This window comes from Oryctolagus cuniculus, chromosome 16 (genome assembly GCF_051225735.1).
Source record: "Oryctolagus cuniculus isolate XC-2025 breed Fujian yellow rabbit chromosome 16, ASM5122573v1, whole genome shotgun sequence".
Taxonomy (NCBI): domain Eukaryota; kingdom Metazoa; phylum Chordata; class Mammalia; order Lagomorpha; family Leporidae; genus Oryctolagus; species Oryctolagus cuniculus.
Window position 1 is genome coordinate 6,220,988 of NC_142882.1, and position 134,227 is coordinate 6,355,214.

The 134,227-nt window shown below is 40.0% G+C and overlaps 1 protein-coding gene and 2 pseudogenes across 1 annotated transcript; 2 read left to right on the forward strand and 1 right to left on the reverse strand.

Moving 5' to 3' along the window:
• Window positions 1–19,224: 19,224 nt before the first annotated feature.
• On the reverse strand, window positions 19,225–37,008 carry LOC127486325 (mRNA export factor pseudogene; annotated as a pseudogene).
• Window positions 37,009–37,369: 361 nt separating this feature from the next.
• On the forward strand, window positions 37,370–83,785 carry LOC103344978 (vomeronasal type-2 receptor 116-like; annotated as a pseudogene).
• A 10,096-nt stretch (window positions 83,786–93,881) lies between these two features.
• LOC149121431 (vomeronasal type-2 receptor 116-like) lies at window positions 93,882–102,974 on the forward strand. Its single transcript, XM_089316327.1, has 5 exons — window positions 93,882–94,160; window positions 94,528–95,334; window positions 96,029–96,256; window positions 96,605–96,728; window positions 102,040–102,974. The coding sequence occupies exons 1-5, from the start codon at window positions 93,960–93,962 to the stop codon at window positions 102,972–102,974; spliced, it is 2,295 nt and encodes a 764-aa protein (XP_089172453.1). The 5' UTR covers window positions 93,882–93,959.
• The last annotated feature ends 31,253 nt before the right edge of the window (window positions 102,975–134,227 follow it).

A 134,227-nucleotide genomic window follows, 5' to 3' on the forward strand; every position in this document is an offset into this window, starting at 1 on the left:
ACAACAAACTTTAAGAAATGAAAAAAAATACCCAAGACATTCTTCTCAGATCTGGAAAAAAATGATGCTGAAATTCATATGGGGCACAGGAGACCTCGAATAGCTAAAGCAATCTTGTACAACAAAAACAAAGCCGGAGGCATCACAATAGCAGATTTCAGGATACACTACAGGGCAGTTGTTATCAAAAAGTCATGGTACTGGTACAGAAACAGATGGATAGACCAATGGAACAGAAGAGAAACACCAGAAATCAACCCAAACATCTACAGCCAACTTATATTTGATCAAAGATCCAAAACCAATCCCTGGAGTAAGGAGAGTCTATTCAATAAATGGTGCTGGGAAAATTGGATTTCCATGTGCAGAAGCATGAAGCAAGACCCCTACCTTTCACCTTACACAAAAATCCACTCAGCATGGATCAAAGAGTTAAGTCTATGAACCAACACCATCAAATTATTAGAGAACATTTGAGAAACCCTGCACGATATAGGTACTGACAAAGTCTTCTTGGAAAATACCCGGGAGGCACAGGGAGTCAAAGCCAAAATTAACATTTGGAACTGCATCAAATTGAGAAGTTTCTGTACTGCAAAAGAAATAGTCAGGAAAGTGAAGGAGCAACGGACAGAATGGGAAACATATTTGTAAACTATGCCACAGATAAAGGGTTAATAACCAGAATCTACAAAAGAGATTAAAAAACTCCATAACATCAAAACAAACAACCCACTTAAGAGATGGGCTAAGGACCTCAATAGACTTTTTTCAAAAGAGGAAATCCAAATGGCCAACAGACACATGAAAAAAATGTTCAGGATCACTATCAATCAGGGAAATGCAAATCAAAACCACAATGAGATTTCACCTCACCCCAGTTAGAATGGCTCACATACAGAAATCTACCAACAACAGATGCTGGTAGGGATGTGGGGAAAGAGGGGACACTAACCTACTGTTGGTGGGAATGCAAACTGGTAAAGCCACTATGGAAATCAGTCTGGAGATTCCTCAGAAACGTGAATATAACCCTACCATACAACCCAGCCATCCCACTCCTTGGAATTTACCCAAAGGAAATTAAATGGCAAACAAACAAGCTGTCTGCACCTTAATGTTTATTGCAGCTCAATTCTCAATAGCTAAGACCTGGATTCAAACTAGTTGCCCATCAACAGTAGATTCGATAAAGAAATTATGGGACATATACTCTATAGAATGCTATATAGCAGTAAAAAACAAAGGAACAATGCAAGTCCTTCATTTGCAACAAAATGAAGGAATCTGGAAAACATCATGCTGAATGAAATAAGCCAGTCCCAAAGGAACAAATATCATATTTTCTCCCTGAAAAGTGATAACAAACCCAGCACCAAAAAGGAAACCTGTTGAAGTAAAATGGACACTATGAGAAACAGCGGCTTGATCAGCACTTGTCTTGACTGTTGATGCAAATGTAATACTTTATCCCTTTTAGTATATTTTTTGTCCTAGTACTATTGGTTGAACTCTGTAATTAACACACAGTTATTCTTAGGTGTTTAAATTTTTACTGAAAAGTGACCCCTGTTAAATATAAGAGTGGGAATAAAAGAGGGAAGAGATGTACAATCTGGGACATGCTCAATTGGACTTGCCTCAAAAGGTGGAGTTAGAAATGTGCCAGGGGATTCCAATACAATCCCATCAAGGTGGCATGTACCAATGCCATTACCCTAGTCCACCTGATCAATTTCAGTTCACAATTGATCACACTGATAGGTTTAAGAGTCAAAGGGATCACACAAACAAGACTAGTGTCCGCTATGGCTAACTGATAGAATCAAAAAGGGAGAGAACGATCCAACATGGGAAGCAGGATACACAGCAGACTCATAGAATGGCAGATGTCCTAAACAGCACTCTGGCCTCAGAACCAGCCCTTAAGGCATTCAGATATGGCTGAAGAGCCCATGAGAGTATTTTAGGCATGGAAAGCCAAGACACTCTGGGAAGAAAAAGAAGATGACCTAAATAAAAGATCTCTGCAAGTGAGATCCCAGTGGAAGAATGGGGCCATCAAAGGAGGAGGTACCTTTCTCTGAAGGGAGGAGAGAACTTCCACTTTGACTATGACCCTGTTGGAATAAGATTGAAGTCAGTGAATTCAGAAGGCTTCCATAGCCTTGGCAACTTATGACTAGAGCCTAGGGAGATTACTGACGCCATAAACAAGAGTGTCAAATTGTTAGGTCAACAACAGGTGTCACTATGTACTTACTTCTCATGTGGGATCTGCCCTTAATGTGTTGTCCAATGTGAAATAATGCTATAACTAGTACTGAAACAGTATTTTACACTTTGTGTTTCTGTGTGGGTGAAAAGTGATGAAATCTTTACTTAATATATACTAAATCGATCTTCTGTATATAAAGATAATTGAAAATGAATCTTGATGTGAATGCAAGGGGAGAGGGAGTGGGAAAGGGGAGGCTGGCAGGTGGGAGGGACGTTATGGGGGGAAGCCATTGTAATCCATAAGCTGTACTTTGGAAATTTATATTCATTAAATAAAAGTTAAAAAAAAGAAAAATTGGAGATTTTCTTAGTCTAAAAGTATAATCTAAAGAGGAAGTACTCAGAGATTTTAGTGGCCATATTTTCATTGTTCTAAGTAGAGAGGAGGAAATGCAAAAGGAAAAAGGGAGCTTCCTGGACATTTGTGTCAGAAGAATTATGATCTACAATCTCTCAAACTGTGGGAGATTATTAGGAAAATGGAATATTCTAGTCTTCCACCACTTTCAAGCCTGGTTAATAACTTTCAAGGTTGAGATTATACATTATGGCTGTTGTCCTATGCTACATGCCATTTTCTCTCCCCTTGTAGCTGACCTTTGGACATTTTGAGTCTGTCCTCTGTGACCATTCAGTTTTCATTCTCTCATTCAGATGACATTGAAGAACACACCTCTGACACTTGCATGGTCTCCTAGATGCTTCATTTCAGCCCAGTTGATCACCTGAGAGGTATTCAATTTATTTCAGATTTCAAAGTTAGAGATATACAAGAATGGCATCTGTGTAGCCTTTGTGGGATAGATCCCAGTGACCAAGAAGACAAATTATGCAACAGCCTGGACATGTCCTATACTGATCAGGACATCATCATCAAATGTGGTTAATCTTTGCTTTGAAAGCAAATGTCTGATAGTCGTGAGCTTTCAAACATGAGAACATTTAATGGCATGGAAAATCTGGGTCCCCATCTCCCAGTGGGATTTTGCCAACAGTGAAACACATTTCCTGCTCCACTCATTCCATTTCCTGCCCATGCCATTCCATTTTCTGTTCCACTCATTTGCTGATTTTGAAACTTTATAGAAAGCTAACCCCTCCACATATCCAGAATACATTTACTTCACTAGATTCTGGTTGATGTTTCTCATTGCTCAGTTTCTGGGGGTATCCTGCAACACCTTAATTTTTTTTTTACTTTTTTCACTTTCTGTTATTTATCTTTTTGCTTAAGGTATACAGACTTCATGTAAAAACTATTATTGGGCTGGTGTTGTGGCTTAACAAGTAAAGCCTCTGCCTCTAGTGCCAGCCTCCCATATGGACACTGGTTCCAGTTCTGGCTGTTCCATTTCCAATCCAGGTCTGCTATTGTCTTGGTAAGCAGAAAAAATGGCCCAAAAACTTGGGATCCTGCACCTCATTGGAGACCTGGAAGAAGCTCCTGGATCCTGCATTTGATTGGCTCAACTCTGGCCATTGTGGCCATTTGGAGAGTGATCCAGGGGATGGAAGACACTTTCTCTCTCTCTCTCTCTCTCTCTCTCTCTCTCTCTCTCTCTCTCTCTTTCTGTTACTATGCCTTTCAAATGTGATCTTTAAAAACAAAAACTATTGTAGCCAATGAAGCAGATTGAGGTGCTATCTCTGTGTGGCTTTGAATACTATTCCAAGTTCATTGATGATTAGCATCCTTGGTAAGGTCTTTTCATCATCTATTTGTATAGGAATGTCTGTTTAATTCCTCAACCCATTCTTGGTGATATTTTTATTGTTCCTTCTGCTTTTTAAAATGTAAGTTGTAAAATGTTTCTGGAAGGATATGTAGCCATATTTTCCCAGTTTTATCAGGTGTTCAATTCTTGAGAGCTCTCCTTCCAGTTATGCATGCAGTAGCTCAGGGCACTGTAGTCTAATCTCCCCTCCCTTCCTAAGCTGATGCTTTCTCCGGCTCTTGGCTGCTGGGATTGTGTGTTGTGTCCTCGATCATAATGCACATCTGCACCTTCCACACTGATTCACAGCATTCTTCTTCCTTCCATAGAATTTCCACTGCAATTTTCACTCTAACTCTCCCCTGAGAATGTATTCCTTCCACTTTTGCTTTTACTGTTTACACCTAGCCTAGAAGAGTAAGCCCTTCTGTATTCAACCATCTTGGACTCTTCCCAGTAATCAGCAATATTAGTCCTAGGTTAGATGGATAATGGTAGAAACAGATTCTTGGTAGATTTCCATATGTGGCAAAACTAGCAAAGTTCATGTTCTGTTATATTCAGACAAGCTACATAAGATTCTGTATGGCTGGATGATGGATGATGTGGAGCTTCTTGTTTGGGACAAAATACAGAAAGGATAACAAAAATGCACTATTGTAGGCTTTACATACCAGCGTATTTAATTTGGAGCTACTGAGAATTTATATGGTCAGTGCTGACATGCTAGATCACCTCTGTGCTGTGGATTCCCTTAACTTTTTTCTGCTTGCTATGATATTAATCCTACAACATGCTTGTATTTATTTCTACATTTGATTTGAAGTGTGTTGACCCTGAGAAGACAGTCTAGGACAGAGTCCATTGGGGGCAATGTTCATGATGCAGACTGAGTGTAAGCTTTGTGTGTGTTCCCTGTACACACAGAGAACTCTGTACCTACCAACTCAAATATCCACATTTTTATTTTTCAAAATTGCTTTACAGTAAGCTAGATGTTATTGGACTTTAATAGCAATTATAAAAAGTCTCAAATAGAAAAATATCCACTTCTAAGGGTGTGTTGGTAAAATTCAATTAAGACAGAAATGCATAATCTCAGATTCTATATACTTTTTTGCAAATATAATATATACTTTCCTATAAAAAAAACTGAAGTTCTACATTTAGAGAATTCACAACAAACTATAAAAAACCCATCAAATTGAGCACTAAGAATGTAGAAGATAAAAGTGGTAAATATGAGAGAAACACTTAAGCAAAAAAATGATGAATCTGTGTGGGTGCTATTTTTTTAACTTTTATTTAACAAATATAAATTTCCAAAATACAACTTTGGATTATATTGCCCCCCCCCATAACCAGCCTCCAACACACAACCATCCCATCTTCCACTCCCTCTCCCATCAAATTCACATCCAGATTCATTTTCAATTATCTTTATATACAGAAGATCAATTTAGTATATACTAAGTAAAGATTTGAACACTTTGCACCCACACAGAAACACAAAGTATAAAGTACTGTTTGAGTACTAGTTATACCGTGAATTCACATAGTACAACATATTAAGGACAGAGATCCTACTTGGGGAGTAAGTGCACAGTGACTCCTGTTGTTGATTTAATAATTGACACTCTTAATTATGATGTCAGTAATCACCCAAGGCTCTTATCATGAGCTGCCAAGGCTTAAGAATCCTCATGAGTTCACGAACTCCTATCTTATTTATACAAAGCCATAGTAAAAGTGGAAGTTCTCTCCTTCCTTCAGAGAAAGGTACCTCCTTCTTTGATGGCCCATTCTTTCCACTGGGATCTCACTCGCAGAGATCTTTCATTTAGGTCATTTTTTTTTTTTTTTGCCAAAGTGTCTTGGCTTTCCATGCCTGAAATACTCTCATGGGACTTTTAGCCAGATCTGAATGCCTTAAGGCTGATTCTCAGGCCAGAGTGTTGTTTAGGAAACTGCCATTCTATGAGTCTTCTGTGTATCCCACTTCCCATGTTGGGTCGTTCTCTCCTTTTTAGTTCTATCAGTTAATATTAGCAGACACTAGTATTGTTTATGTGATCCCTTTGACTCTTAGTCCTATCATTATGATAAATTATGAACTGAAAATGATCACTTGGACTAGTGAGATGGCATTGTTAAATGCCACCTTGATGGGACTGAATTGGAATCTCCTGGAACGTTTTGAACTCTACCATTATGGGTAAGTCTTAGTGAGTATGTGCCAAACTGTATATCTCCTCCTTCTCGTATTATCATTCTTATTCCCTCTTTTCAGTTAAATTTAAACATCTAAAAATAATTGTGTGTTAATTAAGGAGTTCATACAATGGTATTAAGTAGAACAAAAATACTACAAGGAATAAAGTAATAAGTTGTTCCTTGATAATCAGGACAAGGGCTGATAACGCCACTGTTTCTCATAGTATCCATTTCACTCCAAAAGTTTTCCTTTCAGTTACAGAGCTAGTTTTCACCAATCAGGGAGAATATATGATATTTGTCCTTTGGGACTGGCTTATTTCACTCAGCATGATGTTTTCCAGATTCCTTTCCATTTTGTTGCAAATGACTGGATTTCATTGTTTTTATACTGCTGTATAGTATTCTATAGAGTACATGTCCCATAATTTCTTTATCCAATCTACTGTTGATGGGCAATTATTTTGATTCCAGGTCTTAGCTATTGTGAATTGAGCTGCAATAAACATTGAGGTGCAGACAGCTCTTTTATTTGCCAATTTAATTTCTTTGGGTAAATTCCAAGGAGTGGGATGGCTGGGTTGTATGGTAGGGTTATATTCAGGTTTGTGAGGAATCTCCAGACTGACTTCCATAGTGGCTTGACCAGTTTGCATTCCCACCAACAGTGGGTGAGTGTCCCTTTTTCCCCACATCGTCGCCAGCATTTGTTGTTGGTAGATTTCTGAATGTGAGCCATTTTACCTGGGGTGAGGTGAAACCTCATTGTGGTTTTGATTTGCAATTCCCTGATGGCTAATGATCCTGAACATTTTTTTCATGTGTCTGATGGCCATTTGGATTTCCTCTTTTGAAAATGTCTATTGAGGTCCTTGGCCCATCTGGCAGGGTTTCTCCAATGTTCTCTAATAATTTGATGGTGTTGGTTCATAGACTTAAGTCTTTGATCCATGTTGAGTGCATTTTTGTGTAAGGTGAAAGGTAGGGGTCTTGCTTCATGCTTCTGCACATGGAAATCCAATTTTCCCAGCACCATTTATTGAATAGACTCTCCTTACTCCAGGGATTGGTTTTGGATCTTTGATCAAATATAAGTTGGCTGTAGATGTTTGGGTTGATTTCTGGTGTTTCTCTTCTGTTCCATTGGTCTATCCATCTGTTTCTGTACCAGTACCATGCCTTTTTGATAACAACTGCCCTGTAGTATATCCTGAAATCTGCTATTGTGATGCCTCCGACTTTGTTTTTGTTGTACAAGATTGCTTTAGCTATTCGAGGTCTCCTGTGCCCCATATGAATTTCAGCATCATTTTTTCCAGATCTGAGAAGAATGTCTTTGGTATTTTGATTGGTATCACATTGAATCTATAAATTGCTTTTGGGAGAATGGAGATTTTGATGATATTGATTCTTCCAATCCATGAGCATGGAAGGTTTTTCCATTTTTGGTATCTTCTTCTATTTCTTTCATTAAAATCTTGTAATTTTCATCACAGAGGTCTTTGACATTCTTGGTTAAGTTTATTCCAAGGTATTTAGTTGTTTTGTAGCTATTGTGAATGGGATTGATGTTAGAAGTTCTTTCTCAGCCAGGGCATTGCCTGTATATACAAAGGCTGTTGATTTTTCTGCATTGATTTTATATCCTGCTACTTTGCCAAACTCTTCTGTGAGTTCCAATAGTCTCTCAGTAGAGTTCTTTGGATCCCCTAAATAAAGAATCATATCATCTGCAAAGAGGGATAGTTTGAGTTCTTCCTTCCCTATTTGTATCCCTTTAATTACTTTTTCTTGCCTACTTCCTCTGGATTAATATTCCATAACTATATTGAATAGCAGTGGTGGGAGTGGACATCCCTGTCTGCTACCAGATCTCAGTGGAAATGCTTTCAACTTTTCTCCATTCAATAGGATGCTGGTCATGGGTTTTTCATAAATTGGTTTGACTGTATTGAGGAATGTTTCTTCCATACCCAGTTTGCTTAGAGTTTGCTTCATGAAAGGGTGTTGTATTTTATCAAATGCTTTCTCTGCATCTATTGAGATAATCATATGGTTTTTCTTCTGCAGTCTGTTAATGTGGTGTATCACATTGATTGTTTTGCGCACATTGAACCACCCCTGCATACCAGGGATAAATCCCACTTGGTCTGGGTGGATGATCTTTCTGATCTCTTGTTGCATTCTATTGGCCAGAATTTTATTGAGGTCTTTTGTGTCTATGTTCGTCAAGGAAATTGGTCTGTATTTCTCTTTCTCTGCTGCATAGTTTTCAGGTTTAGACATTTAGCTGATGCTGGATTCATAGATATATTTAGGAGGATTCCTCCCTTTATTGTTTTGAATAGTTTGGGAAGATTTGGAGTTAGTTCTTTAAATGTCTGGTAGAATTCAATAGTGAATGCATCTGTTCCTAGGCTTTTCCTTATTGGGAGGGACTTTACTATTAATTCAATTTCTGACTTGGTTGTGGGTCTTTTTAGGTTTTCTGTGACTTGATGGTTCAATTTAGGTAGGTTGGATGTGTCCAGAAAGCTATCCATTTTTTTATAGATTCCCCAGTGTGCTGGCATACAACTCTTTGTGGATTTTCTGATGACTCTTTTTATTTCTGTGGAGTCTGTTGTCATATTCCCTTTTTCATCTCTGATTGTATTGATTTGGCTCTTCTCTCTCCTTTTTTTGCTTAGTTCAGCCAATGGTGTGTCAATTTTGTTTATTTTTTTCAAAAAACCAGCTCTTCATTTAGCTAATCTTTTGTAATTTTTTATTCAATTCTGTTGATTTCTCTATACTTTCAATTATTTCTGTTTTCCTACTAGTTTTGGGTTTGGTTTGCTGTAGTTTTTATAGTCCTTGATTTGCATTGATAGCTCTTTTATTGGGTGCCTTTCCAATTTCTTCATGTAGGCAACTATTGCTATAAACTTTCCTCTTGAAACTGCTTTAGCTGTATCCCATAAGTTCTGAAATGTTGTGTTTGCTTTCAGAAAGATTTTTATTTCTCTTTTGATTCTTCTATGACCCACTGTTCATTCTTGAGCATTTTGTTTAGTCTCCATGTGTTTGCATATACTCTAGTAATTCCTGAGTTGCTAATTTCCAGCTTAAATCCATTGTGCTCTGATAAGGTGCGTGGTATGATTTCGATTCTTTTGAATTTGCTGAGACTTGCTTTATGGCCTAGTATGTGGTCAATCCTAGAAAAAGTTCCATGCATTGCCGAAGAATGTGTATTCTTCAAGTGTAGGATGACAAGTTATGTAGATATCTATTGGATCCATTTGGTGTAAAGTGTCGATTAAATCTGCTGTCTTCTTGTTGATTTTCTGTCTGGTTGATCTGTCAGTTGCTGAAAGTGGAGTATTGAAGTCTGCCAATACTATTGTATTGGAGTCTAAGTCTCTCTTTAAGTCCCTTAATATATCTTTGAAATAGCCCAGTTCCCTGTAATTAGGTGCATATACATTTATAATAGTTACATCTTCTTGTTGCATTGATCCCCTAATCATTATATATAATTATATAGTGCCCCTCTTTGTCTGCTGTAAAAGTTTTTCTGTTAAGGTCTATTTTGTCTGATATTAAGATGGCTACATGAGCTATTTTTGGTTTCTGTTGGAATGGAATATCTTTTTCCGACCTTTCACTTACAGTCTGCATGCTCCTTTGTTGGAAAGATGTGTTTCTTCTAAGCAGCAAATAGATAGTTTTTGTTTTTTTAATTCATTCAGCTAGTCTGTGTCATTTAACTGGAGAGTTGAGGCCATTTTCATTCAGTGTGCTTATTGATAAAAAGTGACTTTGCCTTGCCATTTTACAAAGATACTTCTAATATATACTTTGAACTTCCTGTGATATTTTATTAGAGTTTTTCTTCCTTTTTCTTCTTTCATACTGATGACCGTGTTTCTGTGTGTAACATATCTGTAATCATCTTTTGCAGGCTGAATGACTGGTGAGAAATTCTTTCAATTTCTGTTTGCTATGGAAGGTCTGTATTTCAAATTCATTCACAAATGAGAGCTTGGCAAGATATAATATTCTGGGATGGCAGGTTTTTTCTCTTAGTACTTGGACTATATCTCACCATTCCCTCCTAGCCTGTAGGGTTTCTGATTAGAAGTCTGCTGTGAGTCTAATTGGAGATCCTCTGACAGTAATCCGGTGTTTCTTTCATGCATGTTTTAGATTCTTTTCTCTATGTTTCACTGTGGTGAGTTTGATTGCAATGTGTTGTGGTGGGGATCTCTTTCGGTCATGTTTATTGGGGGTTTTATGAGCTTCCTGTGTTTGGATGTCTCTGTCCTTCTCCAAATATGGGAGATTTTCTGCTAGTATCTCACTAAAAAGGCCTTCTAATTCTTTATCTCCATGCCTTCAGGAACTCCAAGAACTCGAATGTTGGTTTTTTTTTAATAGTATCCTGTATATTCCTAACAATATTTTTTTTATATTTCTAATTTCCTCATCTTGGTTTGACTGTATACTTTCCTGTGCTCTGTATTCTAAGTCCAATATTCTCTTTTCCACCTTACTTATTCCATTTTTAAGGCTCTCAACTGTGTTTTTTATTTGTCCTATTGAACTCATTATTTCATTTTGATTTCTCTTCATTTTCTCAATTTCATGTTCTGTTGAATTCTTCATTTCTTTTTATTTATTCCTTAACATTTTGTTTTAATGAGAGAGATTTTCTTTCATGTCCTACATGGATTTCAGTATATCGTGTGTTTGCATTTGATTACTTCTAAGTATTCTTATCATAAATTTTTTTGAAATCCATATCTTGTATTTCTTCTCTCTCATCATCTTCATAATCTTGTTCTTAAGTGTCATGTTCTTTTGGGAGAATCATGTTGTCTTCTTTTTTTCTTTTTTTTTTTTTTGGATCATTGCTTTTGTTCAGCATTTGTGGAGCTATTCATTGGTTTCTTCTTCTTTTGTGATTTTCACTGTGGTGGCTTTTCTCATTGTACTATGACTCTGGAGAGAAATGGACTATCTGCTTTCAATGAATCTCTAGAGGCTTGTGGTGAGTGTTGCCAGAGAGCTTTGTTCAGTTCTTCATGGTTATGGTGTGCCTAAGATGACACACTCCGATGTGGCATGGTTAATCTTTTTTTTTTAATCAGAAGAAAAGTAATTCTCCTCAGCTGAATTGTTATCCTTGATGGCGATCAGTGCCTGAGCACTATCCCCAGTTGGTATAATATTTTTCTGCTCTGTCCTAAGGACCATACAAATGATCTGTTCAGTCCTCAGTGTAAGTTCAGATTCCTCTGCAATGTCTCTCACCAGGTAGCCAGGGCCACCCAAGCTTGTGGTGCCTCCCACTGAGACTGCTCCAAGTCTCATCCACAGCATGAGTTCTCCCACATAATCACAGTTTTTTGTTTGTTTGTTTATTTTTCGCAGTCTCTGTTCAGAAGCTCCACACATTCAGTAGGTCTTAGTCTCCTGTTATTACTCCCCATATTTCTGCTCAGCTGATTTCTGGGTGCAGATACGAGCTGATGCAGCTGTTATGTATGTCCAAAATGGTTCCCATTCTATTGGCTCATACACCTTATGTGATTGGAGAGAGAAACATGTCTGTGCCCTTTTATTTTTTCTCTCCTCTAGTAAGGCTGGTGTTCTTTTTCTCAGAGGGCTTCAAGCATCATTCCCTCTAGTCTCTTCCTACCACATTTCTGCCAGTGTCTCAGCTACTGTGGACTCATCTCACCTCACTTTGCAGTGCTAGTGTGGAGGCTCTCGGCTGCTGGTGTCCTGAGCTGTGGACACACATGCCCTCCACATAGGTCTACCATGTCTCTCTAATTTCAGAAGAGCTTCCTCTGCTGTTTTCCCCCTAATTCTTCCCTGAGACTACATTATCTCCACTTTTATTAAACTATCTTCTCCTGGACTAGATCCGTAAGCTCTCTCCCTATTCTGCCAGCTTGGAACTGCCGATGGTCGAAATTACTCAGTTTTCTCCTCTGACGGATTTTGTGTTTGAACTATGCATCTGTGTTTTAGTTGAATGTCTGTTCCTTCAGTCAATACCTACTGGCATATATTGGGTGGTGTCACAGAGCTCTGTCAGTGCACAAAGTGTGGCAAGAGCTCAGTGGAGTGCAGTAGATCTCCTCTTTTAAGCAGGAAGGAGGGTTTGATCACCCCTGTTGGCATAATCAAAACCTCACTTCCTCTCTTCCAAGGTGGAAAATGCCCTGGGTTAGCCCACAGTGGGTGCAGCACTCACCTGCACTGCCACAAGAACTGCATAAAGGATCTGTGCAGTCCTCATGTGAACATGATCCCCACTATCATGACCCACCCCAGCAGTCATGGAGTTCTGAGCCTTTGGCACCACACTCAGTGATTGCTTAGATATCCAGTTACAGTCTGTGCCCTAACATGTAGTCACAGGGTTCCTACAGTCTCTGCACACAAGGCTCCCATGGTCATGGGTGCAAAGGATCTGCTGCACGCTTTTAGCCTGTCCCATCCAAGGAGTGGAAGAGATGTTCCCAGAGCCAGCTGCCTGTGGGTGCTGCACCTTGGCACTTTGAGCCCTGAGCCTCTGGTAGGTAGAGAGTCTGGGAACACCTCACAGTCCCACCTGAGTACCCAACCCCTCTCAGTCCTCCTAGCTAGACTGAAAATCAATGGGAAATGTGGAGTTTTCCCTCTAGTAAAATCCCTGGATCACATGTATGCACAAGAGACAATACAGCCATTACTCATTTGAAAATGGCAACTTTCCCTGCGTGTTGCTTAGCACACACAAGAGCCACCATAGCTGCTACTGATTTCAGAATAGTGGCTTTTCCCCATCCATTGCCACATGAGTGTACCCAAGGTTAAACAGCCACTACTTCTGTCAATATGGTGCCCTCTCCCAGCTGGTTGCCAGGTGCCATTGTTGGGGGAATGGGGAGAGATAAATGTGCCCATTTTTGCTTTGTTAAGGGGGGGTACACTGTCCTTGTTTTAACTCCAAGCCACATTCACACCAAGCTGTCACTCCAGCTGTATCACCTATGGCATGGGTACCCACAGTGTGTTCTCACCTTGCTCTCTAAATCTATTGCTTCCTCCAGCTTTTATCTGCAGGGGTCATGTCCTTGATGCATCTGCACCTTCTATGTGGATCCATGGCATCTTTCTTCCTGCTGTAGAATTTCCCCTGCAGGTTTCTCTCCAACTCTTCATGTGTGAATGCCCTTCCTCCACTTTTTTGCTACTGTTTCTTCCTAGCACAAAGCGGTATGTCCTTTCCCTATTCCACCATCATAAGAATCTCAAATATTTAAATACTTTTTTAGAAAACCACAGTGGGAGATCATGCTGTTCCACTTGGAATGATTATAACAAAAACACAATAAGATGGGAATAGCAGAGGTTGGAGGAAGAAGGGTGAGAGTACAGTGGGGAAGAATCACTATGTTTCTAAATTTGTAAAAATGAATCTAGCATGTGATGGGAGAGGGAGTGGAGGTGCAATGGGTTTGGAGGTGGGAATTTATATTTATATGAAATGCATGAAGTGTGTATACCTGTGTATACCTTTGTCTTCCTGGCCACCAAAGCTGCCTGGCTCATCTTGGATAGGGGATGTCTCCTTGTTGGCACCTGACAGCTTGGCTTTGGTGGCCAGGAGGACAAGGGTGATCCAGCCCCTGAGGTGAGGTCCTCCTTCATACCACAAACCTTGTCCCTGAGGAACTCCATCAGCAAGATCATGTTGGAAACAGGCAGCAAGACCATAGGGGATGAGTGTAAGTGTGTCTCACAAGATCACCTCTACTTGCTATTCCATTGTGGACTCACTGTCTCAGAGGGACAGTCCATCCCAGAGAGCAGAGGCCTTGAGGGAACCTTGCTGAGCAAGAGCCTGAGAGGCTGTCAGAGAAGATGTTGCACCTAGAGACAATGCTCAGGAAGCTACAGGAGAACTTACAGAAGAAACTGACAGGGCTGCCCTGGAGGAGAAGGTGCAGAGACAGAGGCACAACCATCAGAGGCTGCAGGCTTAATCAGAGAGCGCAGACATCCTCCTGCTCCTGGACACCAAGCAGCCATGGACCTGCCTAGGCCCCACCAGCCTGGGCCTTCCCCAGGAACCCCTCCCTGTGCTGATCTGCATCTAAGCAGCATTGCACTCCCTGGCCTCTAGTTTAGTGGCAAAGTTGCTGCACCCATCCTAGTTTGTAAATATTCTGCATGGAAGAGGGGACTTCAGGGAGTCAAGAAGCCACTGCCAAAAAAAAAAAAGGTCAACCAACATGGGGTTACCCATCTCAGGTAGTGGACTCAATAGTGCACACACTCAGATGTGTGTACCTACTATGCATAGTAAGTAATGTGTGCCTTCCTACCAGTTATGGCCCTAGGTTTCTGGGCCCCAGGAAGAGGAAATACAGAGTCACAAGGGCTGAAAACTACACTGCAGAAAAGTTGTGCTCTGAGCATTTCAGGCATGGAAAGCCAAGACACTGTGGCAAAAAATGAGCTACATGAAAGATCTCTGTGAGGGAGATCCCAATGGAAAGAAGGGGCCATCAAAGAAGGAGGTACCTTTCCCTGAAGGGAGGAGAGAACTTCCACTTTGATTATGGCCTGGTCTAAATGAAGTCTTCATTTGTGGACTCAAGAGGCTTCCATAGCCTTGGCAGTTCATACCAAGAGCCTCAGGTGATCACTGACCTCATAAATAAGAGTGTCAATTGTTAAATCAGCAACAGGATTCACTGTGCACTTGCTCCCCATGAAGGACCTCTGTCCTTAATGAGTTGTACTATGAGAATTAACTGTAGAACTAGTCTTCAAATGATACTTTATACTTTGTGTGTCTGTGTGGGTGCAAACTGTTGAAATCTTTACTTAGTATGTACTAAGTTGATCTTCTGTGTGTAACAATAATTAAAAATGAATCTAGCATGTGATGGGAGAGGGAGTGTGGGTGCAATGGTTTTGGAGGTGGGAGTGTGGGTATGTGGGGAAGAACCATTTGCTACAATCCAAAGTTGTACTTATGAAATTTATATTTATTAAGTTGTGCTCTGAAGCAGAATGTGTTAGATGCTAGTCATTCTGTCCACATTGAGCAAGATGGAAGTGTGAGGGAACCCCTCCATTCTTCTATCATCCCCATCTTTCTCTTATTTCCTAACCTTGTCCTCCTGATTTTGATAAGGAGTTAAGGATTGGATTGGATTTTTGGGAGCAATGATAAGGATTGGATTTTTGGGAGCACTCCTATACATCTCCTTATTTGGCCCAAATTCTCATCCCACTGCTTATCACCAATAATCAGCCCAGGAGAATTCCCTCTCTGGCGTCTCCCTCTCTCCACACTAATGAAAGGGGCAGAACAACTTTGGTTCCCTCATATTTATGCAGAGATATAAGTGATGTGAAAGGGCTTTAGAAAATGAGTTAGCTTGGAGCCAGCACCATGGTGCAGTAGGTTAATCATCTGCCTGAGCTGACGGCATCCCATATGGGTGCCAGTTATAGTCCTGGCTGCTCCTCTTCCAATCAAGCTCTCTACTATGGCCTGGGAAAGCAGTGGAAGATGGCCCAAGTACTTGGGCCCCTGTACCCAGTGGGAGACCTGGAAGAAGGCCTGGCTCCTTGCTCCTGGCTTCAGAATGGCATAGCTCTGGCCATTGTGGCAATTTGGGGAGTGAACCAATGAAGGAAGACCTTTCTCTCTGTCTCTCCCTCTCACTGTCTGTAACACTACCTATCAAATAAAGAAATAAAATCTTTTAAAAAAATAAAAGAGAATGAGTTAGCTGAACTGGGGAACTGATGTCTTCTCACATCTCCCGATTTCTACATCACACCTCAGTTCTAGGTGCCAACATTCTAATGGTATCCATGGACTTTCATCACTCTGCCTATGATAAGCCAAGGTACATGTTACCCCAAGAAAAACGACTATATCATATAGAGCCATTTCTTCTCTGTCCTATTTCCCTTGATTACTCTTGAACCTATACCATGGAACCATTTCCCTGATGGGTGGGGCTACTCACTGCCCAGGTGGGTGGGGCATGTATATGTCATAAGGGACACTGTGACACAGGCTGGCCTATAAAAGCAGCTGTAGTCCTGGACCCTTACCAGTCACTGGTTCTGATTGCTAGGAGCCTCTCCTAAAAACATGTCAGGTAAGCTTCAAATAATTCTTGCCTCCAAATGCCATCTTCCCCTTTATTCCTTATCTTCCCTCCAGCCTGACCCTCCTGATCCTGTAGCCCGGCCCATGTGTCTGGTCCTCCACCCCAGCCTGACCCTACTAGCTCTGTGTTTGAGCCTTACCATCCTGCTTTTCCATACTGGCCTCATCCTCCTCCGGGCCCTCCACTCCAGCCCAACTATCCAAGTCAGCCATACCATTGTTACTTTCCTTCTGTCCCTTCACACCAGGCAAAAACCCCAGATCCTGCATCTTGGACTCACCCTCCTCCTAGAGCCCCCCCCATATCTGACTTTCCTTTTCTCCCCCTGGACCCTCCTCTGGGTTCAGTATTTGAGCCTTTTCCTCCTCCTGCTCCTCCATACTGGCCCTACTCTCCCTCTGATCATCCTGCACCCCAGCCAGGTCCTGCTCCTATTCCTGCACCTCCTGCTCACACTCCTGGGCTTCCACAAAAGGCTCATCCTACTACTAATTCCTCACTCAAACCTCATCCCCCTTCTCATCCTAAACACCAACCTTGCCCTTCTTCTGTCTCTGAACAGAAGCCCCACCCACCCCCTGCTCCCAAGTGCAAGCCTCACCCTCCTGCATCTAAACACAAGTCCCAGCCTCCTCCAGATGTTCCTCTCAGCCTTCCTTTTCCTTGTGGCCATGATCTCCAGAAATGCTTTCTAACACTTCTTATACAAAAGCCTCACCTGTCTCCTAGCCTTTTATGAAGACACCACCTTCCTGTCACTGCTTTCCACAAGCCTGGCCTTTCCTCCATTCTTTCTTCACAGTGCAAGCATCCTTCTGTCCAGTCAACATGGTGCCAGCTGTTCATTGCACCTGTACACCAACCTTGCCCTCCACCTGGTCACCCACACTGCTCTCAGTGTCCTCCTGCTTCTCTGTGCCACCCTCGCCTGTCTTCTCATCCTGCCCCCAAGGCTCGCCCTCCTCCTGATCCTCTCTCCCAGACTCAGCACCACCCTCCTTCTGACCCTCCTCTTCACCCTCCTTTTCCTTCTCTCTGCCATCCTGTCCACTGTCCTTTTCCTCTACACCAGCTTCACCCTCGTTCTGGTCTTCCCTCTCCACTGCAGCCTCTTTCTGATCCTCTGCTCCAGCCTCACCCTCCTCCTGGTCCTCCTTCCAAGCATCACCCTCCTTTTCTTTCTCTTTATCAGCCATCTCCTCTTTCTGTTCAACTCCAGCCTCAAGTTCCTTCTGTCCCTGCACCCTAGCCTGTCCTTCCTTCTGGTATGTCATTCCAGCCTCACCCTCCTCCTTATCCTCCATCTCAGCCTCATGCTGCTCCTGCTTCTCACCCTCCTGGCCATCCTCGCCTTTGCTCTGTACCTCGATGCTTGCCTCACCTGTCTTCTGCTTGCCCATCCCAGCCTGACCTTGCTTCTAGTCCTTTCTTCCCTCCTCACTGTTCTTCTCGCCCTTCTCCCTAGCCTCACCCTCCTCTTCCTCTACCTCCCTCTTCCCCCACCTCCTTCCTCATTTCTACATAGCAATTTCAACCTCCTGTGACTACATCCTGTCTGCCCACTTGCTTCCCACACCAGCCTGGTCTTTCACACTGTCCTTACCTTCATATGATCTCTCACCTCAGTCTTGCCATGCCTCAGGCCCATCAAATTATAATCCTCTAATCTACCCTCCTCCCAGTTCTCCTTACTTTGTCACCCTTTTCCTTCCCTGACAAATGACACTCCTTCCCAGTACCTGACCTCATTTACTCCATGCCCAGCTCTTCAAGACTCTGTTCCTATAATACCTAACCTGCTAATTGCCCTGTGTTATCCTACCTGTTAGGCCTCTATGTTATCCCCAACTCCTCCTAACAAATCTACTTACTAGTCTTCTCTACCCCAACAGACCCCCACCCACTTGTGATCCAGTCACCCTCTCCATACCTACTGGTTCACAATTATAATCCTGGAAGGAAGTTTGCTTCCCACTGCAATGGTTTTGGTGAAGCTCACAGTTGTGAAGACTGGACTCCCAGAAACTGGATGGTGGGTGTAGGGTGTGGCACAATGGCACATCATCCCTCAGCCTGAAATACTATTTGGTTCATTATAGGCCCCTTTTCCATGATCAAATCCTCGTTATGTGACTAAAATACTTTGCCTTCACCCCACTTGGTTCCTCTTAATAGAGTAGAGTACCTTTAACTATTTCCTATTCCCTGAACAGGCAGTTAGATCCTCTACCACCTGATCAATGTGCTTCCATTAGCCTTTACCTTACAACATGGCTAGAGCAGATCAAATTGCAGGAGCACAATGGAGAGAAGACTGAGGGAGATTCATCCCCTCTGTTCCCCAGGAGGGTAAGTTTTGTTGAGTTACACTGGGTTAAAGTCAGTGAAAGAAATGGGGACCCTGAGAACTCACCTACAGGGCATGAAGATTCCACTGTAGGTAGATGGGGACCAGTGTGGTTTTTGTTTGTTGTTGGTTTGGTGGGGGTGTTGGAGTTGGAGGGTGGTAGTAGTTGTAGTTGACTTGATCTGGTTGTGCTCAAACTTTGTTGTTTCTTTTAATTCCCAAATGTTTTATAACAAAGTACAGGGTCCATAGGCGGTTTTCCAATAATCTTGAATATACATGTTGTTGAATAAGCATGATGCAGTCTCTGGCATTGCCCACAGAAATATAACTTTTATAGTAATTTCCATCTCCTTGGAACTTCAGAAAATCCCTGTAGCAAGCCTGCAATGGAGAGAAGGAGTCACTGATTGGCTGGTGAACAATGACATCATTATCTCCCAGGATAAACTCCATTTCCATCCATTACGCTGTCCAATCATGGTACTCAAATGTGTGCAGAGAGGTGTGAAAAATTCTGGACAATTCTGATGCCTCTGACCTCTAGGCTATACTCTTCTGCTCCCTTATGCAGGAAAATGTAGTCTTTCTTTGAGGGATTAAAAACCGCATGTCCCTTGGACAAGTCATAGCTGCAAGGATAGGCAATCTGTTTCCATTGTTATTGAGTCAGCAAGTTGTCCTGTGATTGAGCTGTCCTGAAGCTTTTAGTTTTCTTCTGGCATCTTTGTCCCAGATCTGACAAAACAGGCCCCACAGTTGAAAGGGTGCCAAAACTAAGATGGATTGAAATTCCATTTACTCCATAGAGAACCTGAGGCACTGAAGTGCTGATTCCATTGGATAGATGACATTTAGATATGCAGTTATCTTTGGCTGGATTTACAATATTGATATAATGATTAGCAACTCTCCATGCAATAGTTCCCAGGGCAAAACCAGTTGGCTTGTTCTGTTTGTTTATAAAAGTAGCCACATGTCAAGGCTGATGTTTCAGTGGAGTTTTCAAGTCCCCTGAATTCAGAAGGTTGATTCTCTTACTGATAGTCAGCCTGTCTCCACAGTTGCTACCATGGTCATACTGTATCAAATCTGTACAGGAAAACTCTTCAGAGTGTTGCAACATCATCATAGGATTTGATAAACAGGCATCCCAAAACTTGTGTCTCATCCAAGCTGTTGGTCATCACACATCACACAACTGTAGACTGGGGCTTTGATGAAATGTTTGCTTCCAACAGGAGTATCATGCTGTGCAATCTGTAGCACTTGGTTGCTATTGAGGTCCTAAATTTTGACACTGCTATATCAAAATGCAACACACTGATGTGTGTGTGTGTGTGTGCACGTGTGTGTGTATACACCTCCAAAATCTTTTTCAGCAGATTGGCCTACATGAGGTCTTGTCAGCAGGTAACTACTTCCTGCTTCTGCCACACAACCCAAGCCCTGTTCTGGTGGTATCCGGAAGTGGCCCAGTGGCAGAGTCAAATCTGAGGTGCTGGGTCAGGTGAGTTCAGAGCTGTAATGGGACAGAGAATGGAATGGGACACTCATTCACAAAGTAAGGTCATGACAGGAGGTATTTTCAGTAAAACAGTGCACAAAATATGTGCCACTAGGGACTACAGAAGACAGAATGTTTTTTTAATGCCTAATTAAATTAAATTAAATGCCTAATTTTTAATGCCAAATTCTATAGTAAGGTCAGCTAAATAAGCTATCAGGCCCACACACCGAAAATGTTGGTTTATATCCTTCCCATACTAATTAACCCCCTAGTCCTAACTATTATTCTAGTCACCCTGTTCCTAGGCACAATAATTACAGTATTTAGCTCCCCCTGATTAACCATATGAATTGGCCTAGAAATAAATACATTAGCCATTATTCCAATTTTAATTAACAAAGCCACACCATAATCAACAGAAGGTGCAACTAAGTATATCTTAACACAAGCCACAGCATCAATAATCTTAATAATAGAAATTACGCTTAACATTCTTGACTCTTGCCAATGAACAATAATCCACAAAATCACTTTACCCCATCTTAATTATATTAGCATTAATCATTAAATTAGGAATAGCTCCCATTCACTTCTGAGTCCCAGAAGTAACCCAAGGGGTCCCCCTAAAATCAGGACTCATTCTTCTTACATGACAAAAACTAGCACCCCTATCTATCCTTTACCAAATCTCACCATCAATTGACTCAACTTTAACAATGTTAGTAGCCATCCTATCAATTATAGTCAGTGGCTGAGGAGGGCTTAACCAAACCCAACTCCACAAAATCTTAGTGTACTCCTCAATTGCCCACATGGGATGAATGGTAGCCATTATTATATTTAATCCAGATACTATAATTCTCAATCAATTTATATTCTATTAAAACTTTGCATGTTCATAATATTTATACCTCACACAAGCACAACTACCCTTTCACTATCACAAATATGAAATAAAACCCCACTAATAGTTTCAGCCATCCTAATTACCTTAATATCACTAGGAGGCCTACCCCCACTAACAGGCTTTATCCCTAAGTGAATAGAGCTAACAAAAAATGGCAATATCATCATACCCACCACAATGGCTATATAAGCACTTCTAAATTTATACTTCTATTTACGCCTCATCTACCTCACTGACAATATTCCCAACAACCAACAACTTAAAAATAAAATGACAATTCGAATCAATGAAACACATACTATTTATAGCCCCACTAATCATTTTATCAACAATATTTCTTCCTCTCACAACAATATTTTCAGTACTAAGCTAACATTAGAAGTGTATGTTACACAGACCCAGAGCCTTCAAAGCTCTAAGCAAGTAAATTATACTTAACTCCTGCTTAAGGACTGCAAATTAACTTCACATCTTCTGAATGCAAATCAGGTGCCTTAATTAAGCTAAGTCCCCCTAGATTGGTGGGATCCAACCCCACGAAATTTTAGTTAACAGCTAAATACCCTAATCAACTGGCTTCAATCTCCTTTTCCTCCGGAAGAAAAAAAAAAAAAAAGGCGGGAGAAGCCCTGGCAGAATTGAAGCTGCTTCTTTGAATTTGCAATTCAACATGAAAATTTCACCTCAGGGCTTGGTAAAGAGGGCTCAACCTCTGTCTTTAGATTTACAGTCTAGTGCTTACTCAGCCATTTTACCAATGCTTCTGTTTATTAACCGATGATTATTCTCTACCAACCATAAAGACATCAGAACTCTCTATCTCCTATTTGGAGCCTGAGCTGGAATGGTAAGAACAGCCTTTAATCTGTTAATTCGAGCAGAATTAGGCCAACCAGGAACTTTACTTAGAGACGACCAAATTTATCATGTAATCATCACTGCACATGCCTTTGTAATAATTTTCATCATAGTGATACCTATTTCGGAAACAGGTTAGTCCCACTAATAACTGGGGCCCTCGATATAGCTTTCCCCCGTATAAACAATAAAAGCTTTTGACTCCTCCCACCATCCTTTCTTCTGTTAGCTTCATCAATAGTAGAAGCCGGTGCAGGTACAGGATGAACTGTTTACCCACCACTAGTGGGTAACTAAGCCCGTGCAGGAGCCTTGGTTGATCTAACTATTTTCTCTCTTCACTTGGCTGGGGTGTCCTCTATTCTAGGGGCCATTAATTCTATTACAACTATCATCAATATAAAACCCCCTGCTATATCTCAGTATCAAACCCCCTTATTCATATGATCTGTTCTCATAAGAGCCGTTCTTCTTTCCCTGCCAGTTTTAGCCGCTGGCCTTACAATACTCTTAATGGACCAAAATCTAAACACAACGTTTTTTGACCCTGCAGGAGGAGGAGACCCTATCCTCTATCAACACTTATTTTGATTCTTCAGACACCCTGAAGTATATATTCTTATCCTTCCAGGATTTGGAATAATTTCTCATATTGTAACATATTATTCTGGCAAAAAAGAACCATTTGTCTACCTGGGAATAGTGTGGGCTGTGATATCAATTGGTTTCCTTGGGTTTATTGTCTGAGCTCACCACATATTCACAGTAGGAATGGACGTGGATACACAAGCCTATTTCACATCAGCTACTATAATTATTGCCATTCCTACGGGAGTAAAGGTATTTATTTGATTAGCAACCCTACATGGTGGAAATATTAAGTGATCCCCAGCCATATTTTGAGCTCTGGGGTTTATTTTCTTATTTACAGTAGGTGGTCTTACAGGAATTGTACTAGCCAACTCTTCCCTAGATATTGTTCTCCAAGACACGTACTACGTGGTAGCCCACTTCCACCATGTCTTATCCACGGGAGCTGTATTTGCCATTATAGGGGGGGTTCACTCATTGATTCCCTCTGTTCTCAGGCTACACTCTGGACCCTGCTTGGGCCAAAATCCACCTCACTGTAATATTTGTAGAAGTGAACTTAACTTTCTTCCCTCAACACTTCCTTGGACTCTCTGGCATGCCCTGATGATATTCATATTACCCAGATACCTATACAATGTGAAACACTGTTTCATCAATGGGCTCCTTCATCTCCCTCACTGCTATAATAGTAATAATTTTCATAATCTGGGATGCCTTTGCCTCAAAGCAAGAGGTAGAAACTATTGAGTTAACCACTACAAATCTAGAGTGACTTCACGGATGTCCACCCCCATATCATACATTTGAAGAGCCTGCTTACGTAAAAGCCTAGGCCAAGAAAGGAAGGAATCGAACCCCCTAAGACTGGTTTCAAGCCAGCTGCATAACCATTCTGACTTTCTCAATAAGATATTAGTAAAACTATTACATAACATTGTTGAAGTTAATTTATAGGTTCAACCCCTATATATCTTTATGGCATATTCATTTCAACTAGGCTTCCAAGATGCCTCATCTCCTATTATAGAAGAATTACTCCACTTCCATGACCACAGGCTTATGATCATTTTTCTAATTAACTCATTGGCCCTCTATATTATTTCACTAATACTGACTACAAAACTTACCCACACAAGCACAATAGATGCCCAAGAGGTAGAAACCATCTGAATTATTCTCTCAGCTATTATTCTAATTTTAATTGCATTTCCCTCCCTACAAATCTTGTATATAATAGGTGAAATCAATAACCCCTCCCTGACAGTAAAAAACATAGGCCACCAGTGATATTGAAGTTATGAGTACACAGACTATGAAGACCTGAACTTCGACTCATATATAATCCCAACATCCAATTTAAACCCAGGTGACTTATGACTACTGGAAGTTGACAACCGAGTTGTTCTTCCAATGGAATTACCAATCCATATATTAATCTCATCAGAAGATGTGCTTCATTCATGAGCCATCCCCTCACTAGGACTAAAAACAGATGCTATCCCTGGATGCCTTAACCAAGCCACCCTTATCTCAACTCGTCCAGGACTTTTCTATGGCCAATGCTCAGAGATCTGTGGCTCAAATCACAGCTTCATGCCTATTGTTCTTGAAATAGTTCCACTAAAACACTTTGAAAATTGATCACTATCTATGATTTAAACTCATTATGAAGCTAAATTAGCACTAGCTTTTTAAGCTAGAGAATGATATATAATGAAATGCCACAACTTGATACATCCACATGACTAATCACTACTATTGCTATAATTCTCTCACTATTTGCCCTAATCCAACTTAAGTTTCATAAGTACACCTACCCTATGAACCCTGTGCTAAAGGCATTTTAGTCCACTTCTTTCCCCTCCCCATGAGAAACAAAATGAATGAAAATTTATTCTCCTCTCCCATTACCCCTACAATAATAGGAGTTCCAATCGTAGTGCTAATTATTATATTTCCAACCCTATTATTTCCTGCCCCTACTCACCTAATCAATAATTGGTTAGTTTCAGTTCAACAGTGATTAGCCCAACTAATTCTCAAGCAAATAATAACAATTCATTCCCCTAAAGGACAGACTTGGTCCCTAATATTAATTTCTCTAATTATATTTATTGGCTCAACCAATCTCCTAGACCTACTACCCCACTCATTTACACCAACGACCTAGCTGTCAATAAACTTAGGGATGGCTATCCCACTATGAGCAGGGGCTGTAATCACAGGATTCCACTACAAGACCAAAGCATCACTAGCTCATTTCCTCCCACAGCGTACCCCTACCCCCTTATCCCCATACTAGTAATTATTGAAACAATTAGTCTCTTTATTCAACCAATAGTTCTAGCCATACGACTTACAGCTAACATCGCAGCAGGTCACCTACTTATACATCTCATTGGAGGCACAGCGCTTGCCCTAACTCAATTAGTCCTACAGCAGCTGAAATCACCATTATTATTCTTATCCTCCTCACAATCCTAGAATCTGCTGTAGCCTTGATCCAAGCCTACGTCTTCACACTTCTTGTAAGCCTATATCTACATGATAAAACCTAATGACACACCAAATTCATGCTTATCATATAGTTAAACCAAGCTTATGACCACTTACCGGAGCCCTATCCATCCTTCTCAACATCAGGCTTAACCATATGGTTTCACTCTAATTCCCCTACACTTCTCCTGATTGCTCTATTAACAAATACACTCACTATATATCAATGATGATGAGACATCTCATGAGAAGGCACATTCCAAGGCCATAATACTCCCATTGTACAAAAAGGCCTACAATATGGAATGATCCTATTCATTGTCTCAGAAGTCTTTTTCTTTGCAGGCTTCTTCTGAGCCTTCTACCACTCGAGCTTAGCCCCTACCCCAGAACTAGGAGGCTGCTGACCTCCAACAGGCATTAACCACCTGAACCCCTTTGAAGTACCCCTACTTAACACCTCAGTCCTCCTGGCCTCAGGAATTTCAATTACTTGGGCTTGCCACAGCTTAATACAAGGAAATTGTGAAAACATGCAACACGCCTTGGCTATCACTATCCTTCTAGGCATTTATTTTACCCTCCTCCAAGCATCCAAATACTATGAAGCATCATTTACTATTTCAGATGGAGTATATGGCTCAACATTTTTAGAGCCACAGGATTTCACGGCCTTCATGTGATTACTGGGTCCACTTTCCTTATGGTTTGCCTCCTATGACAATTTAATTTCCACTTCACATCAAATCATCACTTTGGCTTTGTAGCAGTGGCATGATACATTTTGTTGATGTAGTCTGACTATTCCTATATGTATCAATTTATTGATGAGGGTCTTACTCTTTTAGTATTAATTAGTACATCTGACTTCCAATCAGTTAGTTTTGGTATAACCCAAAAAAGAGTAATTAACCTAATTCTAGCTTTATTAATTAATGTAAACATTTCATTAATTCTAGTGACCATTGCATTTGACTGCCACAACTAAATATTTACTTAGAAAAATCAAGCCCCTATAAATGTGGGTTCAACCCCATAGGATCAGCACACCTCCCCTTCTCAATAAAATTTTTCCTAGTAGCCATTACGTTCTTGCTATTTGATCTATAGTGTGTATATATATATATATATATATATACTTGTATTTTGCACAAAACAGAAACCTTAGACCCAAGGATTATCATCAGTCCTGACATGGCTGCATGAAATCCCCAAATTCCTTGAAATGTTATTGTTTTCCTACTTTGACATTTTAATGATTATCCAAATGTGTTAATTTTAATAAACTAAAAGTATGTGCTATTTAGGAACTTCATATCCTACCATTATTCTGTTGGTACATAAATGTTGCTGGTGGTGATGGCCTCAGCTGCTGTGGTGTAGGCTGTGGGACTTAAGGTGGGGGAAATTCTCCTTGATTTGAGGAATGCATCAGTCAGGGTCTGTGGATACATAGGAGAGAATGATAGTATGAACTGTGGTACTTGCATCAAAGTGGTATGGACACATGACATTGTCTGCAGCACAATGTGAATTTTATGAATCCCATTGTCTTTCACCACCTGAGACATATAACCAGAAGGAAGGTATATAGGTGGCAGAGTACCACTTGGTGACATCAGAGGTACATAGGCAGCCTGTTAAATATTCTGAATGTTCCCATCTTTAGGGTTGATAGCAAGAGTCTCCCCAGGAATAACTTGTACCAATATAATATGTTGTATCCAGTATTGAGGAAAGGAAGTACATCTGGCATCTTTCTTGGGATGTCATCGTTTGTGAATAATTAGTAGTATGCTGGGTTGCAATGGTGGTGTTCACATGATAGCTCTCCATGTCCTCAAATGAGCCCCAGCAGCCTTATAACCTCCATTCACTTGTTCATAAAATGATTCTCCACATGACAGAGCTGAACAGCAACCAATGGCCAAGCCCTGCAGGAATATAAACAAATAACATGTAGTCATATGTATTTTGTGTGTGAGATAAGCAGAGGGTTTATCTTCTGGGCATCTGTTTCAAAGATGACTTCCTCCAAAATCTTTTTCAGCAGACTGGCTTACATGAGGCCCAGTCAGCAGGTGACTGCTTCCTGCTTCTGCCACACAACCCAAGCCCTGTTCTGGTGGTATCCTGAAGTGGCCCAATGGCAGAGTCAAATCTGAGGCACTGGGCCAGGTAAGTTCAGAGCTGGAATGGGGCAGGGGATGGAACAGGACACTCAGTCACAAAGTAAGGTCATGACAGGAGGTATTTTCAGTAAAACAGTGCACAAAATACATGCCACTAGGGACAACAGAGGACAGAGTGGGTATTTTAAATGCCTATTTGTTTACATTTCCTTGAAACACCAACTGACAGTGAGGTAGAGAAAGAGACAGAGAGAGAGTTCCAGATGCCAATTTTCTCCCCCAAAGGACAACTAGGACTGAGCCAGGCTGAAGCCAGAAGCCTGGAACTCCATGTGAGTATTTAAGGTATGTTACAGGGGTCAGGGGTCTGCATCAGAAGAAGATAAGCCAGATGTGAACCTGGCCCTCTGAAAACTCCACATGAGCATAAAAACATTGCATAGGTGTTCTTGGGAAGAAAGGCAGAAAGAATGTCACACCACAGGGCTGGACACAAAGAAAGGAATTCTGAAATAGTTGTTCCAGACAAATAATGTGTTCATCAGTGCTCCTCCCAAATGGAAAGGCACATGGAATCAAACATGCCCACTGCAACCGAGTGAGGAAAAGCATTACCAAGTACATAATGAGGAAGAAGCACAGGCTTAGGGTCAGTGTTTGAGGGCTTTTAAGCTAGTTTTGTTCCTTGCTACCTAGCAGTCCTAGTGCTGTTTCCTTTAAAATGCCCTGTTTTAAATACAGTATGTGGATCCACTAAGGTCACCAAAATATAAAAAAAAAAAAAATTCATGTCCCAGAAACACACAAAAAAAGAAAATAGAGTCATTGAATATTGAATGGTTGTGAAAATCACACTGAGTGATGGAGAGCCAAAGGACTGTTCTATGTGGATTGTTCCAAAATCATATTGGAAAAATAATTTGGAATGTTTGCACAGATGAAATATATCAATACTGAAATATATCAATGGCATTTTTTGAGTGTGGAACATTGAAATACCACTAATTAATGGTATTTTATGACAGATGAAGAGGGATCCACTACACAGAAACAGAAAGGAAATTGAAGATTTCAGGGGGTAATGCAGAGTAGATGAATGGGTGTGAAAAACTCCAAGTTACTGAGAATATGAACAGGAAAAGATCATGCTCTCTATATTGCTGCATAATAAGATCAGTATAAAATGGATATCAATGTTTTGACAGAAGAGAAACAATCTAGATTTGTGTGTGTTTGGATATGTGTGTGTGTGTGTGTACATGTGTGCATGCATGCATGTATGTGCACTCATGCTGACAGTAGGCAGAGGGGTTTTGGGATATGGGTACCTAACTTGAAGATAAGGTAACTTCTGCAAATCATTTATAGCCCATTATTGATGCATGTGAGTATCAGCAATAAAGCAAGTCCCACCTGTGTGGCATGAGGGAAAGGTATTCTGTGGTGGGATCCAAGGTGGGCAACTCTACAACACAGAGGCTAACATGACACCAGGCTTATGTCACAAAGAAGGCTACATTATAGTCCCCAAAGACAAGACTGATAGGTGAGATATCAGGGTAGAAGGTTAATAAAGAGAAGTATGTGGGTGCAGTAGAGTGTAGAATATGTTTCGAAAGATTTCATGTGAGCTCATGTAAGCAAATATTGGGAAGCTGTCCTCAAATCAGGTTTAAAGGAGGCATCCCGTGGAGCTGTACTCAATGCATAGAATCAGAGTTGTTCCATACAATGCATGTTTCAAATGCATCCCTCCCTGATATAAGTACGTCCTGAACTATACTTGTTCTTCACAATTGTGTGAGGAAAGAAACAAGTGGAGTATATAGTGAGAAAGGACACACATGAGTTGATGTTTAGGGGTTTATTAAACCAGAGCTGGCCCACCCCTTCATAGAAGTTGTACTGGTACTAGCATTAAAATAACCTCTTTTTAAACATATTTATTTCAGAAAGAGAACACATTTCATGTAGTTCATATATACAATTTTAAACCTGCAATGATTCTTCCCACTTTCACTGCCTCCTGCTTTCCCTCCCTCCTTCCTCCTGCCTTTTTCCTTTCAATATTATTTATTTTTTGAAAGCAAGAGATAGGAAGAGAGAGAGAAAGAGAGATCTGCCATCTAATGGATCACTTCCCCAATGGCCACGATGGCCAGGCTGGGCCATGCCAAATGCAGGAGCCAGGAGTTTCATCCAGGTCCCCCACATGGGCTATCACAGTCCAAACACTTGAGCTAATCTCTGCTGGTTTTCCCAGGCCTTTAGCAGTTGTTTTGCACAGGACATAAACCAGCACCCATATGTGATGCTGGTGGCCACACAACACTGAACCCCATACATTCAATTCACTTCATGCTCATCAGTTTAATTCTGCACTAATTAAGAATTCAACAAGAAAAATACAAAGACCACTGTTGTACAAAAGTAGATAAGGATTATTAAAAAAATATCAAATATAAAGTTGTCAGTTTCACTCATATACATTAAAATGGGGGGTAGAGATGACCCTTTCATATGCTGATTTCATTTCCTTTGGATAAATTCCCAAGGGTGCAATGACTGGGTCAAATGGTAGATTTATTTTCAGATTTTTGAAGAATCCCCATACTGTCTTCCACAATGGCTGTACTAGTATACATTCCCACCAAGACTGGACTAGGTACCTTTTCTCCTGCATATTCACAAACACTTCTCTTTCTTTTTCTTTTTAAGTTTTGGTTGATAGCCATTATAACTTAGGTCATATGAGATTGCTTGTTTCATTGAGTACAGATTCATGGGATGCCTCCTTTAAACCTGATTTGAGGAGAGCTTCCCAATATTTGCCTACATGAGCTCACATGAAATTTTATTTGCATTTACATGATGGTTAGGGACCCTGAGCATTTGTCCATGTGTCTGTTGTATTTCATCCTTTGAAAAATGCCTTTTCATTTCCTTTGCCCATTTATTCAGTGGGTTATTTGTTTTGTTGTGGTTCAGTTTCTTGAGCTCCTTATATATTTTTAGTTTGCAAATATTTTCTACCATTCAGCCTGATTCCTTTTCTCTTTGTTGAGTGTTTTCTTTGCTGCTTCTGGGTCTCACACATGGGTGCAGGGGACCAAGGGCTTGGGTGATCTTCTATTGCTTTCCCAGGCACATTAGCAGGGAACTGGATCAGAAATGAAGCAGCTCGGTCTCCAACCTGTGTGCATATGGGATGCTAGCATCACAGGCAGAGGTTTAACCTGCTACACTACAATGCTGATGTCATCTATTTGCCTTTTGTAATTCATCCTTTGAAAAATGCCTATTTATGTCCTTTACCCATTTCTTCACTGGATCACTTGTTTTGTGTATACTGAGTTTCATGGGGTCCTTATTACTCCTATGTACTAATCCTTTATCAGCTGACTAGTTTGCAGATATTTTCTCCCCTTCTATCAGTTATTTCTTCATGTTGCTGTTTCCTTTGCTGTTCAAAAGCTCCTTAGTTTGATGTAATCCCATTTTCTTATTTTCCTTTTATTACCTGTGTGTCTGGCTTCATAATGGCATAGAACATGGCTTTTAATGTGACAGATTGAAAACAAATCTACATTGTACATGTGTGTGTGCGTGTGTATTTCATGCATGCATGTTGACAATAGACAAATAGGTTTTGGATTGTTTTCTTCATGGAGAAATTTCTGACTCTTTCTCAAATCTTTTATAGGAAATGAATGATGAAGGTGAATGCTACCAATGAAGCACCTATCAACCTGTATGGTATGAAAGAAAAGAATTCTGAGGTGATAGAAAGGTGTTGCATTGTGTGACACAGAGATTGGAAAGCTGCAGTACAAACATAAGATGAAGCATTCAAACAGAACTGAGAAGTAAGATATTGGTGGTCAAGATTATATAAAGGAAAGTGTGAGTGGTGGCGTAGGGTTCCAAAGAATTTTGGAAATTTCATGTGAGCTCATGTAAGCAGACACTGGGAAGACATTCTCTGAAGCAGGTAAGATCCAGGCCATGGCTCCAGGACACAAATTAGGAGGTTGTTCCATACAGTGAATGTGTTCAACAGTATTCCTCCTGATATAAGGGCATCCTGAAATATGCTTGTACTGTACAGGTGAGTGAGTGAGAGGATGAAACATTTGAAAGCTGGGGCCAGTTGCTTCCTTTGAGGCAGTTGTACAAGTGCTTGTGTTAAAATGAGAGGGTATGGCTGATGCTGCGGCTCACTAGGCTAATCCTTTGACTTGCGGCACCACGAAACACCAGGTTCTAGTCCCAGTCGGGGTGCCGGTTCTCTCCGGGTTGCCCCTCTTCCAGGTCAGCTTTCTGCTGTGGCCAGGGAGTGCAGTGGAGGATGGCCCAAGTACTTGGGCCCTGCACCCCATGGGAGACCAGGATAAGTACCTGGCTCCTGCCATCGGATCAGCACAGTGCGCCGGCTGCAGCGCGCCCATGGTGGCCATTGGAGGGTGAACCAATGGCAAAAGGAAGACCTTTCTCTCTGTCTCTCTCTCTCACTGTCCACTCTGCCTGTCAAAATAAATAAATAAATAATAAAGAAGAGAGACTAAATGACTGAATTAAGTTCACAAATAGATAAACAGGAAAATGGAGAGTTTTATCTACTTATTTATTGATAGGATTGTTTATTTGATTAGCTATAAACACATTGGCATTGAATTTTATCTCTGCAGGGCCATCTTGTGCTCCCATGGAGATCCCTTCCATTATTCTTGAATGTTTCAGTTCACCCACTCTTGACTTGGAGCTGTCTACTGCTCTTAAGCCCAGGTCTTTCTTCCTTTCAGTCATGGTCAATACTGCCCTCAGGCATTAGAGGGTGCCTGAGGCAAAGGGTGGATTTGCACATGCCTTCAAGACTGCAGTGAATGCACCTAAGGGGGTTAAGGAAGGGTCCAAGGGCTCCTTATTGTGGAACCTCTCAGCTCAGCTCCTCCATAATGACATCTGAGGTTCACAGAGACCTACACATCAGCCATAATGAGTACCCACACATTGATCTTCATGCAAAGTCAGGAGCCTCAGCACTGTGAGCACAGGCTTCTCATGAGTGAACAGAGGCAGGAACCATGTCCTGTACAGGAATATAGGTCATGTGCATGAGGAGTGAGAAGAAGCCCCAACCTGCCTTGCTTCTTTGGTGCAGAATATGAGGCTATGGGGCGTTATGTGTGCTGCTCCCAAGGGCTGAACTGCAGAGGAGCAAAGTGTGTTCATGCCACACATGAACTCCTCACTGCTCTGCAGCTCAACAGGCCCTACCAGGTTCTATCCCAAGTTGTGAGACCTGGAGAAGAGTGGGGATGGGTGAGTGGAATGTTCCCCTGGGGAATCGTGAGCAGGGAGAATCCTTCTAGCTACTTCCCCACCATTTTGGTGAAACCTAGTAATCCTGCAGTGTAAAATAAATCTAATGTACCTTGTCTCCCTTGGGCTGGAAATTTACATCCTAACTTGCACAGTATATTGTGGAATATTTTTATTCTGGAATAGGAAGTCTTTCTTCACTGAGACTCCAGCATTTGAAGAGGGAGTTAATTTGTTTGTTTTCCTTGTTCTTCAACCCTCAGAATCACGTTGATATCTTACAGATACAGGAAGACTGTTGGGATGCACTCTGGAATGTCTTATCTAGTAGACCTGGGGGTGGTCATGGCATTCAGCTCCACATGTATTGAGTAGGAGCCTCTGCCCAATTCTGCTTCCTTGTGTTTTTGGATTTCCATTCTTAATTTACTAAAAATTCAAGTTCTTTGATTTGAAGTACCTTTTTCAGTCTTAAAAAAAAAAAAAAACACATAAGAGTTTCTACCACAAAACATCAATGTCTTTTTAAAAAGTATCATTTGGATTACTTTGCAAAATGTGTTTGAGCAGAAAACCCTAGAATTTTTGCCTGAAGCAACAGCAGTCATAGCCCAAGAGCCATTGTAATAGGAGAGATTTGTGTGTAGGTCACCATCAAACTAGGGCAATTTAATGTTGGAATCCCAGATAAATGCTGAGTCATGGAGAAGAAAATGAAAACCTCAAATGAGATCATCCCATGACCATGAGAAATCAACACAGTTCTTAAGTGGAGGAAAAGACTGTGATAAGAACACAGGTACTTCACAAGTGAAAAAAATCATGCAAGGAGAATTTTCAACTTATCTCACACAGAAAGCAACATAGATAATAAAAAGATACTTGAAAAGCCAGTTTATAATTTGATATGTTGGAAACACATAAAATCCTGTGCCCCAGGATTCAAAGATGCCTCTTCCTGTCAGGCACAAATCGAGTGTGAACAAGCCATCAACATGTAATAGACAGTTCAGCATGACCAAATATGCAGGACACTTGAAATACAAGGGGTACCTGTAGTCTAACCTTGAGGAAGTTCTGTGTCAGTGCCTGTAGAAATGCATGATATTTTTCCTTGGCCTGCAAGACTAGTTGCATGCAGGTCTGGAGAAAATATTCAGAGAATATGACCTATTTGGAGTTAGAACTGCTACCAATAGTAGTTATTTATTTGAAAATACTTTTCAGATTTCCATATAAAATAGATGGCACCCATTCAACTTCACTAGGTGCAGTGCCTTTTGATCTACAGTGCTTTGAGGCTCCCCAGTGAGTGATTATGACATCCAAATGTTCTGCATTTTCATGATTCTCCTTCTTTCAGACTCTGAATTTGAGGACATCAGCTGGAGCGCCTCTCTTTTGCCCAGTGTGGCTCTGGGATTTGACCTCTGTTGTGTCGTGCACAGTGATACAAGGACAGGAAGAGTCCCCTCATCTGGCTTTCAGGACTGGACAAAGACATCCCACATTACAGCTGAAGGAGAGTGATACCTCTACTGTAGGAGTACTCTCAAGAACAAGAATTTCTGCTCATATTGGGACACTCCTGTATTCTAAAAATTACCACAGATTAAATTAGGTAAGAAGGGGAGAGAGAAAACCCACATTCATTCAGGTGATCTTCTCAGGTACACAAGAAGGTGGTACACAAAGTGTCAGTTTTGTCCCTATAGATTACATTTTAGGTATTCAACTAATTACCACAACTCAGAAACCATATGATATTTATATTTTTGTGACTGGATAATTTCACTAAACATAATGATTTCCAGTTCCATGGTATTTTGATTGGTTTGCATGGAATCTATAAATTGCGTTCAGTAGTATGGATATATTGATGATATTGAATCTTCCAATCTATTAACATGAAATCTGTTTCCAATTTTTATGCATTTTTCTATTTCTTTCTTTAATGTTTTGTAATTTTCATCATCGACATCTTTAATGTCCTTTTTTTATTCCAAGGTATTTAAATTTTTGTAGTTACTGTGAATGGAATTGATCTTAGAAGTTCTTTCTCAGCCGTGGGGCTGTTTGTGTATACAAAGGGTACTGATTTTGTGTGTTGATTGTATATTCTGCAATTTTACCAAACTCTTTTTTGAACTCCAGTCATCTCTTTGTGGAGTGTTTTGGGTTCCTTATAGGGATAGTTTGGATTCTTCCTTCCCTATTTCTATTTGATTTCTTTTTCTTGCCTGATGGCTCTGGCTAAAACTTTTAGGACTGTATGAAATAGCAAGGGTGCAAGTGGGCATCCTTGTCTGGTTACAGTTCTTAATAGGTATGCATGCAATTTTTCCCCATTCAGTAGGTTATTGGAAGTGGGTTTGTTATAAATTGCTTTGATTATGTTGAGTGTCCCTTCTATATCCAGTTGCTTAAGGTTTTCATCATAAAGGGGTGCTGAGTTTTGTCAAAGGCTTTCTCTGCCATCATTATCTCTATGAAGATAATGATGTGGTTTTGGATTTCACATTGTTAATTTGGCATATCACATTTATTGATTTTTGGATGTGGAACCATCCCTACATACGAGAAATAAATCCCCTTTGGTCTAGGAGAATAATCTTTCTGATGTGTTGTTGGATTTGGGTGGCTAGTATTTTGCCTACGTTTATTGTGTCTATGTACATCAGGGATATTGATCTACAGTTATTTTTCAAATTGGTGCACAAAATCTAATTCAGATTATTAGCCCATGAATTACTAGTGATAGTAATTAGCATAACTGCAGAAAAATATTTAATAAAATGAACAGAGATCTGTGATTTGTAAACAAAGAACTAAAACAACCCATTAAATGCAAAAAAGAATGCTTTTGTGCCCTAAAGGGTATATTAAGATTGCTTAAGAAATGTGGAAATTGTGAGAAGGTTGGAAACAAAGTTGAAGCAAGAATGCTGTACACTACAACTTGTACTAGAGGCCCTCAGGGGGCTCTGCTCTGTGCATATTATTTTTTTAAAATTATTCTTTAATTCATTTGAAAAACAGAGTTACAGGGAGGCAGAGAAACAGAGAAAGGAGTCTCCATATGCTGGTTTATTCAACAGATGGCTGCAATGGCTGGAACTCTGCAAATTTGAAGCCAGGAGCATCTTCTGGGTCTCTCAGGCAGATGCAAGGACCTAAGTGCTTGGGCCATCTTTCGCTGCTTCCCAGACCATAGCAGAGAGCTGAAATGGAAGCAGAACAGCTAATACTGGAACCAGCACCTATATTTGATACCAATGCCATAGAGAGTGAGTTAATCTACTATGCCACTGCTCTGGCCCCTGATCCTCTTCTGTTCCACCTCTCTGCTGATGGCCTGGAAAACCAGTGGAGGACAGGCCAAGAGCTTGAGCCCCTTTACCCACTTGGGAGATTGGGAAGAAACCCCTGACTCCTGGCTATAGATTGGCTCATCTCTGGCTGTTGTGGCCATGTAAGGTGTGAACCAGCAGATGGAAGAGTTCCCACTGTCTTCATGTCATTCTTCCTCTATCTGTAACATGGTGATTCAAACAAATTAAATCAATCTCTCAATCAATAATCTTTCATTACAAATAGTGTGAGCCTTGGGAAGTTTTGAGGCCATGAGAGTAGGGAGCGAATCACACCATTAAAGTAACGGTTGAGGAATGCTGCTATCTAGTGTTGAAAGAGAAGATGCAGCAAGAATCTGCCATGTACAAAGGCAGAGTAGCCTTCACAATGCATGGAATCCTCTATATCATCACTTCCTGAACTCAAGAAACCATGGACAGTGAAGTTATGGTGTTACAAATGACACAGACTAAAGTATTGTTTGAAGCATCATGAATAGGTTCAAAGAATTGGTCTTAGGGCTTCGTTAGGAGAAAAATACAATATATACAACAGTATGTAATATAAAATAGGGGGATGAAGTAATAGAAGCCTGTCTCACATGAGGAAGATGGGCAAAATTAATTGCAAGTAATTTCTGTATCATCTCTTCAAAAAGAGAAAAGGATAAGTTGCCTAATCAACTCTGTCAGTTATTCTAGAAGGTCCTTGTGAATCAGAAATAACTGAACATGGGATGATGTTACTGTAGGTCTTTCACCCGATATGGACAAGTTAGTGAAGTGTCCAAATCACCAGTATGCCAACGCAGAGTGAGACCAGTGCTTCCACAAAAAAAGTGACCTTTCTGTTGTTTGAAGATCCCCTGGGGATGACCCTGGTCTGCACAGCTCTGTGCTTCTCTGTCCTCACCGCTGCGGTTCTTGGGGTCTTTGTGAAGCACCGGGACACTCCCATAGTCAAGGCCAACAATCGTTGTCTCACCTACATCCTGCTCATGGCTCTCATCTTCTGCTTACTCTGTTTGCTGTTCACTGGTTGTCCCAACACAACCACCAGTGTCCTCCAGCAGACCACGTTAGGATTGGTGTTCACCATGGCTGTTTCCACTGTCCTGGCCAAAATTATCACTGTGCTTCTGGCCTTCAAGGTCACTGCCCCAGGGAGAAGGATGAGACACTGGCTGATATCAGGGGTACCTAACTCCATTATTCCCATCTGCTTCCTGATCCAACTGGCTCTCTGTGCCATCTGGCTTGTGACTTCTCCTCCCTTTATCAACACAGATGCTCACTCTGAGCATGGCCACATCATCCTGGTGTGCAAGAAGGGCTCAATCACTGCCTTCTATTGTGTCCTGGTTTTCCTGTTCTCCTTAGCCCTGGCCAGGTTCACTGTGGCTTTCCTAGACAGGAATCTACCTGACCAGTTCAATGAAGCCAAATTACTGACATTCAGCATGCTGGTGTTCTGCAGTGTCTTGGTGACCTTCCTGCCTTTCTACCAGAGCACCAAGGGGAAGGTAATGGTGGCTGTGTAGGTCTTCTCCATCTTGTGCTCCAGTGCAGGGCTCCTGGGCTGCATCTTTGTCCCCAAGTGCTACATTATTCTCTTTAGACCTGAGAAGAAAGCTTTGAAAGTATTAAGAGATAGAATAGTGTCCAAGGAAACATATTTTCTCAGGAGTAGCTCTTAAGACTCTCTCAGTTTTCAATGGTTAGAAACTAAAATTTATAAAAACGATTTTGCATTCTGATGTTAGAAGATAACTTGCAGAATGTAGCCTCCTTATAAACAATTTATACTTCACTTAATGCATTTTTGTTCTGAAGCACTGATTCACAGAATCAGTGTTAGAGTGGGGGAAACTTTCTATCTGGTGATAGACTCTGATGATATCTGCAGTGGCCCAGTGCTGGTTCATACCAAAGCAAAGAGATTAATTCAGCTGTCGATGTGAGACTCAGGGACTTAGGCCATCTTCCACTGCATTTTCTGGATCATTAACCATGAACTGGATTGTAAGTGGAAGAACAAGGATATGAACTGGCACCCACATGGGATGGTAGGGTTACAGGTGGTGATTATATCTACTACACCCCCACACTGGCCCCAATCCTCCTCTCTTCTTAAAAATAATACTGTGTAAAAATCTTAGTCTGGGTTTTATGTTCACACACAAAAACCCATCTCAGATAGAGGCCCTCCTTTAAAGTTTCATTTATGTATTTTCAATTTTAACTGGTCAACATTGTAATATTCATATTTGAATAAAATAAGTTTATTCCAAGGTATTTGATTATTTTTGTGGCTATTGTGAATGGGATTGATCTTAGCAGTTATTTCTCAGCTGTGGCATTGCCTCTGTATACAAAGGCTGTTGGTTTTTGTGCACTGATTTATATCCTGCTACTTTGCCAAACTCTTCAATGAGTTCCAATTCTCTTAGTAGAGTTCTTCTCAAGTTTTTTCCCTTTAATTTCTTTGTCTTGCCTAATGGCTCTGGCTAAAACTTCCAGTAGTATGTTGAATAGCATTGGTGAGAGTGGATATCTCTGTCTGGTACCAGATCTCAGTGGAAATGCTTCTAACATTTCCCTATTCAATAGGATGCTGGCCGTGGGTTTTTCATAAATTGCTTTGAGTATATTGAGGAATGTTCCTTCTATACCCAGTTTACTTAGAGTTCTCATCATGAAAGGGTATTGTATTTTATTGAATGATTTCTCTGCATCTATTGAGATAATCATATGGTTTTTCTTCTGCAGTCTGTTAATGTGGTGAATCACATTGATTGATTTGTGAACCCTGAACCATCCCTGCCTACCAGGGTTAAATTCCACTTGGTCTGGGCAGATGATTTTTCTGATATTTTGTTGTATTCTATTGGCCATAATTTTATTGAGGATTTTTGCATCTATGTTCATCAGAGATATTGGTCTGTAATTTTCTTTCAATGCTGCATCTTTTTTCTGAGTTAGGGATTAAGGTGATGCTGGCTTCATAGAAAGAATTTTGGAGCATTCCCTCTTTTTAGATTGTTCTGAATAGTTTGAGAAGAATTGGAGGTAGTTCTTCTTTAAATGTTTGGTAAAAAAATAAGTTATACATCCATTTGCTGTTTTTATTCATTCATTAGAGTCTAAATTCAGCTTTATAACATATTTTCAGTGCAACCATTAGACATGTTACATCATTTTAGTGTGTATAATGCATTGTCCAGAACCTGATTAACTGTGTATCATTTCACATAGTTTTGAATTGATGTAATAATTACACACCAAGTTTTCACTATATGTAGGTAGAAGGATTCTGCAAACTTCTTTTCCATCTTTTCATTTCTGTTTTTTTATTGACTTTGGCTTTAGATTTGCCTTCACCAATATCAGGTAAAAAAAAGTAATTTTTACATCTTGACCTGAAAATAATTCAGCAGAAAGTGACAATTTTAAAGTGAACTAATGACATTTAGACCATTCACACTCTTTTGCAACCATCATCTATGTCATATTTTAAAGTATTTTCATCACTACAAATCAAGCTCCTTATCCATTAATGGTCACTCTCCATTCCTTCTCTTGCCAGTCTCACAACCACCAATCTGTTTCTGTTTGCATGGATTAAATGGTCCTAAGTGTTTTGTATAATTTAAATATTGGACTCTGTGGATTTAGATGACCTTTACTTTTACATGATGTTTTCAAGGAGCATCCACATTATGCAGGAATCTACATTTTTCATGACAAACTGATAATTCATTGTATTAATCCCATTAGTTTTGTGTCTCTAGTTAACCATTTACTGACTTGTGCGTTGTTTTCAACTTTGGTTATTTGCAGAAAAACACTGATGTACAAGAGATGTTTGCATATTTTCTAATTTTTAGTGTACCCTAGATGTGGAATGTTTTGTTCCTAGAGGAATTTTATGTTCAATTTGCTAAGGAGGTGACATACCATTGGTGTTGTAACTTTCTCACTATCATGATTTTGAAGGCTCCAAATTCCCCATGGCATCTCCATCATATGAACAATTTTGAAATTTATTGTAGCCCTGGAGTGGATGTGATGTGGAGTCTCCTTCTGGTGTGGAATGGTTTCTCCATATTTATTGCTGGTTAGTATCCTTTGTAATGCCCTCTGGTCATATATTTATCTGTGCAGAAATGTCCATCATATCCTATTCCCATTGTTCATGGATTACTTATATTTTGTTGTTACTTCTGCTTTTTTAAAAATATATTTTGTTGTGTGTAAGTTACTCAATGTGTTTATATTTCAAATTTTAGTTGAGGTATACAAGTCTCATGAACTTCATATATATATGAACTTCGTATATATCTCTTTGAGGAACACAGAGATACTTCTCACCTAACCCTCCCTCCTGTCCAGAATCTCATGGTTTTCTTTTTCTCTCTCTTATTCCTACTCTGATTTTTTGCAAAGAACTATTTTCTAGTTTACTTTATTCTCATGAGATTTACCCTACTGTGTGTGGAGTGTTCTACAAATTGTATGAAGAAAACAAAACTATTTCTCCAAAAAATAGACAAAGACTATAAACAAACATGGAATCTCAAATTGTCAATTTCACTCAAATGCATTACATTTTAAGTACTTGTTATAGCAGAGAAGAGAACACATATAGTACATGTCTTTTTTGATACTGGCTTATTTCTCTTAGTATCATGATTTCCAGTTGCATCAATGCTGCAAAATCAAGATTTATTTGCTGCTGATTAATATTCCTGGAGTATATATATATCATAGTTTATTTATCAGTCATCAGTTGATGGATATCTGGGCTGATTCTATATCTTAGCTATTTTAAGTCAAGTTGCAATGAACATGGGAGTACAGATGACCATTTTGCATGATGATTTCATTTTATTTGGGTAAATTCCTAAGAGTCAGTTGGCTGGGTCATGTATCAGATCTGTTTTCAGTCTTGGAGATTTCCTTTCTGTCTTCCACAAAGACTGCAACAGTTCATATTCCCACCAACTGTGGATTAGTGTAGTTTTTCCCCAAATCCTCTCCCACATAGGTTGGTTGTTGATTTCTCTATGAGAGCCATTCTGATGGGAGAGGTGAAACATGACTGTGGTTTTGATTTCATTTCCCTGATGGCTAGTGGTCCTGAGCATGTTTTCAAGTACCTTTCACCATTTCAGTTTCTTTCTTTTTTTTTTTAAATATGCATCGAAGCCATTTCCAATTACTTACTATATGTTTAGTTTGTTTCTTTTGAGTTCCTTTGAGTCTTACAGGGAACTGGATCAGATGTGGAGCAACCAAGACTCGAGCTGTTAATATAAGGGATGCCAGTACTGCAGGTGGAAACTTAACATACTACACCACAGCTCAGCTCCAGTTTTCATTATTCTTAAAGAGAAATGAAGAAGCACCAGATTCTCCACTGATTTGTATCACATTTTGAAAGCCTTTTCCCCAATTGAGGCATTGTAAATTGCCAATGTCCCCTGCTTGAGTCTAGCTCCAGCAAGTCCAAGGGTTCCTGAAGGGGTGGGAGATGTCAGTGTAGGAATAAATGAGAGACACACTCACAGCAAGGCTGATGGCATGGCCCTGGCTCTCGAGCACTAGACTGTATTTTTATATCATAAGTCACATAGTGATTATTTCTTCTTACAATAACAAGTCTGTTTTCCACATTCTTAGAACCATTGACCTTGTATTTTATGTTGCCTCTAGATTCTTTGTCTACTTCTAGTTACAATTTTTAAATATATACCCTCTTTTGCAGTTCTTACTGTAGCTATTCAATTTCTTTATTGTACCTATCTAAAGTTTCACTTAGGTCTATTCCACAGTTTTGGCATCCTAACCATTATTGTATTTGTAGCACATATTGAATTAAAACTTTAATAACATTTATCTTTATTCAGAGGGATGTGTATAGCTGGGAGCCTGTAGCATTTTAATTCTTTTCCACAAACAGCTCAACTTTGCGTAAAGCATTAACACCTTACCCTACACTAACATTCTGCTTGATGAAAATTCTGCAAAGTAAAGTCACTTTGGGGATTATGAGTCTAAGCATTCTTCTCTAAAAATAGGAATATAGCAATGATTAGTGGTACCACTAGGAAGCTCCAGCTCTCTTATGCAGAGTGTAGTTCTCAACAAACCTAAAACCACCAAGAGGACCACAGCTGTCATTCCCAGCCTTGCTGACATAGTACTTCTGCTGTGACCTTGTCAGCCAGCTGAAGTTGCTGTGGCTTCACCAGTCCCCATCGACTCCAACACAGTAGTCAGTTCCTCATAGAATTACTTCTTTCTCCCCAAAACCTCCAAAAGTGTCTTCAGCTCCTATAGCCTGAGAAGCACTTGGGTGGGAAATGTCATAGCTTTATGGGGTTGTCTCCGAACATAGGAACACTTGCTGAGTCACACTCATTTGTGTATGAGTAGCCATTAGCAGGTGCATCTTCTAATATCAGATCGGTTGATATCTAAAAGTGCTTGCATTTTAAAACTGTGTGCATATGTGTGTGTATGTTTATATTGTTATTTTGATTATGTTTAGGAAATACAGAAGATCATTTCCTCCATGTGTTCAGTAGATGATGATCAAATCACATGTGTCTATGTTCTTAAGTTATTTTACAGTTTTGATTAACACTTAATAGTATTGTGATATTTTAGTCTATGTATGTAACATGTTAGAGTACCTCAAAAAATTTCACGGAAAATGGAAGGATCTTACACAATTGAACTGTATTAATTCAGGTGCTTAATAAAGGCAAGGCACTGGGGGTGCCTGGATGAAAAATCTGTTTATCATAACATTATTAGGCTTTCTGTTTTACCACAGTTGGAATTTATAAAATATCTGCGCAGAACACTAGAATTGGCTTATATGTTTCCAACCCCTTTAGCGGCTATCCTCCATGTACAACATCTTTTGAAAGTCGATAGTAGTGTATATATGACAATTGCTGAGCCACTGTTGATGCATCCCTTTGCCTAAAGTTTGCAGTTTACCTTGGGTTTGCTTTTTTGTTGCACAATGCACAGGTTTTGAAGTGGAATAATGATATGTATTCTCCATGACTGTATCCTACAGAGTATTGCTGGAACCACTTGCAATCCAGAGATGTAGATATTTGTAGGGTGTGAACCTGCCCTTAGTGATTGTAGGTGTGGGAATAGAGATAATTTCCAGCTTATTTCTCTGCTTTAGGGTGAAAAAAAGAGACTTTCTCACTTAAGTCCCATGTTTTCATAAGGACATAAATGAGAAATACCTATGGCTGTATGTGTAAATCTTTGTGGAATTAGTGTGGATGTTAGAACATTGGGGAAAGGTGTCACACATGGATATATGGCCGCCAAGATACATTGAAGTTGATGTACTGTTTACGAGTGTCTGATTTGAGAGTGATGAGTGGTGCCACAGTACTTGGGCAAACCTGTACTTGTGGGTGTCTGTGTGCACAGGATTACTATGAAATCTGTGCGAAACAAGGAGATGTTCTGTGGCTGCCCTGTATGCAAGATGTCTGTCTGACACTACCCCTTCTTCTTTTGTCTTTCGGGGAGTCTGATGCTGGAATGCTCCTGGCTACCTCCTGACTGAGACTGGCCCTTCTAGATTCTCACCTGACAAGTCCCATTGCACCCTGTGATGCTATCTATTTCCATTATCCAAAGGCTCATGATCTGTGTATCAAATCTAACAGCAATACCTCTCTGAGAGCTTGCTAACCATAGAATTTTATGACTTCAAAGCACCTGGGGGTGTAAAGGATCAGCCAAAAATATGCTTTCTATCTTTTATTTTTCACATGTATATGAGGCTTCAGCTGCTGAGCCCCATGGAATAAAAGGTTCCCGACTATAGGGAAGGGGAGGAGGCTTGGCAGAGAGGTGTCAGATGGAAGAGCATGAGAATGTTTTTTCCATTCTAGTAGAAACACACAAAGATGTGCACACACACACACACACACAGAAACTCAATATGTGTGTGGACTCTTTAGGAGCACACAGACAAAAAACACAGAGAGAGTTTTGAAGTCAAATTAGGAGTCTTTATTAGCCAGCTAGTGACTGCCCTTTCACAGAGTAATTCTGGAGAAGAATGCCCTGAGTTGCAGCAGTTGGGGGGGCGCGGTATAAGACAGAAACTACATTTATTGGCCTTGACCACTATCAAGCAGGCAAGCAAGTAGAAATGCAGAAGCAAGAAATGTGCTAGTTACAGCCAGGAACAGACTGATATCTATAACTTGTTTCTCGCAAAGGAATAGTCCCTGCCCTGAAGCAACAAAGGAAGATAATGTAGAACCCCTCAGGCAGGCTATATCCTGTGGGAAAAGCTTAAACTTAAAACCAGCCTGTCACAAGGACCTGCCTGACTCTGAAGGTTCCACCACAATTGAGTTATAAGGTTTTGTACAGATTTCTAAAATGCTTCCTTTGATTTTTCACATTCCCCTGCTGTAGGTTCCCTTCCTTGTGTGTTGGCTGGACAATAGTTTGTGCTTTTTTGACATGCAAAACAGTCTTCATAAGGATGGAGAAATGGATGTTGCTGCTTCTCCCCCATTTACAGATACACCACTACAGAAGTGTCAATAATCACATATTCATATACCAAGGGTAATGGCCTTTGCTTTATTCATATTTCCTTAGTTGCCCTGTTAGTTACTTCCTGATGATTCTGCAAATGTTTAGATAAATGACGCCTGTGTCCCTGGACTGTCCATGACTTACCCCTCATAGTAATTGATGATAAATTATTTGTGGCTCATGATGACATTTGTTTTTGGCCTATCTCTGAATTGTGGGATGAGAGACTGTGTCTCCTCGTAGAAGAAAATAGAAGGTATTTGCTCCTCCTCTTGTCCTCCATTCTCCAGTTTATCAGGTCAAAAATCCATCATGGCTCAGCAAAACTGTCTCCCAACCCATGCCCTGAAATGCACACCCTTATGATTACTTGAGCTCTTCTACTTGTGCTGATCAACTTTTCTGCTAGGCACTATATTTGGGGTCCATAAGAATGTAGTTTTTTAAAAATCCCTATGGAAATTAAAATATAGGCCATGAAAGAAAATGTTTCACTCCATAAGATTAACATTTTTGTGTTTAGTCAGCTAACTAAATATGACGGTATTTCAAAAATAAGGCTATTCTGCCTCTTCATCTCTTGTATTTTCCTTCCATAGTAAAATATGATAAATATCTTTCTTTCATGTAACTACCTTTATGATTAGTTCAGGCCTAAAGATCTCTTTTTGGTCTAGCATAATTTTATTCTCAAACCAATTTTTGAAAGTCCCTGACTTTCTAACTGGATTCTCTTTAATAATCTAGTTAGTAGGAATACAGTACATAGATCTTTGATAGAAGATAGATATTAGGGCATCAATCTTCACATTATGATTAAAGCCAATGGATTTTGAGAATCCATTATCATGGACCATATAATTGGTGCAACCAAGCAATACATGTGATACAGTATTTTAGGAATATGTCCACAGAACCCTCCAGAACTATGATGATGGATACCAGCCAGTTATAACAATATTATTCCCTTCACATTGATGATCTTAGTGGGTGGCCTGAGTTGGTACATGCAAATAGTGTCTCTTGATATTTTGATTTATTAGTAATTATTGAGTTGCACACATGTGTATTCATTATGTGAAGAATCTATTCTGTTCTGACTTGGCATGTTTGTTTCCTTTTTCTGTTTTAAATTAGGACTGTTTATATTTTAAGTAGATACACATAGGCATTTATTTTCCATGTGGAAGCATCATTTACCCCATTATTATTCAAGATTTAGACATGGGAAATTAAATCCAAAATTAGATATAAAGAAAAATAGATAAACCTTGCACAATCATATTCCTCAGAGGTAATAATTATAAAATGTGATTTCAGAGTATGCTGTACACAAATATGCTTTTCTTGGGTCTTCTGGGGTCCGATGGAATCCCTTACATTTAAACCAGAAAAATATTGGTGCTGCAGAACCACACTCACGTTGTCTTTGCAGTGTAACAATGGTGGGTGTTAGGGAGTCTTTTCTTGCTCTTCTGCACAAGTCTTGGTTCATTCAAGGGATCAGGGCTACCCTCCAACACAAAAAGTGTGTCCATAGCTGATAATGGCCTGAAATTTTTTATAAATATTTATGTATTTATTTGAAAATCAGAGTTATGCAGAGAGAGGAGAAACAGAGACACAGAGAGAGGTCTTCCATCCATTGGTTCACTCCCAAATTTGCCGCAATGGCTGGAGCTGCACCAATGCAAAGCCAGGAACTTCTTCTGGGTATCCCAAATGGGTGTGGGGGTTAAAGGACTTGGGCCATCTTTCTCATCTTTCGCTGCTTCACAGGCCATAGCAGAGAGCTGGATAGGAAGTGGAGCAGACAGGCCTTGAACAGGTGCCCTTATAGAATGCCAACGCTTCAGGCCAGGGCGTTAACCTGCTGTGCCACAGTGCTGGCCCTAATGCATTTAAATTTTTCCATAGAACTTTGCTAAATACCACTAAGGGAGAACCTTGGGGCTCTTCATTAATGTTTTATTAGATTATATTTATTTATATATTTGAGAGGCAAAGAGAGACAGAGAGAGAGAGAATTTTGCATCCATTGATTCACTTCATAAATGGCCAATAAGACTAGAGCTGGGCTGATCCAAAGCCAGGAGCCAGGAGCCAGGAGCTTCTTTTGTGTCTCCCACTTGAGTATAGGGACCCAAGCACATGGCCACGCTGCACTGCTTTCCCTGGTTATATAGCAGGGAGCTATATAAGAAAAGGATCAGCTGCACATGAATTGGCCCTCACATAGGATGCTGGCACCTCAGGTACAGGCTTATACTAGTGCATCCCTGATGAATACTCATCAGAATTCTATGGGCCAGTGATAGTGTGACTTCATGGTTTGGTCAGATCCAATTTCCTTATAAAGTAAATTCATATTTCTTAACTTTTCACCACTAAGTTGAGAAAGTTCCACTTATGTGTACTTGATGTTAGAGAATTTGTAATTGTACAAATACCCTAAATTCAGCATAGCAAGTCCTGTTCATTTACTTCCCAATGTTAGATGAGAAACTTAACTCACTTTTCCCTCTGTCTTTATTCTGCCTGTCCAGTTTATATGAATGCAATTTGAACATTTTAATCTTGCTAGCACTAAATTTTCATTTGCAGCCTATGGTGGTTTGTATTTTGCATTTTGTGAGTGGCACATAAACAAAATATTTACACAATGACTGTACACTGTTTTTACACTGATAGTCTTAATTTACTCTTTCATAATAAAGTCTTTCATAATCTCATATTTTGTTACACAGTGCTTTCAGATCTTACCTGGCATCAGAATTAGCCAGGTGGGTGTATTGAAATAGTAGGAGTGCTTGTTGATAGATGCTCTGCCTTCACCTTCAGTAGTGTTTGTGGAGGTCAGAGGATGAGCACCAGCACATGGCAGTGATATGATATGGCAGTGGTAGGGGTGGATTCCCTGGTTAATCGTGAGGAGGGAGAGTCCTCCTGGTTTCTTCCCCACCATTTTGGTGAAACCTAGTAATCATGAAGTGTAAAATAATTCTAATGTACATTGTCTCTCTTGGGCTGGAAATTTACATCTTACTTGAACAGTATATTGTAGATTTTTTTTTAATTTTGGAATAGAAATATGACCTCACTGAGTCTCCAGCATTTGATGAGGAAGTTAATGTGTTTGCACTCCTTGTTCTGACAATCCAGTTGGTCTAATATGATGTGATCTTCCTAATCCCAATAATTTGAGACTTTGAGTTTCCCTTTTAGGTAGTTTGTATGTTATACTTTTTGAAGGACTCATGAAGAGAAATTATTTAGACAATGCCTGAAGTCTTTGCGTATGTTAATATCCTGGGTTTTTCCTAAATTTGAATGTCTTCAAATAAATCTTGCCTCAGAATCATGTTGAGAACTTACTGTAACAGGGAGATTATTGGGATGTACTCTGATGTCTTACCTGGTAGATCTGGGGATGGCCAGTGGTGTTCAGCTCAACACAGGGTAAATAGGAGCTTCTGCCTAATTCTGCTTCCCTGTGTTTTTGGATTTCCCTTCTTCATCTAATACAAATGCAAGTTCATTGATTTGAAATTCCCTTCTGTTCTCAAAGAAAGCATGAGAATTACTGCCAGAAAACACCAAGGACTTTCAAATAGTATAATTTAGATTACTTTGCAGAATTAGCTTGAGGAGAAAATCCCAGGAACAAAGGAAGTGGATTGAAAACAGTTGAATATTTTTGCATGTCCCCATCAAACTGGAGCAAATTAATGTAGGAATCCCAGATAAACTAGGAGTCAAGGATAAGAACATGAAATCACTCAACATGAGATCATCCCATGACCAGGAGAAATTGACATATATAATCTATCTGGGTGTTAAATTTCTTGAAATTTTTGCATAATTGTTTCATTACACACATTTCCCATGAACTTTCTGAAGATGTCTCATTGTGTGATGTTCATCCTCTCCATTCCCAACCTTTGTTCAGTGAACTGTGTGCATTCATATTGACACTTCTTTTAGTTTCCACACATTAGAGAGAATAGAAGATACTTGCTCTCTGACTTAGATTTACTTTTCTTGTGTAACTGAATATACAACAAGTTTCTTCATTGTATTTGTAATGAATCTAGCTCATCAAGGCATTCTATTTTCATTGTACGCAAGTTACTGAACTTTGATTGTATTTTGTGCCTATTCTGCATCTCACTTTGCATGTGCCACTATTCAAAATCTCCCTAATGGCATCAGAGCAGTGGCTAGGCAATGGAAAATTTGTTTTGCTTAAAATATTAGGCACCGCATTTAAAGCAATTTGAGTTTAGGAAACTTTAGAATGAGTTCTCTTAATTGCCCTCTTGTCTCCCTCTTTATTAGATTTACTCCATTAGCAATATCTCACACTGATATGCAAACACAAATGATTAGTCAGTGTTGCTCATCATCATTCCCTACATGACATGGTATTCATTGTGTTTAGTTTCATGTTGTTCATTCTGTGGGTTTGGCAAAGGTTTAACAGTACATAGCTTCCCTGATGGTGTCCTACATAATAGTCCTGAAAGTCACTTGAATTCAAGAAGTACAGGTGTCTGCAGTCATCATCCTGTCCTTAGTGTTTGTGGAGGTGAGAATAAATACATAACTTCTGGCTGGTATTGTTTGCTTTTTAGTAAAAAGTGAGACGTACTCAAATATTCCCTAGTTCTCATGAGAGCATTGACTAGGGGTGTAGGTGCCTAAACAGTCATCATAGGATTATCATGGTTGACAGCAATGTGGAAAGCTTTCCTGTTTTACAACTGAATATGTGGTGATCTGACATACAGAATGGGAACTTCCAAATTCAGGGTGATTACTGGTTCCACAGTGATTGAAAACCACATGTCCTAGTGGGTATCTCTGTAAACAGGATTAGTTTGGGGTCTCTGTGGCATCAAGGCAATGTGTGCTACCCAGGACACTGTTTGTGGGAAGCTGCCCCTTTGCTCTCTGGGTCTTTGGAATGTGTGATCCTAGAGTGTTCTTGTTTGAAACCTGAATGAGTTGGGCCATCTCAGAAACTTGCCTAATGCCTCCCTTTGAGGCCCCTGATGCAATCTAAGTATATAATTGCAAAAAGTTCTTGGAGAGGTTTTTTTTGACAAAGCCCTTGCAAGAAATTTTACTAACAGGAGTTTCTCCCTTGATTCTTTGTATCCATGGACAAGGAGAAAATCCTGGCACCTGGGGTGGAGAAGATCATCCACAAACATGTTTTTCTTTTTGTGTTATTCATCAGAACAGAAAACCTCAGCTGCAGAGCCTCAGGGCAGATAACTTTCAGGTTCCCCCATGGATTGCTGGACAGCTGGTGGAAAGAAGTCAAATGGAGCAGTAATAAAATGGCTTGATTCAGGCAAATATATAATAATAATTATATTTTAATAGTGAATTACACTTATGAACTTTAATTCTTCTAATCTTCAAAATGTAGGATGTGTCCTGGATTCTATCTTTTTCTGAACAAAAGTACAGACATCCCAGAAGGGGGATCATTCTGCTTCTGCCCCTCTTTAGTATATTTTCTTTTAGAGATAAGTGTAAATGTTACACATATAAATGTATAATAATTTCATGCTACAGAATATTGTAACTTGTAGGACAGAATAATTGTTTCCTTCACACCTGTTTATGAAGGTGCTAACTTTCTGGTTTCTACTGTAATGCTACAAGAAGTAGGATTCCATTGCATAGATCTTCAATAGAAGTAGATATTAGGTCATAGATCATTGCATTATCATTAAAGCCAAATGATTTGAAAAGTATAGTTTGTGCCACCAAGGTGATGCTACTGATTATGTATTTTAGGCATTTGTCCAAAGATCTCTCCAAGAAATAATCTAATGGATACTAGCTTGGTATTGTAATATTATTCTCTTCACATATAAAGTGTCCTAATTTGATATGTGCACATGACATCCCATTTATGAAATATTTACTTATTACTAGTAGTACAATTCCCCATTGTTATGCATGCAGCACATCATTTAAGTGTACCCTGAAATGATGGAGACCAGGAGATAGCAAATTTCCAGTTTCAAGAGTAGATTCTATGAATAGTACCCAGATTCCCCCATGATGAATGCCATGCAAACTGGAGATCATAATCAAATATCAGCAAATCCAGGAGAAAATACCTATGTTGATGACACTTGGAAAAATAATTCATATTGAACTAAAAATAGATTTAGACACTATATCCTCCAATGTTATACTGACCAAATCTAGAATATATAATAATTGCTGAAAAATTGTTCTTAGCAATAAGGAACACAGCATAAAACAGATCAAAAGGGCAACTCTCAGAATTGCCTAGAGTGACAATGAGCTTTCTAGATCTTTTGATTCCAGTGGGGGAGCAGGAGGAAGAAATTAGAAGAGAAATAGATGGAGGTGTAGAAGAATGAGGAGAAGACCAGCAACATATGTAGTAGAAAACTGAGTATTACTTGATACTTTTCACAAGGATTTTCAAATTTCCTCATTCTACAAAGCATGAATGAGGAATTTGGATAATAAATATTAATACAAGCTATATATTTATATATAAAAACAGTATAGAGAGGTAGAACAACTGTATATATGGTATAGACACTTATATATAAATATAGAAAGAGGCAATATTTATATCATATACACACATACATATTATACAATAACAGGAATGAAGAAATGAAAAACTGTCACTTCCTCTGGAGCACACAGTGACCATTAACAAGCAGTGAACATGACGTGGTATACTCATCAATATTCAACACCCAGTGCATCTAATATAAATACAAAGGGCTCCTCATTTTCATTCTTTGTGAAATATCAGATCCCAGAAAATAGAAATCCATTGTGTTCTTTGCATGGAAGGCTATTTATGCTGAATTCTGTAACAAAAATTGAATGAATAAGGCCTGTTTGGAGTAAATACTGATACCAATGCTGATGATTTACTTTAACATATGCTTAGTGTTCCAAATAAAGGATTATCTGTCTTAATTTTAGGCACCATGGGTCTCATAGCCCAGTGTTTCAAGTCCACCCTGTGAGTGTTTCAGGCTTCTCTAAAGTGTTCTTCCCTTTTCACTGTTCTCCTTCTTTCGAGTTCTGAATCTGATTTCATTTTCCTGGTTTGTGATGGTGGTTGATGGGCAAGTTTTATGGGGAAGAGGTTTTTCTGGATGAAGTCCAGACTTCCATCTACCATTCTCAATAGTCTGACATCCTCTCTTTCTGATCATGTAGCCTTCAGTTGAGTTACTCTATCTTCCCTTTACAAACTGCAGCCTTAGAAATATATAATTACTGTTTCAAGAAGCATTTGATGATGTAATAATGTAAAGAATCATTGAGGTTTGTGAATATAAGAAACATCTATAGAGGCAGTGCTAAAGAGATGTGCCATTCCTTTGTTCTTGTGTTCATTAACAAGTTGAATCCATTTCCTATATTTGCAAGAAATGTAGAGAGGGCATTCCAGAGCATATTGTAATATTTACTTTAGATATCAAATATCATAACTTAGAAGATGTTGCCAGAAATGAATTAAATTGATGAGGTAGGCATACAAAAAGATCATGTTCTTTGGCTGCATGGACAGCCATGTGATAACATGCCCAAGACTTTATGATGTAATAGCAGAGCATATTTTCAGAATCATTTAGACTAGAAGACCAGGATGAAGGTAGTAGCAGCTTTGCTTCTTGTGAGGGTGTGCCCTGCAGCAAATATGACAGTCTTCACACTCTATCCTCAGGAGGTGTAAAAAGAATGATTGGAACTCAGGAATTTTGGCCAGAACAGTGCAATTGTAACAGTTATGGGAGTAGAATTGATGATAATCTGGATTGGAGGCTTTTCCCTTTAAGATCCGTGTGCCTTTCCTGCAGGTTTCAGTCCAAAAACTACCAGTATGTTCTGGCCTTGGTTTTTTGCTATTGAGGGAATCAAGAACTCCCACCTTTTACCCAAAGTGACCTTGGGATTTGATCTCTATAATGTCATGCACAGTGGTGTGATGGTGATGGATAATCCCTTCATCTGGCTTGTGGGCCAGAAAGGGGCATTCCTAATTACATGTGTAGGAAACAGCAAGTCTGTAGCAGTAATTTCAGGAATGAATATTGGTGTCCAAATAGTGGCACTGCTGGAACACTACAAAATTTCACAGATGAGTGTGTATGGGAAATAGAGGGAAAAAGCACATTACCTTAAGTACCTTCCTCAGTGCCCAAAACTGAAATGACTGACACCTTAAGCTTTAGTCATAGTGTGTAATCTAAAGAGCAGGCATGCAGAGATTTGGAGGAGTCACCACATTTGCTCTGATGCTGAGGTATCACAGGTGAAGTGAAAATGGAAACATTTTCCTCAACCTCTGAGCTAAACTCATGACCGAGGAAGTTCTTATGTAGTGGTAGGTGATAAAAATGAGATATTCAATTTTCTGTGACACTTTCACCATTTGCTTAATTTCCTTCAGGAATAATACTGTACACTATGGCAATAACTACACAAATTTCTTGCATTTTCCCTTAGCTGACTCTTGGGTCTTTTAAACCTCTTCTGAGTGACAGTGGTCAGTTTCCATCCCTCTATCAGATTGCCCCCATGGGATGCGTTATTGCCCACATGGGATGCCAGTATCTTTTACTTGGGGAGTTTAGGCCATATGCATTCAAGGTTACTATTGATAAGTTAGGACTTGCCTCTTCACTGTAAACACTCCTGTTGTAAACATTCCTCTTGTTTGCCTTAGATTTCCTTGAGTTTTATTGTGGAATTTTCTGCCTTCATATTCCTGCTTAATGATGGCTATCTTTCTGTATTTCTGTGTATCCCATTCATAAGCATCTTTTGTAAGGCTCAACAAGTGGTGACAAATTCTTTCAATTTCTCTTGTTGTGGAAGGTCTTTATTTCACCTTCATTCATAAAGTAGATGTTTGCACAGTACAGTATTCTGGGTTGACAGTTTTGTTTTAAGATATGGACTATGTCTCACCTTTCTCTCTGAGCCTGTATTATTTCTGATGAGAAGTCAGCTGTGAATGTAATTGGAAATCCCCTGAAAGTAATCTGATGTTTCTCTCTTGCAGGATTTAGAATTTTTTTAATGTTTTACATTGAAAATTTGACTACAGTGCGTTGTGGTGAATATCTTTTCTGGTCATGTCTATAAGGAGTTCTATGTTCCTAGTGTACGTGAATGTCCCTTTCTCTTAACCGGGTAAAGTTTCTGTAATTATTTCAGTGAATCAACTTTCTAATCCATTTTTTCTTTGCATACCTTCAGGAATCTCTAAGCCCCCACATGGGGTCATTTGATAGTATCCCATACATCTCCAACACTTTTTTTTATTTTAAAGCTTTTATTTAATGGATGCAATTTTCATAGGTACAACTTTAAGATTATAGTGGTTCCCCTCCCATACCCACTCTCCCTTTCCAACTCCCATCCTACCTCCTACTCCCTCTCCCATCCCATTCCTTAAGATTCATTTTTAATAAGAGCAACTCTATACTAAGTAAAGATTTCAACAGTTTACACACATACACACATACAGTGTAAAAGTACTGTTTGAAAACAACAATTTTGCAGTTCATTCTTACAGTACAACTCATTGAGGACAGAGGTCCTACATGGGGAGTAAGTACACAGTGACTCTTGTTGTTGATTTAACAATTGGCACTCTTATTTATGATATCAGTGATCACTCGAGGCTCTTGTCATGAGCTGCCAAGGCTATGGAAGTCTTTTGTGACCACAAACTCCATCAGTATTTAGACAAGGCCATAGTCAAATTGGAAGTTCTCTCTTCCCTTCACAGAAAAGTACATCCTTCTATGATGGCCTCTTCTTTCCAGTGGGGTCTCATTCACAGAGATCCTTTATGTAGGATATTTTTGCCACAGTGTCTTATCTTTCTGTGCCTGCATTGCTTTCATGGACTTCCAGCTGTATGAAAATACCTTAAGGGCTGATTCTGAGGTTAAAGTGTTACTTAAAATGATTGTCATTTTGCGAGTCTGCTGTCCAACACTCTTTTTAATGTTTCTAATTTCTTCTTTTTTTGTCTCACTTAAAAACTTGTCTTCTAGCTCAGATATTCTTTTCTGCCTTATCAAGTCTATTATTAAGGCTTTCCACTGTATTTTTTTATTTGACATACTGAATTCTTCATTTTTAAATTTTAATTTTTTATTTTTCATCAAAATCTCAAGTTCTCATTCATAAATTTGCTTCTCATTGTTTCTGTGTAATCTTATAATTAATCTTGAATTCCATTTCAGGCATTTCAACAATCTCCTCATCTTCACATTCTAATATTGAAACATTGCTGACTTCCTTTGTGGTCTGGCATGTTTCTTCCTTATTCTTGTTTCTTGAATTTCTGCATTTATTTTGGGTATTTGTGGAAATACTTGTTGATTTTTTTTCCTCTGATGGCTTTTGTCTTTTGACTAAGTCTCTGGCTTAGTGTAGTGTCTGCTCTTTCAGTGAATGCCAAGAGGCATGCTGCTCTTTCAGTGAATACCAAGAGTTGTGTGCTGGCTGTGTCCAGGGCTCCAGGCCAGACTCACACCAGGCTATCTTCCCAGCTGTATTGCCACTAGCACATGCTTCTGCACTCTGAAATAACCTAACTCTCCAAAGCTGACACTCTCAGGCTGTTGGTTTCTGGGGTCTTGTGTTATGTCCCTGCTTGTGCTGTGTGTCTGTACCCTTTAAGTAGGTCCACAACATCCCACTTCCTTCTGTAGAATTTTCACTGCAATAGGCTCCCTATCTCTCCCCTGAAATGTACTCTCTCCACTTAAAAAAAAAGAAACTCTTCCCCTATAGCAGTAATCCATAAAGGGGTTTTTAAAGGCTCCACATTGTTCTCATTATATCTGAGAAGAATTCTTTGGAAGGATTAAGGGGTAGAATATTTTCCCAGGCAACAGATGTTCTAAAGAATAGCTCTCTTTTTTTTGACAGGCAGAGTGGACAGTGAGAGAGACAGAGAGAAAGGTCTTCCTTCCATTGGTTCAGCCCCCAAGTGGCCACCAGGGCTGGTGCACTATGCCATTCCGAAGCCAGGAGCCAGGTGCTTCCTGCTGGTCTCCCATGTGGGTGCAGGGCCCAAAGGCTTGGGCCATTCTCCACTGCCTTCCTAGGCCACAGCAGAGAGCTGGACTGGAAGAGGAGCAACCAGGACAGAATCCGGTGCCCCGACTGGATCTAGAACCTGGGGTACTTGCATCACAGGCAGAAGATTAGCCTAGTTAGCTGCAGCACCAGCCTAAAGAGTAGCTCTTAAGACTCTCACTTTCTAGGATTTGAAACTAAAATTTATAAACCGGATTGTGCATTCTAATGTTATAAAGTAACTTATAAATTTAACCTCTTAGTGAAGAACTTTCACCTTTCTTAAAAAAATTGTTTATTCTGAAGGGAAGATTAGAGAAAAGAGAGAGATAAATCTTCCAGCTGGTGATTCACTCTGAAGATTTCTGCAGTGACCCAGTGCTGGTTCAGGCCAAAACAAGGAGTTTCATCTGGGCGTCCAGGTGGGTGGCAGGGGACCAAACACTTAGGCCATCTTCCACTCCTTTCTCCATGTCAGAATTGCAGCAGCTAGGCAATGAATTGGCAGCCAGAGGGGATGCTGGTGTTACATGTGGTGATTCTACTCATTATAACACCATGTGGGCTCCAGTCCATCTCTTTTTTTTAAAAGATTAATTTTATTTATTTGAAAGACAGGGTTACAGAGAGAGGTAGAGACACAGAGAGGTCTTCCATTTGCTGGCTTATGCCCCAGATGGCTGCAATGGCTGTAGCTGCACCAATCCAAGCTAGGAGCAAGGAGCTTCTTCTGGGTCTCCCATGTGGGTGCAGGGGCCCAAGGACTTGGGACATCTACTGCTTTCCCAGGCCATAGCAGAGAGCTGGATCACAAGAGGAGCAGCCAAGACTAGAACTGGCACCCATATGGGATGCTGCTGCTTCAGGCCAGGAATTTAACCTGCTGTGCCACAGCACCAGTTCCCACCTCTCTTTAAAAGCAATACTGTGTACAAAATTCTCAGCCTGGGTTTTGTGCTCACAAACACAAACAACATCTCAGATAAGGGCTGTCCTTGAAACTTTTCATTTCCACTAATTTTTGTAAAATGTATATTTTAAACACTTATCTCAGAGGATTTTCAGCCATGTTCTCCCATTTTGTATCAAGTCTTTGCACTTTCTTAAAGCTGTTCCTTCCTACATAAATGTTTATAACTTTGATCTAATCTGATTTATTTATTTCTTCTATTTGTGCTTGTACTTTTCCTGTTGTATTGTAAAACACATTGTTACATCTAAAGCCATGAAGATCTCCCTTATGTTTTGTTCTAAAGGGTTTTTAAAATTGTAGCACTTTCATTCAGGATGTAGTATCATTTGAGTTAAATTCTATGTAGGCAAGAGATAGGGTCCAAGCTCATTGTTTACAGTAAGTATGTCAGATAGACTAGCTCTATGTTTACATTTATATATATATATATATATATGAGTGTGTATATATACATATATACATATATCAGATGAACCAGAAGACCTACATTTTAAGTGGGATTGTAGTGATGTCTTTAATTATCAGCAATATCTTTTTTTTCTTTCTTTTTCTAAAATTTTATTTAGGGTCCACAAATTTCATGTTTTCATATTCAGATTTAGTAATACAGTGATTCTTCCTACTCTACCCTTCCTCCTACCCATACTCTGACTCTTCTTCCTATTCCATCTCCTGTTCCCACCCTTAATTTACAAAGATCTATTTTCAGTTTACTTTACACTCATAATATTAATGCTTCTCTAAGTAAAGAATTCTGCAAAGAGAAGAAAAATACAATTCCTCAACAGTAGAAACAAGGGGTATAATTGATCATCAAATATCAAAATCTTATTTTCACTTCAATACATTACATTTTAGGTACTCTGTTAGTTATAACAGATCAGGGAAAACATGTTATCTGCCTTTTTGGGACGGCTTATTTCGCTAATCATAATGGTTTCCAGTTGCATCCATTTTGTTGCAAAACACCAAATTTCATTTTTTAACTGCTGAGTAGTATTGCATAGTGTATATACTATAATGACTTTGTCAGTCATCAGTTGGTGGATATTTGGGTTGATTCTATGTATTACCTATTGTGAATTGAGCTTCAGGAAACGTGGAGGTACAGATAACTTTCATCTGCTGATTTTGTTGTGTTTGGATACATTCCTAGGAGTGGGATTGCTGGATCATATGGTAGATCTGTTTTCAGATTTCTGAGGTTATCTGTGCTGTCTTCCATGATGGCCTCACCAGTTTACAGTCCTAACAACAATGGATTAGGGTTCCTTTCCCCTCCAATACTTGCCAGCAGTTATTGTTTGTTGATTTCTATATGAGAGTCATTCTAAGGGGGTGAGGTGAAACCACATTTTGGTTTTGATTTGTCTAGTGATCTTGAGCAGTTTTTTTTTTTTTCACATGAGTCAGTGGTTTCCTTCTCCCTCTTATTACTCCACGCTGGGCTCATGCCAAACCCTGTATCACCAGTGGCACAGGCCACTATAGTCTAATCTCACCTCACTGTCCAAAGAAGGCACTTTCATGTTTTTGGCTACTGGGGTCATGTGTTGTGTCCATGTTTGTGCTGCATGTCTGCAAATTACACACTGATGTATGGTGTTACTCTTCTTTCCGTAGAATTTCCACTGCAGTTTTCTCTCTAGCTCTCCCATAGGAATATACTTAATCCACTTTCATTTTTACTAGTTAGACCTAGCCTAGAACAGCGTGCCCTTCCCTGTTCAGCCACCTTATAATTTCCTCAGTAATCAGCAGTATTAGTCCTAGAGTAGATGGACCATGGTATAACAGATTCCTGGTAGAATACTCAAAATGGAAAAAATCACCAAGTATCATGTTCTGTTTTATTCAGAGCATCTAAATAAGATTCATTTTGACTGGAAGATGGAAAATGTGGGCCTTATTGAGGGTGGCATGATACCGAACAGTTAGCAGAAAAGCAATATTGTAGACTTTGCATACCAGCATGGCTAATTTGGAGTTACTGAGATTAGTAACTGTGAATGGTGACATGCTGGATCACCTCTGTGTTGTGAATTTTCTTAGGTTATTTTTCTGATACATATGATTTTGATTTTACAACTTTCTTACCATGATTTCTACTTTTGCTTTGAAATGTATTGAGCCTGACAAGATAGTCCAGGATAGAGTCAGTTGGAGATAGTGTTCTCCATGCACACTGAGTATAAATTCTTATGTATGTTCCCTATGCACAGATAAAGAACTCTACACCTACCAACTTCAATGTCCACATGCTTTTATTTTAGGAAATTGCTTTACAATCTTTACAATAACTTAGAGGTTATTGGACTTCAACAGAAATCCTGAGGAGTCTCAAATAGAAAAACATTATCAAATTTTGTGGGGATGTTGCTAAAATTCAGTACAGACAGAAATGTATGATTCCAGATTGTATATACTTTTATATAATTAAAAGATATACATTTCACTGAGACAAGACAAAATTATGTACATGAAGCATTCATCACTAGCTATAAAAACATCAGATTCAACACAGACTAGAGGATAAAGTGATAAATGTGAGAAGAAATTTTTAAAAAGGCTAAACAAAGCTAATGTTGATTGCAGTAAAAATCAAAATTGATAATCTCTAATAAGATTGGACAGAAAGAGAAAATAATTTCAAATCAAAGGATAACTTGTCTTGTGTACAGATCTATAGAAATACTTCAACATTGGGGCTGGCTTTGGGTAGCAGGTTAAGTCTCTGCCTGTGGTGCTGGTATCCCATATGGGTACTGATTTGATTCATGGCTGCTTTACTTCTTATCCAGCTTCCTTCTAATGGTCCGAGAAAGCAGTGGAAGGTGGCTCAAGTCCTTGGGCCCCTGCACCCATATGGGTGACCTGGAAGAAGCTCTGGCTGCTGGCTTCAGATTGGCCCACATCTGGCTATTGTGGCCATCTGTGCATGAACCAGTTCACTCTATGTCTCTCCCTGTCTCTGAAACTCTTCAACTCTGACTCTCAAATAAAGAAATAAATAAATGTTTAAAAAAGAAATACTATAACCTTACAAATATAATACGAATAATTTTTCAGTATATTTTAAAAACTAGATGAAGTTTACAATTTCACAGAAAAGTTAATAAACTGCAAAATTTTCCCAAAATGGAATGAAATAATCCAACTTTTTATAGAAAATATATTTAATAAATATAAATTTTGAAAGTATGAAATTTGGATCATAATGGTTCTTCCCCCCCATATCCAAACTCCCACCCTCAAACCATCCCATCTCCCACTCCCTCTCTCATCCCATTCTTTATTAAGATTAATTTTTAATCTAATTTAATTAATTTAATTATCTTTATAGTCAGAAGTTTATACTAAGTAAAGATTTCAACAGTTTGCATCCACACAGACACACAAAGTATAAAGTACTGTTTGAGTACTACTTTTACTGTTAGTTCACATAGTACAACACATTAAAGACAAAGATACTACTTGAGGAGTAAGTGCACAGTGGCTCCTATTGTTGATTTAACAATTGACACTCTTATTTATGATGTCAGTAATCACCCGAGGCTATTGTCATGAGCTGCCAAGGCTATGGAAGGCTCTTGAGTTCACAAACTCTGTCAGTATTTAGACAAAACCATAATCAAAGTGGAAGTTCTCTCCTCCCTTCAGAGAAAGGTACCTCCTTCTTTGATGGCCTGTTCTTTCCACTGTGATCTCACTCACAGAGATCTTTCATATAGGTGTTGTGTTTGTGTTTTTTTTTTTTTTTGCCAGAGGGTCTTGGCTTTCCATGCCTAAAATACTCTCATGGGCCCTTCAGCCATATCCAAATGTCTAAGGGGCTGATTCTGAGGCCAGAGTGCTGTTTAGGATATCTGCCATTCTATGAGTCTTCTATGTATCCCACTTCCCATGTTTGATCATTCTCTCATTTTTAATTCTATCAGTTAGTATTAGCAGACACTAGTCTTGCTTATGTGATCCCTTTGACTCTTGATCCTATCATTATGATCAATTGTGAACTGAAATTGATCACTTGGACTAGTGAGATGGCATTAGTACATGCCACCTTGATGAGATTCAATTGGAATCCCCTGGCAGTTTTCTAACTCTACCATTTAGGGCAAGTCCAATTGAGCATGTCTCAAATTGTACATCTCCCTCTCTTATTCCCACTCTTATATTTAACAGGAATCACTTTTCAGTTAAACACCTAAGAATAATTGTCACATCATTTTTCACATTTGCCACAGGCCTGTACCTATCTTTAAAAGAAAACAGACATTTTGTTTTCTGTGTGGAATTCACTTTCCTGCCTTTGTCGTACAAGTAGTAGTCACAGGGCAACTAAATCCAATTTTGATACATTTATAAAGGAAAACCACTGCAATCCTACTGCTGAGGCATGCCCAACACAGTCTTCTGTCAGAGGTGTCCTGCTCAGAATCACCACCCCTTCAGTGGCCTGCAGCGGTGCCAAGGAGCCCCCTGACTGAAATGGGACAAATCTTGCCAGCTGAGAGCAAAGTTCCTGCAGTTCTGACCTCTGCCTCAGCCAGGCTTGTTCCCACCTTTCTGCCTTTCCGTCGGGGTCAGTGCCGTCCGCAGCCGCCAGAGGGCGCCCAAGGTGCTGAGTTGAAACCTGGTCCCGCGACTGCGTGAAAGTGCCTGAAGGAGGCAACCCCAGGGGCTCTTTGTGTGGAGCCTCTCAAGTTGGCGCCTCCCTGCCATACTGGGAATTAGCAGACATCCGCACACCGGCCATCGCTAGTCCCTATTTGGTTCTTCAGCCCACGCCAGAAGTCTTGGGAGGCGCTGAAGTCTTCTCACGAGAGAAGAGTGTCAGGAAACGCGTGCAGAGCAGGTGGCTGTGGCAGCGGGAAGTGGCGCCGCCTGGCGTGACCTCCTCTGGTCTCAAGGCTGCATAGGGAGGACCTCTGTGGGTGCCGGGCTGGCCCAGCCGCGAGGAGGGCGCTGCGTTACTCTCACCGCTGCCTCTCAGCTCCTGAGACGTGTATCAGTCACTTAATAGTGTCCCATAAATTTTCAACACTTTTAATTTTTCTATTTTCTTCCTTTATTTTCTCACCAAAAAATTTAAAAATTATGTGTTCTACATCGGGTGTACTTTCTACTTCTTCATCAAGATTGTTTTTAAGGCGTTCCACTGTATTTTTTTTAACTTTTATTTAATAAATATAAATTTCCAAAGTACAGTTCATGGATTACATTGGCTCCCCCCCCCATAGCCCACCGTATTTGTTTTGACATATTGAATACTTCACTTCTAAGATTTCATTTGTTATTTCTCTTCAGAATTTCATTTTAATGGGAAACTTATTCATGTCATTTATAGATATAATTCATGAATCTTGCTCGTGGCTTCTGAGGAATCCTATGGATTATATTTTGAATTTGATTTCATGCATTTTTTCAGTCTCTTCATATTCCAGTTTCAATATTGTTTTTACTTTGGCTTGCACATGTTCTCTTCCTTATTGTTTACTGAATTTTTCATTTATTTTTAGGCATGTGTGGAAATACTAGTTGATATTTTTTCTCTGGTGGCTTTTAGCACAGAAGTGTGCTTCTTTGCTCCTGGAGCAGTTTGGACTAACAGGTACCTGCATGGGACACCAGCATCTTAGATGTTGCCTGTACCTGCTGTGCCATAATGCTCACCCAAAATCCAGTGTTTCTGTATGAATTAAAGAAAATCAGTTCACAGTTAAAAAGTTTACAATAGTTTTCATGGTGAATGTTAGCTCCTATGGATAATTCCAGCAAATACTAAAAGGGGTATCATGTTCATTAAAGTAAAATTCATAGGAAAAATAGTTATAATTAATTCCTTTGATGGGTGAGTGCTGTGGCATAGTGAGATAAGCCACTGTATGTGACATGAGAGTCCCATGTGGGTGCCACTCTAACTCTCAGTTGTTCCACTTTCAATCCAGCAGATGGAAGATCATTCCCTCACTCTCTATGTCTGCCTTTCAAATAAATAAATAAATCTTTTTTTAAGAAATGCATCCCTTTCATGAAAATAGCTTAACTTTGGTATCCATATCTGACCACATGATTACAAGACAAAATTGACAGACTGTTTTCTGTCCTGAATGAAATTCATATATGCTATTCTATCTCCAGGTATGTTCTATAAAAAGTGTATACCATGACCAAATTAGGTTTGTGTAGTCTAAATTAGTGAACTTACTTCCTAAATAAACAGAAACAACCACTTCAGTCATGGAAAAACAGGCATGTGTTTAGCAGATGGTTAAATCAAGTTAGCATTATTATTTCCTTACACATGTTTTAGAAAGATATTTACATTTACTTATGTGAGAGGCAGAGTTACAGACAGAAAGAGGAAGAAACAGAGACAACAGTCTTCCATCCACAATTCCACCCCCAAATGGTTGCAGTAGCTGCAGCAAAGAGGATTTGAAGTCAGAAGCTGGAGCTTCCCTGGGCTTCCCACACAAGCTCAGGGGCACAAGCACTTGGGTCATCCTCCACTGCCTTCCCAGGCTGTAAGCAGCGATCTAGAGTGGAAGAGGAGCAGCTGGAGCAAGAGTGGGTGCCCATATGGAAGCTGGTGCCACAGGAGGAGAACTAGCCCACTATGCCACAGTGCCAACTCCTTCAAAACACATGTATTAAGTTCTGATTAACACTCAGTAATTGTGCTGCGATATTTCAGTCAATGTGTAGAGTGTGTACAGAGGACATCAGAAACTATGGAAATGGATATTAACGATGAGTGTATCTGGGTGCAAATTATTTTGAAATCTAGGAGTAATTTTTCATAATACCTATTTTCCATGAATTTTCTGAGGACTCCTTATGTGCATGCAGTTCATCCTCTCCCTTCCAAGCATTTGCTCAATGCATCATGTACATTCAGACTGACTCTAGAGTTTCTACGCATTAGCAAGAACAGGTGGTACTCACTCTCTGATTTAAAAGTACTTCTCTTTTTCAACTGAATAGATAATATTTTTCTTCATTGTATTAGTAATCTAAATCATGTTTTCATGATATTATCTTTTCATTTTCATGGAAGTTGTTGAATTCTGGTATGCATTTTGTGCCTATACTGCATCACTATTTGCACTAGACAATATTCAAATGCTCAGTAGTGGCAGTGGCTAGGCAATGGAAAATGTGTTTTGCTTAAAATTATTAGACATGTCATTTACAGCAGTTTGAGTTGAGAAAAATTGTGACTAGAATAGTAGAATTCTCATATTCCCTCCCATCTCCCTCTTTGTTAGATTGTTCTCCATTAGCGACATCTCATACCGGTATGCTAAGTAGCACAAATGATTAATCAATATTGATTATCATTGTTGCCTACAGAACATAGTATACATTGTGTTCACCATGGGTTTTGACAAGGTTTCACAGCATGTAGTTGCCATGATTATGTCCTACATAGTAGTCCTGAAAATCGCTTGCATTGAAGAATGCAGATATCCTCAGGCACCATTCTGCCCTTGGTATTTATGGTGGTGGGAATAAAGTCACTTCTAGCTGTCATTTTTTGATTTACAGTAAAAAGGGAGAGTTCCTCAAGTAGTCTATAGTTTTCTTAAGAGCATACATCAAGGTTGTAGGAGCAAGAACAAATGTTAGCATGGGTAACAGCAGTATGGACACTTTTTGTGTTTTAGAACTGAAGGAGCAATGATTTGATATATTGATTGGGAACTTTGGAATTCAGGGTGATTACTGTTTCCACAGTAAGTAAAACCCACACATACTTTTTTTAAAATTTTTTGACAGGCAGAGTGGACAGTGAGAGAGAGAGACAGAGAGAAAGGTCTTCCTTTTGCCATTGGTTCACCCTCCAATGGCTGCCGCGGCCAGTGCGCTGCAGCCGGCGGACCCCACTGATCCGATGGCAGGAGCCAGGTGCTTATCTTGGTCTCCCATGGGGTGCAGGGTCCAAGTACTTGGGCCATCCTCCACTGCACTCCCTGGCCACAGCAGAGAGCTGCCTGGAAGAGGGGCAACCGGGACAGAATCCGGCTCCCCAACCGGGACTAGAACCCGGTGTGCCAGCGCCGCAAGGCGGAGGATTAGCTTAGTGAGCCACGGTGCCGCCCGCTTTTTAAAATTTTTATTTAATGAATGCATTTTACATAGATACAACTTTAGGAATATGGTAGTTCTTTCCCCCATACTCCCCTTCCAGCTCCCATCCCATCTCCCTCTCCCTCTCCCTTCTTTATTATGGTTCATTTTTAGTATGACTTTATATACAGAAGACTAACTCCATGCTAATAATAGACTTCAACAATTTGCACCTATGCAGACACACAACATATAGAGTACAGTTTGGGGAGAAAGTTTGTAGTTGGTTCTCATATTGCAATTCAATAGGAACAGGGGTCCTACATGGGGAGCAAGTTCACAGTGACTACTGTTGATCCTTAAACAATTAACACTCTTTTTTATGATGTCAGTGATCATGAGGCTCTTGTCATGGGCTGCCAAGGCTATGGAAGCCTTTTGTGAACATAGACTCCACTGGTCTTTGGATATGGCCATAAGCACAGTGGATGTTCATTCCTCCCTTCAGAGAAGAATGTCTCCTTCTTTGATGACACTTTCTTTCCTCTGAGGTCTCACAGAGATCCTCCATGCAGGATATTTTTTGTCGTAAAGTCTTGGCTTTTCATACCTCAAATGCTCTCACAGGCCTTTGAGCCTGACCAGGAAGCCTTAAAGGTTAATTCTGATGTCAGAGTGTTATTCACTGCGAATGTCATCCTAGGACTCTGCTGATACACACGTACTCGTATCTCTGTAAACAGGATTGGTTTGGGGTCTGTGTACATTAAGGCTGTGTATGCTGCCATGAACCCTGGGTGTGGAGGATGCTGCCTTCCTCTTTGGGCCTTTGAAGTGTGTGATACTGGAGTTTTCTTGTCTGAATCCTGACTGAGATGGGCCATCACAGACCTTCACCTGATGCCTCCCATAGTGCTTCTGTGGTACATAATTGGAAAAAGTTTTCATGGAGAGTTTATTGACAGTGCCTTTGGACCACATGTAACTAGTAAGAGTTCCTCACTTGGGTCTTTGTATTCATGAACTTGTAGGTAATTATTCCCCTGAAGGTGAAGAGGATGTTTTCCAAACATATTTTCCTTGATTTTCAGCTGGACAGCAGACCTCAGCTGCAGAGCCTCAGGGCAGAAAAGGTTCCAGAAACCCCATGGATGGATGGACAGCTGGTTGAAAGAAGTCAGGTGGATCCGTATTAAAGTAGCTTTGATTCAGTCACACATGCATATGATGAGAGCATACACCACATAGGCATACACACCCAGACATATGCTTCATGTATACTCCTGCCTAGCACTGCATGTTCCACTGCCATTGTGTCCTAGGGCTTTTCACAAAGTTGAAAGATGTTTGCTTTGATTTTTCTGTTGCTCTTTCTGCAGGTATTTTTCCTTGAGACTTATCATGATGATCCCAACTGCTTTCTCAAGATGGAATGCAGTTTTTACAAGGATGGGGATACTGTGATTGCTGCATTTTCCCCCATTTACACATATCTCACTGATACATTCATGAATGTTTTCAAAAAGAATCTCATATGTGAAGGGTAAGTTCTCTGTTTTAATCGTTTTCCCTTGATTTACATATTAGCTTTTTATATGGTCTGCAGATGGTTGGAAAAGTGTGTTCTGTGTCCCTGCCTTGTCCACATTTTGTCCCTCCTAGAAACTGCTGATAATTAATTTGGGGAATGATGAAGACATTTTCTTCCTTTTCTGGCACCTGAATGGTTCTGGAAAAGGTTGTCTCATCAGATTTGGAGAGGAGAGTCTCGTTGTTGCTCTTCCTGTCCCCCCTGTCCATGTTCATCAGCTCAGGGACCTATTGTGCTCATCAGAAGACTTTCATAACCAGTGCGCTGAAATGAATGAGAAACCTGGGTTACCATGAGCTCTTCCACATGTGCTCACAAACTTTTCTGCTATGTACTAGATTTGGGGCCATGAGAATGCTTTATTTCTCCTACAGTCCTGAAGAAGAAAGAATACATAAGAAAGTAAATTTTTTACCAGTTAATAGTAACTGGGCAACACCTCTGCAAAAATATAATATTAAATATATTTTAATAGGGAATGTGACCTATGTGAATTCTAATGGTTCCAAAATACAAAATTCAGGTTGAGTCCCTGTATCTTTCTTTTTCTGGACAAAAACAGACATTTCAGAAGGGGGATTATTTTTTTTCTATCCCTCCTTAGTAGGTTTTTCTTTTTAGCTAAATATAAGTGTTACACACATACACATACACACATCTGAAAATTTCATGCCTACAGAATATTGTATCTGGTAGAATGGTGTAATTGTTTGAACATCTTTTTTGGAAGGTGCTAATTTTATAATTGTTTTCTACTGTAATGTTACAGTAGGTAGGATGGAGTAAGCAGGTTGACCCTGTGTAGATCTTTGATAGAAGGTAGCTATTAGGACATAGATGGTGTGGTATCATTAAAGACAATGGATTTGAGAAGCATAGTTGGTGCCACCAAGGTGATGCCACTGATTAAGTATCTTAGGCATGTGTCCAATGATCTCTCCAGAAATAATCTAATGGGTACTAGCTCAATATAATGATATTATTCTCTTCATATTGATTTTTTATAAATTCCCTAAATTGATATGTGCACATGGCATCCCATTTATGAAATACTTATTTGGTAGTAGTAGTAGCATTCCTCATAGTTATGCATGCACTACATCACTTAAGTGTACCCTGAAATGATGGAGACCAGGATATAGTGAGTTTCCAGTAGCAGGAAAGCTTCTATGAATAGAGCCCAGGTTCCTCCCACATGAATGGCATGCAAACTGGAGCTCATAGTCAAGTCAACAACTGTGTTGATGACATTTGAAAAAGCAATAAGATTGAACTAAAAATACATTTAGACACTATAACCACCACCGTTAGATTCACCAACTTGAGAATATTGCAATAAATACTGATAAACTGTTGTTAAATATAAGGAAGACATTCTAAAACAGCACACAAAGGAACTCTCACAAGTACCCAGTGTGCCAAAAGGCTTATAGACCCTTTGTTTCCAGAGAGGAGCTGGAGGAAGAAATAAAGAGAATGAGGAATTGAGGGCAGAGTAGAAAAATGAGGGGAGGAACTGGGCAATATGAAGTACAAAACTGAATATTATTTGATCCTTTAGCAAGGATTTTCAATTTTTCTCATTCAACATGAAAACTATGCATCAGATATTTGGATAACAAATATTTATAGTAATAATATGTATATAACTATATATAGCAACTGTATATGGTTTTAGACAACTATTTATACATAATATATATACATACATACATACTTATAAGGCAAAATGAATGAACTAAAAAATGAAAATCTGTCACTTCTCTAGCACACAGTGACCAATAACAAGCAGTCAACATGACCTAGTCTACTCTTCAATACTCAACACACAGGGCCTCTGAAAAACTGAAAGGGGATCTTCATCTTGGTTCTTGCTGAAATGTCACACCTCAGACATAGATGCATCGTGTTCTTTGCATGGGAGACTATGTTCAATTCCATAGGAAAAACTGAGTGAAAAAGGCTAGTTGGAAGTAAATACTGATACCAATGGTAATGATTTATTTTAACATATGCTTAGTGTTCTAAACAAATGGATGACTGTCTTAATTGTAAAGTGCTATGTCTCGGGGCCAGCACTGTGGCATAGTGGGTTAATGGCTTGGCCTGAAACACTGGCATCCCATATGGGTGCCAGTTCTAGCCAGGGCTGCTCCTCTTCAGATCCAGCTCTCTGCTATGGCCTGGGAAAGCAGTAGAAGATGGCCCAAGTGCTTGGTCCCTTATATCAGTGTGGGAGACCCAGAAGAATCTCCTGACTCCTGGCTCCTGGCTTCAGATCAGCTCAGCTCCAGCCATTGTGGTCATCTGGGGAGTGAACCGGCTGATGGAAGACCTCACTGTCTGTCTCTACTTCTTTGTGGCTCTTTCAAATAAATAAAGAAATCTTTTTTCAAGAAAGTGTTACGGGTCTTGCCGTCTAGTGTTTCAAGTCCACTCAGTGAGTATTTCAGGCTTTTCTAAAGTGTTCTTCGCTTATCACTGTTCTTGCAAGCTCTGAATGTGATTTTATTTTTCTGGCTTGTGATGGTTGTTGATGGGTAAATTTGAAGGTGAAGAGACTTTTCTGGATAATTCCAGGCTTCCATCCACCATTCTAGTGCTCTGACATCATCCCCCTTTCTGATCACAGGTTACTCTCTTTTCTTATTACAGCCTGCAGCCTTCTGATCATATGGGTCCTATTTCAAGAAGCATTTGTTGATGTGATAAGATGAAGAATCATTGTAGATTGTGAATATAGGAAACATTTATAGAGACAGTGCTAAAGATGGTGTGCCTTTCCTTTGTTCATGCTTTCATTTACAAGTTGAATCTTCTTTCTAAGTGTGAAGATTTTAGAGAGGACATTCAGAGCCTGTTGTAATATTTACTTTAGAATCAAATCTAATAACTTAGAAGAGGTAGATTTTGCCATAGATGAATTGATGAGCTATACATCCAAAAATAAGATTATTTTCTTTGACAGCATGGACTCCCATGTGATCATATGTTCAAGACACTATGGTGTAAAAGCAGATTTTATTTTTCAGAATTGTTTAGACTGAAAGTCCAGGATCAAGGTAGTAGAAATTTTTGTTTTGGTGAGGACATGTGTCCTGCTGCAAATATGACAGGCTTCACCAGAAGAGAGGGAGCAAATTCTGTCTGCATTCCCATTTGGACACTAATCCCATTCATAGGAGGTGTATAATAAAGAACCTATGTAACTTAATTACCTCACAATGATATAATAGTCATAGTACAGAGAAGGATAAGAACATGAATTTTTGGCCTTGACAGTCTTAGTTTGTATCATTACGGTAGTAGAATTGATGATAATCTGGATTGGAGGATTTCCTTTAAAGATCCCTGTGCCTTTCATGTAGGTTTCAGTCCAACAACTACCAGTACATTCTGGCCTTGGTTTTTACCATTGAGGAGATCAACAAGAATCCAAATTATTTACCCAACATGACCTTGGGATTTGATCTCTACAATTTCATGCATAGTGAAGTGATGATGATGGAGAATCCCTTCTTCTGGCTTGTGGGCCTGGAAAAGGAGGTTCCTAATTACACATGTAGGAAACAGAGCAAGTCTGTAGCAGTAATATCTGGAACAAGCATTGCTGTCCAAATGGGGACACTGCTGGAACTCTACAAAATTCCAGAGGTGAGTGTGTAAGGGAAAGAGAGGGATAAAAGCACATCATATTAGTTGCCTGAGTTATATCACAAAAGGTGAAAAGACCAAGACATTGTGCATTTACCAATGTGTGAAATGCTAAGAGGAGGTGTGCAGAAGTTTGTTGGAGTAGCCACATTTCTTCTGAAGTAGAGATGTGGGTGAGTTATTATGTGAAATGTTTTCTTTGACCTCTGAGTATAATGGCTCATGAACTAGGGAGTTCTGATGTAGTGGATATGAGTAAAATGAATATTCTAATATCTTCTGACGCTTCCCACATTTGTATAATTTTTTCCAGGACTGAGATTGCACACTATAGCAATAAACTTACACAGATTTCCTGCCATTTCCCTTAGCTGACTCTTGGGTCTTTTGAACCGCTTCTGAGTGACAGTGGTCAGTTTCCTTCCCTCTATCAGATGGCACCCAAAGACACTTCTCTGGCCCTTGGCATGGTCTCCTTGATGCTTCATTACAGCTGGACCTGGGTTGGTTTGGCCATCTCAGACCTCCCAGAAGGTATTCAGTTTATGTCCAATTTGAAAGTCGAGATGCAGAAGAATGGCATCTGTGCGGACTTTGTGTAATTGATCCCAGACACTGAGGAGTCATGTATTTCACTCCAGAAAAGGTTTTATATCCAGATCCTAAAATCATCAGCAAATGTGGTGATTCTTTTCTGTGACACTGATTCCCTCATAGGCATCAGCTTTCCAACATGGGAACATGTAATGACATGGAAAGTCTGGGTCACCACCTCACAATGGGATTCTGCCAGTTCTGAGGGACATTTCTTGCTCCATTAATTCCATGGGACTCTGAACTTTTCTCACCACCATAGCGAGATCTCTGGTTTCAGAAACTTTCTTCGGACAGCTAATCCTTCCAAATATCCAGAAGACAATTATCTCTCTAGATTCTGGTCACTGGCTTTTGGTTGCTCAGTTTCAGGGGCATCCTGCAACACCTTGAAGAAATGTCCACTGAATGCCTCCTTGGAATGGTTGCCTCCACATCATTTTGACATGACCATGAGTGATGGGAGTTACAACATATACAATGATGTGTATGTTGTGGCCCACAGTGTACATGAGATGCTTCTACAAGATTTAGAAATGCAGCCAGGGAACAAGGGGGCAAAGGTGACATTTTCTCCCTGGCAGGTAATTTTGTTTGCATTGCATGACATGTACTCCTGATGTGATCCCCTTAAGACATTCTGCTGGTGTTCAAAACAAGTAGCTTAGCACCCTTTCTCCAACATAAAAATATAAATGAACCCCTGCATTTAATTTGTCATCAGATACCAGATTCCATTGACAAGTGGGAAAGTTACTTGGATGAGCATCAGTGTTGTGTGTTAGAAAGTACTCTCTCATCCTGTCCATTTAATTTTAACATTTGAAAACCTAAATTGTGTCATCCTGTTTTCCAACTCAGCAGTTTAGTAATCGCTTCTTTGTTTCAGATTATGCTGAGAATGTTTATCCACAGTGAACACAATATATGTCATACAATTTGCAAAAATTTTTATTAGGGTAGCTTCATATTACAGATGGTTGTCCTAGGTACACTGAAAAAATACTGAGTGTTGGTAGCTTTGCATTCACAGTTTAAAATTGTCTGAATATCACAGCCAGGTATTTTCATTGCCCTTGTTTTTGGATGAAAATGCCTGAAATCATGCTTACTTTGATGTAATTCTCTATCAGTTTGTTTGGTTTTAATTCATTGGTTGGCTATTATAAGCTTTCTTTGTTTATTTGTGATTTACACATGATGAGAACCTTTTTCTATAGGGGTTTTGTGTGTTATCGCTTAGGCAGTCTTCATGTGAATATCATGTATTTTTTCAGCTACACCCAATTCTCAAGAATCTCCAATTTACCAGTCCTGTGGGTGACCTAGTGAATTTGAATCAAAAGTGGAAATTGGAAGCTGAATATGACATCCTCAACTTTTGGGATTTTCCATATGGTGTTAGACGTAAGGTTAAAGTAGGACAGTTTTCCCAATATGTTCTACATGTCCAACAGTTGTCTCTGAGAATTTGATAGAGTGGGCCACAGGAATCACAGAGGTAAGTTGGACCTGATCATAAGATTCACAGTACACATTTTTACCCACAAGTGGTATGGGTATTTGTTCAATTTGGCTTATTAAAATGACACAGATATTGAGCTGGCGCCGTGGCTCAATAGGCTAATCCTCTACCTTGCGGCGCCGGCACACCGGGTTCTAGTCCCGGTTGGGGCGCCGGATTCTGTCCCGGTTGCCCCTCTTCCAGGCCAGCTCTCTGCTATGGCCAGGGAGTGCAGTGGAGGATGGCCCAGGTGCTTGGGCCCTGCACCCCATGGGAGACCAGGAAAAGCACCTGGTCCTGGCTCCTGCCATCAGATCAGCGCGGTGCGCCGGCTGCAGCGGCGGCCATTGGAGGGTGAACCAACGGCAAAGGAAGACCTTTCTCTCTCTGTCTCTCTCTCTCACTGTCCACTCTGCCTGTCAAAAATTAAAAAAAAAAAGACACAGATATTAAACTACTCCCCTTCCAATCTAAATATTTTCTTCTGTGTTTTTTGTCTCAGCATGGACAGCACACACACTTCTTCCTCCACATGTTCTGAATCTTTTTCATGGTAAACAGTCAAATTGTATGCAATCAGTGTATTAGAATTTACAATTTAAGTGTGTAGGTTGTCCATGAATCGAAAACACTATTCTTAGAATTTAAGTAGTAGTCCCAACTATGACCAACACTCATCTGATTTTTCTCCGACTCCATGCTCGATATGCAGTGAGAGTTGCAGCCCTGGGTTCAGGAAAACCCCTCTGGAGGGAAAGCATACCTGTTGTTTCGATTGTACACCTTGTACAGAGAATGAGATTTCCAATCAGACAGGTAAGTCAGTGCCAGCCTCATGGAGAATTTAACAGCTGTTTCTTATAATTTGCAACTTCTCTATAGAGATAAAAGATGTGGCCTATGACTGCTGAGAAAATTCTTCCCACCTCCAGGTAGTAATTAATCCTTATAGTCAACAATAATTCTCACAAGGATGAAAGTTTTCACACTACCCTCTATTTCATGAATTATTTGAGAAAGTGTATAAAAGACTGATTGTCATTGGAAGGCTGACCATGTTAGAGTTCAGGATGATATATGTTGTAAAATATGAACAGAACCAATATTTAAGAATATTTACCCCATAAAACAATGTGGGACTTCTCTGATTTATTCCACTTAGCAGTAATATGCCATCATCACATGTATCATGAAGATTTTCCAATTTCTGTTTATTTTGGATGATTAGTTATTTTCACCATATATTAGGTATCATTCCAATTTGAAACTTATTGATAATTGTGATAGATTCTGGCAACAGAGTACAATCCATGTAAGATGTCCTATGTGCAGCTTCATTATAGGTAACTTTGTATCTGTGTTCCTTGTGCATGTATAAATAAAAGTGCTTTCACCTAATTCACATATAACATGCTTGAAGTGAGGAAGCACACCTCTAAACAAACTGTATTATATGGAAAACTATATTAGAAATTATATAGTATATCAACCTGAGGATAATACTCATCAGACATCATAAATGGGGCTAACCTTAGCCTTAGAGAAAAATCAGTGCTTCTCAAAATATAATTCTCTAGGAACACTCACATGCATACAGGCACATACTCATGTATATAATTTATATTGAAAGAGCACAGGCTGACATCCTCATTTATAAGTATGCATAGCAAAGTAGGTCAATGCAAGCAAATTCAACACAAACCCTCAAAGATAGGATGTGGATATTATAAGAAAACAGAAGTAAATAAAAATTAGAATAATTTGAAGTTGATTGTCATCTAAAACAATGAAACTTCATGAACCTCAGCAAGACTAATCAATAAGAAAAACATGGATACAGTGTGTGTGTACAAAGAAAGTTGAAGGGGTTCTGCACAGATGTAAGAAATACTAATAGCAGAATATAATCACTTATTGGTGCTACATTGAAGAACACAGAAGAAATTCAAAGATTGAGAGAGAAATATTATGAAGCATATTAAGAAATATATTAAAAATCTAAATACACTCATGGTTATTAAAATAATTCCCAATACTTTTATTGTGGTAAACAGTTTTCAGCTTTGTATATTATCAAAAAATAAGGACATGGAACTTATTGGAAATGAAGATATAAAAGTGGCATTGTTTCAAAATGATAATGGGATTGTGTAATTAAATCAGTGTATCAGTAATTGATTAAGTAGTGCTTGAATACAAGATTAAACACACAGAAAAGTTGTTTTCACTTAGCAGTTCTGGGAAATGAAGCTTTTAAAGATGGCATGTATAATATCTTAAATGTATGAGATATCCAAAGGTGAAACTAACTAAATATTGGAAAACATCCGCAAGTGGAGACATGGGACATCATTGGAGCAATATATAGAAAAGAAGAGGATACTGACACAGTGGAGAGAAAATTCATTTTCAAGGATAAAAAGACAGGAAAATGGAAATATGCCAGTAGGGTTCAAGGTGATCTACAAACTGACTTCTATCACAGGCAGCATCCCAGTGTGTTCATTGATGGGAAGTTGCTCAAGAGTGGCACCTAATCCAGCTGATATCATGTGTACAGCTCTTCATGTTTCTCTAGAATTTAACCCATAGCCTTGCTAATGGTAGTCTCTCAATCAAGCTTGCCTTTAGAATGACTTAATCCAGATTCTACCATAGAGAGTTATGCTTCACGGAGATAGCTGGTTGCTTTCTGTGCACCTAAAATCCACAATCTTCCAGTCCATGATATTAAGAGTAGCATAGCAGGTTAAGCCTCTGCCTGTGATGCACGCATCCCAAATGGCACCAGTTTCAGTCCCAACTGCTTCACTTCAAGTCCTGTTCTCTGCTGATGCTTGGGAAAGCAGCAGAAGATGGCCCAAGTTTTTGGGCCCACACCCTCTTGGGAAATCCACAAGAAACTCCTGATTACTGGTTTCAGATCAGCCCAGCTCCAGCCATTGCAGTCTTTTGGGGTATGAACCACCAGGTGAAAGATTTTCTCTCCCTTACTCTTTCTGCCTCTCTCTCTTTTTCCTTTCCTCTCCTTTCCCCCTGTCACTCTCCCTCTTCTTTCCTCCTTCTACTTCTCCTATTTCTGTAACTCTGCCTTTCAAGTAATTAAAAATAAATAAAATAACTTTCATTAAAAACAAACACAAGGAACCTATTAATGTGAAATGAACACTATGAGAAATGGTGACTTGATCAGCCATCACCCTGACTGTTGATGAGCAACTCAATGTTATCCCTCTTAGTATTTTTTTGTTTGTTCTACTTAATACTTTTGGTGGAATACTGTAATCAATACACAATTATTCTTAAGTGCTGAAACTTAACTGAAAAAGATCTCCGTGAGTGAGATCCCAGTGGAAAGAACGGGTCATCAAAGAAGGAGGTACCTTTCTCTGAAGGGAGGAGAGAACAATTTGTTAAGTCAACAACAGGAGTCACTGTGCACTTACTCCTCATGTAGGATCTTTGTCCTTAGTGTGCTGTACATTGAGATTTAATGCTATAACTAGTACTCAAACAGTATTTTTCACTTTATGTTTCTGTGTGGGAGCAAACTGTTGAAATCTTTACTTAATGTATGCTAAACTGATCTTCTGTATATAAAGAGAATTGAAAATAAAAAAAATTCACAAACTAAAGTACAAAATAATACAGTTAAATCTGTATTCAGGATAAATATGTACAATTTAGAGTCACATTAAAATACTATTTGTTGTTTTAAAAAAAAAACACAAGGAACCTTGACTGGTTGATTAGGTCATGATATTATTGAGTGAACAGCACCCTTAAAACAAGGGCTGCTGCTTGCTCTTTTTCAAAGTGCGGACACAGAAAGAATGTGTCATGTATAAGGGCAGAGTAGTCCTCACCATATATGTAATCCTCTGGTACCTTGACCATCACTTGCCAATCCTAAGAAACCATGAAGAATGAGTTTGTGGTGTTAAAATGACACAGGTTAAGATATGTTTTTAAAGCAACAGGAATAGATTCAGAAAGTATGTCTTAGGGCTCTGTTCTTAGAAAAAGAGAATGTACTCATCAGTATGTAAGGTACTTAGGGAGAGTAAGTAATAAATGACTAACATGAGGTAGATGGGCAAGAATTTTTTTATTTTTAATTTTTTAAAAATTTTATTTATTTGAGAGACAGAGTAACAGACAGTAGAGGGAGAGGCAGACAGAAAAGTCTTCCATCTGTTGGTTTACTTCCCAAATGGCTGCAATGGCCAGACCTGTACTGATGCAAAGCCAGGGGCTAGGCATTTCTTTCCATCTCAACAGGAGTTTAGGGGCTCAAGGACTGGGGCCATACTCTGCTGCTTTCCCAGGCCATAGCAAAAGCTGGATTGAAAGAACAGCCAGGACTAGAACCAGCACCCATGAGAGATTAACCTACTGATCCACTAGCCAGCCCCTGAAGAGCAAGACTAATTGCCAAAAATTTCCTACATGTCATTTTTATAAATTGTCTTCAGTAAGAAATAAGGAGTATTTGCCTAAACTAGCTCAGTCGGGTATTCTAGAAGGTCCTTGTGAATCAGAAATAACTGAACATGGGATGATGTAAATTAAATTTCTCACCAGATATGGACCAGTGTGTGAAGTGTCTGGATCATCAGTATGCCAGCACAGAGCAAGACCGCTGCCTGCACAAAGCTGTGGCCTTCCTGGCTTATGAAGACCCCTAAGGAATAACCCTGGTCTGCACAACTCTGTGCTTCTCTGTCCTAACCGTTCTGTTTTTTTTTTTTATAGAGTCATTCTTTTATTTGAATGAATAAATGAGGACATAAAAATTAAACAAATACAATTTCTGGTCCCCAATAACTACCTAGTTGAAGAGACAATGAAATATATATCTATTTGAAAACTGACACAATTAGATGAATATGTAATTTGTTGTTCAGAGACAACTTTGATAATAAAAGAGACATATTAATAAGGACACAGGGCTGAAATGTATAAACAGAAACCATCCAGGACCAAGCAGGTTAAATGTTCACCCTAGCTTTGTAAGGCATTCCATTCAATATTTTTTTATTTTTTTAATGGTGATCAATATATATATTTTTACCTATATTTTTATTTTTTTTAACTTTTATGTAATGAATATAAATTTCCAAAGTACGGCTTATGGATTACAATGGCTTCCCCCCCATACCGTCCCTCCCACCCGCAACCCTCCCCTTTCCCACTCCCTCTCCCCTTCCATTCACATCAAGGTTCATTTTTGAATCTCTTAATATACAAGAAGATCAGTTTAGTATACATTAAGTAAAGATTTCAACAGTTTGCTCCCACACAGAAACATAAAGTGAAAAATAATAGATGATTTTTTAACTGATGATGAAATCAGATCAGACCTATTGCCATGTTTAATCCCAGTGAGAGTCAAGTTGGGAATTGCTAATTTCTTTTTTTTTTTTACAGAAGATCAGTTTAGTATACATTAAGTAAAGATTTCAACAGTTTTCACCCCCATAGAAACACAAAGCGGAATATACTGTTTGAGTACTCATTATAGCATTAAATCTCAATGTACAGCACATTAAGGACAGAGATCCTACATGAGGAGTAAGTGCACAGTGACTCCTGGTGTTGACTTTACAAATTGACACTCCTGTTTATGGCATCAGTAATCTCCCTATGCTCCTGTCATGAGTTTCCAAGGCTATGGAAGCCCCTTGAGTTCTCCGACTCTTATCTTGTTTAGATACGGTCATAGTCAAAGTGGAGGTTCTCTCCTCCCTTCAGAGAAAGGTACCTCCTTCTTTGAAGACCTGTTCTTTTCACTGGGATCTCACTCAGAGATCTTTCATTTAGGTTTTTTTTTTTTTTTTTGCCAGAGTGTCTTGGCTTTCCATGCCTGAAATACTCTCATGGGCTTTTTAACCAGATCCAAATGCCTTTAGGGCTGATTCTGAGGCCAGAGTGCTGTTTAGGATATCTGCCATTCTATGAGTCTGCTGAGTATCTCGCTTCCCATGTTGTATCACTCTCCCCTTTATTTATTCTATCGGTTAGTGTTAGCAGGTACTAGACTTGTTTATGTGCTCCCTTTCACTCTTAGTCCTTTCATTATGATCAATTGTGAACTGAAATTGATCACTTGGACTGGTGAGATGGCATTGGTACATGCCGCCTTGATGGGATTGAATTAGAATCCCCTGGTATTGTTCTAACTCTACCATTTGGGGCAAGTCAGCTTGAGCATGTCCCAAAATGTACATCTCTTCCCTCTCTTATTCCTACTCTTATGTTTAAGAGGGATCACATTACAGTTAATTTTCAACACTTAAGAATAACTGTGTATTAATTACAGAATTAAACCAGTCATATTAAGTAGAACAGACAAAAAAAAAAACTACTAAGAGGGATAATGTATTAATTTGTTCATTAACAGTCAGGGCTATGCTGATCAAGTCACCGTTTCTCATAGTGTCCATTTCATTTCAGCAGGTTTCCTTATTGGTGTTCATTCAGTTGTCACCGATCAGGGAGAACATATGGTATTTGTCCCTTTGGAACTGGCTTATTTCACTCAGCATGATGTGTTCCAGATTCCTCCATTTCGTTGCAAATGACTGGATTTCGTTGTTTCTTACTGCGGTATAGTATTCTAAAGAGTGCATATCCCATAATTTCTTTATCTAGTCTACCGTTGATGGGCATTTAGGTTGGTTCCAGGTCTTAGCTATTGTGAATTGTGCTGCGATAAACATTAGGGTGCAGACCGCTTTTTTGTTTGCCAATTTAAACTCCTTTGGGTAAATTCCAAGGAGTGGGATGGCTGGGTCAAACGGTAGGGTTATCTTCAGGTTTCTGAGGAATCTCCAGACTGACTTCCATAGTGGCTTGACCAGTTTGCATTCCCACCAACAGTGGGTTAGTGTCCCTTTTTCCCCACATCCTCGCCAGCATCTGTTGTTGGTAGATTTCTGTATGTTAGCCATTCTAACCAGGGTGAGGTGAAACCTCATTGTGGTTTTGATTTGCATTTCCCTGATTGCTAGTGATCTTGAACATTTTTTCATGTGCCTGATGGCCATTTGGATTTCCTCTTTTGAAATATGTCTATTGAGGTCCTTGGCCCACCTCTTAAGTGGGTTGTTTGTTTTGTTTTTGTGGAGTTTCTTGATCTCATTGTAGATTCTGGTTATTAATCCTTTATCTGTTGCATAGTTTGCAAATATTTTTCCCATTCTGTCGGTTGTCTCTTCACTCTCCTGACTGTTTCTTTTGGAGTAAAGAAATTTCTCAATTTGATGCAATCCCAATAGTTGATTTTGGTTTTGACTGCATGTGCCTGCTGGGTCTCTTCCAGAAACTCTTTGCCTGTTCCAATATCTTGAAGGGTTTCTCCAATGTTCTCTAATAACTTGATGGTGTCAGGTCATAGATTTAGGTCTTTAATCGATGTTGAGTGGATTTTTGTGTAAGGTGTAAGGTAAGGGTCTTCCTTCATGCTTCTGCACGTGGAAATCCAGTTTTTCCAGTACCATTTATTGAATAGACAGTCCTTGCTCCAGTAATTGGTTTTAGACCCTTGATCAAATATAAGTTCACTGTAGATGTTTGGGTTGATTTCTGGTGTTTCAATTCTGTTCCATTGGTCTATCCATCTGTTTCTGTACCAGTACCATGCTGTTTTGATTACAACTGCCCTGTAGTATGTCCTGAAATCTGGTATTGAGTTGCCTCCAGTTTTGTTTTTGTTGTACAAGATTGCTTTAGCTATTCGAGGTCTCCTGTGTCTCCATATGAATTTCAGGATCATTTTTTCTAGATCTGAGAAGAATGTCTTTGGTATCTTGATTGGTATTGCATTGAATCTATAAATTACTTTTGGGAGAATGGACATTTTGATGATGTTGATTCTTCCAATCCATGAGTTTGGAAGATTTTTCCATTTTTTGGTATCCTCTTCTATTTCTTTCTTTAAGATTTTGTAATTCTCATTGTAGAGATCTTTAACGTCCTTGGTTAAGTTTATTCCAAGGTATTTGATTGTTTTTGTAGCTATTGTGAATGGGATTGATCTTAGCAGTTCTTTCTCAGTCATGGCATTGCTTGTGTATACAAAGGCTATTGATTTTTGTGCATTGATTTTATATCCTGCCACTTTGCCAAACTCCTCTATGAGTTCCAATAATCTCTTAGTGGAGTTCTTTGTATCCTCTAAGTAAAGAATCATATCGTCTGCAAAGAGGGATAGTTTGACTTTTTCCTTCTCAATTTGTATTCCTTTAATTTCTTTTTCTTGTCTGATGGCTCTGGCTAAAGCTTCCAGAACTACGTTAAATAGCAGTGGTGAGAGTGGGCATCCCTGTCTGGTGCCAGATCTCAGTGTCTCTATGTCTCTCCTAACAGTTTTTGTATTAAAGTTTATTTTTTCTGATATTAATATGGCTACACCTGCATTTTTTTTGGTTTCTGTTGGCATGCAATATCTTTTTCTAACCTTTCACTTTCAGTCTGCATGCATCTCTGTTAGAGAGATGTGTTTCTTGTAGGCAACAAATAGTTGGGTTGTGTTCTTTGAGCCAATCAGCCAATTGGTGTCTTTTAGCTGAAGAATTCAGACCATTAATGTTTAATGTGACTATTGATACGTAGTGACTTTGCCCTGCCATTTTCCTGGAGATATTTTCTAGTATGTGCTTTGAGCATCCTATGCTCTTTTACTGGTAGGTGTTCTTCCTTTCCCTTCTTTCATATTGATGGCCGTGTTTCTGTGTTTCTGAGTGTAGCACATCTTTAAGTATCTTTTGCAGGGCCGGACGAGTGGCCACAAAGTCTTTCAATTTCTGTTTGCTATGAAAGGTCTTTATTTCACCTTCATTCACAAATGAGAGCTTAGCAGGATATGATATTCTGGGCTGGCAATTTTTCTCTCTTAGCACCTGTGCTATTTCTCGCCATTCCCTCCTAACCTGTAGTGTTTCTGATGAGAGGTATGCTGTGAGTCAAATTGGAGATCATCTGAGAGTAATCTGACGTTTCTCTCTTGCACATTTTAGGATCTTTTCTTTATGTTTCACTGTGGTAAGTTTAATTACAACGTGTCGTGGTGAGGATCTCTTTTGGTCATGTTTATTGGGGGTTCTATGAGCTTCCTGTACTAGGATGTCTCTGTCCTTCTCCAAACCTGGAAAGTTCTCTGCTAGTATCTCACTAAAAAGGCCTTCTAATCCTTTCTCTCTCTCCATGCCTTCAGGAACTCCTAGAACTCGAATGTTGGTTTTTTTAATAGTATCCTGTAGATTCCCAGCAATATTTTTTAGATTTCTAATTTCCTCTTCTTTTCTTTGGTTTGACTGTATGTTTTCCTCTGCTCTATCTTCTAAGTCCGATATTCTCTCTTCTGCTTCACCCATTCTGTTTTTAAGTCTTTCTAATGTGTTTGTCATTTGATGTATTGAGCTCTTCATTTCATTTTGATTTCTCTTCACTATCACACTTTCCTGTTCTACTAGTTTCTGCGTTTCATTTTGAATCTTCCTTAAAATTTCATTTTCACGAGAGAGATTTTCAATCCTGTCCAGTAAGGATTTCTGTAGTTCAAGGATTTGCTTTTGAAAACTTCTAAATGTTCTTATCATAATTTTTTTCAAATCTGTATCTTGCATTTCTTCTATCTCATCATCTTCATAATCTTGGCTTGGGGTGTTTTGTTTATTTGGAGGCATCATAGTGTCATCGTTGATCTTGTTCCCTCGATTTCTGTGTTTGTTGCTTGGCATCGTTAATTCTTCTTTCATCACTGTGCGTTTTTTTTTTTATTTTATACTATGTCTGTGTTAAGTGGACTGTCTGCTTTTGATGGAGCCTTAGAGGCTTAAGATGGGTGTGGCCTGAGAGCTCTGCTTAGTTCTTCTGGGTTACGGGTGTGCAAAGGTGACACCCTCCAGTTACGGGTGGTAAATCTCTATTTATTTATTTATTTATTTATTCAGGGGGTAAGTAATACCGCACAGCATGGCTGTGCATAATTGATGGTATTTATCTTCCGATCTCTGGCTTATACCCAAAGAGTCTGTGCAGGCTCTGTTTCTCCTCTGGACTCCCACTGGGTTGCCTAGGCTACTGAATTGTAGTGACTCAGTTCCTTAGCTCTCCCCTGTTGTTATGTAAATCCAGAGAGGGGGCCTGCTCTTTGTCTTTTGCAAACTCTTGGAAACTCTTGCAAGCCTTGCAGCCTTGCAACATTTGCAAGGTTGGTGGAGAGAGAAACCCCCCACCTTTTTTTCCTTCTCTCCAGTAGTGAGTCTGGTGCACTTTCCCGCTCCCCTCTAGATTCTGACCTCCGTTTCCCCGCCAATGTCTTGGGTTATTGAGCTCACTTCCCCTTCCAGCGCCGATGTGTGGACTCGGAGCCCTGGGCATCCCAATTCTCCCCGCTCGTGTCTGTGTGACACACACTACCCTTCCTGCACTGGTGCGCAGACCCTGCGGCTCCTGCGGCTCAGCTTCCGCGCAGTGGGTGACCTTGTTCTCCCAGTAGGTCCTCTGATTCACAGCCACTTGTTAGAGCCTGGTTATTCCACCTGGTCCATCTTCCTGCTGATGTTCATCCTGAGAGATGATGATCCAAGTACTGACTCCCATGAATATCTGTGTAGATGCAAATACAGCTTTGGGGTGCTGGCTCTAGCCTTGCCTAGTCACAGCTGTTGCAGTCCCCTGGGCAGTGAGCCAGCAGGTGGGAAGGTCTTTCTGTCTTTGCCTTGGCAGGGGGGTGTAGCAAGGATCCCTCCACTGGCAGTTTCTTGATAAGGAGCTCAACATCAGTTGGGAGGAGACTTTGTTTAGTTCGGTCAAAAGTCTGTCATTCCAAATCATCCCCTTTCAGTGGACTCCTGAAATTCCAGTCTCAGAGCTGTTGACTCCATAGACAAATGGAAGCCATTATGCTAATAGGTAGCTAATGCTGCAGCAGGAAGAGAAAGGAAGGTCCCCAAGAGAAAGTGCTCTCAGCAGCTGCTGGATGCATTGTGGTTCTTATGGTCTTTGTGAAGCACCGAGACACTCCCACAGTCAAGGCCAACAATCATTGTCTCAGCTACATTCTGCTCATCGGTTTCCTCTGCTCCTTACTGTTCATTGGTCATCCTAACACAACCACCTGTGTCCTCCAGCAGACCACGTTTGCAGTGGTGTTCACCATGGCTGTTTCCACTGTCCTGGCCAAAACTATCACTGTGCTTCTGGCCTTCAAGGTCACAGCCCCAGGGAAAAGGATGAGACAGTGGCTGATACCAGGAGCACCTAACTCCATTATTCCCATCTGCTCCCTGATCCAACTGGCTCTCTGTGGCTTCTGGCTTGGGACCTCTCCTCCCTTTGTTGACACAGATGCACACTCTGAGCATGGCCACATCATCCTGGTGTGCAACAAGGGCTCAGTCACTGCCTTCTACTGTGTCCTGGGCTACCTGTGTACCTTGGCCATGGCCAGCTTCACTGTGGCTTTCCTAGTGAGGAATATGCCTGACACATTCAATGAAGCCAAGTTCCTGACATTCAGCATGCTGGTGTTCATCAGTGTCTGGGTGACCTTCCTGCCTGTCTACCACAGCACCAAGGGGAAGGTCATGGTGGCTGTGGAAGTCTTCTCCATCTTGGCCTCCAGTGCAGGGCTCCTGTGCTGCATCTTTGTCCCCAAGTGCTACATTATTGTCCTAAGACCTGAGAAGAATGCTTTGAAAGGATTAAGGGATACAATAATTTCCAAGGAAACGGATGTTCTGAACAGTAGCTCTTAAGGCCCTCTCAATTTTCCATGGTTAGGAACTAGTATGTACAAAACTGATTTTGCATTCTGTGTTGAAAAGTAACTTTCAGAATGGAACTGCCTTATGAACAATTTATACTTCTCTTAAAATGTTTGTATTCTGAAGGAACAATTCACAGAAAAGAAAGGGAGAGTGGGGGAAACCTTCCATCTGCTGATAGATACTGAAGATGTCTACAGTGGTCCAGCATTTGTTCTGAAGAGAAGCTCTTGAGGCTCTCTCAGTTTCAAGGATTTGAAACAGTATTTACAAAACTGATTCTGTATTCTGATGCTATAAAATAAATTGAACATTTTAATCACCTTAGGAACAACTTACATTTCTCTTAAAAATTTTTTAGTTCTCAAATCCCGATCAACAGAACAGAGAGCTAGACTGGGAAAAATCATCCATCTGGTGATATACTCTGAAGATATCCACAGTGGTGCAGTGCTGGTTCAGGCCAAAGAAAGGAGCTCAGTTAGCTTTCCATGTCAGTGTCAGGGATGGCAAGAGGCCATCTTCCACTGCTTTTTCTGGATCATTAGCAGGGAGCTGGATTGCAAGTAGAGAGCTGGGACATGGCTTGGCACCCACATAGGATGTCAGGGTTACAGGTGTTGGTTATATCCACCACACCCCAACACTGGCCACAATCATCCTCTCTTCTTCAAAATAATACTGTGTACAAATTTCTTAGCCTGGGTTTTATGTTCACAAACACAAACCCATCTCAGATAATGGCTCTGCTTGAAACTTTTCATTTCTGCATTTTCATTGTCAACTCTTCAACATATTGTAATATTCATATTTTAATAAAATGAGTTACATGTTTGTTTGCTGTTTTCATTCATTCACTAGAGTCTATATTAATTTTGGCTTTGTGATATAGTTGCAATATTTTCATGCAATCATTGGACATGTTAAAATCATTTTAATATACACATGAATTATCTAGGAAATCCTTAATTATATATCATTTCATATAGATTTGAAATGATGTGATAATCACACACCAAGTTTTCATTATATGTAAAACTGATTCTGCAAACTTCTTTTCCATCTGCTTATTTCTGTTTATTATCAATTTGGCTTTAGATTTACTTTTGCCAATACCAGGCATAAGAAAGTGATTTTTATATCTTCTTCAGCAGAAAATAATTGAACAAAAAGTAACAATTTGAAAGTGAAGTAATGGCATTTGGACCATTCACTCTCTAGTGCAACTGTTAGCTCTGTCATATTTTAAAATATTTTCTTTGCTACAAATCAGGTTCCTTATCCATTAATGGTCACTCTCAGTTCCTTCTCTTCCTGATCACACAGCCACCAGTCTTTCTGTTCCAATGTATTTAATGGTACTGAGTGTTTTGTATAAATGAAATATTGGACTCTGTGGATTTAGGTGACCTTTCATCGTCCATGGTGTTTTCAAGGAGCATTCACATTATTGTGGGTATCTACATTTTTCATGACAAACTGATAATTCCTTGTAGTAATTCATTGAGTTTTGTGTCTCCAGTTAACCATATACTGACTTGTGTGTTATTTCCCAATTTGCCTGTTTGGAGACACACACTGATGTACAAGAGATTTTTACATATTTTCTGATTTTGGAGTGTACTATTAGGTGTGTAACATTTTGATCATAAATGAATTTTATGTTGAAGTTGCTAAGGAGGTGACAACTGTCTTCCATACTGTATGTGTTGTAATTTTCTAGCATGGTTTGAAGGTTCCAAATTCCCTATGGCATCTCTGACACCTAAAAACTTTGAAATTTTTTGTAGCCAGTTAGTGTTTGTGAAGAAGAGGCTCCTTCTTGTGTGGAATGGTTTGTCCATGCTTATTTATGATTAGCATTGTTTGTAATGCCCTTTGGTCATTTATTTATCTGTGCAGAAATATCCATCATATTATATTCCCATTGTTCATGAATTATATTTTGTTGTTACTTCTGCTTTTCAAAAATATATTTTCTTCTTTGTAAGTTACCCAATGTGTTTATATTTCAAATTTTTGATGATGTATACAAGTTTCATGAATTTCATATACACAGTTTTAGGAACACAGAGATACTTCTCACCTAACCATTCATCCTGTCCACAATCTTAAGCTTCTTTTTTTTAAAGACTTATTTATTTTATTTGAAAGTCAGAGTTAAACAGAGAGAGGAGAGGCAGAGAGAGAGAGAGGTCTTCCGTCTGATGATTCACTCCCCAATTGGCCGCAATGGCCAGAGCTGTGCCCATCTGAATCTAAGAGCTCCTTCCAGGTCTCCCATGACTTGGGCCATTCTCCACTGCCTTTCCAGGCCACAGCAGAGAGCCAGACAGGAATTGGAACAGCTGGGTCTTGAATTGGCACCCATATGGGATGCCAGCACTTCAGACCAGCACGTTAACCCACTGCTCCACAGCGCCAGCTGCAATCTTATGCTTCTTCCTCCTCCCTCTCCTATTGCCACTCTTAATTTTTGCAAAGAACTGTTTTCTAGTTTACTGTATACTCAAGAGATTAACCTTACCATATGTAATGTGTTCTACAAATGGTATGAAGAAACCAAACTATTCCTCAAAATAAAGACAAAGACTATAAAAAAATGGAATCTCAAATTGTCAATTTTACTCCAACATTACTTTCAGGCACTTGTTATGCTGGACAAGAGAATACATATGGTTTGTGTCTGTTTTTGATAATGGCTGATTTCTCTTAAGTATCATGGTTTCCAGCTCCATCAATTTTGTTGCAATAGACAGGATTTCTTTTCATTTCTTTTTTTTTTAACTGCTGATTACTATTCTTAGAATATATATACCATGGTTTCTTTATCCAGTCAGTTATTGATGGATATCTGGGTTGATTCAATTTCTTAGCTATTTTGAATTGAGCTGCAATGAACATGGGGATATACATGACCCTTTTTCATGCTGATTTCATTTTGTTTGAGTAGATTCCTAGGAGTCTGTTGGATGGGTCATATGGCAGACCTATTTTCAGCTCTTGGAGATTTTCATACTGTCTTCCACAATGACTGTGTCAGTTTACATTCCCACAACCTGTGGATTAGGGTACATTCATTCAAATCCTCTCCAGCACAGGTTGTTTGTTGATTTCTGTAGTAGAGCCATTCTGACAGGTGAGGTGAAATGAACCTAAATGCCCATCAATGGAAGACTGGATGAAGAAACTATGGATATGAACTCTATAGAATACTACAAAGTGGTAAAAAAATGAAATCCAGTTATTTGTAACAAAATGCCGAGTGAAATAAGGCAGTCCCAAAGGGACAAATATCCTATGTTCTCCCTGATCTGTGACAACTAACTGAGCACCTAAAAGGAAACCTGAAGAAGTGAAACTGACACTACGAGAAGCAATGACTCGATCAGTATTTGTCTTGAACTTTGAGGAACACTTTACTATTTTATTTTATTTAGTATTTTCTTTTTCTATTTAATACCATTGGTTGAACTCTTGAATTAACATTGAATTATCCTTAGGTGTTTAAAGTTAACTGAAAATTGATCCATGTTAAAAATAAGAGTGCGAGCGGCCAGTTCTGTAGCACAGCAGGTTAAAGCCATGACCTGAAGTGCTGGCATCCCATATGGGCACCGGTTTGAGTTCTAGCTGTTCCTCTTTGGATCCAGCTCTATGCTATGGCCTTGGATAGCAGTAGAAGATGGCCCAAGTTGTTGAGCCCCTAAACCCATATGGGAGACCTGGAAGAAGCTCCTGGCTCCTGGCTTCTGATTGGTGTAGCTCTGGCAATTGCAGCTATCTGGGGAGTGAACCGGTGGATGGAAAGCCTTTCTCTCTGTCTCTACCTCTCTCTGTAACTCTGTCTTTCAAATAAATAAAATAAGTCTTTCAAAAAATAAGAGTGAGATAAGAGAGGGAGGAGATGCACCGTTCGGCACACGCTCTCTCAGACTTATCCCTATGGGTAAAGCTAAAAACATGCCATGGGACCCCAAATCCCATTAAGTTGGTAGGCACGTACACCATCTTACTAGTTAAAATGATCCGTTTAAGTTCATAATTCATCATAAATACAGCATTTAGTGTCAAGGGGATCACATAAAAAAGACCAGTGTCTGCTAATAATAATTATGGAATTAAAAAGGAGAGAACAATCCAACATAGGATGCTGGATACACAGCAGACTCATAGAACTACAAATGCCCTAAAAAGCACTTTGGCCTCAGAATCAGCCCTTAAGGCATTTGGATTTAGCTGAAAAGCCCATGAGAGGAATGGAGGCATGGAAAGCCCAGACACTGTGGCAAAAAAAAAAAAAAATGCCTGATAGCAAGATCTCTGTGAGTGAGATCCTGGGGGAAAGAATGGGCCATAAAAGAAGGAAGTACCTTTTAATGAACTGAGGAGAGATCTTGCACTTTGATTATGGCCTTGTCTAAATAAGGTTGGAGTTTGTGAACTCAAGAGCCTTCCATAGCCTTGGCAGCTCATGACAAAAGCCTCGGGTGATTACTGACATCATAAATAAGAGTGTCAATTGTTAAATCAACAACAGGGGTCACTGTGCACTTGCTCCCATATAGGACCTCTGTGCTTAATGTGTTGTACTACGAGAATTAATGGTAAAATGAATCTTCAAACAGTATTTTATACTTTGTGTGTCTGTGTGGGTGCCAACTGTTGAAATTTTACTTAGTATAAAGTTGATCTTCTGTATTTAAAGATAATAAAATGAATCTGAATGAAGAATGGGATGGGAAAGGGAGTAGTAAATGGGATGGTTTGGGGTGGGAAGTTTGTTATGGGAGGAAGAACTGCTGCAATCCAAAAGTTGTACTTTTGAAAGTTACTTTTAATAAATAAAAGTTTTCTATGAAAAAAAGAATGTAGAAGATAAGTGATAAATATGAAAGAAACATTTAAGCAAAAAATGACAAGTAGATCTGGGTGCCAAATTTTTTGAAATTTATGCATAATGTTTCATAACACACATTTCCAATACATTTTTGAAGCCTTCTCATTGCATGGAATTCATCCTCTCCATTCCCAACCTTTGTTCAGTGATTCTGGTGCATTCAGATTGACTCTACTTTTAGTTTCCACACATTAGAGAGAACAGGAGATGTTTGCTCTCTGATTACATTTAATTTTCTTGTTTAACTGAATAGACTACAAGTTTCATCATGGTACTGGTAATAAATCTAACTCATCAAGACATTATATTTCATTTTTATGCAAGTCAGTGAATTCTGTGTGTTTTGTGCCTATACTTCATCTCAATTTGCAGGAGCCACCATTCAAAATCTCACTAATGGCATCATACTAGGCAATGGAAAATGTGTTTTGCTTAAAATACTAGGCATCTCATTTATAGCAGTTTGAGTTTAGAAAACTTCTGAATGGAATAATAGAGTTCTCTTCCATGCTCTCTTGTTTCCCTCCTCATTAGATTTACTTCATTACTGATACCTCACACTGATATGCAAGTACAAATGATTAGTCAGTGTTGATCATCATTACTGCTTACAAGACATACTATCCATTTTGTTCAGTCATGTTGTGCAGTTTGTTGGTTTTTCAAAGTGTTAAAGGTACATAGCTGCTCTGATGGTGTCCTACATGAGTCCTTAAAGTCACTTGTGTTCAAGAAGTACAAGTGTCTGCATGCGTCATTCTGCCCTTGGTGTTTGTCGTGGTGGGAATAAAGTGATGACTTCCAGCTGGTATTGTCTGCCTTAGAGTAAAAAGTGAGAAGTCCTCAAATAGTCCCTGGTTCTCATGAGAGCATTAACCAAGGTTGTCAGTGTGAAAACAGATTACCATGAGATTACTTTGGTTAACAGCAATGTGGAAGGGTTTCATATTTTACAATTGAAGATGTGATGATTTGACATACAGAATGAAACTCCTGAATTCAGGGTGATTACTGGTTCCACAGTGCTTGAGAATCAGAAGGCCTATTGGGTATCTCTGTAAACAGGATTTGCTTTGGGTCTGTGTGGCATCAAGGTGATGTGTGGCTCCACAGAACACGGGGACTGGAGACTGCCCCATTGTTCTTTGGATCTTTGAAGTGTGTTACACTGGATTTTTCTGGTCAGAAATCTTACTGAGAAACTCACCTGATGCCTTCTTCATGCCCTGTGATGCAATCCAGGTGCATATTTGCCAAAAGTTCATGGAGAGGTTTATTGACAAAGCCCATGGACCAAAAGTAACTAATAGGAGTTATGCCCTTGTGTCTTTGTATCCATGGACTTGGAGGAAATACTGGCGCCTGGGGTGAAGAGGATGATTCACAAACATGTTTTCCTTCTTGTGTTTTTCACCAGGACAGAAGCCTTGAGCTGCAGAACCTCAGGGCAGAAAGGGCTCCAGATTCCCACATGGACGAATGGACAGCTAGTGGAAAGAAATCAGATCGAGCAGTATTAAAGTGGCTTAATTCAAGGAATCTCAGACACACACACACACACACAAACACACACACATATACATGCAATTTGTATGCACCTGCATGACCCTTCATGTTCCACTGCGGTGGTTTCTTAGTGTTTTTGCAGGCATTGAAGATGTTTCCTTTGATTTTTCTTTTGCTCTTTTTGCAGGTGTGTCTCCTTGTGACTTGTCATGATGATCAGAACTGCTTTTTCCAGATGGAACGGAGTTATTACAAGGATGGAGATATTGAGATCGCTGCCTTTTTCCCTATTTACATACACCTCGTTAACAGAATCATGAATATTATCAAAAAATATCTCACATTCAGACAGTAAGTTCTCTTTTCAATAATCATTTTTCCTTGATTTACATAATAGATGCTTACTATTGGGTCTACAGATGGATAAACATATGCATTGTGTGTCCCTGCCCTTTCCATTTCTGTCCCACCTAAAAAGTTCTGATAATTAACTTGGGGCATGTGGAAGACATTTCTTTCTGCCTGGCACATTGCATTGTTCAGAGAAATGTTATCTCATCATAGGAGGAAGCAGAGTCTGGTTGGTATCTTCCTGTCCTTCCCTGTCCACATTCATCAGCTCAGGGGCCTATTGTGCTTCAGCAGCATTTTCTTACAGAACACATGCCCTGTAATGAACAAATCTGAGTTACATGAGCTCTTCCACATATGCTCACAAACTTTTATGCTATGTATTAGAGTTGGGGCCATGAGCTCACTTCATTTTTTCTACAGTCAAAATGGAGAAAAGATATTCAAGAAAGTAAGATTTTGCTAAGTAAAAGTAATCTCAGACCACAAGTATAATAATAATTATTTTTTTTGACAGACAGAGTGGACAGTGATAGAGAGAGACAGAGAGAAAGGTCCTCCTTTGGCCATTGGTTCACCCTCCAATGGCTGTCACGGCTGGCGTGCTGAGGCCAGCGTACTGTGCTGATCCAAAGGCAGGAGCCAGGTGCTTATCCTGGTCTCCCATGGGGTGCAGGGCCCAAGCACCTGGGCCTTCCTCCACTGCACTCCCGGGCCATGGCAGAGAGCTGGCCTGGAAGAGGGGCAACTGGGACAGAATCCGGCACCCCAACCGGGACTAGAACCCGGTGTGCTGGTGCTGCTAGGTGGAGGATTAGCCTATTGAGCCACGACGCCGGCCAATATATTTTAATTATGAATATACCCATAAGAATGTTAATGGTTTGAATCTACAACATTGAGGATGTGCCCCTGATTCTTTTTCTGGGAAAACACATTTCAGAAGGGGGATTATTCTGCTTCTGCCCCTCCTTAAGATACTTTCTACCTGTAGCTAAGTATAAATGTTTAATATATATTTATATATGAAAAATTCAAGCCTATAGAATATAGTATCTTTTAGGACAGTGAAATTGTTTTCCTCACATCTGTTTATTTTGGTGGTGATTTCTAATTGGTTTCTACTGTAATGCTACAAGCTATAGGGTGATGATACATAGATCTTTGATAGAAGGTAGATATTAGAACATAGATCATTGCAGTATCATTAAAGCTAATGGATTTGAGAACTATAGTTGGTGCCACCAAGGTGAGGCAACTGATCAAGTATTTTAGGCATTTGTCCTAAGTTCTATCCAGAAAAAATCTAATGGATACTAGCTTGGTATAATGATATTATTCACTTCACATGATTTTTATAAATTTGCCTAATTTGATATGTGCACATGGCATCCCAATTAGGAAATATGTATTTATTAGTAGTAGTGGTATGCATGGTTATGCATGCAGTACATATTTTAAGTGTACCCTAAATGATGGAGACCATAAGAGTGTAAATTTCCAGTAGCAGGAATAGATTTTTATGAATAGAGCCCAGGTTCCTCCAAGATGTATACTATGCAAACCGGAGATCATAATCAAATCTTAGCAAACCCAGGAGAAAATGCCTGTGTTAATGATACTTGCGAATACAAGTAGTATTTAACTATCAATAGATTTAACACTATACCCTCCAATATAAGATTCACAAACTTTAGAAAATATAATACTTACTGATTAACTGTTCTTAAAGATAAGGAACACAACATAGAACAGATTGAAATGGCAACTCTCACAAATGTCCAGGGTGTCCAAAAACCTTTTAAACCTTTTGTTACCAATGGGAGCTGGAGAAAGAAATGAGAGGATGAGAAATTGATGGAAATGTAGAAGAATGAGGAGAGGAACAGAGAAATATGAAATACAAAACAGAATATTATTTGCTACTTTCAGCAAGAATTTTTAAATTTCTTCATTCTACATACAAAGTATGAATGACAAATTTGATAACAAATATTATTAGAAATTAGATATATATAAAACAATAGATATCCAGCTACTCTTTACATGGTAATGGAACACCTATATATAAATATAAGGAGAGAATATGTATATAATATGCATGCATACATATATATTATGTTGCAACATGCACCGAGGAATGGAAAACTGTCACTTCCTCTGCAGCGCACAGTGACCCTTAACAAGCAGTGTCCATGACCTGGTCTATTCATGGAGACTCAACACACAGTAGATCTGAAATACATACAAGAGGCTCCTCATTTGCATTCTTTGTGAAATGCCAGATCCCAGAAAGTAGAAATGCATCATGTTCTTTGCATGGAAGGCTGTTTATGTTTGGTTCTGTAGGGAAAATTGGGTGAATAAGGCCAGTTTGGAGTATATACTTATACCACTGATAATGATTTACTTTCATATATACCTAGTGTTCTAAATAAATGCATGACTGTCTTAATTGTAAAGCCTTTCACATCTACCCAGGCAGTGTTTCAGTCTTCTCTAAAGTGTTCACTGTTTTCCTTATTTCAAGCTCTGAATCTGATTTCATTTTCCTGGCTTGTGATGGTGATTGATGGGGAAGAGATTTGATGGGGAAGAGATTTTTCTGCATAAAATCCAGACTTCCACCTATCATTCTCAGTACTCTGATATTCTTCCTCTTTCTGATTACATAGCCTTCAGTTGAGTTACTCTCTTTTCCCATTACAACCTGCAGCCTTATGATCACAGGATTCCTATTTGAAGAATCATTTAATGATGTGATAAAATGAAGCAGCCTTGTAGTTTGTGAATGTAGGAAACATTTAGAGGCAGTGCTAAAGAGGATGTGTCTTTACTTGTCAAGCTTTCTTTGAGAACTTGAATGTTCTTTCTAGGTGTGCATGAACTTTGAAAAGGGCATTCCAGAGCCTATTATAGCATTTACTTTAGATATCAAATATCAAACTTAGAAGAGGTATGTGTTGCCAGGGATGATTTAAATTGATGAGGTTTGTATTAAAAATAAGATCATATTTTTGGCTGTATGGACAGCCATGTGATATCATGCCAAAGGCATTATAGTGTAAAACAAATCATATTTTTCAGAATAGTTTAGGCTGGGAGACAAGGATCAAGGGAGTAGTAGCTTTGTTTCTGGTGAGGACATGTGTTCTGCAAATATGACACTCTTAACACGCTGTCCTCAGCAAATGTATGAATAAGGATTAGAACATACGAATGTTTGGCCATGACCAATCCATCTGTCACAGTAAATGCAGTAGAATTGATGATAATCTGGATTTGAGGCTTCTCCCTTAAAGATCCTTGTGCCCTTCATGCAGGTTTCAGTCCAAAAACTACCAGCATGTTCTGGCCTTGGTTTTTGCCATTGAGGAAATCAACAAGAACCCACATATTTTACCCAACATGACCTTGGGATTTGATCTCTATAATGTCATGCACAGTGACATGAGGGTGATGGAGAATCCCTTCATCTGGCTTGCAGGACTGGAAGAGGATGTTCCTAATTACACGTGTAGGAAACAGAGCAAGTCTGTAGCCATAATATCAGGAACAAGCATTGCTGTCCAAATAGGGACACTGCTAGAACTCTACAAAATTCCACAGGTGAGTGTATAAGGGAAAGAGAGGGAAAAAGAACATCTACTTAGGTGCCTTACTTGACCCAAACATTTAAGCGACAGTGACCTTATACATTTGCCATAGGGGATGATGTAAAGAGAAGGAATGCAGAGGATAAATGGATTAGCCACATTTATTCTGAAGCAGAGGTGTGTGTGTGAGTGAAAATGAGAAATGTTTCCCTCAAGCTGTGAATCTACTGTCTTAGGAACTAGGAAGTTATGCAGGAGGGATGAGAAAAATGAAATATTCTAAAATCTTCTGACACTTCCATCATCTGCTTAATTTCTTCAGGAATAAGATTGCACACTATGGCAATAACCTTACACACATTTCTTGCATTTTCCTTTAGCTGACTCTTGGGTCTTTTGAACCTCTTCTGAGTGACAGTGGTCAGTTTGCTTCCCTCTATCAGATGGCCCCCAAAGACACTTCTCTGGCCCATGGAATGGTCTCCTTGATGCTTCATTTCAGCTGGACCTGGGTTGGTTTGGCCATCTCAGACCTCCCAAAAGGTATTCAGTTTATGTCCAATTTGAAAGTCGAGATGCAGAAGAATGGCATCTGTGTGGACTTTGTGGAATTGATCCCAGCCACTGAGGAGTCATATAATTCATTCGGCAGGCTGTATCATATCCAGATCCTAAAATCATCAGCAAATGTGGTGATTCTTTTCTGTGACACTGATTCACTCATAGGTGTCAGCTTTCAAACATGGGAACGTGTAATGACCTGGAAAGTTTGGGTCACAACCTCACAGTGGGATTTTGCCAGTTCTGAGGGACATTTCCTGCTCCACTCATTCCACGGGACTCTCATTTTTTCACACCACCATAGTGAGATCTCTGGTTTCAAAAACTTTCTTCAGACAGCTAACCCTTCCAAATACCCAGAAGACATTTACCTCTCTAGATTCTGGTCATTGGCTTTTGATTGCAAAGTTTCTAGGGCATCCTGCAAAACTTTACACAACTGTCCACTGAATGCCTCCTTGGAATCATTGCCTCCGCATCATTTTGATACGGCCATGAGTGATGGGAGTTACAACATATACAATGCTGTGTATGCTGTGGCCCACAGTATACATGAGATGCTTCTACAAGAGGTAGAAATGCAGCCAGGGAACAATGGGGCAAAGGTGGCATTTTCTCCCTGGCAGGTAATTTTTTTCCATTGCATGACATGTACTCCTGAAGTGATCCCCTTAAGAGCTCCTGCAGCTGTTCAATCCAAGTAGCTTAGGATCCTTTCTCCAGTCACAAGATACAAATGCGCCTGTGCCTATAATATGACATTAAAGACAGGGTTACATTGACAAGTGGGAAAGTAACTTGGCTCAGCATTAATGCTGTGTCTTAAAGAGTACTCACCCATCCTGTCAATTTAATATTGGATTTGCAATACCTAGACTGTGTCATTCTGTTTTCAATCTCAACAGCATAATAATTATATTTTAGTGTCAATTGTTGCTGAGGATGTTCATCTACAATGAATAGAAGAGATCTCATATAATTTGCACAATTTTTTATTCTGCTAACCTTATTACAGATTGTTGTCCTAGGTACACTGAGAAAATAAGTGAGTGTTGGTATCTTGGATTCCACAGCTGGAAATGCTCTGGATATCACAGCTAGATACTTTTGATTTCCCTTGTTTTTGGATGAAAATGAGTGAAGTTGTACTTACTTTGATGTAGTTCTGATGAGTTTTTTTTTTTATTTTATTTGGTTTGGTGGCTCTAAAAAGGTTCCTTTGTTTATTTGCGATCACAGACAAACAGAGGCTTTCTCTAACCTGGGTTTGGTGTGTTATCATTTGGGCAGTCTTCATGAGAATATGATGCATCTTTTCAGTTGCACCCGTTTCTCAAGAACCTCCAATTTATCAATCCTGCTGGTGACCTAGTGAATTTGAATCACAAGAGAAATTTGGAAGCTGAATACGACATTCTAAACTTCTGGAATTTTCCGTATGGTGTTGGACATAAGGTTAAAGTAGGAAAGTTTTCCTCATATGTTCCACAGAGCCAGCAGTTGTCTCTCTCTGAGAATTTGATAGAGTGGGCCATAGGAATTACAGAGGTAAGTTGGACCTGATCATAAGGTTCACACGACACATTGTTACCCCCCAACTGCTAAGGGAGTATGTGCAGAATGGCTTATTGATAAGACATTTAGAGACATTAACCACTCCTCTTCCAATCTAAATACTTTCTTATATTTTTAGTGTCTGAGGATGGACAGTACACACACTCATTCCTCCACATATTTTGATTCCATTTATTTAGAAAATCAAATTGCATGCTGTCATTGTGTCAGAAATAGATGTTTACAGTTTAAGTGAACAGGTTGTTCAGGACTTGGAAACCCTCTACTTGGAACTTAAGAAACAGTCCCAACTCTGACCAATGCTCATCTGATTTTGCTCAGACTCCACGCTCAGTATGCAGTGTGAGTTGCAGCTCTGGATTCAGGAAAGCCCCTCTGGAGGGAAAGCCTACCTGTTGTTTTGATTGCACACCTTGTCCTGAGAATGAGATTTCCAATCAGACAGGTAAGTCAGTGCCAGCCTCATGGAGAAGTTAACACCTGTTTCTTAGAATTTCCAATTCTCCATGGAAAGATAAAATGTGGAATATGACTGCTGAGAAAATTCTTCCCTCCTTCAGTAGAAATTAATCCTTATAATCAGCAAGAATCCTCAAAAGAATAAAACTTTGCACACTACATTCTACTTCATGTAGTGTTTGTGAAATCATATGAAAGACTAAGTGTCACTGGAAGGCTGACCATGTTGGAGTTCAGGATGATATGTATAGTAAAACATGAATGAAACCAATATTGGAGAATATTCACCCCATAAAGCAGTGTGGGATTTCTCAGATTTGTTCCATGAAGCAGAAATAGGCTATCATCACATGTATCATGAAGATTTTCAATTTTTGCTTGTGTTGTATGTGTAGTTATATTCACCATATTTTTAGTATCACTCTAATCTGTTTAAACTTATTGGTGAAAGTGACAGATTCTGTCAACGGAGTACGATCCCTGGCACTAGTGTGGTGTAGGTGCTAATTCAGTATAGGTAAATTCATGTCTGTGTTCCTTGTTCATGTATAGTAAAAGTACTTTCACCAAATTGAAGTGTAGCATGCTTGGAGTGAGAAAGCACAACTCTAATGCACTATGTGTTATATGCAAAATGATCTTAGAAATCAGACATTATTATAATCAGCAAGGGATAATACTCATAAAATATCATAAATGGGGCTAACCTTATTCTTTGAGAAAAATCATTGTTGCTCAAAATATGAATCTTCAAGAACCTTCATATGTCTACAGACATATACACATGTATAAAATCTGTTTCAAAAGAACACAGGCTGACATCCATGGTAAAAAAAAATATGCATAGCAAGATTGGTCAGTGACAGCAAATTCAACACAAGTCCTTGAAGATAGAATGTGGACATTATAGGAAACTGAAGTAAGTAAAAAATCGGAAGAATTTAAAGTTGGTGATAAAAAAAAGCAAATTATATGAACCTCAGCAAGAAGGAACAGTACAAAATCAGGATTACACTGTGTGTGTGTTGTGTGTATGAACAAAGAGAGCTGAGGAGGTCTCTGCAGATATAAAAAATACTAATATTAGAAAATATTAATTATTTAATGGTGATACATTGAAGAATACGGAACAAATTCAGGAATTTCCAGATAGAAATATTATGAAATATATTAAGAAATATTTAAAAAATCCAAATATCCTCACAGTTATTAAAATAATTCCCAATAATTTTATTGTGATAAAAAATTTCAGACGACTGTTACCAAACATTCACATATGAAAGGAAATCTTGTCTGAATTCCTGTAGGGAACAGGTGAGTGCAAAAATTCTGTTTCTTCTACAGCATCATCTTAACTTGTTTGATCAAATACTGCCAGATGGTTGAGCAAAATGAAATTGTAAGACACTGTTGTTGAAATAAATTCACACATTTGAAATCTAAAACAAGGTAAATTTAACAGTATTTTATTTATTTATTTATTTATTTATTTTTTGACAGGCAGAGTGGACAGTGAGAGAGAGAGACAGAGAGAAAGGTCTTCCTTTTGCTGTTAGTTCACCCTCCAATGGCACTGTGGCCGGTGCACTGCAGCCAGCGCACCTTGCAGATCCGAAGGCGGGGGCCAGGTGCCCATCCTGGTGTCCCATGAGGTGCAGGGCCCAAGTACTTGGGCCATCCTCCATTGCACTCCCTGGCCACAGCAGAGAGCTGGCCTGGAAGAGGGGAACCAGAACACAATCCGGCGTCCCGACCAGGACCAGAACCGGGTGCACTGGCGCCGCTAGGCAGAGCATTAGCCTGTTGAGCCACGGTGCCGGCCAACAGTATTTTTTAAAATAGGTTACATCATGCCCCAAGCTTTGCATGCAATGTAATTCAGTTTATAGTCCCTGAAAAATGGTAATAAGAATTAGCATAACTGCAGAAAAACATTTAATAAAATATAAGTGATCTAAGAATTGTAAACAACGAACAAAACATCTCAAAAATGCTGAAAAGAAGGAACAGTTTTCAATCCTGAAGAGTATTTTTAGAATGCTAAAAAACATGGAACTTATGGCTGAAGATTAAATACAAAGTTGAAGAAAGAATGTAACTTCTGTAGGAAATTACCTAGGAGACTGCTCTGTGCATATTATCAAAAAAAGAAAGACATGCAACTTACTAAATAGGAAGATATACAAGTGGCATCATTTTCAACTGATCCTGGGATGGTATAATGACATTAGTGAATCAATAATTGAGTTATGTAGAGCTGGAATACAAGATTAAACACACAGAACAGTTATTTTTATTACCAGTTATGGAAAATGAAGCAATGAAAGATGGCACATGTAATGTCTCAAAAGTATGAAATATCCAAAGGTAAGACTAACTAAATGTTGAAGACATCTACAAGTTGAGACATCAGACAGCAATGGAGTAATATATAGAAAAGAAGAGAATACGGACAGAACTGGAGAGAAAATTCATGTTCAAGGAAAAATGGCAAGAAAGTAGAAATATGCCAATAGGGTTTAAGTTGAGCTACAGACTGACTTTGATTACAGGCAGCATCCCAGTGTGTTCCTTGATGGAAACATGCTCAAGGGTGGCAATTAATCCAACTGGTATCAAGTGTACAGCTCATCTGTGTTTCTCTGGAAATTGAAAACCTGCCTTTTTTTTTGACAGGCAGAGTGGACAGTGAGAGAGAGACACACAGAGAGATAGGTCTTCCTTTTGCCATTGGTTCACCCTCCAATGGCAACCACGGCCAGTGCGTGGCATCCAGCGCATTGCACTGATCTGAAGCCAGGAGCCTGGTGCTTTTCCTGGTCTCCCATGTGGGTGCAGGGTCCAAGGATATGGGCCATCCTCCACTGCACTCCCTGGCCACAGCAGAGAGCTGGCCTGGAAGAGGGGCAACCAGGACAAAATCTGGCACCCCAACTGGGACTAGAATCCGGTGTGCCAGTGCCGCAAGGCGGAGGATTAGCCTATTGAGCCATGGCACTGGCCTGAAAACCTGCCTTCTAATGGTGTTCTCTCAATCAGTGCTTGCACCTAGAATGACTTAATACAGATGCTATCTAAGAGAGATGTGCTTTAGTGAGATGGTTGTGTGCTTTCTGTGCACCCAAAATTCACAAAGTAAATCTCCCAGTCCATGTTACTAAGAGTGGGAACCTGGGGCTGGTACTGTGGCATAGTAGGTTAAGCCTCTGGCTGTGATGCCAGCATCCCAACTGGGCACCACTTCCAGTCCCAACAGCTTCACTTCCAGTCCAGCTCTCTGCTGATTCTTGGGAAAGCAGCATAAGATGGGTCAAGTTTTTGAGTGCACACCCATGTAGGAGACCCAGAAGAAGTTCCCAGTTTCTGGCTTCAGAGTGTCTCAGTTCCAGCTGTTGCAGCCATCTGGGGTGTGAATCATGAGGTATATCTCTCCCTTTCTCCTTTTCCATCTCATCCTTTCTCCCTCTCTCTTTTTCCCTGTCCTCTGTCCTTCTCCCTCTCCCTCCCTCCTACTTCTCCTCTTTTGGAACTCAGCCTTTCAAGTAAAGTATAAATAAAAAACACTTATTGAAAACGAAGACTGGAACCCTTGGGTGGTTGATGAGGCCATGAGAGTACAGAGTGAATAGTACCATTAACATAAGGACTCATTGCAGGGAAGGAAAGCCAAGACTCTGCAGAAAAAAAAAGCCCATGCCTAGGATCTCTGTGAGACCTCAATGGAAAGAAAGGGTCATCCAAGAAAGATATTCTCTTCTCTGAAGGGCAGAGAGAGCATCCACTTTGCTTATGGCCATGTCAAAATGTTGACTTAGTCTATGTTCACAAAAGGCTTCCATAGCTTTTGCAATGCATGGCAAGATCCTCCGGTGATCAGTGATGTCATACATGAATGTTAATTGCTAAAGGAACAACAGAAGTCACTGTGCATTACTCCCCATGTAGGACCTCCATCCCTAATGAGTTGTACTATGAGAATTGACTGCAAATTTTTCCGTAAACTGTATTCTATATTTTCTGTGTTAATGTGGATACAAACTGTTGAAATCTTTGCTTAATATGCAGTTAGTCCTCTGTATATAAAATCAAACTAACAATGAACCATAATGAAGAAGGCGTTGGGAGAGGAAGAGGGAGATGGTATGGCACATGGGGTGCGAGGGTGCTTTAGGGGAAAGAATCAATATATTCCTAAATTTCTATCTATGAAAAAATGCATATGTTAAATAAAAATTTAAAAATAAAAAAAACAAGGGCTGTGGCTTGCTCTTGTTCAATTAAGGATGCAGCAAGAATGCGCCATGTATAAGGGCAGAGTAGCCCTCACCACACATGGAATCCTCTGGCATCTTGATCACTACTTCCCAATCTGAAGAAATAATGAAGAAGGAATTTTTTGGTGTTAATAGGACACGTGTTAAGGTATGTTTTTAAAGCACCATGAGTAGCCGGCGCCGCGGCTCACTAGGTTAATCCTCCACCTTGTAGTGCCGGCACACCGGGTTCTAGTCCCATTTGGGAAGCCAGATTCTGTCCCGGTTGCCCCTCTTCCAGGCCAGCTCTCTGCTGTGGCCCGGGAGTGCAGTGGAGGATGGCCCAAGTACTTGGATCCTGCACCCCATGGGAGACCAGGATAAGTACCTGGCTTCTGCCATCGGATCAGCGCAGTGCGCCGGCTGCAGCGTGTCAGCCGCGGCAGCCATTGGAGGGTGAACCATCGGTAAAAGGAAGACCTTTCTCTCTGTCTTTCTCTCTCACTGTCCACTCTGCCTGTCAAAAAAAAAAAAAAAAACAAAAAAACAAAAAAAACAAAAACAAAAAAACACCATGAGTAAGTTCAGGGAGTAGGCCTTAGGTCTTTGGGTCTTTGTTAGGACAAAAACAGCATGTACTCATCAGTATGGAAGGCACTTAGGGAGAGGAAGTAATAACTCTGGCTCACATGAGGAAGATGGGCATTAAAATGGTTGATAATGTCCTAGATGTCATTTATGTATGCTGTCTTAAACATCAAATAAGGACTATCTGCCTAAACTAAACTAAATTGATCTATATGTAAAGATAATGGAAAATAAATCTTAAAAAAGAATATGATGGGAAAAGGAGTGGGAGATGCGATGGTTGTGGGTGGGAGTGAGGTTATTGGGGGAAAAGCCACTATAATCCAAAAGTTGTACTTTGGAAATTTATATTTATTAAAGTTGAAAAAAATAAAAGAGTTAGTTGGGAATTACAGAAGGACCATGTTAATCAGAATAACTGAACTTGAGATGATATTATTATACATTTTTCACCAGATATGCACCAGTGTGTGAAGTGTCTGGATCATCAGTATGCCAACACAGAGCATGACCGCTGCCTGCACAAAGCTGTGGACTTCCTGGCTTATGATGATCCCTTAGGAATGACTCTGGTCTGCACAGCTCTGTGCTTTTCTGCCATCACTGCTGTAGTTCTTGGGGTCTTTGTGAAGCACCAAGACACTCCCATAGTCAAGGCCAACAATCGTTGTCTCAGCTACATCCTGCTCATCAACCTCATCTTCTGTTTCCTCTGCTCCTTACTGTTCATTGGTCATCCCAACACAACAACCTGTGTCCTCCAGCAGACCACATTTGGAGTGGTGTTCACCGTGGCTGTTTCCACTGTCTTGGCAAAAACCATCACTGTGGTGCTGGCCTTCAAGTTCACTGCCCCAGGGAGAAGGATGAGACAGTGGCTGATATCAGGGGTACCTAACTCCATTATTCCCATCTGCTCCCTGATCCAACTGACTCTCTGTGCCATCTGGCTTGGGACTTCTCCTCCCTTTATTGACACAGATGCACACTCTGAGCATGGCCACATCATCCTGGTGTGCAACAAGGGCTCAGTCACTGCCTTCTACTGTGTCCTGGGCTACCTGGGCTCCTTGGCCCTGCTGAGCTTCACTGCGGCTTTCCTAGCCAGGAATCTGCCTGACACGTTCAATGAAGCCAAGTTCCTGACATTCAGCATGCTGGTGTTCTGCAGTGTCTGGGTGACCTTCCTGCCTGTCTACCACAGCACCAAGGGGAAGGTCATGGTGGCCGTGGAGGTCTTCTCCATCTTGTGCTCCAGTGCAGGGCTCCTGGGCTGCATCTTTGTCCCCAAGTGCTACATTATTCTCTTCAGACCTGAGAAGAATGCTTTGAAAGGATTAAGGGATAGAATAATTTCCAAGGAAACAGACATTCTGAAGAGTAGCTCTTAAGGTTCTTGCAATTTTCAATGGAGAGAAAGTAAGATTTATAAAACCGATTTTGCATTCTGAAGTTATAAAATAGCTTGCAGAATGTAACCTCCTTATGAACAATTTATACTTCTCTTAAAATATTTTTCTTCTGAAGGACAAATTCACCAAAAAGAGAGAGTGGAAAAAACCTTCCATCTGGTGATAGACCCTGAAGATATCTACAGCGGCCTAGTGATGGTTCATGCCAAAGCAAGGAGATTGATTCTGGTGTCCATGTGAGTGTCAGGGATGCAGGCCATCTTCCACTGCTTCCTCTTGATCTGTTAGGGTTGAAAGGTGTCCGCTGCCCAAGGAACGACTCCAAGAGACACTCTCATGCAATCAGCAGGGGTTTTATTGAACCAGCATGCTAGGGCTCCATGAACACGCAAGAACAGAGAAGCATCGAGGAGTTGAGGGTCAGGGTTTTTATACAGCAGGACAAATGAGTGATTATAGGGAAGGGGGGTATGGGGTCAGGATATATCACAAGAAGCCAGGATGTCATGCAAGGGTAGGACAGGACTTTATCTCACACCTGCAGGCAAACACAGGAGGCCATAACACTTTGTCAGGACAGATAACTGGTACTGGGAGGGGGGAGGTATGGGACCACCAAAAGGTCATTATGAGAGGGTAGGATGTTGGGAGAAGGCAAGGGAGTTTGTTGTGCAGCTATAATGCTTGAACAAGCAGCCTTGTAACTTCTCCAGGATCAAAGGGGCCTTAAGCAAGGGCCCTAAGCAAACTGTCCTTAAGCCAACGGTAAGGGTCATAAGGTCTCGGGAACATAGCACCTAGGAGGCAGCAATTATCTAGCTTCGGCCCCCATTTACACCATCATAGCCACAAAAGTAGGGAACCGAAACTATGTGACCTCTGTCATATTTTCACAGCTGCACCAGGAAGGTTTAAACCTTCAGCTTAACTTTTTACACCTGCACATATACAATTTTAACTCTTCAGATCATCAACAGGGAGCTGGATTGCAAGTGGAGCTGCCAGGACATGAACTGGCACCCACATGGGATGGCAGGGTTACAGGTGATGGTTATATCCACTATACCTCCATGCTGGCCCCATTCCTCCTTTCTTCTTCAAAATAATACTGTGTAAAAATTTCTTAGCCTGAGTTTTATGTTCACAAACACAAACCCATCGCAGATAAAGGCTCTCCTTGAAAATTTTATTTCTTTATTTGCATTGTCAGCTAGTCAACACTGTAATATTCATATTTTAATAAAATGAATTATAAGTTTGTTTACTGTTTTCATTCATTAGTGTCTATATCAATGTGGCTTTACAATAGAGTTGGGATACTTTCAGTGCAACCACTAGACATGCTAAATCATTTTAATGTGTATAATGCATTGTCCAGAAATTCCTTAATTATATATCATTTCATATTGATCTGCAATGATGTGATAATCACACACCAAGTTTTAATTATATGTAGGTAGAAGAATTCTGCAAACTTCTTTTCCACCTGTTCATTTCTGTTCATTATTGATTTTGGCTTTAGATTTACTTTTGCCAATACCAAACATAAGAAAACAATTTTTAATTTTGAGCAGAAAATAATTCAACAAAGTAACAGTTTTAAACTGAACTAATTTCATTTAGACATGTCACTCTTTTGTGTGACAATCATCTATGTCATATTTTAGAATATTTTTATCACTAAAAATCAAATTCCTTATCCATTTATGGTTACTCGCAGTTCCTTCTCCTGCCAGTCACACATCCACCAATCTGTTTCTTTTTCCATAGATTTTGTGGTCCTGCGGGTATTTTATAAATCAAGTATTGGATTCTGTGGTTTTAGGTGACCTTTCATTTTGCATGTCATTTTCAAGGGGAATCCACATTATTTCAGCTATCTACATTTTTCATGACAAACTGATAATTCCTTGTAGTAATTCATTGAATTTTGTCTCCAATTAACCATATACTCACTTGTGTGTTGTTTCCAACCTTGGCGATGTGGAGACAAGCACTGATGTACAAAGATTTTTATGTATTTTGTAATTTTTGAATGTACTATTAGGTATGAAATGTTTTGGTCATAAATGAACTTTATGTTGAATTTGCTAAGGAGGTGACAACTCTCTTCCATACCGTATGTGTTGTAACAATAACACTATCATGGTTTGAAGGTTCTAAATTCTCTATAGCTTCTCCATCACTTTGAAAATTTTGAAATTTATTTGAGCCATGGAGTGGATGTGAAGTGGTGGCTCCTTCTGGTGTGGAATAGTTTGTCCATGCTTATTGCTGATTAGCATTCTTTGTAATGCCCTCTGGTCATATATTTATCTGTACAGAAATGTCCCTCATATCCTATCTGCATTGTTCATGAATTACTTATATTTTGTTGGTACATCTGCATTTTAAATATATTTTATTTTTTGTAAGTTACTCAATATGTTTATATTTCAAATTTTAGCTGAGGTGTACAAGTCTCATGAATTACATATATACAGATGTAGGAACATAGCAATGCCTCCCACCTAACATTCCCTTGTATCCACAATCTCTCATTTCTTCCAACCCCCTCTCCTATTCCCACTCTTTTTTTTTTGACAGGCAGAGTGGACAGTGAGAGAGAGAGACAGAGAGAAAGCTCTTCCTTTGTCGTTGGTTCACCCTCCAATGGCCGCCGCATCCAGCGCACTGTGGCCGGTGCAAAGCGTTGATCCGAAGCCAGGAGCCAGGTGCTTCTCCTGGTCTCCCATGGGGTGCAGGGCCCAAGTACTTGGGCCATCCTCCACTGCACTCCCTGGCCACAGCAGAGAGCTGGCCTGGAAAAGGGTCAACCGGGACAGAATCCGTCGCCCCGACTGGGACTAGAACCCAGTGTGCCGGCATCGCAAGGTGGAGGATTAGCCTATTGAGCCGTGGCGCTGGCCCCCCACTCTTAATTTTTGCAAGGAACTATTTTCTTTTTTTTTCTTATTTTACAGGTAGAGTTACAGACAGTGAGAGAGAGAGAGAGAGAGAGAGACAGAGAGAAATGTCTTCCTTCCAAATGACCACTACAGCTGGGACTACACAGATCTGGAGCCAGGAGCCAGGTGCTTCTTCCTGGAATCCCATGCAATTGCAGGTGCTCAAGCACTTGGGCCACCCTCCACTGCCCTCCCAGGCCACAGCAGAGAGCTAGACTGTAAGAGGAGCAACTGGGACTGGAACCCGACACCCATATGGGATTTGGGTGCTGCAGGTGAAAGATTAAGCAAGTGAGCCACGGTACTGGCCCCTCAAGGAACTATTTTCTAGTTTACTTTATACTCATGAGATTAACCCTACCGTATGTAACATGTTCTACAAATGGTATGAAGAAACCAACACTGTTCCACAAAAATGGATACAAAGGCTATAAGTAAACATGGACTTGCAAATTATCAATTTTACTCCAATATGTTACATTTCAGGCATGTATTAGGATAGATAAGAGAACACATATGGTATATGACTTTTATGATACTGGCTCTTTTCTCTAAGTATCATGGTTTTCAGTTTCACCAATGTTGTTGCAAAATACAGGATTTCTTTTTTTTAATGCTGATTAATATTTCTAGAGTATATAAACCATGGTTTCTATTTCCAGTCATCACTTGATGGATATCTGGGTTGATTCCATATTTTATCTGTGTTGAATTGAGCTGCAATGAACATTGGGATACGGATGACCCTTCTTAATGCTGATTTCCTTTTATTTGCGTAAATTCCTAGGAGTCAGTTGGCTGGCTCATATGGCAGATCTATTTTCAGCTCTCAGAGATTTCCATACTGTCTTCCACAGTGCTGCATCAGTTTACATTCTTACCACCTGTGGATTAGGGTGTCTTTTTCCCCAAGTCCTCTCTAGCACAGGTTGTTAGTTGATTTCTGTATGAGAGCCATTCTGACTGGTGAAGTGAAACCTGATTGTGGTTTTGACTTCATTTCCCTGAAGGCTAGTGATCCTGAGAATTTTTCAAGTGTCTTTGGCCATTTCAGTTTCTTCTTTTTGAAAAATCATGTTGAAGTCATTTCCCATTTCTTAACTGGATGTTTAGTTTGTTGTTATTGAGTTCCTTTAGCTCTTATAGGGAACTGGATTTTATCAGAGCAGCCAGGACTCAAGCCATCGACATGTGGGATGCAAGTACTCAAGGTGGAAACTTAACATACCACACCACATCCCTGCTCCAGGTTCCATTATTCTTAAAGATAAGTGGAGAAGCACCAGATCATGCTGATTCCAACCACCTTTTGAGAGCCATGTCCCCAGTTGAGGCATCTTAAATTAAACGTCCCCATCCTCTTGAACTCAGTAGTAAGTTACTCATAAAATTACTTATTTCTCCCCAAAGCCTCCAAAAGTGTCTTCAGCTCCTATAGCCTGAGAAGCACTTGGTTGGGAGATGCAACTTTATGTGGTTGTGTCAGAACATAGAAACACTTCCTGAGTCATACTCAATTGTGTATGAATAGCCACTAGCATGTGTGTCTTCTTTTTTTATTTATTTGACAGCTAGAGTTATAGACAGTGAGAGAGACAGAGAGAAAGATCTTCGTTCCATTTGTTCACTCCCCAGATGGCCACCACAGCCAGTGCTGTGCCGATCCGAAGCCAGGATCCAGGTGCTTCTCCTGGTCTCCCATGCGGGTGCAGGGCCTAAGCACTTGGGCCATCCTCTGCTGCCTTCCTGGGCCACAGCAGAGAGCTGGACAGGAAGAGGAGCAACCAGGACAGAATCTGGCACCCCAACTGGGAATCAAACCTGGGGTTCTGGTGGCACAGGTGGAGGATTAGCCAAATGAGCTGCGACACCAACTGACAGAGTTCTTAATTGGAGGAAAACACCATGAGAAGAACACAGGTACTTCACAGGTGAAAAATCACGCAAGAAGGACCTTAAAAGGCAGTTTCATTAGACTCATAGAAAACAATAAACCATTGTTAATCACAGTAGAATAAAACAATATTAAATTTAAAATAACTGCTTTAGACACTAAACCCCCAGCTGTTGGATTTCACAGTGTCAGAATACCTTTTTACTACTGATTACCTGTTCAAAGAGATAACAGATGGAATGATATATCATATCCACATGGAAACCGTCAGCAAAAGCCTGTTTGGTAGAGATCATATACAGCTTCCTAGAGAAGAGGAGGAGGAGGAGATGAAGAGGACAGAGCAAATAGAGGAAAACTGGACGAATGACAAAGAAGAGGAAGAAAATATACCACAAAATACATTTTTGTTTAGAAGGAGAATTTTCAACTTATTTCACCCAGAAAGCAACATAAATAATTTAAAAGATACTTGAAAAGACAAGTTTACCATTTGATATCTTGGAAACATAAAATCCTGTGCCAACAATTGAAAGGTGCACCTTCCTGTCAGGCACAAAGTGATCATGAACAAGCCATCAACATGAAGTAAACTGTTGATCATGACTGAATACACAGGACACTTGAAATACAAGGGGCACCTGTGGTCTCACATTGAGGAACTTTTGTGTCAGTGCCTGTAGAAATGCCTGATGTTGGCTGGTGCCATGGCTCAATAGGCTAATCCTCTGCCTGCAGTGCCAGCACACCAGGTTCTATTCCCAGTCAGGGCACCGGATTCTGTCCTGGTCACTCCTCTACCTGTCCAGCTCTCTGCTGTGGCCTGGGAGTGCAGTGGAGGATGGCTGAAGTCCTTGGTCCCTGTGCCCACATGGGAGACCAGGAGAAACACCTGGCTCCTGGCTTTGGATCAGTGTGGTGTACCAGCCGCAGCACACCATCCCTATCGGCTGTTGGAGGGTGAACCAATGGAAAAGGAAGACCTTTCTCTCTGTCTCTCTCTCTCTCTCTCTCTCTCTCACTAACTCTACCTGTCAAAAAAAATGCATGATGTTTTTCCTTGGCCTGAAAGACTAGTTGCATGCAGGTCTGCAGGAAATATTCAAATAATAAGACCTATTTGGTTTTAAAACTACTACTAATAGTAATTATTTATTTGAACATACTTTTCAGATTTCCATTTAAAATAGATGGCAGCCATTCAACTTCACTAGATGCAGTGCCTTTTGATCTATAGTGCTTCCAGGCTCCCCAGTTTGTGATTCTGAAGTCTTCTAAATGTTTTGCACTTCCATGATTCTCCTACTTTCAGGCTCTAAATTTGAGTTAGTTTCCTGATTCAGGATGGGAACTGATGCCCAGGTTTGATAAGGGAGAGGCTTAACTGTTATAAATGCCAAGCCTTGTGTTCCATCATTCTCCACAATTGGATATCCTGCCTTTGCTGGTCAGATACCTCCAGATGAGTTATTATTCATTCTCGTGACCTTGTCCCGAGTCCTGTTCATGTTGATGCTGTTCAGAGTGTCATTTAATGTTTTCTAATACAAATAACCATTTTTGGCCCATAAATGGAACATTTGCAAAAACTCACCAAGAGTGATTCGTATTTAATTCATCATGCTTTCCTTTGAAAATCAGTTTATTTTCCTCATGGTGCATAAAATTTAGACAGAACATTACAGAGCTTCTTCTGGCATTTGCTACTAACAAGAAATCCAAGAACTTTGGAGAACCAGCTGTTGACACAAATGAAATTAACTAGCATTTATCCCCATTTCATTGTTGTTAGTCACCTAAAGTTTCCATATAACAACATAGCATGACTTTGTGACTTAGCAACAGGAGTTTATTTTTCAGAATTGCTGAGGCTGGGGGACCAGGATCAAGATACATGAGATTAGATTGGTATGGGCAAGATGGTGGAACAGGAAGTGAGCACACTGATAGTCCAGGAAGAGACAGTTTAATAAAAGTGGAGATACTGTAGGTTCAAGGAAGAGTTGGGGAAGAAACAGCAGAGGAAACCTTTCTGGAACTAGAGTTTCAAGGTGGACCTGCATGGAGGGCATGGGAGCCCATGGCTCAGGACACCATCAGTGGAATCTATGCACCAGCACTAGAATGCGAGGTGAGCCGAACCTCAATAGCCTGAGACACCAATAGGAAAGCAGAAGGAGGAGCCTAGGGGGAATGAGGCTTGAAGCCCCGTGGGGGAATGTTCACCAGGCTAACTAGAAGAGAGAGGAAAAAAAGGGACCAGTATGAACACAAGTTTCTCTCTCTCTGCTCACTTCTCAAAGGTGAGCAAGACAAAGATCAGGGGCCATTTTGGTCATATGTAAAAGCTGCGCAACTTCAGGGCTGTGCCCACCCACAACCAGGCAGAAAAACCTGAGTCTGGGGGTGGAAATAACAGATTAGGACCTAGTGAATGAGTGGAGCTAATGAACTGAGACTGTGAAAAAAGAGACAGTGGGTGAGAGAACTCATGGAGTTCACGTGAGTACTCTGCAGAGACGCTACAGTTCAGTAATCTTGGCAACCCAGTGAGAGATTGCAGGGGAATTTGGGCCCACACTGAGGGCAGAACAGATTCCCTGTGTAGTCCTTAGAAAAGAACAGGCAAATGTTATACCCACAGGATCCAGAGATCAGAAGCTGACTACCTTCAATTCCACTCAGTTGTGCAGAATTACTTCCCTTCTGAATCAAAAAAAAAAGAGAGAGAGATTTACCACAACTAACCTGGGAGTGTCACCTTTGGCACACCCTTAACCCTGAGGAACCAAACAGAGCTCTCTGGCCACACCCATCTTAAGCCTCTAAGGCTCCATCAAAAGCAGACAGTCCACTTAATACAGTGATAGTATAACAAGAAAAAAAACAGCACAGTGAGGGAAGAAGAATCCAAAGAATATCTCCACAATGCCAAGCAACAAATTCCGAAACAGCAGAAACAAGAACAAGGAAGACATTACGATGCCCCCGAATGAACAAGACAACCCAAGCCAAGATTATGAGGATGATGAGATGGAAGAAACGCAAGACACAGATTTCAAAAAATTTATGATAAGAACATTTAGAAATTTTCAAAAACAAATACTTGAGCTACATAAATCCTTACTGGACAGGATAGAAAATCTCTCTCATGAAAATTGAAATCTTAAGGAGGAATCAAAATGAAATGCAGAAACTAGTAGAACAGGAAAGTGTGATAGTGAAGAGAAAGGAAAATGAAATGAAGAACTCAATAGATCAAATGACAAACACATTAGAGAGCCTTAAAAACAGAATGGGTGAAGCAGTAGAGAGAATATCAGAAGACAGAGCACAGGAAAGTACACAGTCAAACCAAAGGATAGAAGAGGAAATTAGAAATATAAAAAATATTAGAAAGAATTTGGGAGGATTCCCTCTTCTTCGATTGTTCTGAATAGTTTGAGAAGAATTGGAGTTAGTTCTTCTTTAAATGTCTGGTAGATAGCCGGCGCCGTGGCTCAATAGGCTAATCCTCCACCTTGCGGCGCCGGCACACCGGGTTCTAGTCCCGGTTGGGGCGCCGGATTCTGTCCCGGTTGCCCCTCTTCCAGGCCAGCTCTCTGCTATGGCCAGGGAGTGCAGTGGAGGATGGCCCAGGTGCTTGGGCCCTGCACCCCATGGGAGACCAGGAAAAGCACCTGGCTCCTGGCTCCTGCCAGGATCAGCGCGGTGCGCCAGCTGCAGCGGCGGCCATTGGAGGGTGAACCAGCGGCAAAGGAAGACCTTTCTCTCTGTCTCTCTCTCTCACTGTCCACTCTGCCTGTCAAAAAAAAAAAAAATAAAATAAATGTCTGGTAGAATTCAGCAGTGAATCCATCTGGTCCTGGGCTTTTCTTTGTTGGGAGGGCCTTTATTACTGTTTCAATTTCTGTCTCAGTTATCGGTCTGTTTAGGTTTTCTATGTCTTCATGGTTCAATTTAGGTAGGTTGCATGTGTCCAGGAATCTATACATTTCTGATAGGTTTCCCTGTTTGCTGGCATACAAGTCCTTGTAATAATTTCTGATGACTCTTTTTATTTCTGTGGTGTCTGTTGTTACATTTCCTTTTTCATCTCTGATTTTATTGATTTGGGTCTTTTCTCCTCTTTTTTTAGTTAGTTGGGCCAATGGGGTGCCAATTTTGTTTATTTTTTCAAAAAACCAGCTCCTAGTTTTGCTTATCTTTTGTAATGTTTTTTTGGATTCAATCCTGTTGATTTCTTCTCTGATTTTAATTATTTCTCTTCTCCTACTAGATTTGGGTCTGGGTTGCTGTAGGTTTTCTAGATCCTTGAGGTGAATTGAAAGCTCATCTATTTGGTGCCTTTCCAATTTCTTGATGTAGGAACCTATTGATATAAACTTTCCTCTTAACACTGCTTTTGCTGCGTCCCATAAGTTTTGGTATGTTGTGCTGTTATCCTCATTTACTTGCAGAAAATTTTTGATTTCACTTTTAATTTCTTCTATGACCCATTGTTCATTCAGGAGCATGTTGTTCAATCTCCATGTGTTTGCTTATGCTCTAGGGATTCCTGAGTTGCTAATTTCCAACTTCATTCCCCTATGGTCTGAGAAGCTGCATGGTATGATTCTAATTCTTTTGAAATTGCTGAGACTTGCTCTATGGCCTAGTATGTGGTCAATCCTAGAGAAGGTTCCATGTACTGCTGAGAAGAATGTAAAATCTTTAGCTGTAGGATTGAAAGTTCTGTATATATCTGTTAGATCCATTTGGGCTATAGTGTCATTTAAATCTACTGTATCCTTATTGATCTTCTTTCCTATTGATCTGTCTATTTCTGAGAGTGGAGTATTGAAGTCCCCCAGTACTATTGTATTGGGGACAAAGTCACCCTTTAAGTCCGTTAACAAAATTTTTAGATAAACTGGTACCCTGTAGTTAGGTGCATATACATTGATAATTGTTATATCTTCTTGTTATATTGATCCCTTAATCATTATATAGTGCCCCTCTCTGTCTCTCTTAACAGTTTTTGTGGTAAAGTTTAGGTTGTCCGATATTAAGATGGCTACACCTGCTCTTTTTTCATTTCTGTTGGCATGGTATATCTTTTTGCAGCCTTTCACTTTCAGTCTGTATGCATCTTTGTTGGAAAGATGTGTTTCTTGTAAGCAGCAAATAGATGGGTTTTGTTCCTTAACCCAATCAGCCAATTTGTGTCTTTAACTGGACAGTTCAGGCCATTCACGTTCAATGTGACTAATGAAAAGTGGTAACTTTGCCCTGCAATTTGCCAAAGATAGGTACTAATATATGTTTTGAATTCCTGTGATCTTTTGCTGTGAGGTTTCCTTCCTTTATCTTCTTTCATATTGTTGACCGTGTTTCTGTGTTTCTGTGTGTAACATATCTTTAAGCATCTATTGCAGGGCTGGATGAGTGGCGACAAATTCTTTCAATTTCTGTTTGCTATGAAAAGTCTTTATTTCACCTTCATTCACAAATGAGAGCTTTGCTGGATATAATATTCTAGGCTGGCCGTTCTTCTCTCTTAGTACCTGGGCTATGTCTCGCCATTCACTCCTAGCCTGTAGTGTTTCTGATGAGAAGTCTGCTGTGAGTCTGATTGGAGTTCCTCTGAGAGTAATCTGACGTTTCTCTCTTGCACATTTTAGGATCTTTTCTTTATGTTTCACTGTGGTAAGTTTAATTACAACGTGTCGTGGTGAGGCATCACAATACCAGATTTCAGGACATACTACAGGGCAGTTGTAATCAAAACAGCATGGTAGTGGTACAGAAACAGATGGATAGACCAATGGAACAGAATTGAAACACCAGAAATCAATCCAAACATCTACAGCCAACTTATATTTGATCAAGGATCTAAAACTAATCCTGGAGCAAGGACAGTCTATTCAATAAATGGTGCTGGGAAAACTGGATTTCCACGAGCAGAATCATGAAGCAAGACCCCTACCTTACACCTTACACAAAAATCCACTCAACATGGATTAAAGACCTAAATCTACGACCTGACACCATCAAGTTATTAGAGAACATTGGAGAAACCCTTCAATTATTGGCACAGGCAAAGAATTTCTGGAAAAGACCCGGGAGGCACAGGCAGTCAAAGCCAAAATCAACTATTGGGATTGCATCAAATTGAGAAGTTTCTGTACTGCAAAAGACACAGTCAGGAGAGTGAAGAGACACCGACAGAATGGGAAAAAAATATTTGCAAGCTATGCAACAGATAAAGGGTTAATAACCAGAATCTACAAAGAGATCAAGAAACTCCACAAAAACAAAACCAACAACCCACTTAAGAGATGGGCCAAGGACCTCAATAGACATTTTTTAAAAGAGGAAATCCAAGTGGCCAACAGGCACATGAAAAAATGTTCAAGGTCATTAGCAATCAAGGAAATGCAAATCAAAACCACAATAAGGTTTCACCTCACCCCGGTTAGAATGGCACACATGCAGAAATCTACCAACAACAGATTCTTGAGAGCATGTGGGGAAAAAGGGACACTCACCCACTGTTGGTGGGAATGCAAACTGGTCAAGCCACTATGGAAGTCAGTCTGGAGATTCCTCAGACACCTGAAGATAACCCTACCATTCGACCCAGCCATCCTACTCCTTGGAATTTACCCAAAGGAATTTAAATTGGCAAACAAACAAGCTGTCTGCACCGTAATGTTTATTGCAGCTCAATTCACAATAGCTAAGACCTGGAACCAACCTAAATGCCCATCAACGGTAGACTGGATAAAGAAATTATGGGATATGTACTCTTTAGAATACTATACTGCAGTAAGAAACAATGAAATCCAGTCATTTGCAACAAAATGGAGGAATCTAGAACACATCATGCTGAGTGAAATAAGCCAGTCCCAAAGGGACAAATACTATATGTTCTCCCTGATCGGTGACAACTGTCTGAACACCAAAAAGGAAACCTGTTGAAGTGAAATGGGCACTATGAGAAATGGTGACTTGATCAGCATAGCCCTGACTGTTAATGAACAACTTAATACATTATCCCTCTTAGTAGTTTTTTCGGCTGTCTACTTAATATGACTGGTTTAATTCTGTAATTAATACACAGTTATTCTTAAGTGTTGAAATTTAACTGAAATGTGATCCCTCTTAAACATAAGAGTGGGAATAAGAGAGGGAAGAGATGTACAATTTGGGACATGCTCAAGCTGACTTGCCCCAAATGGTAGAGTTAGAACCATACCAGGGGATTCCAATTCAATCCCATCAAGGTGGCATGTACCAATGCCATCTCACCAGTCCAAGTGATCAATTTCAGTTCACAATTGATCATAATGAAAGGACTAAGAGTCAAAGGAAGCACATAAACAAGTCTAGTACCTGCTAACACTAACCGATAGAATAAATAAAGGGGAGAGTGATCCAACATGGGAAGTGAGATGCTCAGCAGACTCATAGAATGACAGATATCCTAAACAGCACTCTGGCCTCAGAATCAGCCCTAAAGGCATTCTGATCTGGCTGAAAAGCCCATGAGAGTATTTCAGGCATGGAAAGCCAAGACACTCTGGCAAAAAAAAAAAAAATCCCTAAATGAAAAATCTCTGTGAGTGAGATCCCAGTGGAAAGAACAGGTCTTCAAAGAAGGAGGTACCTTTCTCTGAAGGGAGGAGAGAACCTCCACTTTGAATATGACCTTGTCTAAACAAGATGAGAGTCGGTGAACTCAAAAGGCTTCCATAGCCTTGGAAACTCATGACTGGAGCATAGGGAGATTACTGATGACATAAACAGGAGTGTCAATTTTTAAAGTCAACACCAGGAGTCACTGTGCACTTACTCCTCATGTAGGATCTCCATCCTTAATGTGCTGTACATTGAGACTTCATGCTGTAATGAGTACTCAAACAGTGTATTTCACTTTGTGTTTCTATGGGGGTGCAAACTGTTGAAATCTTTACTTAATGTATACTAAAATGATATTCTGTAAAAAAAAAAGAAGAAATTATTATTCCCAACTTGACTCTCACTGGGATTAAACATGACAATAGGTCTGATCTGATTTCATCATCATTTAAAAAATCATCTATTATTTTTCACTTTATGTTTGTGTGGGAGCAAACTGTTTAAATCTTTACTTAATGTATGCTAAACTGATCTTCTGTATATAAAGAGAATAGAAAATGAATCCTCATGTGAATGGAAGGGGAGAGGGAGTGGGAAAGGGGGAGGGTTGTGGGTGGGAGAGACGATATGGGGGGGAAGCCATTGTAATCCATAAGCCATACTTTGGAAATTTATATTCATTAAATAAAAGTTAAAAAAAAATAAGGATAGAAAAAAGAAATCTAAAAAATATTTTTGGGAATCTACAGGATACTATTAAAAACCCCAACATTCAGATTCTAGGATTTCCTGAAGGCACGGAATGAGAGAAAGGATTAGAAGGCCTTTTAAGTGAGATACTTGCAGAGACTTCCCGGGTTTGGAGAAGGACAGAGACATCCTAGTACAGGGAGCTCATAGAACCCCTAGTAAACATGACCAAAAGAGATCCTCACAACACTTTGTAAACAAACTCACCACAGTGAAACACAAAGAAAAGATTCTTAAATGTATAAGAGAGAAATGTCAGATTACTCTCAGAGGATCTCCAATAGACGTACAGCAGACTTCGCATCAGAAACCCTACAGGGCAGAAGGGAATGTTGAGACTTAGCCCAGGTATTAAGAGACAAAAACTGCCAGCCTAGAATATTATATCCTGCAAAACTCTCACTTGTGAATGAAGGTGAAATAGAGACCTTTCATAGCAAACAGAAATTGAAAGAATTTGTCGCCACTCATCCAGCCCTGCAAAAGATGCTTAAAGATGTGTTACACACAGAAACACAGAAACACGGTCAACAATATGAAAGAAGATAAAGGAAGGAAACCTCCCAGCAAAAGATCACAGGAAGTTCAAAGCATATATTAGAAAATATCTTGGGGAAAATGGCAGGGCAACGTTACTACTTATCAATAGTCACATTGAACGTGAATGGCCTGAACTGTCCAGTTAAAAGACACAAATTGGCTGATTGGGTTAAGGCATAACACCCATCTATTTGCCTCTTGCAAAAAACACATTTTTCCAACAAAGATGCATACAGATTGAAAGTGAAATTCTGGAAAAAGACACACCATGCCAACAGAAATGAAAAAAAGAGCAGGTGTATCCATCTTAATATCAGACAACATAAACTTTAACACAAAAACTGTTAAGAGAGAAAGAGGGGCACTATATAATGACTAAGAGATCAATTCGACAGGAAGATATAACAATTGTCAATGTATATGCACCTACTTACAGGGCACTGGTTTATTTAAATGATTTGTTAAGGGACTTAAAGGGAGACTTAGATCCCAATACAATAGTACTGGGGTACTTCAATACTCCACTCTCAGAAATAGACAGATCAACTGGACAGAAGATCAAGCAGACAGTAGATTTAAATGACACTATAGCCCAAATGGATCTAACAGGTATCTACAGAACTTTTCATCCTACACATAAAGCATTTACATTCTTCTCAGCAGTACATGGAACCTAGAACATCAAAGACCTCTATGATGGGAATTACAAAATCTTAAAAAAAAGTAATAGAAGAGGATACCAAAAAATGGAAAAGTCTTCCATGCTCATGGATTGGAAGAATCGATATCATCAAAATCTCCATTCTTCCAAAAGCAATTTATAGATTCAATGCGATACCAATCAAAATACCAAAAGACATTCTTCTGAGATCTGGAAAAAATGATGCTGAAATTCATATGGAGGCACAGGAGACCTCGAATAGTAAAGCAATCTTGTACAACAACAACAACAAAAAAACAGAGGCATCAGAATACCAGATTTCAGCACATACTACAGGGCAGTGGGTCAATAGGCTAATCCTCCACCTTGCAGCGCCAGCACACCGGGTTCTAGTCCCAGTTGGGGCACCGGATTCTGTCCCCGTTGCCCCTCTTCCAGGCCAGCTGTCTGCTGTGGCCAGGGAGTGCAGTGGAGGATGGCCCAAGTCCTTGGACTCTGCACCCCAGGGGAGACCAGGATAAGCACCTGGTTCCTGCCTGCGGATAAGTGTGATGCGCCTGCCGCAGTTTGCCAGCCGCGGCAGCCATTGGAGGGTGAACTAATGGTAAAGGAAGAGCTTTCTCTCTGTCTCTCTCTCACTGTCCACTCTGCCTGTCAAAAAAAAAAAAAGAAAGAAAGTGAAGAGGCAACCAAAAGAATGGGAAAAAATATTTGCAAACTATGCAACAGATAAAGGGTTAATAACCAGAATCTACAAAGAGATCAAGAAACTCCACAACATCAAAACAAACAACCCATTTAAGAGATGGGTCAAGGACCTCAATAGTCATATTTCAAAGGAGGAAATCCAAATGGCCAGCAGACACATGAAAAAATGTTCAAAAAAAAATGTTCAAGATCACTAGCAATCAGGGAAATGCAAATCAAAACCACAATGATATTTCACCTCATCCCAGTTAGAATGGCTCACATTCAGAAGTCTACCAACAACAGATGCTGGAGAGGATGTGCGGAAAAAGGGACACTAACCCACTGTTGGTGGGAATGCAAACTGGTCAAGCCACTATGGAAGTCAGTCTGGAAATTCTTCAGAAACCTGAATATAACCCTACCATTCAACCCAGCCATACCTCTCCTTAGAATTAACCCAAAGGAAATGAAATTGGCAAACACAAAAGCTGTCTGCACCGTAATGTTTATTGCAGCTCAATGCACAATAGCTAAGACCTAGGACCAACTCAAATGCCCATCAAGAGTGGAGTGGATAAAGAAATTATGGGACATGTACTCTACAGAATACTATACAGCAGTAAAAAAAATGAAATCCGGTCATTTGCAACAAAATGGAGGAATCTGGAAAACATTAAGCTGATGAATTAAGCCAGTCCCAAAGGGACAAATATCATATGTTCTCCCTGATCAGTGACAACTAACTGAGCACCAAAGGTGAAACCTGTTGACGTGAAATGGACACTATCAGAAACAGTGACTTGATCAGCTCTTGTCCTGACTGTTGATGTACAATGTAATACTTTATCCCTTTTAGTATTTTTTGTTCTAATACTATAGGTTTAACTCTGTAATTAACACAAAATTATTCTTAGGTGTTTAAATTTAAATGAAAAGTGATCCCTGTTCAATATAAGAGTGGGAATAGGAGAGGGAGAAGATGTACAATTTGGGACATGCTCAATCAGACTTTCCCCAAGTGGTAGAGTTAGAAACGTGCCAGGGGATTCCAATACAATCCCATCAAGATTGCATGTACCAGTGCCATCTCACTAGTCCAAGTGATCAATTTCAGTTCACAGTTTATCACACTGATAGGTCTAAGAGTCAAAGGGATCATACAAACAAGACTAGTGTCTGCTAATACTAACTGATAGAATCAAAAAAGGAGAGAATGATCCAACACGGGAAGCGGGATACACAGCAGACTTATAGAATGGCAGATGTCCTAAATAGCACTCTGGCCTCAGAATCAGCCCTTAAGCCATTCGGATCTGGCTGAAGAGCCCATGAGAGTAATTTAGGCATGGAAAGCCAAGACACTCTGGGAAAAAAAAAGAAGATGACCTAAATGAAAGATCTCTGCGAGTGTGATCCCAGTGGAAAGAATGGGGCCATCGAAGGAGGAGGTACCTTTCTCTGATGGGAGGAGAGAACTTCCACTTGCCTATGACCCTGTCAGAATAAGATCGAAGTCAGTGAATTCAAAAGGTTTCCATAGCCTTGGCAACTCATGACTAGAGCCTAGGGAAATTACTGATGCCATAAACAAGAGTGTCAAATTGTTAAGTCAACAACAGGAGTCACTGTGTACTTACTTCTCATGTGGGATCTGCCCTTAATGTGTTGTCCAATGTGAAGTAATGTTATAACTGGTACTGAAACAGTATTTTACACTTTGTGTTTCTGTGTGGGTGCAAACTTATGAAATCTTTACTTAATACATACTGAATCAATCTTCTGTATATAAAGATAATTGAAAATGAATCTTGATGTGAATGGAATAGGAGAGGGAGTGGGAGATGGGAGGGGTGCGAGTGGGAGGGAAATTATGGGGGGGAGCCATTGTAATCCATAAACTGCACTTTGGAAGTTTATATTTACTAAATAAAAGTTAAAAAAATGAAGTGGACAGAGAAAACCCACATTCATTTGGATGACATTCTCAAGTGCACAAAGAGATGAAAAATGGAGATTTTCTTAGTCCAAAGGTATAATCTAATGAGAAAATACTCAGATATTTTAGTGGCCATATTTTCATTGTTCTAAGTAGAGAGGAGGAAATGGAAAAGGAGAAAGGGAGCTTCCTGGACATCTGTGTCAGAAGAATTATGATCTACAAGCTCTCAAACTGTGGGAGATTATTAGGAAAATAAATATTGTAGTCTTCCACCACTTTCAAGCCTGGTTGATAACTTTCAAGGTTGAGATTATACATTATGGCTGTTGTCTTATGTTGCATGCTATTTTCTCTCCCCTTGTAGCTGACCTTTGGGCATTTTGAGTCTGTCCTCTGTGACCATTCAGTTTTCATTCTCTCATTCAGATGACATTGAAGAACACACCTCTGACACTTGCATGGTCTCCTAGATGCTTTATTTCAGCCCAGCTGATCACCTGAGAGATACTCGATTTATTTCAGATTTCAAAGTTAGAGATATACAAGAATGACATCTGTGTAGCCTTTGTGGGATTGATCCAAGTGACCAAGAAGACAAATTATGCAACAGCCTGGCCATGTCATATACGGATCAGGACATCATCATCAAATGTGGTTAATATTTGCTTTGAAAGCAAATGTCTGATAGTCGTGAGCTTTCAAACATGAGAACATTTAATGGCATGGAAAATCTGGGTCCCCATCTCCCAGTGGGATTTTGACAACAGTGAAACACTTTTCCTGCTCCACTCATTCCATTTCCTGCCCATGCCATTCCATTTCCTGTTCCACTCATTTGCTGGTTTTGAAACTTTATAGAAAGCTAACCCCTCCACATATCCAGAATACATTTACCTCACTAGATTCTGGTTGACGTTTCTCATTGCTCAGTTTCTGCGGGTATCCTGCAACACCTTAATTTTTTTTTTACTTTTTTTCACTTTCTGTTATTTATCATTTTGTTTAAGGCGTACAGACTTCATGTAAAAACTCTTATTGGGCTGGTGTTGTGGCTTAACAGGTAAAGCCTCTGCCTCTAGTGCCAGCCTCCCATATGGACACTGGTTCCAGTTCTGGCTGTTCCATTTGCAATCCAGGTCTGCTATTGTCTTGGTAAGCAGAAGAAGATGACCCAAAAACTTGGGATCCTGCACCTCATTGGAGACCTGGAAGAAGCTCCTGGCTCCTGCATTTGATTGTCTCAACTCTGGCCATTGTGGCCATTTGGAGAGTGATCCAGGGGATGGAAGACACTCTCTCTCTCTCTCTCTCTCTCTCTCTCTCTCTCTCTCTCTCTTTCTGTTACTGGCCCTATCAAATGTAATCTTTAAAAACAAAAACTATTGTAGCCAATGAAGCAGATTGAGGTGCTATCTCTGTGTGGCTTTGAATACTATTCCAAGTTCATTGATGATTAGCATCCTTGGTAAGGTCTTTTCATTATCTATTTGTATAGGAATGTCTGTTTAATTCCTCAACCCATTCTTGATGATATTTTTATTGTTCCTTCTGCTTTTTAAAATGTAATTTGTAAAATGTTTCTGGAAGGATATGTAGCCATATTTTCCCAGTTTTATCAGGTGTTCAATTCTTGAGAGCTCTCCTTCCAGTTATGCATGCAGTAGCTCAGGGCACGGTACTCTAATCTCCCCTCCCTTCCTAAGCTGATGCTTTCTCCGGCTCTTGGCTGCTGGGATTGCGTGTTGTGTCCTCGATCATAATGCACATCTGCACCTTCCACACTGATTCACAGCATTCTTCTTCCTTCCATAGAATTTCCACTGCAATTTTCACTCTAACTCTCCTCTGACAATGTATTCCTTCCACTTTTGCTTTTACTGTTTACACCTAGCCTAGAACAGCAAGCCCTTCCTTATTCAACCATCTTGGACTCTTCCCAGTAATCAGCAATATTAGTCCTAGGTTAGATGGATAATGGTAGAAACAGATTCTTGGTAGATTTCCATATGTGGCAAAACTAGCAAAGTTCATGTTCTGTTATATTCAGACAAGCTACATAAGATTCTGTATGGCTGGATGATGGATGATGTGGAGCTTCTTGTTTGGGACAAAATACAGAAAGGATAACAAAAATGCACTATTGTAGGCTTTACATACCAGCGTATTTAATTTGGAGCTACTGAGAATTTATATGGTCAGTGCTGACATGCTAGATCACCTCTGTGCTGTGGATTCCCTTAACTTTTTTCTGCTTGCTATGATATTAATCCTACAACATGCTTATATTTATTTCTACATTTGATTTGAAGTGTGTTGAGCCTGAGAAGACAGTCCAGGACAGAGTCCATTGGGGGCAATGTTCATGATGCAGACTGAGTGTAAGTTTTGTGTGTGTTCCCTGTACACACAGAGAACTCTGTACCTACCAACTCAAATATCCACATTTTTATTTTTCAAAATTGCTTTACAGTAAGCTAGATGTTATTGGACTTTAATAGCAATTATAAAAAGTCTCAAATAGAAAAATATCCACTTCTAAGGGTGTGTTGGTAAAATTCAATTAAGACAGAAATGCATAATCTCAGATTCTATATACTTTTTTGCAAATATAATATATACTTTCCTATAAAAAAAAACTGAAGTTCTACATTTAGATAATTCACAACAAACTATAAAAAAACCCATCAAATTGAGCACTAAGAATGTAGAAGATAAAAGTGGTAAATATGAGAGAAACACTTAAGCAAAAAAAAAATGATGAATCTGTGTGGGTGCTATTTTTTTCACTTTTAACAAATACAAATTTCCAAAATACAACTTTGGATTATGTTGGCTTCCCCCCCCCCATAACCAGCCTCCAACACACAACCATCCCATCTCCCACTCCCTCTCCCATCCCATTCACATCCAGATTCATTTTCAATTATCTTTATATACAGAAGATCAATTTAGTATATACTAAGTAAAGTTTTGAACACTTTGCACCCACCCAGAAACACAAAGTATAAAGTACTGTTTGAGTACCAGTTATACCGTGAATTCACATAGTACAACATATTAAGGACAGAGATCCTACTTGGGGAGTAAGCGCACAGTGACTCGTTGTTGATTACCTAATTGACACTCTTAATTATGATGTCAGTAATCACCTGAGGCCCTTGTCATGAGCTGCCAAGGCTTTGGAAGCCTCACGAGTTCACAAACTCCTATCTTATTTAGACAAGGCCATAGTCAAAGTAGAAGTTCTCTCCTCCCTTCAGAGATAGTTAGCTCCTTCTTTGATGGCCCATTCTTTCCACTGGGATCTCATTCACAGAGATCTTTCCTTTAGGTCATTTTTTTTTTTTTTTGCCAAAGTGTCTTGGCTTTCCATGCCTGAAATACTCTCATGGGATTTTTAGCCAGATCTGAATGCTTTAAGGCTGATTCTGAGGCTAGAGTGTTGTTTAGGAAACTGCCATTCTATGAGTCTGCTGTGTATCCCACTTCCCATGTTGGATCATTCTCTCCTTTTTAATTCTATCAGTTAATAAATAGTCTTGTTTATGTGATCGCTTTGACTCTTAGTCCTATCATTATGATAAATTATAAAGTGAAACTGATCACTTGGATTAGTGAGATGGCATTGTTATATGCCACCTTGATGGGATTGAATTGGAATCCACTGGCATGTTTTGAACACTACCATTAGGGGTGAGTCTGAGTGAGTATATGCAGAACTGTATATCTCTACCCTCTCATATTATCACTCTTATTCCCTCTTTTCAGTCAAATTTAAACACCTAAAAATAATTGTGTGTTAATTAAGGAGTTCATACAATGGTATTAAGTGGAACAAAAAAAAATACTACAAGGAATAAAGTAGTGAGTTGATCCTCAACAATCAGGACAAGGGATGATAACGTCACTGTTTCTCATAGTGTCCATTTCACTCCAAAAGTTTTCCTTTCAGTTGCTCAGCTAGTTGTCACCAATCAGGGAGAACATGTATTTGTCCCTTTGGGACTGGCTTAATTAACTCAGCATGATGTTTTCTGGATTCCTTTCCATTTCGTTGCAAATGACCAGATTTCATTATTTTTTACTCCTGTATAGTATTCTACAGAGTACATGTCCCATAATTTCTTTATCCAGTTTACTGTTGATGGGCCATTAGTTTGATTCCAGGTCTTCCTATTGTGAATTAAGCTGCAATAAACATTGAGGTGCAGACAGCTCTTTTATTTGCCAATTTAATTTCCTTTGGATAAATTCCAAGGAGTGGGATGGCTGGGTTGTATGGTAGGGTTATATTCAGGATTTTGAGGAATCTCCAGACTGACTTCCATAGTAGCTTTCCCAGTTTGCATTTACACCAACAGTGGATTAATGTCCATTTTTCCCCACATCCTCTCCAGCATCTATTGTTGGTAGATTTCTGTATATGAGGCATTCTAAACAGGGTGAGGTGAAACCTCATTGTGGTTTTGATTTGCATTTCCCTGATGGCTAATGATCCTGAACATTTTTCCATGTGTCTGTTGGCCATTTGGATTTCCTCTTTTGAAATATGTCTATTGAGTTCCTTGGCCCACCTCTTAAGTGGGTTGTTTGTTTTGTTTTTGTGGAGTTTCTTGATCTGTTTTGTAGATTCTGGTTATCAACCCTTTATCAGTTGCATAGTTTGCAAATATTTGTCCCTTTCTTTCGGTTGCCTCTTCACTTTCCTGACTGTTTCTTTTACAGTACAGGAACTTCTCATTTGATGTAATCTCTTTTGTTAATTTTGGCTTTGACTCCTGTGCCTCCAGGGTCTTTTCCAAGAAGTCTTTGCCTGTGCCTATATCTTGTAGGGTTTCCCCAATGTTCTCTAATAATTTCATAGTATCAGGTAATAGATTTAGATATTTAATCCATGTTGAGTGGATGTTTGTGTAAGGTGTAAGGTATGGCTCTCCCTTCATGCTTCTGCATGAGGAAATCCTGTTTTCCCATCAACATTTGTTGAATAGACTGTCCTTATTGCAGGGATTGGTTTTGGATCCTTGATCAAATATAAGTTGGCTGTAGATGTTTGGATTGATTTCTGGTGTTTAATTCTGTTCCATTGGTCTATCCGTTTCTGTACCAGCACCATGCTCTTTTGATAACAACTGCCCTATAATATATCCTGAAATCTGGTATTGTGATGCCTCTAGCTTTGCTTTTGTTGTACAAGACTGCTTTAGCTATTCGAGTTCTCCTGTGCCTCCATATGAATTTCAGCATCATTTTTTCCAGATCTCAGAAGAATGTCTTTTGGTATTTGATTGGTATCACATTGAATCTATAAATTGCTTTTGGGGGAATGGACATATTTATGATATTGATTCTTAAAATCCATGAGAATGGAAAAATTTTCCATTTTTGGTATCCTCTTCTATTTCTTTCTTTAAGATTATGCAATTCTCATCACAGAGGTCTTTGATGTCCTTGGTTTACTTTATTTCAAGGTATTTGATTGTTTTTGTGGCTATTTTGAATGGGATTGATCCTAGAAGTTCCTTCTCACCTGTGGCATTGCCTGTGTATACAAAGGCTGTTGATTTTTGTGGATTGATTATATCCTGCTACTTTGCCAAACTCTTCTATGAGTTCCAATAGTCTCTTAGTAGAGTTCTTTGGATCCCCCAAATAAAGAATCATAGCATCTGCAAAGAGGGGTAGTTTGAGTTCTTCATTCCCAATTTGTATCCCTTTAATTTCTTTTTCTTGCCTAGTGGCTCTGGCTAAACTTTCAGAACTATATTGAATAGCAGTGGTGAGAGTGGGCATCCCTGTCTGGTACCAGATCTCAGTGGAAATGCTTCCAACTTTTCCCCATTCGATAGGATGCTAGTAGTGGGTTTTTCATAAATCGCTTTGATTGTGTTGAGGAATGTTCCTTCTATACCCAATTTGCTTAGCTTTCTTCATGAAAGGGTGTTGTATTTTATCAAATGCTTTCTCGGCATCTATTGAGATAATCATATGGTTTTTCTACTGCAGTTTGTTAATGTGGTGTATCACATTGATTGTTTTGCACACATTGGACCATCCCTGCACACCAGGGATGAATCCCACTTGGTCTGGGTGGATGACCTTTCTGATCTGTTGTTGCATTCTATTGGCCAGAATTTTATGGTGGATTTTTGTGTCTATGTTCATCAAGGAAATCGGTCTGTAATTCTCTTTCTCTGCTGCATATTTTTTAGGTTTAAGAATTAATGTGATGCTGGATTCATAGAAATGATTAGGAGGATTCCTCCCTTTATTGTTTTGAATAGTTTGGGAAGATTTGAAATTAGTTCTTTAAATGTCTGGTAGAATTCAACAGTGAATCCATCTGGTCCTAGGTTTTCCTTTGTTGGGAGGGACTTTACTATTAATTCAACTTATGACTTGGTTATGGGTCTCTTTAGGTTTTCTGTGTCTTCATGGTTCAATTTAGGTAGGTTGTATGGTGTCCAGGAATCTATCCATTTCTTATAGATTTCCCAGTTTGCTGGCATACAACTCTTTGTAGTTTTTCTTTTTTTCTTTTTTCTTTTTTTTTTTTTTTTTTTTTGACAGGCAGAGTGGATAGTGAGAGAGAGAGAGACAGAGAGAAAGGTCTTCCTTTTTTGCCGTTGGTTCACCCTCCAATGGCCGACGAGGCCGGCGCGCTGCGGCCGGCGCACCGCGCTGATCCGATGGCAGGAGCCAGGAGCCAGGTGCTTTTCCTGGTCTCCCATGGGGTGCAGGGCCCAAGCACCTGGGCCATCCTCCACTGGACTCCCTGGCCACAGCAGAGGGCTGGCCTGGAAGAGGGGCAACCGGGACAGAATCCGGCGCCCCGACCGGGACTAGAACCCGGTGTGCCGGCGCCGCTAGGCGGAGGATTAGCCTAGTGAGCCGCGGCGCCAGCAATTCTTTGTAGTTTTTCTGATGACTTTTTTATTTCTGTGGAGTCTGTTGCTATATTCCATTTTTCATCTCTGATTGTATTGATTTGGCTCTTCTCTCTCCTTTTTTTGCTTAGTTGAGCCAATGGTGTGTCAATTTTTTTTTTCAAAAAACCAGCTGTTCATTCAGCTGATCTTTTGTAATTATTTTATTCAATTCTATTGATTTCTCTCTACTTTCAATTATTTCTCTTTTCCTATTAGTTTTGGGTTTGGTTTGCTGTAGTTTTTCTAGTCCTTGATTTGCATTGCTAGCTCTTTTATTTGGTGCCTTTCCAATTTCCTGATGTAGGTACCTATTGCTATAAACTTTCTTCTTAAAACTGCTTTAGCTGTATCCTATAAGTTTTGATATGTTGTGTTTGCTTCCAGAAAGTTTTTGATTCTCTTTTGATTTCTTCTATGACCCATGTTCATTCATGAGCATTTTGTTTAGTCTCCATGTGTTTGCATATGCTCTAGTAATTCCTGAGTTGTGAATTTCCAGTTTAATTCCATTGTGCTCTGATAAGGTGATTGTTATGATTTTGATTCTTTTGAATTTGATGAGACTTGCTTTATGGCTTAGTATGTGGTCAATCCTAGAAAAAGTTCCATGCACTGCCAAAGAATGTGTATTCTTCAAGTGTAGGATGACAAGTTATGTAGATATCTATTGGATCCATTTGGTGTAAAGTGTCGATTAAATCTGATGTTTTCTTGTTGATTTTCTGTCTGGTTGATCTGTCAATTGCTGAAAGTGGAGTATTGAAGTCTGCCAATACTATTGTATTGGAGTTTAAGTCTCCCTTTAAGTCCCTTAGTATATCTTTGAAATAGCCAGTGCCCTGTAATTAGGTGCACATACATTTATAATAGTTACATCTTCCTGTTGAATTGATCCCCTAATCATTATATAGTGCCCTTCTTTGTCTCTTTTAACAGTTTTTCTGTTAAGGTCTATATTGTCTGATATTCATATGGCTACACCAGCTATTTTTGGTTTCTGTTGGAAGGGAATATCTTTTTCCAAACTTTCACTTTCAGTCTGCATGCTCCTTTGTTGGAAAGATGTGTTTCTTCTAAGCAGAAAATAGATAGGTTTTGTTTTTTAATTAATTCATCCAGTCTGTGTCTTTTAACTGGAGAGTTGAGGCCATTTTCATACAGTATGATTATTGTTAAATATGACTTTGCCTTGCCATTTTGCTAAGATACTTCTAATATATACTTTGAACTTCCCGTGATATTATATTAGAGTTTTTCTTCCTTTTTCTTCTTCATACTGATGACCATGTTTCTGTGTGTAACATATTCTTAAGCATCTTTTGCAGGCTTGTTGAGTGGTGAGAAATTCTTTCAATTTCTGTTTTCTATGAAAGGTCTGTATTTCACCTTCATTCACAAATGAGAGCTTTGCAGGATATAATATTCTGGGATGGCAGTTTTTTTCACTTAGTACTTGGACTATATCTCACCATTGCCTCCTAGCCTGTAGGGTTTCTGATGAGAAGTCTGCTGTGAGTCTAATTGGAGATCCTCTAACAATAATCTGGTGTTTCTCTCATGCTCATTTTAGAATCTTTTCTCTATGTTTTACTGTGGTGAGTTTTATTACAATGTGTCATGGTGAGTATCTCTTTTGGTCATGTTTATTGGGGATTTTATGAGCTTCCTGTACTTGGATGTCTCTGTCCTTCTCCAAACCCAGGAAATTTTCTGCTAGTACATCACTAAAAAGGCCTTCTAATTCTTTCTATCCATGCCTTCAGGAACTCCAAGAACTCGAATGTTTGTTTTTTCTTTTTTTTTTAGTAGTATCCTGTATATTCCTAACAATTTTTTTTTATATTTCTAATTTCTCTTCTTGTGTTTGGTTTGACTGTATACTTTCCTCTGCTCTGTCTTCTAAGTCCAATATTCCCTCTTCAACCTTACTTATTCTATTTTTAAGGCTCTCAACTGTGTTCTTTATTTGTCCTATTGAATTCGTCATTTCATTTTTATTTTTCTTCATTTTCTCAATTTCATGTTCTATTGAATTCTTCATTTCTTTTTATTTATTCCTTAACATTTTGTTTTCATGAGAGAGATTTTCTTTCATGTAGTACATGGATTTCAGTATATCGTGTGTTTGCATTTGATTACTTCTAAGTATTCTTATCATAATTTTTTTGAAATCCATATCTTGTATTTCTTCTCTCTCATTATCTTCATAATCTTGTACTTAAGTGTCATGTTCTTTTGGAGAATCATGTTGTCTTCTTTTTTCTTGTTTTTGGATCATTGCTTTTGTTCAGCATTTGTGGAGATATTCATTGGCTTCTTCTTTTGTTATTTTCACTGTGGTGGCTTTTCTCATTGTACTATGACTATGGAGAGAAGTGGACTGCATGCTTTCACTGAATCTCTAGAGGCTTGTGGTGAGTGTTGCCAGAGAGCTTTGTTCAGTTCTTCATGGTTATGGTGTGCCTAAGATGATACACTCAGATGTGGCATGGTTAATCTTTTTTTTTTTTTTTTTTTTTTTTTGACAGGCAGAGTGGATAGTGAGAGAGAGAGAGACAGAGAGAAAGGTCTTCCTTTTTTGCCGTTGGTTCACCCTCCAATGGCCGACGAGGCCGGCGCGCTGCGGCCGGCGCACCGCGCTGATCCGATGGCAGGAGCCAGGAGCCAGGTGCTTTTCCTGGTCTCCCGTGGGGTGCAGGGCCCAAGCACCTGGGCCATCCTCCACTGCACTCCCTGGCCACAGCAGAGGGCTGGCCTGGAAGAGGGGCAACCGGGACAGAATCCGGCGCCCCGACCGGGACTAGAACCCGGTGTGCCGGCGCCGCTAGGCGGAGGATTAGCCTAGTGAGCCGCGGCGCCGGCCTAATCTTTTTTTTATAATCAGAAGGGAAGTAATTCTCCTCAGCTGAGTTGTTATCCTTGATGGTGACCAGTGCCTGAGCACTATCCTCAGTTGGTATAATATTCTTCTGCTCTGTCCTAATGACCATATAAATGATCTGTTCAGTCCTCAGTGTAAGTTCAGATTCCTCTGCAATGTCTCTCACCAGGTAGCCAGGGCCACCCAAGCTTGTGGTGCCTCCCACTGAGACTGCTCCAAGTCTCAGCCACAGCATAAGTTCTCCCACATAATCACAGGTTTTTTTTGTTTGTTTGTTTGTTTGTTTTTGCAGTCTTTGTTTAGAAGGTCCACACATTCAGTAGGTCTTAGTCTCCTGTTATTACTCCCCACCGGAGGCATGTTTTTGCTCAGCTGATTTCCAGGCACAGACATGAGCTGGTGCAGCCATTATGTATGTCCAAAGTGGTTCCCATTCTATTGGCTCATATGCCTTTGTAATGTGATTGGAGAGAGAAACATGTCTGTGCCCTTTTATTTTTTCTCTCCTCTAGTAAGGCTGGTGTTCTTTTTCTCACAGGGCTTCAGGCTTTGTTCCCTCTAGTCTCTTCCTACCACATTTCTGCCAGTGTCTCAGGCTACTGTGGACTCATCTCACCTCACTTTGCAGTGCCAGTGTGGAGGCTCTTGGCTGCTGGTGTCCTGAGCTGTGGACACACATGCCCTCCACATAGGTCTACCATGTCTCTCTAATTTCAGAAGAGCTTCCTCTGCTGTTTTCCCCCTAATTCTTCCCTGAGACTACATTATCTCCACTTTTATTAAACTATCTTCTCCTGGACTAGATAAGGAAGTTCCCTCCCTATTCTGCCAGCTTGGAACTGCCGATGGTCAAAATTACTCAGTTTTCACCTCTGATGGATTTTGTCTTTGAACTATGCATCTGTGTTTTAGTTGAGTGTCTGTTCCTTCAGTCAATACCTACTGGCATATTTTGGGTGGTGTCACAGAGCTCTGTCAGTGCACAACCTGTGGCAAGAGCTCAGTGGAGTGCAGTAGATCTCCTCTTTTCAACAGAAAGGAGGGTTTGATCATGCTGCACCTTGGCACTTTGAGCCCTGAGCCTCTGGTAGGTAGAGAGTCTGGGAACACCTCACAGTCCCACCTGAGTACCCAATCCCTCTCAGTCCTCCCAGCTAGACTGAAAATCAATGGGAAATGTAGATTTTTCCCTCTACTAAAATCCCTGGATCACACGTATGCACAAGAGACAATACAGCCATTACTCATTTGAAAATGGCAACTTTCCCTGCGTGTTGCTTGGCACACACAAGAGTCACCACAGCTGCTACTGATTTCACAATAGTGGCTTTTCCCCATCCATTGCCACATGAGTGTACCCAAGGTTATACAGCCACTACTTCTGTCAATATGGTGCCCTCTCCCAGCTGGTTGCCAGGTGCCATTGTTGGGGGATAGGGAGAGATAAATGTGCCCATTTTTGCTGTGTTAAGGGGGGGTACACTGTCCTTGGTTGAACTCCAAGCCACATTCACACCAAGATGTCACTCAAGCTGTATCACCTATGGCATGGATACCCACAGTCTGCTCTCACCTTGCTCTCTAAAGCTATTGCTTCCTCCAGCTCTTATCTGCAGGGGTCATATCCTTGATGCATCTGCACCTTCCATGTGGATCCATGGCATCCCTCTTCCTGCTGTAGAATTTCCCCTGCAGGTTTCTCTCCAACTCTTCTTGTGTGAATGCCCTTTCCTCCACTTTTTTGCTACTGTTTCTTCCTAGCACAAAGTGGTATGTCCTTTCTCTATTCCACCATCATAAGAATCTCAAATATTTAAATTTTTTTTAGAAAACCACAGTGGGAGAACATGCTGTTCCACTTGGAAAGATTATTATCAAAACATAATAAGAATGGGAATAGTAGAGGTCGGAGGAAGAAGGGTGGGAGTACAGGGGGGAAGAATCACTATGTTTCTAAATTTGTGTATATGAAATGCATGAAGTGTGTATACCTTTATCTTATTGGCCACCAGAGCTGCCTGGCACATCTTGGATAGAGGATGTCTCCTTGTTGGCACCTGACAGCTTGGCTTTGGTGGCCAGGACACAGGTGATCCAGCCCCTGAGGTGAGGTCCTCCTTCATGCCACAAACCTTGTCCCTGAGGAACTCCATCAGCAAGATCATGTTGGAAACAGGCAGCAAAATCGTGAGGGATTAGTGGAAGTGTGTCTCAGAGATCACCTCTACTTGCTGCTCCATTGTGGAGTCACTGTCTCTGGAGGGACAGTCCATCCCAGAGAGCAGAGACCTTGAGGGAACCCCAAAGCCCAGTGCTGAGCAAGAGCCTGGGAGGCTGTCAGAGAAGATGTTGCACCTAGAGACAATGCTCAGGAAGCTACAGGAGAACTTACAGAAGAAGGCTGGCAGGGCTGCCCTGGAGGAGGAGGTGCAGAGACAGAGGCACAACCATCAGAGGCTGCAGGCTTAATCAGAGAGTGCAGACATCCTCCTGCTCCTGGACAGCAAGCAGCCAGGTTTCCCCATGACCAACCTGGCCTGAGGCAGCCATGGACCTGCCTAGGCCCCACCAGCCCTGGGCCTTCCCCAGGAACCCCTCCCTGTGTTGACCTGCATCTAAGCAGTGTTCCCACTCCCTGGCCTCTTGTTTAGTGGCAAAGTTGCTACACCCATCCTAGTTTGTAAATATTCTGTGTGGAAAAGGGGACTTCAGGGAGTCAAGAAGCCACTGCCAAAAAAAAAAAAAAACACCAAAGGTCAACCAACATGGGGTTACCCATCTCAGGTAGTGGACTCAATAGTACACACACTCAGATGTGCGTGCCTAATATGCGTAGTAAGTAACGTGTGCCTTCCTACCAGTTATGGCCCTATGTTTCTGGGCCTCAGGAAGAGGAAATGCAGAGTGGCAAGGGCTGAAAACTACACTGCAGAAAAGTTGTGCTCTGAGCATTTCAGGCATGGAAAGCAAAGACACTGTGACAAAAAATGAGCTACATGAAAGATCTCTGTGAGGGAGAACCCAATGGAAAGAAGGGACCATCAAAGAAGGAGGTACCTTTCCCTGAAGGGAGGAGAGAACTTCCACTTTGATTATGTCCTGGTCTAAATGATGTCTGCGTTTGTGGACTCAAGAGGCTTCCATAGCCTTGGCAGTTCATACCAAGAGCCTCAGGTGATCACTGACCTCATAAATAAGAGTGTCAATTGTTAAATCAGCAACAGGATTCACTGTGCACTTGCTCCCCATGAAGGACCTCTGTCCTTAATGAGTTGTACTATGAGAATTAACTGTAGAACTAGTCTTCAAATGATACTTTATACTTTGTGTGTCTGTGTGGGTGCAAACTGTCGAAATCTTTACTTAGTATGTACTAAGTTGATCTTCTGTATATAACAATAATTAAAAATGAATCTAGCCTGTGATGGGAGAGGGAGTGGAGGTGCAATGGTTTTGGAGGTGGGAGTGTGGGTATGTGGGGAAGAACCATTTGCTACAATCCAAAGTTGTACTTATGAAATTTATATTTATTAAGTTGTGCTCTGAAGCAGAATGTGTTAGATGCTAGTCATTCTGCCCACATTGAGCGAGATGGAAGTGTGAGGGACCCCCCCACATTTTGCTATCATCCCCATCTTTCTCTTATTTCCTAACCTTGTCCTCCTGATTTTGATAAGGAGTTAAGGATTGGATTGGATTTTTGGGAGCAATGATAAGGATTGGATTTTTGGGAGCACTCCTATACATCTCCTTTTTTGGTCCAAGTTTTCATCCCACTGCTTATCACCAACAATCAGCCCAGGAGAATTCCCTCTCTGGCGTCTCCCTCTCTCCACACTAATGGAGGGGGCAGAGCAACTTTTGTTACCTCATATTTATGGGGAGATATAAGTGATGTGAAAGGGCTTTAGAAAATGAGTTAGCTTGGAGCCAGCACCATGGTGCAGTAGGTTAATCATCTGCCTGAGCTGACGGCATCCCATATGGGTGCCAGTTACAGTCCTGGCTGCTCCTCTTCCAATCAAGCTCTCTGCTATGGCCTGGGAAAGCATTGGAAGATGGCCCAAGTCCTTGGGCCCCTGTACCCAGTGGGAGACCTGGAAGAAGGTCCTGGCTCCTTGCTCCTGGCTTCAGATTGGCATAGCTCTGGCCATTGCAGCAATTTGGGGAGTGAATCAATGGAAGGAAGACCTTTCTCTCTGTCTCTCCCTCTCATTGTCTATAATTCTACCTCTCAAATAAATAAAGAAAATCTTTTAAAAAAATAAAAGAGAATGAGTTAGCTGAACTGGGGAACTGGTGTATTCTCACATCTCCTGATTTCTACATCACACCTCAGTTCTAGGTGCCAACATTCTAATGGTATCCATGGCCTTT

What these genes read in the sequence shown, in the direction of transcription:
- LOC149121431 (XM_089316327.1), top strand. Translation starts at nt 93,960, where the DNA reads ATGACCTTGGGATTTGATCTCTATAATGTCATGCACAGTGACATGAGG. An exon ending in AACTCTACAAAATTCCACAG is followed by an intron (nt 94,161 to 94,527) that starts GTGAGTGTATAA and finishes ATTTTCCTTTAG; the next exon opens with CTGACTCTTGGGTCTTTTGA. An exon ending in TGGCATTTTCTCCCTGGCAG is followed by an intron (nt 95,335 to 96,028) that starts GTAATTTTTTTC and finishes GCATCTTTTCAG; the next exon opens with TTGCACCCGTTTCTCAAGAA.